This window comes from Oncorhynchus masou, chromosome 31 (genome assembly GCF_036934945.1).
Source record: "Oncorhynchus masou masou isolate Uvic2021 chromosome 31, UVic_Omas_1.1, whole genome shotgun sequence".
Lineage (NCBI taxonomy): Eukaryota > Metazoa > Chordata > Actinopteri > Salmoniformes > Salmonidae > Oncorhynchus > Oncorhynchus masou.
In genome coordinates, this window is record NC_088242.1 from 31,625,048 (window position 1) to 31,769,226 (window position 144,179).

Here is a 144,179-nt window from a genome sequence, read left to right on the forward strand (position 1 = left end):
TCAGTAATAAAGGTTTCTCTCTGGATAGCGTCTGGACTGACCACAAGGAAACGCATAAAAAAAACACTGGTGAGCAGATTCTGTTGGAGCTTGTTTAAGGAAAACTTTAACAGAAAAAAAAATGCAAAAGTTTAGTCCTAAAGTTTTTGATGTGTTTCTTCAAACAATATCAAATGAAGAAAATGGGAAAATTTTCATTTGTCCGAATATATCTGATTTCAAAACAAAACGGATCTTTATTTTGTAGAAATTAATGCAGGATTTGTTATGCCAGTGGGCTGCAGACAGACATTTACAATATCTCAAGAATCGTGTGTTGAGTGGCAGATAACAAAGACGCCATTTCCTCTTTCACAAAGAAACCCTTGAAATGTTTGATGAGGAAAAATGATTATGTTGCTTTACATATTGGGCACGATATGATCTTTTTCCATCTAGAAATTTTGCGGTGTGATTTGTCATCACTTCTATGCTGTCACCAGCCTATTAGACCAGAGGATCCAATTCTGAGACGGTCCAGTTTCTGAATGGTTCCAGGATTAGTTTTGGGGAGCAATTTGTGCGTGGCACAGGGTGTGGTGAGGTTCTTTATACAACGGTGTGTACACAGGCCATACATCATCAGTACTGTCAGACACACATATACATATTGTACACACACGCACACACAAACACGTGCACGTACACGCACACAGTCTACAGACAGTAACCATGACAATGGTGAGCTTTTCCCTCCATCATTACGTAAAGAGGCGGCTCACATTGTTGTTGACTATACTCAAGATGTCACCGAACTGTCGCCTCTATGTATGTGTGTGTGTGTGTGTCTGTGTGTGTCACCAGGCTGTCACCTCTCTCCTCATCCTTCCAAGGTGACAGCCCCTGTGGTCTGGCTGGCATCAATCACCCCAGCAAATGAACTACCGCACCACAACCTGCCACAGAGCCAGTCCCAACAAGGAGCGTAGCCGGGCTGCCAACGACACACATAGAGACATATTTGCCAGGCTGCCAAAGAGCTACAGAGCTCCCACTGAACCCATAGCCCTCTAATTAACTGGAGGTGTAAGTCTCAACCCCTCTGGACTCCCTCACCCCTCCTCTCTGCACCCCTAGCACCAAGCAGCCAATATAACCGGTATTATTAACTGACAGATACAGGTGAGAGATATTCCTCAGGTTACTCATGTTATTATTATCACAGAATTGCATTTGTTCTACTTGAGGGATATTGACCATGTTCCAGGGTTTGACACTCTTTTTCCTGGATTAGCACAAAAACCCGGAGATGAAAAAGATACGATTCTGAATAAGAAGAGAGGAGATGAGAGCAGAGGAAAAAACAGAGTACATTGAGAGAGGTGAGGATAGAGTTCATTCTGGTTTTAACCCCAGAGGAAATCGGCATGGACGAAGAGTCCATTAATAAGAGTCATCTCATCGTTGTCTCCCATCTGACCAACAAATTTCCCCCCTCCAATAGAGACAGGGGAACGACCTGCACCGTCTGGATTCACAGATGGCAGAATTCTGGCCTCTCGCGTGCGCACACACACAGACACACACACACACAAACACAGGCGTCTTGAACTCCAACAGCTGATCAATGTTTGTGTTTCCAAAGATTAGGATTATAGTTTGAGTTAATGTGTGTGTGTGTGTGTGTGTGTGTGTGTGTGTGTGTGTGTGTGTGTGTGTGTGTGTGTGTGTGTGTGTGTGTGTGTGTGCGTGTGCGTGCGTGTGCGTGCGCTAGAGAGAAATGAAGACAGTATGTCAAACTGCAGTTTAATCTATGGCCACTATGACTAGTATAGGACAGTAAAACACTGGTTATTACACCAAAGACGCCATTTAGTCTATAGTTCACCCTGAGGTGTATGTTTGTGTGTGTCAATATGTTTGTTTCAAAGCAGTAAATAGTAATGGATTTCTATCACATTTTCATCCCACTCTAAAACATAATGATGATTATTATTTTGAGGCTGCTCTTCTCTCACTGCCTGTTTGTCTTCCTCTTTCTCTGCAAAATATCACATTTCTGTTATCCTACATTTCCTGTAGTTCTCTGTTGGTTTCAGAGGCACACAGTAGTACCATAAGTCATACAGTATGCTAGCAGTAACATTCCATAAGTTCCATCTAAGTTCTCTGAGTTCCCTTTCTCTCAGGTCTCTCTTTGTAGCACGCACGCACGTGTGTGTTTTACTCACATACACCGGATAGGTCCAGTGAGGCATCCCCCCAACAGCCAGGCTTCCCCCCAAAAAATGACAAAGAAAAAAAATGTATCTTTCCTTCTCTGTGTTTCATAAATGTCCTTCAATTTGCAAGAGTCTGAATGTATCTCACCGGAGAAAGCAGCCAAGTGAATTGAACAGCGCCCCTATGTATCTGTATGTGTAGCCAGCCATCTATGCGGTCTGGTCAAAAAGAGTATGACTGTTGCCAACCATAGCATTGAATGCCTCACTTGATAAAAATAAAAAAACAAATCGGTGTTGAGCTCAACTGAGTGAGCTCAGCTGTGAATGGTCCTGGTACAAGAAAAAAAAATGTGTCAAAGGAAGCAAGTTTGGATTTGGCATCACGCCAATCACATCACATTTGAAGCAAAACATAATTTACAGAACTTGAATTGTTACATTTTGTTGTGTCGTTGTCCTCATTTGGCTAGCTAGCTTTAATCGTCCCTTTCCTAAATTAGCCATGGATGGATATAGGGATTTGGACTTGTGTTTTTACTTAATTCTCTATGCTGGCCAACGATTATAACTGTCATTCTGATCCAACCATAAATCCATACATTGTGTCCCTGGACTAAGAGGAGGGTAGTTAAACATGTAACTAGATGTAATAAGTTTCGAAATTTTTAGTTTTTGTTTATTTCTTTATTATAATTTTTATTTTAGGTATTTTCTTAAAACTGCATTGCTGGTTAAGGGCTTGTAAGTAAGCATTTCATTGTAAGGTCTACACCTGTACTCGGCGCATGTGACAAATACAATTTTATTTAATGTTAACTAGCTCGCCTGGTGGATCATTGCACCTGAAAAGTAGTTAGGCCATATGACTGTTTACACAACATGAAAGAGGATGGCATTTCTCTCTAAGTAGGGTGAGTTAACATGTTTTTGTACTTGCACGCACAGAAATCAATACCATGGACAGCCACATCATATTTAGCTTACGTTGATTTGACTAAATTGTTTTTGGTAATATTTCGTTGTCACTGTATTAGACTAAGCATAGTTGATTATAAATTAAATTGGTGCTGGAATAGTGAATAGTGAATAGCCACTGTTTTAATTATTTATATTTCAGTCATTGATCAGACTTAAACAGCCATCAATAACAGAGACTGCTACCAACATACCGACTCAAATCTCTGGCCACTTAAATAAACGGACTTAATAATGGTATCACTATTCAGTTTAAATAATGCCACTTTAATAATGTTTACATATCCTACATTACTCATCTCATATGTATATATTGTATTCTACACCATCTACTGCATCTTGCCTGTGCCGCACGGCCATCACATATTCTTATTCATCCCTTTACATGTGTGTATAAGGTAGTTGTTGTGAATTTGTTAGAATTTGAATTTGTTAGATTACTTGTTAGATATTACTGCATAGTCAGAACTTGAAGCACAAGCATTTCGCTACACTCGCATTAACATCTGCTAACCATGTGTATGTGACCAATACAATTTAATTTGATTTGACTTACAGTTCACGGGGGCAGGTTGAGCAGGGCAGACATTTGATGATCTGACTTGTTGGAAAGGTAGCATCCTATGATGGCACCACGTTGAAAGCCACTGAGCTCTTAGGTAAGGCCATTCTACTGCCAATGTTTGTCTATAGAGATTGCATGGCTTTGTACTCAATTCTATACATCTGTCAGCAACAGGTGTGGCTGAAATAGCCGAATTGGAAGGGGTGTCCGCGTACTTTTTTATAAGTAGTGTATGTAAAAGGGGAATAGATAGACACTCACAGTCAAATGCAAACAATTCACCCAATGAAGTCATGAAAACAATGAATGTACACAAATTGGAGGGAGAGAGCACCTTCTGGAAAGAGACATTGTGCATTTCTGCCACATTCCCCTTCTTGGACTGTGCCATTCCCGCAGCCTACGCAAATAAGAGTTTGTCTGTGATGTACACGTCGAGGAACTTAAAACGTTCCACCTTCTCCACTACTGTCCCGTCGATGTGGACGGGGTGGTACTCCCTCTGCTGTTTCCTGAAGTCCACGATCATCTCGTTTTTTGTTGCTGACATTGAGTGAGAGGTTATTTTCCATACTCCATACTCAGAGGGCAGTCACCTCCTCCCTGTGGGCTGTCTCGTCGTTGTTGGTAACCAGGCCTACCACTGTAGTGTTTTCTGCAAACTTGATTGATGATTGAGTTGAAGCATGCATGGTCACGCAGTCATGGGTGAACAGGGAGTACAGGAGAGGCCTGAGAACGCACCCTTGTGGGGCCCCAGTGTTGAGGATCAGCAAGGTGGAGATGTTTCCTACCTTCACCACCTGCGGGCGGCCCGTCAGAAAGTCCAGGACCCAGTTGCACAGGGCGGGGTCGAGACCTAGGGTCTCGAGCTTAATGACGAGTTTGGACGGTACTAGGGTATCAGGTAGGGTGGAGGTGATATGATCCTTGACTAGTCTATCAAAACACTTCATGATGACTGAGTGTAATGAATGAGTGTAATGGGGCAATAGTCATTTAGTTCAATTACCTTAGCTTTCTTGGGGACAGGAATAATGGTGGCCGACTTGAAGAAGGTGGGAACAACGGACTGGGATAGGAATTGGTTGAATATGTCCATAAACGCACCAGCTAGCGGGTCATCGCGTGCCCTGAGGACATGGCTAGGGATGCCGTCTGGGCCGGCAGCCTTGCGAGGGTTAACACGTTTAAATGTTTTACTCATGTAGGGAGGAGAGCCCACAGGCTTTGGTAGCAGGCCGTGTCAGTGGCACGGTATTGTCCTCAAAGCGAGCAAAGAAGTTGTTTAATTTGTCTGGGAGCAAGATGTTGATGTCCGCATCCGGGCTGGTTTTCTTTTTGTAATCCATGATTGACTGTAGACCCTGCCACATACGACTCGTGTTTGAGCCATTGAACCGCAGTTTTGCACGAATGCTGCAATTAATCCATGGTTTCTGGTTAGGGAAGGTTTTAGTCACAGCGGATACATCTCCGATGCACTTGCTAATAAACTCGCCCACCGAGTCAGCATATACATCAATATTGTCTGAGGCTATCTGGAACATATTCCAGTCCACGTGATGGAATCCAATTGGTCAGACCAGCATTGTATTGACCTGAGCACGGGCCGTTTCCTGTTTTCGTTTCCGTCTATAGGCTGGGAGCAACGCAACAACGATTTTCTGAAGGCAGGGCGTGGGAGGGCTTTGTATGCATCACGGAAGTTCAAGTAGCAATGATCTAGAGTTCTGCCAGCTCGTGTCATGCATTCGATATCCTGATAGAATTTAGGGAGTATTGATCTTAGGTTAGCTTTGTTAAAATCCCCAGCTACAATAAATTACTCCTCAGGATGTATGGTTTCCAGTTTACATAGAGTCCAGTGATGTTCTTTCAGGGCCGATGAGGTGTCTGCTTGGGGCAGGGAAATACACGGCTGTGACTATAATTGAAGGGAATTCTCTTGGAAGATAATGCGGTCGGCATTTGATTGAGAGGAATTCTAGGTCAGGTGAACAAAAGGATTTGAGTTCCTGTATGTTGTTATGATTACACCATGAGTTGTTAATCATAAGGCATACACCCCCGCCCTTCTTACCATAGAGATGTTTGTTTCTGACGGCGTGATACGTGAAGAAACCGGGTGGCTGTACTTACTCTGACAACGAGCCATTTTTCTGTGAAACTGAGAATGTTACAATCTCTGGAATTTTGTCCACCTTGTTATTTAAGACTGGACATTGGCAAGTAATATGCTAGGAAGCAGTGGCGGGTGTGCTCGTCTTCTGAGTCTGACCATTAGGCCGCTCCGTCTGCCTCTCCTGCGGTGGTGTTGATAAGCCGCTTGAGAACATCCCTGTTTCTTCATACTTTCTCATTGTGTTGCGCAGTTTGAATACGCAGACCCTTGTGATGATTGATGCAGCTTTTTCCCCAGAAGCTTGAATCTGATGAGGGCATTTATATGCTAACCTGCTTCTCTTTTGCCATTTAGCTAAATGATCAATGTTCTTCAGGTCACTCTAACCCCCTTTCTCCTCAAGGCTCAGACTTTCCAAAAAGCAGGCAAGCCAGCAATACAGGCGGCTTGATGAAAGTCTCCCTGCTAACTATACATTTGATGCCAATTGGTATTGAGCGCCCTCACCTTTAAATCCTTCTTAATGAAACTAATCTCAGGTAGAGGTCGGCCGTCAGTTTTAATTGATATATTTTCTGTGTACCCCAGAGAATGAAAGGGGTTCTTCACTCACTCGAGCTGGTAGCTCGCTAGCTACTGCTACTTATTGCTACTGCAATTTATTTAAATTTGCCTTGCTAACTGGACACAAAAACAAAAGTTCTAAAACCAAGAATACATTTTTTTTCTCCTGTACTTTGAAGAAACTAATATGAATTAAAACCAAAATATGCTCATCTATCACTTTTCAATCTCTATCCAAGCTTCTCAACACAGACAGACACCCCCCCCCCCCATAATGCTCTGCAGCACAACCCCAATACAACACACTAGGTCCATTCTGTGATGCTAATCCTATGATTGGATGGAGAAGATGTCAGTTCACTTCCTTCGTGGAAGTGGTCATAATTAGGTTTTGAAGTCAATGTACCCCAAGGAGGACAGAAGCTAGCTGTCCTCCGGCTACACTCTGGTTCTACCCCAGAGAGTGCTGTTGAAGTTATTACTGTATAGACCTTCATTGAAAAACAGTGCTACCTGTTTTAATTAATTACCTGGTGACATACATACATTCAAGAGGAAAAACTTTTTCCCAAACACAAAGTGGCTAAACTCTGGTGTCCAAAAACTAGGTATGCCCTAGAGCTGTTGTCAGAAGACAGACTAGGATCTCCCAAGCCACATCATAATCCACATGGGCACAAATGACCTGAGGGCCCAGCAGGGTGGCCACAGCACCCTACGGAGTGATTTAAAAAAAGTAAGCTTCTTCCACTTTCCCCAACGCATAAGTGGTCATCTCCACCCTGCCACCGCACAGCGGGTGAATGCAAGCATTTCCGGGGACTGTGCCTCTAAACCTAATGTCTGCCTAGCCCACCACAACAACCCTGGACTTGAACAGACTTCACGACCAGGTCCCCCTCTACAAGGCAGCAACCCCAACTTTTGTCAGGACCCTGAAGTATGTCACCCTAAACCGCAGTCCCGGCACGTCACACAGGAGCAACAGACCAGCGAGACACCCACCCAGACCAGCGAGACAGCCTCCCAGACCTGCAAGACACCCTTCCAGACCAGCGAGACACCCTCCCAGACCAGTGAGACACCCTCCCAGACCTCCCAGACCTGCGAGACCCCTGCCTGAAGGACCTGCATAGTGAGAACCCACGCCAAGAGGACCTATACCCTGAGCACAGCATCACCAGCCACATCCCCACCCCAACCAGCCGAATCCCCTCAAACAAACCTTGGTCACACCCTATATAGGGCCCCCCATATCAGGCCTGTGCCCCTTCTGCCCCCTCATGCCCCCCTGCCTCTGCAGTAAGGACCTCAGAATGACAGATAATGGAATAGAACTCCGGTTCTATTTTGTGGGTTTTTCTTCTGAACTGGGGCAATGATTAAGAGGGACGGCCGGGGGCATTCGTATTGTGCCGCTAGAGGTGAAATTCTTGGAGCGAAAGCATTTGCCAAGAATGTTTTCATTAATCAAGGCCTTGAGCAGAGCAACAGGCCCAAACCCCAGCAAACACCCGCCCAAGCCCTATCCTGCAACCTAAGAGGCATGTATCAGATGCTCAACATGCTCTGCTCACACCTGCTGTAATGGTCGAGCCTAAACCAAAGGAAAACAACACTAGACACTATGGAACACAAAGCTTTTATAATCACATTCTGGCATGTACAAGGTCTGAGGTCATCTGACTTTCGCCCAAAGAGCAGGAACCCAGTTATCAGAGAAATTACATGTTTCTTGTAGGACATTGTCATCCTACAAGAAACATGGTATAGAGGAGACTGACCCACTGTTTGCCCTCGAAGTTACAAAGAGCTGGTTGCCCCATCCACCAAACTACCAAGTGTGAAACAGGAGGAGAGTCAAGGGGCACACTAATTTGGTATAGATCAGACCTAACACACTCTTAAATAAGTCAAAAAAGGAACATTTTATATCATGCTAGAACAAGGAAATGATCTCAGAGAAAAACATTTCCTCATGTGTGCTACCTAATATATATATATATATATATATATAGAATTCCCATAATTTAATGATCACAGCTTCTCTATCTTTGAGGGGGAGATGAAACCACTTCCATGCCCAGGGACCTAAATACTAGAACTGGACAAGAACCTGACCCTCTCAGCACACAGGGGGCAAACACCTACCTGTGGGTGACAGTAGTCCCTCACAAATATGCCCCCCTAGACAAAACAACCAACAAAAACAGGTCACAGGTCAACTCTTGCAGCTCTGTTGCATGCTGGGTCTGTACATATTCAATGGTAGGCTTCGAGGAGACTTCGAGGAGATGGTAGGTACAGTACACACCTATAGCTCATCTCTTGGCAGTAGTACTGTAGACTACTTTATAACCTACCTCAACCCAGAGGTTGATGTCGGTGAACACTCTCTCTCAGCCCACTTGCGACCCCTATCAGATCACAGACTACTTGCAGAGTTCAATACTCATTTACAAGGCATCAAAGCCAAAGGAACTGCACATTATAAAATTATATAGCTGGAAGGAAATAGCGTAGAAACCTACCAAAAAACTATTGGGCAACAACAAATTCAATCCCTTTTAGACAACTTCTTGGACAGAACATTTCACTGTAATAGTGAAGGTGTAAACTTATCAGTAGAAAGCCTTAATAGTATATTTGACCATTCAGCTTCCCTATCAAATCAAAAATGTTCAATCAGGCAAACTAAGAAAATTTAAAACAATGAAAAATGGTTTGATGAAGAATGCAAAAACCTATGAAAGAAATTGGGAAACCTAGCCAACCAAAAACAACAGGAGCATCAATGTGCCCTCTTCCGGGTTCCTTGCTAGGTTCAATACTGTATATACAGGTTAAGGCTGCATTTGTAAATTAACTTTGGCTATGTATGATTTTAGAGCACTCTCGTCTGTGTGCAAGAGCGCTGAATAACGGATGCATTTACAAGCGTGCAACACGTTGAATATGACCGTTGTCAGTAGAAGTCGGCAAAAAACGTAATTATATTGTTGCCAGCAGCACAGTTACAGTCAACAAACGATACCCTGAAACGAGACCCAGAAAACCTGTGCCTTCCGTATGGTGAATCACTAAAACAATACATAAAATCACTACGGAAAAAGAGTGAACAGCACGTCAGAAATCAGCTCAATGTGATTGAACTATCCATAGAATCTAACCATTTCTGAGAAAATTGGAAGACACTAAACAATCAACAAAGTTATCTATCCAAAACAGAGATGGATAAACCACTTTTCCAATCTTTTTGGCTCTATAACAAAGCAGACAGCAAAAACAGATACATGATAAATGACAAATCTTAGAATCAGCTATTAAAGACTACCAGAATTAATTATTACATTGAATGAACTACAGGACAAAATACAAACCCTGCTACTCAGAAAGGCCTGTGATATTGATCCTAAATCCTAAATTAAATGATAAAAATATACAGAGCACAAATTCCAATTGGATATGCTTACACTCTTTAACGTTATCCTCAACTCTGGCATCTTCCCCAATATTTGGAACAAAGGACTTATCACCCCAATCCACAAAAGTGGAAGTACAAGGTGAGACCCAGATGCAGACACAGGAGGCAGATGGTTAGAGTCCAATATGTTTATTAACAATCCAAAAGGTGTAGGCAAGTGAATGGTCATGAACAGTCAAAAGGTGAAAACCAGTACAGAGTTCCAGAGGTACAGAAAGGCAGGCAGGCTCGAGGTCAGGGCAGGCGGGAATGGAGTACTGAAAACAGGCAAAGGTCAAAACCAGGAGGAGGATTAGTAGAAGCGAAAACAAAGCAGGTCCACGGGGAAAAACCACACTGGCTGACTTGAACATACAAGACAAACTGGCACAGAGAGACAGGAAACACAGGGATAAATACACCAGGGAAAATAAGTGACACCTGGAGGGGGTGGAGTCAATCAGAGGGACAGGTGAAACAGATCAGGGTGTGACACCCATACCGTGGGATATGCATCAACAGCAACCATGTGAAAATCCTCTGTGTTGTCATTAACAGCAGACTCGTATATTTTCTCTGTGAAAACAATGTGCTGAGCAAAAGTTTATTGAAAGATCATTTATTCACCCTACAAAACCTAATTAACAAACAAACCAGAAACAAAGCAAGTCTTTTCAAGCTTTGTTGATTTCAAAAAAGCTTTTGACTCCATTTGGCATTGAGGTCTGCTATACAAATTGATGGAAAACAGTGTGGGGGGAAAAACATACAACATTTATAAAATCCATGTACACAAACAAGTGTGCAGTTAAAATTGGCAAAATAAATGTTCCATAACAAAGCCAAACCTTCCATAACAAAGCCATCACCTACAGAGAGGTTAATCTAGAGAAGAGTCCCCTAAGCAAGCTGGTCCTGGGGCTCAAACAGACCCCACAGAACCCCAGGATAGCAACAGCAACAGAGTTAGACCAAATCATGAGAAAACAAAAAGATAATTACTTCACACAATGGAAAGAATTGACCAAAAAACTGAGCAAATTCGGATTGTTATTTGGCCCCAAACAGAAAGTACACAGTGGCAGAATACCTGACCACTGTGAATGACCCTCAACTTCCTCAACTTCCGGCGCCGACAGAGATGGCCGCCTCGCTTCGCGTTCCTAGGAAACTCTGCAGTTTTTTGTTTTTTTACGTGTTATTTCTTACATTAGTACCCCAGGTCATCTTAGGTTTCATTACATACAGTCGAGAAGAACTACTGTATATAAGATCAGCGTCAACTCACCATCAGTACGACCAAGAATATGTTTTTCGCGACGCGGATCCTGTGTTCTGCCTTACAAACAGGACAACGGAATGGATCGCATGCAGCGACCCAAAAACGACTCCGAAAAAGAGGGAAACGAGGCGGTCTTCTGGTCAGACTACGGAGACGGGCACATCGTGCCCCACTTCCTAGCATTCTTCTTGCCAATGTCCAGTCTCTTGACAACAAGGTTGATGAAATCCGAGCAAGGGTAGCATTCCAGAGGGACATCAGAGACTGTAACGTTCTGTGCTTCACGGAAACATGGCTCACTGGAGAGACGCTATCCGAAGCGGTGCAGCCAACGGGTTTCTCCACGCATCGCGCCGACAGAAACAAACACCTTTCTGGTAAGAAGAGGGGTGAGGGTGTATGCCTTATAGATAAAGAGGCATGGTGCGATGAAAGAAACATACAGGAACTCAAATCCTTCTGTTCACCTGATTTAGAATTCCTCACAATCAAATGTAGACCGCATTATCTACCAAGAGAATTCTCTTCGATTATAATCACAGCTGTATATATCCCCCCCCCCAAGCAGACACATCGATGGCTCTGAACGAACTTTATTTAACTCTTTGCAAACTGGAAACCATTTATCCGGACGCTGCATTCATTGTTGCTGGGGATTTTTCTTTATTAAATACACCGTCTTAAGTACTGCTGTGTCTGCCTCATCTTCTGGGTTCTGCTGACTATTCGTGGCTCAGTTGGTTAAGTGACTGTTTCTCACTCCGGAGACCCAGGTTCGAAACCGGGTCCTGACAGAAATACAATTAGAGGAAACGAGGCACAGGTGCAAATAATTAATGGGGATCAAGGGAAAAACATAAGGACAAAAAGCACAATGGGGGCATCTACTGACCAAAACCCGGAACAACCCTGGCCAAATCCTGACACCATTGTTCCTGTTCCCAAGAAAGCTAAGGTAACTGAGCTAAACGACTACCGCCCCGTAGCACTCACTTCCGTCATCATGAAGTGCTTTGAGAGACTAGTCAAGGACCATATCACCTCCACCCTACAAGACACCCTAGACCCACTCCAATTTGCTTACCGCCCAAATAGGTCCACAGACGATGCAATTTCAACCACACTACACACTGCCCTAACCCATCTGGACAAGAGGAATACCTATGTGAGAATGCTGTTCATCGACTACAGCTCGGCATTCAACACCATAGTACCCTCCAAGCTCGTCATCAAGCTCGAGACCCTGAGTCTCGACCCCGCCCTGTGCAACTGGGTACTGGACTTCCTGACGGGTCGCCCCCAGGTGGTGAGGGTAGGTAACAACATCTCCTCCCCGCTGATCCTCAACACTGGGGCCCCACAAGGGTGCGTTCTGAGCCCTCTCCTGTACTCCCTATTCACCCACGACTGCGTGGCCACGCACGCCTCCAACTCAATCATCAAGTTTGCGGACGACACAACAGTGGTAGGCTTGATTACCAACAACGACGAGACGGCCTACAGGGAGGAGGAGAGGGCCCTCGGAGTGTGGTGTCAGGAAAATAACCTCACACTCAACGTCAACAAAACTAAGGAGATGATTGTGGACTTCAGGAAACAGCAGAGGGAACACCCCCCTATCCACATCGATGGAACAGTAGTGGAGAGAGTAGCAAGTTTTAAGTTCCTCTGCATACACATCACAGACAAACTGAATTGGTCCACTCACACAGACAGCATCGTGAAGAAGGCGCAGCAGCGCCTCTTCAACCTCAGGAGGCTGAAGAAATTCGGCGTGTCACCAAAAGCACTCACAAACTTCTACAGATGCACAATCGAGAGCATCCTGGCGGGCTGTATCACCGCCTGGTACGGCAACTGCTCCGCCCTCAACCGTAAGGCTCTCCAGAGGGTAGTGAGGTCTGCACAACGCATCACCGGGGGCAAACTACCTGCCCTCCAGGACACCTACACCACCCGATGTTACAGGAAGGCCATAAAGATCATCAAGGACATCAACCACCCGAGCCACTGCCTGTTCACCCCGCTATCATCCAGAAGGCGAGGTCAGTACAGGTGCATCAAAGCTGGGACCGAGAGACTGAAAAACAGCTTCTATCTCAAGGCCATCAGACTGTTAAACAGCCACCACTAACATTGAGTGGCTGCTGCCAACACACTGACACTGACTCAACTCCAGCCACTTTAATCTTTATCCCCTTACACTGTGTATAAGACAGTAGTTTAGGAATTGTTAGTTAGATTACTTGTTGGTTATTACTGCATTGTCGGAACTAGAAGCACAAGCATTTCGCTACACTCGCATTAACATCTGCTAACCATGTGTATGTGACAAATACAATTTGGTTTGATTTGACCCAAAATGAAGGAATGCTTTGACAATGTATAGACTCAGTGAGCATAACCTTGCTATTGAGAGAGGCCGCCGTAGGGAGACCTGGCTCCCAAGAGAAGACAGGCTATGTGTACACTGCCCAGAAAATTAGATGGAAGCTGAGCTGCACTTCCTAACCTCCTGCTAAATGTATGACCATATCAGAGACACACATTTATCTCAGATTACACCAACCCACCAAAGATTTTTGAAAAAAATAAATAATTGTTTGAAATACCACATTGTTTGATCACAGCAGCAAGATTTATGTTCTGTTGCCACAAGGAAATGGCAACCAGTGAAGAACAAACACCACTGTAAATACAACGAATATTTACTGTATGTGTATTTATTTTCGTTTTTGTACTATTTGCACATCATCATAACACTGAACATAACCCTAATATGACATTTGAAATGTTTATATTCCTTTGAAACTTTTGTTTGCGTAATGTTTACTTTGTTTATAATCTATTTCACTTGCTTTGGTAATGTAAACATATGTTTCCCATGCCAATAAAGCACATTGAATTTAACTGAGAGAGAGAGAGAGAGAGGTAGTTGTTTGGGCTAAATTATAGATGGGCTATGTACAGGTGCTGTAATCACCTGTACATAAAGTGCACACCCATACTGTATATAGAGTAGGGTGAAAAGGCGCTTTGGTGATGAAAAGTAAGTTCCTTTTGTTATAAAATACATTTTACCAAGACAAATATGACTATTCATGTTCTGAATTGTTCAGTGGGGTCTTTCACTAACCTATCATTAACGTTATATCCAAAAGTCAAATTCCATCACCTAATACAGCCGATAATAAGCAATGAGCTATGTTAACATAGCGATGCAGGTTTCTCGTAACAGCTTTTGAGGATTTTACATTTTGTGGTCGTCGACATCAAAGTTGTTTCCGTGGGTCGCAAAAAGCTGAATTAGCATGACACGAGCTGAATTCAATGTAGGTTTTGAAAATGAAAGCTTGTTAAATGTAAATATGCTCCGTTGACATTTCACAGAGATTGGGCGACAAATTAGGGCCGATTTCCTGTAACGCGATGACAGCAAGATCCAAGGTAAGTTGCTAGCTAGCATTAAACTTATCTTGTAAAAAAAACAATCAATCTTAACATAATCACTAGTTAACTATACATGGTTGATGATATTACTAGTTCATCTAGCGTGTCCTGCTTTGCATATAATCGATGTGGTGCCTGTTAATTTCTCATTGAATCACAGCCTACTTCGACAAACGGGAGATGATATAACAAGCGCATTTGCGAAAAAAGCACTGTCGTTGCACCAATGTACCTGACCATAAACATCAATGCCTTTCTTTAAATTCAATACACAAGTATATATTTTTAAACCTGCATATTTAGTTAATACTGCCTGATAACATGAATTTCTTATAATTAGGGAAATTGTGTCACTTCTCTTGCGTTCCGTGCAAGCAGTCAGGTTATATGCAGCAGTTTGGGCCGCTTGGCTCATTGCGAACTGTGTGAAGTCCATTTATTCCTAACAAAGGCGTAATTAATTTTCCAGAAATGTACATTATTAAGACATAACATTGAAGCTTGTACAATGTAACAGCAATATTTAGACTTAGGGATGCCATCCCCGTTAGATAAAATACGGAACGGTTACATATTTCACTGAAAGAATAAACTTGTTTTCTAAACGATAGTTTCTGGTTTCGACCATATTAATGACCAAAGGCTCGGATTTCTGTGTGTTATTATGTTATAATTAAGTCTATGAATTGATAGAGCAGTCTGACTGAGCGATGGTAGGCACCAGCAGGCTCGTAAGCATTCATTCAAACAGCACTTTCGTGTGTTTGCCGAGGCCTTTATGGAACGATGGGTAACGATGCTTCGAGGGTGGCTGTTGTCGTTGTGTTCCTGGTTTGAGCCCAGGTCGGAGCGAGGAGAGGGACGGAAGCTATACTGTTACACTGGCAATACTAAAGTACCTATAAGAACATCCAATAGTCTAAGGTATATGAAATACAAATCGTATAGAGAGAAATAGTCCTATAATTCCTATAATAACTATAACCTAAAACTTCTTACCTGGGAATATTGAAGACTCATGTTAAAAGGAACCACCAGCTTTCATATGTTCTCATGTTCTGAGCAAGGAACTTAAACGTTAGCTTTTTTACATGGCACATATTGCACTTTTACTTTCTTCTCCAACACTTTGTTTTTGCATTATTTATACCAAATTGAACATGTTTCATTATTTATTTGAGGCTAAATTGATTTTATTAATGTATTATATTAAGTTAAAATAAGTGTTCATTCAGTATTGTTGTAATTGTCATTATTACAAATAAATAAATAAAAATTGTCCGATTAATCGGTATTGGCTTTTTTTTGGTCCTCCAATAATCGGTATCGGCGTTAAAAAAATCATAATCGGTCGACCTCTAACAGAGATACACTTGTTTTTGTTAGAAATCCCAAAATGTTCTTACAGGAATTGTGAAATAATATGAAAAAGCATATACTAATATATGAAAATACTACACGTCATTTCTCAAAATCGATATCCATCTTACCTCTATATTCTTTAATGACCCGCAGATTCGAGAAGAAAGATAATGAGTTCAATGGGATAGTGAGCCTGTCAGGTAGCAAGTAGCCTTAATTCTTTCACAGAATCCAGCCTAGTTGACACAATGCAATTATGTAGATTTTTGACCACTTTTTGTCTCTGGCTTGCATTGAGTTAGTCACCCTAATTATGGCCATCCTACAAGGGTAAAAACTCCAATAACTATTTAACAGATTATAATAGAGACACGAGGTTTGGACATTTTTTTTAGACGGTTATCTACACAATATTATTTTACCCATTGTTTAATAAATGTGTTTTGTGTATTAAATATTTGTGTTTTTGATTGGTCACCCTTCATAGAGGGCATAGGGACAGTGATAATAAGACAGAAACAGATGACAGAAGATTAAGCCGGCAGTCAGAGATAAAGAGAGAGAGGCAGACAGTGGTCAAAAGAGAGAAACATGGGACAGAGCAATAGAGTCACACAGAGAGATCAAAAGAGAGACTCACAGGCACGTCCGTCCAAAATACCTTTAATTGTTCTTAGTGATGAATTACAATGTGGAAAAATCAGGTAATACAGATAATAGAATAGCTTTCAATGACCTCCTTTAGCTATAATTTACAGTGAGAGGAGGGAGGGGAGAAATAGTAAGTTCTGCCATCGTTACACAGAGAGGTGCGAGAGAGCGGAAGAGAGAGAAATAGGGAAAGAGAGGGGAAAAGAGAGGGGCTGGGAAAAAGATGGAGAGAGAAAGAATATTGATCAAAGTAAATGCCTCACCAAGTCAGTCAGTTCTGCCATTATAAAAGTCCTGAAAGATATGCCTGAATAGTTATTGGTTATTAGAAACTATATATTAATACATTAATATAACACTAAAACAACAAATAGCATGATATATCTACAGTATATATTATCTATATCTAAATATAGAATACATATACGGTGCATTCGGAAAGTATTCAGACCCCTTGACTTTTTCCACATTTCCTTACATTACAGCCTTATTATGAAATTGATTAAATCTATTTTTTTCCCTCATCAATCTACACAATACCCCATAATGACAAATCTAAAACAGGTTCATACACATTTTTTACAATTTCTAAAATAAAAACATAAATACCTTACTTACGTAAGTATTCAGACCCTTTGCTATGAGACTCGAAATTGAGCTCAGGTACATCCTGTTTCCATTGATCATCCTTGAGATGTTTCAAAACTTGATTGAAGTCCACCTGTGGTCAATTCAATTGATTGGACATTATTTGGAAAGGCACACACCCACAGTTGACATTGCATGTCTGAGCAATAACCAAGCCATGAAGTCGAAGTAATTGTCCGTAGAGCTCCGAGACAGGATAGTGTCGAGGCACAGATCTGGGGAAGGAAACCAAAACATTTCTGCAGCACTGAAGGTCCCTAACATAACAGTGGCCTCCATCATTCTTAAATGGAAGAAGTTTGGAACCACCAAGAATCCTCCTAGAGCTGGCTGCCCGGACAAAATGAGCAATCGGGGAAGAAGGGCCTTGGTGACAGGGCAGGGAGGTTACAAAGAACCCAATTGTCACTCTGACAGAGCTCCAGAGTTCCTCTCTATGGAGAGACCAGAAAATTGCTTTGCAGCGACGCTCCCCATCCAACCTGACAGAGCTTGAGAGGATCTGCAGAGAAGAATGGAAGAAACTCCCTAAATACAGGTATGCCAAGCTTGTAGCATTATACCCAAGAAGATTCTAGGCTGTAACCGCTGCCAAAGGTGCTTCAAGTACTGAGTAAAGGGTCTGATTACTTACATAAATGTGATATTTCAGTTTTGCAAAAATTAATAAAAACCTGTTTTTTGCTTTTTCATTATGGGGTATTGTGTGTAGATTGATGAGGGGGGGAAAACAATTTAATCCATTTTAGAATAAGGCTGTAATGTAAAAACAATGTGGAAGAGGTCAAGGGGTTTGAATACTTTCCGAATGCACTGTAAATCTGATGAGAAGCCCTATTAGATTGTGTGCTGCTGTGGATGTATCATCCATCCAGTGTGATGTGCTCAGAGAAGGCACATATCTAGTATCAGCCTACCTTCCCAAAAACCTTACCTTAACCATCGGGGTGGGAACACAAAACTGACCGTAGATCAACATCCAGGATTATATAGCTTCTCAGATCACTTCTACAGCTGAAACGTTTTTATTGCACTGTAGATACACACACTAAGGGAAGGATTCAATCCGTATCCCCACAGTATCATGGAAGATCCGCGTTATAGCTCATTATAGGCAATGTTCCCACATTTGCAGAGACTGCACTTACAGTAAACCCTGCATGTCGGCTCAATCGGAAATTATCTTTGTCTTTTAATGCCGATCTTTCTCAATACTTCCGCGATAGGGATTGTGTCCAGCCCTTAGCTTTCCGTAATTCCTTACCAATATACAGTGTGTTCATATCTACAACGGAAACCTTTTTATTGCAATTCTTCTCCAGATTCTTTAACTGTACTCCTACTTACAGAAATTGCTGGGTTGTCATGGCCTTGTACATAGAAGTCAATAGATACAGGTAACTGTGATCTTGTTAGTGTGTATGGTTGTGGGAGGTTTTTTGCTTATATGGAGAGCTGAAGACATGTTCCCCTTTCGCTCGGCTCAGTGGAGAAGGAAATAACCCGGCAAGGGCTGACAACACACAGAGCACACACAGCACACATACACACACACAGAATACACACACACAGCTCTCTGGGCTATCTTTGAGAGCATCTGTCCCACACAGCAACACTACTGACTCTGTACATCGTGGCCACGTAATACAATGCACAGAACACAGGAATATAATGTTTCAAAGCAGCAAGTAAATTCAACATTCCATCAAAAGCCAAGGGTGCTTCAAAGGGTTCTCCTATAGGGACAGCCGAAGAACCATTTTAGGGTCTAGATAGCACCTTTTTTCTAAGAGTGTACAATTTGAAGAAAAAGGGACATCACTGTGCTAGGCTGAGCTCCACTACACATCCTTTCAATTTCATGCTTTTTCCAAAATGGCCAATTAACATTTAGTCAAACACTCTACTTTGTCTGTTCAATAAGGAATAAGGAAGTTCAACTGTCCAACCTACCTACCCCTCAGCTTACCACCTTTACTGTACAAATCCTTTGTGTACATGTTTCTGTGTATGAGACATATCCCACCTCCCTCTGAAACGGTCACTGTGGATCACAAATCTTAAATGTGGAAGTCAAACGGTATATTCTATTGTATAAATTCCAGTATGTAAAGTCTGCAGTGTTTGTCTGTGTCTCTCAGACCTCTGACTCCAGACTAGACACACGTCCCCAGGGCTGGGTCACACAGGATCTGCCCTCAAACCTCAAACCTACTGATGTATCTCCTCTCTGGGGCTCTAAGCCCGGATCCTGGTCCTCTCGGTAGGCTCCATTGGCCCCATAGGCTCCATACAGACTGTCCTGGTACAGCAACCCCCTCTGGCCTCGAAAGCCACCACAGGGCAGGAGCTGGCATACTGGGCTGGGACTAGGGTATGTACCAGGGCTGGGGCTGGCGTGGTTGCTGGATGCCTGGGAATGGGCCTGGAGGTCCAGGGGACCATGGTAGAGAGGCAGCCCAGGGTAGGAGGTTAGATAGTGGGAGTACTGTCTGCTGAGCAGGTTGGTGGCTCTCCGGACCCCCAAGGCCTACCCCCCCTCCGCCTCCCTGACCCCCCAGCATGGCCTCCCTGTAGGTGGGCAGGTGGGTGGAGTTTGAGTACCGCAGCTTCTTACGTCCGTTCCCTTTCCTCTGGTCCTGCCTTATATGGAGATACGCATGCTGGCGAGTTGAGGTGGCAGGGTAGCATAGGTTGTTCCGGAGGGGGGCGGGATTGTAGAGTTTAGTGGGAGTTTCTTGGTCGGCCATGACGCAGGGGAACAGGTCTGGTAAAGCAGAATGTGATTGGCAATCAAGGGATGTAGGCAGAGTTTCATCCGGCTGGAGAATCCGCTCACTCCCCCAGGTGGCTCGGAGGAAAGATGGCCGTCGGTGGAGCCTCGGTCTGCCTGCCAGAATCAGCTCCTCCAGGGGAAGAGGCCAGGAGCCAACGCAGCCTTCTACCCCAGGACAGAGCATCGTTCCTGGGTACAGGGAGTCGGGCATCTGGGGTGAGACGTTGTTCTCCTGGAGGTGGTTGGCCCGGAGTTCACCCAGACACACTGTCTTCTCCTCCCTGCGCCTCCTCCACTCTCCTCCTCCTGATTCTCCTGAGAGGAGGCTCTTGCTCCTCCTATTCTTCCTGGATGGTTCTGTGTGGGATGGATGGGAGATGGCAGAGGGGTGGTGAGAGAAGGGGTAGATGTCTGGCAGCTGAAGCTCACTATAGGGGATGAAAGGAGAGCGGGGGTGGGAGATGTGCTGGGGCTCCACATACAGCCTACCTGTGGAGGGTTGAGAGTAGGAAGAGAGGGGGTCCCCTCCAGCCAGGTCAAGGTGAGGGCTACTGAGACTAGAAACAGAAAGTGGTCTGTCGTACAGGGAGGAAGTGCGAGCCGGGAGCGTGTATCGTAGGGGCGTGGGTCTCGCCAGCCCCTTCTGCCTGTTCAGAGAAGTCACTACACCCAGCGTGCAGTATTGCGGGATGAGGGGGTGCTCGGGGGACAGGTGTGTGTGTGTGTTCTCTGTGACATGAGAAAACCCTCCTGGAACCATTTCCGTGGTGACCTGCTGTGGAATGTGGACTGGCAGGTTGCCGCCATGGCGACCCCAGTGTTCTATGGTCTTGGTGGCGTGGTCCAGTGAGGTCTCGACCTGGGCAGAGTTGACCAGGTCTTTAGCGGTGCGTAACATCTTAAGCATGTTAGCCTGGGCGTAGTTAGTTGTCAGATCTGAGTTTGCCAGGTTAGGGTGGTCTGGTTCTTCCACCCCGTTGAAGCAACTGTAGATTCCCTGGGAGATGGAAGAGAGAGGGAGAAAGGGATAGAGGAGGTTAGATAGAGGGAGGGAAAGTAGAGGAAGGAAGAGAGGAATGGGGGGGTAGAAGAGAGAAAATTATGATCTATTACACTTAAAACATAAAACATTCATCTTCTGCACAGCTACCATTCCAGTGTTTAATTGCTTTATTGTAATTACTCTGCCACCATGGCCTATTTATTGCCTTAACTCCCTTATCTTACCTCATTTGCACTCACTGTATATAGACTTTTATTTTTTCTACTGAATTATTGACTGTATATTTGTTTATTCCATGTGTAACTCTGTGTTGTTGTATGTGTCGAACTGCTGTGCTTTATCTTGGCCAGGTCGCAGTTGTAAATGATAACTTGTTCTCAACTAGCCTACCTGGTTAAATAAAGGTAAAATAAAAAAAATGAATGTAACTAAGGCTGGAAATGTCAATACGATCAAACTAGCAAGGGCAATGATTGCAATAATCATATCGCAATGATCAGTCATAATGTTGCTAATAGGTTAGGGTATCTATTTATGTAGCAAGCTAAAAACACAGATTCTAACGTTATCTAGCTAGCTATCAAGCTGCTAGGAGGATGTCATGTAAGGGAATACCCCCCTGAAATGGACAAAAATGAATGGCAAACCATTGGCATAGTACAAACCATGTACAAGATGGACAATACCACCCAAATCGGCGTTGATTCATGCAAAATGTTTTGCAAATGCCATATGGCAATTGCCAGTTGTAACACTTCAAAAATCCAACAGGTGGCGTGTGCGCTCCACCGTGGTTTTTCATATAGGAAATGGACCCCAAGTCAACATCCAAAAGCCAAATTTTGAAAAAATGAATTTTCTTTCGCTTTTTCTGTCAATTACACATGTGTAAGAACTGTATGAATATACTTTTGTCCAATTTTATTGTCATATTTTTTTTTTATTATACTTGCGCATAAGGCACATGTTTTGTCCATTTGCAATATGATTTCATAGGAAGTCAAAAGTCAAAACTCAAAAATTGCAAAATTTCATAAAAAACTTCACACACCCCTAAAAAAAGTGCTTTCTGGACCGTTTTTCGAAATTCTTTAGAATTTTGTGTCAATTACACACGTATAAGAACTGTATCAACATACTTTAGTCATATTTTATTATCATAATTATTATTTTTTACTTGTCCATAAGGCATATGTTTTGTGGGGGCCAAATGTCATAAGAAATTTGACATGCTCAAAAATCCTGCAGAAATGCAAAATTGACTGGCCTGAACTCGGGATGGCAGGGCAGTGATTGTTGTTCCTTTCAATCACTCGTGGTGTTGATTTCATCATGTGCAGTTGTTTATGTTTTCTCACTTTTGCAAAGTCACTGTGCATTTGCAATATGGTTAACTGGGCATTTACCATCACGAATTTGTCATGCTATAAAAATTGTGCAGGAATGCCAAATTGACTGGCCCGATGAACTCGGGATGGCTGGGCAGTGATTCTGGTACCTCTCCATCGCTCGTTAGGGTTGATTTCAGAATGTCCATTTGTTGATGTTTTCTCACTCTTGCAAAGTCACTGTGCATTTGCAATATGGTTAACTGGGCATTCACCATCACGAATTTGTCATGCCATAAAAATCGTGCAGGAATGCCAAATTGACTGGCCCGATGAACTCGGGATGGCTGGGCAGTGATTCTGGTACCTCTCCATCGCTCGTTAGGGTTGATTTCAGAATGTCACTTTTGGTGATGGTACCTCACCGTTTAAACATATTGCAAATGGACAAGAGTCACCAGCAAGTCATCGTCCATCAGTCAATTTGATATCATTCTGACACCAAACTGATACAAACTGACACCAAACCCACTTTTCCCAACTCGTTTAGGAGCCAAGTATCACATACTTCAGAGCTGGCCCAAAAATTCACAACGCCTTCGGTTCAAACCATAAAAAAACATAAAACACGTAGTTACATTCTAGCTGCGGGTCCATTACTTGTGTTATGTGTAGGCCTAGCTGAGGCAACCCCGAATCCCAAGTTTCGGCTCAATAGGCCATTTGGTGTCCGAGTAAAACCCTAATTGGTGCTGAAAATCCACTTTTTTCAATTACTTGCTACGGGGTTCTTGAATGAGCTATCGGACAGAAACGTTGGGTTATGTCTCTATCGGCCGAGACGGTCACAATGCACCTAGTCTTGTTACTCTGGGACATTTCTAAATGTCGACATTTTTGTAATGGTCAAAATGAATTGAAGTCATTGCAAATGTACAAGGCTGTTTCTCGGTCCGAGAACCTTCTAGAGCCACCTAACTCACCACGCACTATCGACCTGAGGTCTAGAACAGGATTCTAAAGTTTCGGAACTCTAGGTCTGACGGTTCTTTAAAAGTTCCAACAAGGTTAACTAATGCAGGGAGTGTATGTCTCTACGCACCCCAATGAGTCCCTACTTCCAAGCTGTGTGTGTGTGTGATTTAGTTTTCCTTTGAAGTTTTATGGGATAAATGACTGATTTACAATTCATGGGGGTTGCCTAATCACATATATGAAGTTTTGGAAAGATCTGATTTTTTTAACCCCTCGAAACAGCCCATGAGACACCAATTATGGCACTTCCGGTTGGCACAGGAAGCTATAACTCAATACATATCCTCATTGGGGTATTCTATTACAGAATCCTGAGTTTTAAGTCTTTACCATAAAAACTGACTGATTTACACAGGGTTGAATGCAGAGTCATTTTCACCTTTGCTGGTGATGTACATCCAAATACATTTTGGGTGAATTTAACCACTTCCGTTTGCTCCAGGAAGCTTAGAATCGACACAGGTAGACCTCATAGTGGTCTGATGGACTGTCATAGAAGACAGGTTCATAAGGCATTCATAAACCACATAGGCTTCAGGTTGATTTTAGAGGTGAAGGCAATGTATTCCTATGGGGAGAGAAGTCAATGCAAACAGTTTTTATGTAAACACCTTCTTTTAACTGTGAAGGGTTAATGCCACACGGTCAAGGTTAGGCTTGCACAGATCGGGGGGACCTTAGGAACATACCTGAGGTCGAATTGTGTTTCTCACCCTAACGGTTCTCTCACTGTCACCCAAAAGCAAATGACATTGTGGGGCAGGCTTCATTTTGGGCCTACTGTTCTAATGGTCGCTGTGCTTAGATCGAGCAAGCTACGGTCAAGCGGGATATCTCGTTGAACTCGGCACGGCCTTGGGATTATGTTTATGCCATTGCCTGCTCTCTGTGTCTTTAAACACCGCGCTTTGTCACTCCATCCTTGCTGTGTGTGTGTGAGAGAGCTTTTATTTGACATCTGTTGGGAGAAATGACTGATTTTACAGTTCAGGAGGGTTGCCTAATCACACATATGAAGTTTTGAAAAGATCTGACCTTTTTAACCCTTGGATACAGCCACTATGACACCATTTAAGGCACTTCCTGTTGGCACAGGAAGCTATAAATAAACTCATATCCTCATTGGGGTATGCCTTTACAGAATCCTGAGTTTTAAGTCTTTACGTTAAGAACTGAGTTATTTACGGAGGGTTTAGTGAGTGTGTGTTATTTCAGAAAATCATAGAAAATCACAGAAATCTCGCAGAGCTCCGCAGCACTCTTTAAAAATATTCGTATGAACACCCTGCAACTGGATCTGTAACTGTTGAAAAAAAACACCTATATTTGAACATCACAAATCTGTCATTGTACGATTTCTCTTAAATGACGATAGATAAAAGGCTGATTTTTTTGTTATTGACACCGGAGGCTCCTTGACTTTGACGTGAAGTGAAAAAACAATTTCTCTATTTTCATTTTGGACCATTAATCCCAGAAAAATGGCCATAACTCAAAAACCGTTGAGGCCTAGATGCCATCTTGTTCGGGGCCAACTGCCCATTATGCCAAACCTATGCTCATCAAGTTTCGGCTTCGAAATATTTTCAGTTTTCGAGATAAGGCCCGTCGTGATTCGTGATGTTTTGTCAAATTGCAGTATGATTGCTTATGCCCTCTTGTGGGATTTTCCGGGATAGCGGAAAAATGACCAAAATTTGATTATTTTATAAAACGAAAACCGAATGTCCGACAAAGTTCATTTGATGACTTCCCGGTAGGTCTGGCCCTGCCGCTCGCCCCGACGCCGTCCCCGAATTTAACAAATGTTTTCGGACGTCTAGTAAGGGATGGTACATTTGCAATATGGACTTTCTCTCTAACCATACAAAAAATGTCGAAATGTTCCCTTAACCTCTTGAAACTCTAGGGGCGCAATTTCATTTTTGGATGAAAAACGTTCCCGTTTTAAACAAGATATTTTGTCACAAAAAGATGCTCGACTATGCATATAATTGATAGCTTTGGAAAGAAAACACTCTGAATTTACGATATTCTCTGTGGGTGCCCTAGAACGGGAGCTACAGGCAAAACCAAGATGAAACGGCAACCAGGAAACCAACAGGATTTTTGAGGCTCCGTTTTCCATTGTCTCCTTATATGGCTGTGAATGCGAGAGGAATGAGCCTGCCCTTTCTGTCGTTTCCCCAAGGTGTCTGCAGCATTGTGACGTATTTGTAGGCATATCATTGGAAGATTGACCATAAGAGACTACATTTTCCAGGTGTCCGCCCGGTGTCCTCCTTCGAAATTGGTGCGTCTTTTTCAGCTGCTGGTATTTTTCCATGCGATTCTGAGAAGAAAGCAGGCTTCCACGAACTGCATATCAATGAAGAGATATGTGAAAAAACACCTTGAGGATTGATTCCAAACAACGTTTGCCATGTTTCGGTCGATATTATGGAGTTAATTCGGAAAAAGTTTGACGTTTTGGTGACTGAATTTTCGGTTCGTTTCGGTAGCCAAATGTGATGTACAAAACGGAGCAATTTCTCCTACACAAAGATTCTTTGCTATGTAACTGAGAGTCTCCTCATTGAAAACATCCGAAGCTCTTCAAAGGTAAATGATTTTATTTATCTGATTTTTGTGAAAATGTTGCGTGCTAAATGCTACTCAAAATGCTAAGCTAGCTTAGCATACTCTTACACAAATTAGTGATTTGCTATGGTTCAAAAGCATATTTTGAAAATCTGAGATGACAGTGTTGTTAAGAAAAGGCTAAGCTTGAGAGCAGGCGCATTATTTTCATTTTATTTGCGATTTTCAGAAATCGTTAACGTTGCATTATGCTAATGAGCATGAGGCTTTATTCACGATCCCGGATCCGGGATGGGGAGTATCAAGAGTTAAGTTATGTCATGCCATTGGAGGAGTGGGTGAGTGACTGACTTCTTTCCCTCCTATCTTTTTTCGGAGCACTCTCGTTTGAGTTTGCCAGAGCACAACTAAGGAATTTACAAATGCGCAACACCTGCTGAATATGACAATAAATGTATACAAAAAAAGTTATAGTTAGTCAAGAAAGCACTAGATAACATGTAAACAGCCTAACCAGCTCTGCTACAGCCAGTAAAATGGTCAGAGTGAGGTGTTCTCTAATTTGTGTCTGGAAGTAGCTAGCTAGCAAGCTAGGCAAATTTAACCAGTCAGCTTGGGTGCTTGGTTGGGACAAGCATGCATTGGCAGGCAAGCTGCAGAAGGACGAGGACGCTACAATTCCCCATGGTTCATCAGTACACTTTTTAGAGCCTACTCGCTGAAAATGTTTGAGAGGGTTTATCTAATGTTCCTTCTTTAGATTTCAGCTCATCTTGCTCTGGCTAGCATTAGTTTTTTAACTTCTTGATGTGTGTAACTGCGGGAGAGAGAGCCTAACTATTCATGGTTGCTTGATCAATAGTACTGTAAAGTTCCCAAATGTAAGAGGACTCCCATGGTGTTAACACATTTGCAGAAATCCTTTCAGGTGTATTTTGTGACTATTGTCAAATGAGTTCTAATTATCTAAAGTTGTGCTATTGCAACTGCCTGTAAACACACAGTCCAGTTCAAAGTGAATGATGGCAGGGCTGTGTGGCAAACGGCTTGTTTGTATAAAGGCCTACTCTAGATCTAATATGCTATAGCTCACCAGTCTCTGTTGACTCCGGTCCTAGACAAAACAGTTTTATTTACTGCAGTGTCTAAAGCCTTTTGTGACTAGGGGGCAGTATTTTCATTTTTGGAAAAATAGCGTTCCCATAGTAAATGGGATATTTTGTCAGGACAAGATGCTAGAATATGCATATAGAAAACACTCTAAAGTTTCCAAAACTGTAAAAATATTGTCTGTGAGTATAACAGAACTGATGTTGCAGGCGAAAGCCTGAGAAAAATCCAATCCGGAAGTGCCTCATGTTTTGAAAGCGCTGCATTCCAATGCATCCCTATTGAGCAGTGAATGGGCTATCAACCAGATTACTCTTTCTCCGTATTCCCCAAGGTGTCTGCAGCATTGTGACGTAGTTTTACGCATTTATCATGAAGAATATCCGTAAGCGGCTACATTGCGCAAGTGGACACCTGATGGCTACCAGAGTGACTCTCGCGTAAAATACAGAGGTAGCCATTATTCCAATCGGTCCTGCTGAAAAACGAATTGTCCCGGTGGATATATTATCGAATAGATATTAGAAAAACACCATGTTTCTGTCGATATTATGGAGCTAATTTGGAATATTTTTCAGCGTTTTCGTGACTGCAATTTCCGGGCAATTTCTCAGCCAAACGTGAAGAACAAACGGAGCTATTTTGCCTACAAAAATAATGTTTTTGGAAAAAAGGAACATTTGCTATCTAACTGGGAGTCTCGTGAGTGAAAACATCCAAAGCTCATCAAAGGTAAACAATTTAATTTGATTGCTTTTCTGATTTCCGTGACCAAGTTACCTGCTGATAGCTGGACTGTCTGCTATGCTAGGCTATCGATAAACTTACACAAATGCTTGTCTAGCTTTGGCTGTAAAGCATATTTTGAAAATCTGAGATGACAGGGTGATTAACAAAAGGCTAAGCTGTGTCTCAATGTATTTCATTTGTGATTTTCATGAATAGGAATATTTTCTAGGAATATTTATGTCCGTTGCGTTATGCTAATTAGTGTCAGTCGATGATTACGCTCCCGCATGCGGGATGGGGAGTCACTAGAGGTTTGTCCAAACGCCACGTTCTCACTCTATATTGCTATAGAATTTTCACGTTCCTTACTATAAATAATTCGCACACATTCTAAGAATTTATGAAAACGTGAAAATGACCATTTTCTTCTTGGGGGGTGTACATGAACAGATTTTTTAATCAAATTTCATGTTGCTAAAATGCTGTTAGTTCCACTTAAAATGTGTTTTTCACAAACACAAGTTATTTTCAAAGAGATGGCTAACAACAGCAAGTGTTATAAAAACTAAAATCATTTGAAACTTAACTTCTTGTTTAAATGTATTCTTGAAAAGGGATAAGCTAACAAAATAGCAACAATATCCTCTTTCATAACACCCGCTTCAGCCACTAAAAAGTAGTCGACAACAAAAACTAGCTAGCTAAACTGTGGGAAAACTTCTGCTCGCTATTGCTCAGTGACTTGTTGACCTTCAAGAAGGCAAAAGCTTCCATGCATTTTGTAAAAACGGTCCCATCCATTAGGTCAAACTGTGATCGTTTGTTCCACTGTCACTCCAAAGTTTTGCCCTAATACTGTTTTTTTTGGCAGATGACCTTCATCTAGATTCTGTTGGCCTAGCCAATGGCTGACTTACCTAGCAAGATGTATCTCCCAGAAACCAGCAAAGAAAAATAATCCTGATTGGATATTATTTTCTCTTCGGTGTTAACGCTTTCCTTTCCAACAAAAACTGAAGAGATTAAATCAGAACAGCATTGAAAATAATAATATAATGATCATTATTATTATACTATTGTAATCATTATTTTAGCTTTCTCTGAAAGTGTAGAAGGCCCATTGTTCCCCACTGTGTTTGGGTTAGTAATAATTTTTTCACTATTTTGAAATCCTAAAGAGTCCATATGTTATTAACATTTAGAACTCTTATTATGGTGGTGATTTGACAAAATTACAATCATGGTCTTGAATTTGACATTTTGTTAGTCTCGGTCTTGATTCGGTCTCAATTTGCTCCGGTCTTGGTCTTGAATCGGTCTCGCTTTAGTTGGTCTCGAACACAACACTGGCTGTTCTGTATAATCAGTGGAATGTAAAAGGAATTCATAACTTATGTAACCTGGCAAAATTAGTTGAATGAAATTACTTTCTTACTATATGTGAGGTGTAACTATTGAGCCTAGTCTTCTCTCTACAGGGCTTCTAGGTTAGCTGAAGGTTAAAAACGTCTTATGGTTGGGGGGGGCAGTACTGAGTAGCTTGGATGAATAAGGTGCCCAAAGTAAACGGCCTGCTTCTCAGTCTAAGTTGCTAATATATGCATATTATTATTAGTATTGGAAAGAAAACACTCTGAAGTTTCTAAAACTGTTGGAATGATGTCTGTGAGTATAACAGAACTCATATGGCAGGCAAAAACCTGAGGAGAAATCAAAACAGGAAGTGAGAAATCTGAGGTTGGTATGTATTCAGCACATTTTTCATTAAAATCCCCTTGAGATATTAATGATGTTGCACTTCCTAGGGCTTCCACTAGATGTCAACTGTCTATATAAATTTGAATGAGGCTTCTACTGTGTTGTGGGACTGAATGACAGCAGAATGAATCAGGTGTCTGGCAGTCAGCCATTTTCTGGGCACACGCATTTCACATGATAGCGACCTGCGTTCCATGGCTCCTGAAGACACAAAGGAATACTCTGGTTGGAACTTTAATGAAGATCAATGATAAAAACTTCCTAATGATTGATTCTGTACTTAGTTTGAAATGTTTCTTTGCCCTTTAATATAACTATACGTTTTTGTCCGATGTAACGCTGACCAGAACCAGCGTTTGGATATGTATACCAAACGCTCTAACAAAAGTAGCTAATTAAACATAAATAACGGACATTATCGAACAAATCAAGCATTTATTGTGGACCTGGGATTCCTGGGAGTGCATTCTGATGAAGATCATCAAAGGTGAGGGAATATTTAGCATGTAATTTATGGTTTATGTTGACTACACAACATGGCGGATATCTGTTTGGGTTGTTTTGGTCTCTGAGCTCCGTACTCAGATTATACCATGGTGTGCTTTGTCCTTTTTTTGACATCGGACACAGCGGTTGCATTAAGGAGTGTATCTATTCCGTGCATAATAGTTGTATCTTTTATCAATGTTTATTAGGAGTATTTCTGTAAATTGATGTAGCTCTCTGCAAAATCACCTGATGTTTTGGAACTACTAAATGTAACGCGCCAATGTAAATTGAGATTTGTTTGATATAAATATTAACTTTATCGAACAAAAAAATACATGTATTGTGTAACATGAAGTTCTATGAGTGTCATCTGATGAAGATTATCAAAGGTTAGTGATTCATTGTATCTATATTTCTGCTTTTTGTGACTCCTCTCTTTGGCTGGAAAAATGACTGTGTTTTTCTGTGGCTTGGCTCTGACCTAACATAATTTTTTGGTTTGCTTTTGCTCTAAAGCTTTTTTGAAATCGGACACTGTGGTGGGATTAACAAGAAGTGTATCTTTAAAATTGTGTAAAATACTTGTATGTTTGAGTAATTTTAATTATGGGATTTCTGTTGTTTTGAATTTGGCGTCCTGCACTTTCACTGGCTGTTGTCATATCGATCACGTTAGCGGGATCTCAGCCCAAAGAGGTTTTATTAACTTAATATCATCAGTTTTTTTCCAGAATATTAGGTAATTGAAACTGAAACAGCGCATCCCGAATGGAGCCAGCAAACAATGTACCAGGCTAAGCTGTGATTTACAACATGATACCAAAATTTTGGGACGACCAGGAAATGTATTGGTGAATTATATTAATCATGCACTGAACTGCATCCATCTATTCTGACAACAATGTCTTAGTGTACATCATGGAACATTGAGTCAAGTTAAACCTCTTATAAAGTTGGTTTTGTAGCATAAACTGGGAATTTGATCTTTTTTACTGATTCATATCTGAATAGTTTAGGTCACCGGTTACTTTGTGTGCTAAACGTGATATTTTTTTGCAATGGGAAGGAGTAGTTGTACCTTTCGATTGGGAATTGCTTAATGGTTGTGTTTTGTAAAGTTATGATTGGGACCTCCTGGCTTATTTTGCCTGAGCTTATGGACTGCTTATCCTTTATCCACATGCTGCATGTGACTGCTGTCTTTCCATCGGCCCTATGTAATGGTGCCTGGAGAAGTGGGTATAATAACATTTTGCCAAATTTTCTGAATGGCCCACCCAGCAAAGTAAAGGCACCCTGGTGTGAAATATCTAGTTTATGAAAAAGTTTTCCTGTAGATTTTTCCGGTCCTCACTCTCAATCACACTTATTTTAAATAAAAAACGTTTAAAAATATTGTCCACAACAATGCTTAAACCACATCAGTCTGATTGGGTGGGCCTGTCATAGCCTGGCTCCTGGCTCCCCAGCAGGTGGGCCTCTGTCCACCTAGGTCCATCCATGCCTACGCCCCTGATGCAAACAGAGCATGATGACAATTGCGCATCACAAATAGCAGTGGTGTAAAGTACTTAAGTAAAAATACTCTAAAGTACTACTTAAGTCGTTTTTTGGGGTATCTTTACTTTACTATTTATATTTTTGACAACTTTTACTTCACTACATTCCTAAAAGAAAATGGTCTAATTCACACACATATCGAGAGAACGTCGCTGGTCATCCCTACACGTGTTTCATTTGTAATTGATGTCTGAGTGTTGGAGCGTGCCCCCAGGCTATCCGTAATTTAAAGAAACATGAAAATGGTGCCGCCTGGTTTGCTTTATAGAAGGAATTTGAAATGATTTATACTTTTACTTATATAATTATTTTAGCAATGACATTTACTTTTGAAACTTATGTATATTTAAAACTAAATACTTTTAGGCTTTTACTCAAGTAGGATTTTACTGCGTGACTTTCACTTTTATTTGAGTCAGTTTCTATTAATGTATGTTCCTCTTTTACTTTTACTCAAGTATGTAAATTGGGTACTTTTTCCACCACTGACAAATAGCCTACCAATCAACACTTCAGACTAAACCTTTTCATTAGCTGGTTTGCATACCCATTGTTGCATTAGTAAGCATTTTACCGGCTACCAATGTCATTCTTCTCTGAGCTGCTCCATGCCCAAAAAAAGTTAAGAGCTGCACGCTCTTGCTACATGCAGATGATATTCTGCTGAAACTAGGCTGTTTACGCTGCGCACATGTGAATATATTTCACATGCTTTGCAATTGTGGAGGCTTCTAGTGTGCACAATTTCTCTATTGTACCACATCATTGATAAGTCGCATACCTCCACTACACTACTTTGACACGCATCAGTAGGGATTAATAAGTGAGTATATGCAATGCCCACTGAAAGAAAAGTAGGTGTATGGTTTATATCTGCGTATAGCCTCCACTACTTTGTGTTCTACAAAAAGTGCTCTCCCCTACATGAGTGCGCTGTTATTACAGTTGATGTTCATTCAGAATCACAAACCTGTCAGACACTGAAGGCCTATAGGTTTGCCACTGCGCAAACATGTCTATAATAGATATGAAGGCTGTTATCATGCTGTATTCATGTTTGAAGAATATTTGGCCTGGCTGAATGGAATGACCAACACTCAATGTGGTCTTGATACCGGACTCGAGATCGAGACCTGTCTTGAGTATTACAACACTGCCTATAGCTAAACAAACACACACACACACACACTGAACACACTTTCTGAGCAAATAGACTCATACTGCATCAGCAAACAGAGAGCCGAGTCTCCTGACTGCCCTGTTCACAGTCGACTGAAAAACTGACAAAGCCCAGATTAATTTGGCCCTCAGGGGCCCCCGTAGGGATTAATTATCAGATAGTCATTTAGCTGCAAATCTGATAAGCCCTGATACAGGCACAACTCTGCAATTACACTCTGCTAGAGCAGGACGTACACACACACACTCTTTGTAAGAGTGGTATTGGAGTTGGGTCTATAGATTTTTGGCTGGTAATGTTATTCCTGCCTTGCTCCTGCCTCTCCTCTCCACAACAACCACGCTTTATTTACATAGATTGGTTGTTGATTAACACTAATTCTGAGCTGGAATTGTAACTGTGGTTCGTTCTCATTATAACTATAGCTGGCAGATGATAATGTAGTCATTGAAATGATAGGCGGTGTAAACAGTACTAAGAGCTCATATCAGGCTTCATACATTGGCCACACATCCTCTCTCTCTTTCTAAATCTCTCTCACCCTGCTGATAGCGAGCAGGAAGTCCATGCGAGGAGACTTGTCTAGTTTCTTGCGTAGTTTCCAGTAGAGTAGATGTTCCCAGGCAAACACCAATAGACTGAGCCCCATGGCCACCAGTAGCATGTAGAAGACCCCGGCCATGTTATCTATGTCCAGCTTACTACTCATCACCTCGTTCTTCTCATTCTGACAGATGCCTGACAGCCAGACCGTCTCCAAGCGCTGGGTGTCACCTGGGAGAGAGGAGAGGAGAGGGCCATGGTCATAATCCCCTTGAGGAAGGACTGGACTCACAAGTGAATAACTAGTCAGATTCAGCTGCTTTAGCTTTCTTTCAAATAAGGGTAGTCTATTGAGGAACGCATTATTTATGACTTACAAATTGGGGTTAGCAGTGAACAAGAGACGACTTACATAATTCTACCGTATCAGTGTGACCACAGATGGGTAATTGTACTGAAGCTCCTGTTATACTTATATAAGAAACCTTTTCTGTGTCTGTATGTGTGTGTGTGTGTGTGTGTTGTATAGTTTGCATTCCCAACACTGGACTCATGATATCTCTAACACCTCCCTGTGGTTCCTACGATCCTACTGTGATTGCGGATATTAACTCCTACTGTATGAGTGTGTGTGCCCATAATGGTTATCATCCTCACACTTCCCTACTGTGAGGAAGGATATTAACTCTCTCTCTAAGCTTCACCCCTGGTGCTGCTGCACACACTGTCATCAACAAATGGAGAAGTGCCAGCTCTACGGGCTGTGTGGGTGTGTGCGGGTGCGTGCGCGCGCATGTGTTTGCAGTGGCACACCATCTCCCAGGAACTGCAGCAAGGCCAGGTCAATGGGTCGTTTCCATCTGGAATCTTTCTGCAGGGCTATACCATAGCCTGTCGTGGCAAACACTTTCCCAGAGCCGATAGTCACAAGCTTACAGCCCTCATCCTTCCCTGCCATGTAGTTCAACACCGCAGCATCATAGATGAATGCATCCAGCTTCCTATTGAATGATACAAAAAATAATCAGACAGTGATGTAATAAATCTCCAGATTATATTAGGAATGAGTTATAAAGTAGATGCACAGGGAGCCAAATAGAATTCCTTCCAGTAAATGGGACTAAATACAATTTTTGGGTTAATGGACTGTAATTTATTTTGAGGTCATTGGGATGAGGGTTAGAGTTGAGAGCTGGAGGAGAGTTCAGTGTTAAGCGCAGTGCATTTTTCTTACCCTGTCTTGAGGCTGTTGAGGGCATCCTCCACTCCTTTCTGGTTGTATTTGACCATGTGTGCGTGCATGTCAGGGTAGTTACTTCTGATGTTCCTCTCTGTACTGCCGTTAGGGACCGTACCAAAACGGAATGGAGGGTAGTGCTCCTGAGGCTTCTGGAACTGTAGGAAGTGATGAGGAGAGGAGATGCAGTTCAATGAGATCTAATTCAGAGCAGTCCTATTAATTTCAAACTGATTCAAATAAATGCAGTTCCACTCAATTCAATTTAATTTCATTGAATGTCATTCTACCCTTTTCAATTTGAGTAGATTTGATATAATTCAAGGCCATTATTTTTTAATCAATTCAACAGCCATAGATTGCCCGGACCTGCTGTTAGCCCGGACCTGCTGTTTTCGACTCTCTCTCTACCGCACCTGCTGTCTCTAACTCTGAATGATCGGCTATGAAAAGGCAACTGACATTTACTCCTGAGGTGCTGACCTGTTGCACACTCTACAACCACTATGATTATTATTATTTGACCCTGCTGGTCATCTATGAACATTTGAACATCTTGGCCCGGCATAGCCAGAAGACGACTGGCCACCCCTCAGAGCCTGGTTCCTCTCTAGGTTTCTTCCTATGTTCCTGCCTTTCGAGGGAGTTTTTCCTAGCCACCGTGCTTCTACATCTGTATTGCTTGCTGTTTGGGGTTTTAGCCTGGGTTTCTGTATAAGCACTTTGTGACATTGGCTGATTTAAAAAGGACTTCATAAATACATTTGATTGATTGATTGAGTTCAGTCTACCACACTCTAAAAAAGAAAACGCTGCTTTAAAAACAACTCAATTTGGGTAAATATAGGACAGAACACATGTTGGGTTATTTTGACCCAGCAGTTGGGTCATTTAAGAACACATTGCCAGAGCCAGGTTGGGTTGTTGATGCTGCAGTATTTAGCTAAAATGAGAGATGGGTCAAACAAATATCACAACAAATATTATGGCTGAACTCAAATGTGATGGTTGATAAGATACCTGTATTTATGGGAAAGATGTTTGAGGTTATTTTGTTCTTAAATGATATTGTACATTGGAAAGGTAGAGTTATGTCCTTCATGGAGTTATCAGAATTGTACGGGAACATCTGCTCAATACAAGAGTACAACCAATTGATTACAGCATTGCCCCAAAAATGGAGGAGGTGAGTGGCAGCGGGAGGAGGTAGGGAACTGGTCTGTCTGCCAAATATTAAGGATCAAAACTGGCGGAGGAATAAAAATAGCATAAATAGGAAAGTATACTAGTTTCATTTGAGGACCAGGATGTTGACAACTGTGCCAGACAGATTTCAAATTAGTTGGGAAGAGATTTTTGATGTACCGATTCCTTGGGAAAGGGTGCATGAGTTGATATATATAACAACGCAAGACTCAAGACTTTGTGCTTTTCACCTAAAATTATTATATAGAATTCTTGCCACCAACAAAATGTTGAATATTTGAGGCAAAAAATCATTGAAGCTCTGCAGATAATGTTGTGAGGATACAGAATCAATAGACAATTTATTTTGGTATTGCCCTCAGGTAGCCTGTTTCTGGTCTCAGGTTCAGGAATGGCTGAAAATGCATAGCATTGATCTAAAATTAACCCTAGAAATAGTACTGTTGGGAGATCTGGAGAGACTGGGTCAGTCAATTACTAATATACTAATACTCTTAGTAAAAGTATTTATCTTCAACACGCAATCTGTAGTTTCTATTTGATTAGATAGATTGAAATTGTACGTTAAACATCATAGCATCGTTGAAAGATATGTGTTGCGTAGAAACACGAAGTGGGTGGCCAGCAGAGATAGATGGAATGGGCTGAGGGAAGCTGAGGGTTGGTATGTGGAATAGGGTCAAGTGGGAGTGGAGTTGCTGTGTGAGAGAGAGAATGATAAAGAGAAAGGAAATCAAGTCCAAATAAAACATAATAAAAGTACATTTGAATGACACTAAGTGGCAGTGTTTTTACAACTAATGCCAGTTTGCCTGAGTCTGATGCCGTGCAGGTGTTTGTAGATATATACACACACTCTAATTCAAATAAACGCATACAAGAACACACACATACATGTAATAGTGCCAGACATGCACACAAACATATACAGTTGGCATTGCTGTTATGATTTCAGTTGTCCTTGATGTCCTTTGTTTTGTTTATTTTTATTTATTGCAGTGTTGTTTGCTGTTTTCGTCTGTCTTTTCCTTTTTTCTCATTAGTTCATTCTCTTGCTTGTTGGTGCGTTGAGGGGTTCTCGAGGGTGGGGAATGGAATTAATTGTATTTTTAATTTTTATTCTTCCGGGGGGGGGGGGCTGAGGGGGGTTCTCGAATGGTTGAGCGACAGCTATTGGGGAACTGTGGGGGGATCTTGGAGGGTTCCGGTCTCACAAGATTGTGATCATGAAAAAGGAAACTATGACATATAATTTATATCGCTATCAAGCACACGCACCCTCACACATAAGGATGGCTATGTTGCGGAAAGACTGATACATGTTTGATAGTGTCTTGATGCTGTATTGTTTGTCCTTCCTGTTCTAAATACTTTAATGTTACCCCCTCCTTGTGCTTTTTGTAATAAATAATTTTATAAAAATAAAAAATAAAATCAGAGATGGGATTTATTTTTATTACACATTTCAAATATGTATTTTAATCACACTATATATACAAAAGTATGTTGACACCCCTTCAAATTAGTGGATTTGGCTACTTGAGCCACATCTGTTGCTGACAGGAGTATAAAATCAAGCACACAGCCATGAAATCTCCATAGACAAACATTGGCAGTAGAATGGCCTTAATGTCATAGGATGCCACCTTTCCAACAAGTCAGTTTGTCAATTTTTTGCCCTGCTAGAGTTTCCCTGGTCAAATGTAAGTGCTGCTTTTGTAAAATGGAAACATCTAGGAGCAACAATGGCTGAACCACGTAGCTCACCGAAAGGGACCGCTGAAGCGCATAGTGCGTAAAAAACATCTGTCCTCGGTTGCAACACTCACTACCAAAGCGAGGTCCATACAGAAATGGTTTGTAGAACTTGACTGGCCTGCACGAAGCCCTGACCTCAACTCCATCTAACACCTTTGGGATGAACTGGAACGGCGACTGCGAGCCAGGCCTCATCGCCCAAAATCAGTGCCGACCTCACAAATGCTTGTGGCTAAATGGAAGCAAGTTCCTGCAGCAATGTTTCAACATCTAGTAGAAAATCTTCCAGAGGAGTGTAGGCTGTTAAAGCAGCAAAGGGAGACCAACTCCATATTAATGCCCATGATTTTGGAATGAGATGTTCGACGAGCAGGTGTCCACATACTTTTGGTCATATAGTGTACTTCTGAATATTTTGTATTTTGTATTACATTGGTCTGAACAACACTCCAATGTGATATTTCAGAACCCTTGACCTTTTCCACATTTTGTTACATTACAACCTTATTCTGATATTGATTAAATCATTTTTTTCTTCATCAATCTTCACACAATACCCCATATGACAAAGTAAAAACAGGTTTGTGTATTAAAAAAATGTAAGCACAATGTTCAGGGCCATACAATTTGTCCATTGTACAGTATACAGCCTACAATGAACTGTACTACAGTATCCATTCTCAGACTTTCTCCTTCCCACCTTCAACAACCTGTTTGCTCTCTGAACTGGCTTATATTGGTTGTGTCGCATCATTTGAAACAGGTTAAATCTATTTTGAGTGGTTGTGTTCAATAAATTACATATGTTCTCTATTTGTATTTGATTGTTGCCACTTGTGTGTACCAGTATGGATGACATGTCCATTAGAATGCAGAATGTGTTTTAAGAATGAGAATGTGTTTAGAGTTTTGCTGAAAAGTCTAAGTGAGATCTGCAAATTGAGTTTTACCATGTGAAATGGTTTAAGGTATTGACAACAGACTGTGTTTTACCATGTGAAATGGTTTAAGGTATTGACAACAGACGGCATAATTAGCTAAATGAGTCCAGGCAACTGAGAACTTTGTTTAGCCAAATGGGTTTTAGTGTTTTAGCAATTGAGAAAAACTGTAACAGTACTGACTGCTAAATATATTTTGACTGGTTGCAGGCCAATGGTGACTTTAAAACAGTTACAGAGTTTAATGGCTGTGATAGGAGAAAACTGCGGATGGATCAACAACATTGTAGTTACTCCACAATACTATCCTAATTGACAAAATGAAAAGAACAAAGCCTGTACGGAATAAATGTATTCCAAAACATGAATCCTGTTTGCAACAAGGCACTAAAGTAATACTGCAAAAAAATATGGCTAAGCAATTAACTTTTTGTCCTGAATAGAACATTTTATGTTTGGGGCAAATCCAATACAACACATTACTGAGTACCACTCTCCATATTTCCAAGCATAGTGGTGGCTGCATCATGTTATGGGTGTGCTTGCTTCTAACATGTATTGACTCAGGGAGTTGAATACTTATTTAATCAAAATATATTTGTGTTTTAGTTTTCATGATTTGTTTTACAAATGCTAGAATTTTTCTTCCACTTTGACATTAGAGTATTTTGTGTAGACTGTTGACAGAAAATGACAATGAAATCCATTTTAATCCCACTTAGTAATAAAATGTGTAATAAGTCAAGGGTGTGAATACTTTCTGAAGGCACTGTACATGTATTTCAATTAAATACAGTACTTTGAAAAAGTATCTTATATTTTATTTTGATACACTCGTCTTTAGGATATTTTGTAGTTGTATTTTGTAGTTTGTAATTTATGCCCATCCCTGGCTACGATCCACCGGGTCACATCAGAAGACTGGAAGCATGGCTTAGTAGTGGCATGGCTTTAGGTTAGTTATTTTTGGCCACCCGTGAGTGTAAATGTCATCCCAGATCATCTGTTCTGTTGTATTGTCAATATATGTTAAGGTTGAGTACTGACACTTTTGTATTTTAATAAGGCTTCCAAAGTGTATGAGTGCCTTAAATGCTGAGAAGGGTACCACTTTGATATAATGTAATTCATTAAGCAACATTTTAATTTTAACATTTACTCTCACGGGTGGCCTAAAATAACCATCTGAAAGCCACACTCTCAATAGTCTATGCCTTTGAATTACCCAGACATGGGTCATTTTTTACTTTCATGCTGTGTCTTAAAGTCTTATAACTGTAATTTTATTGTCCTAATATAAAATGAATAACATCTTTATTCAAAGACTTTCACACAGGGGTACCAATTCCAATATTTGGAAATGCATAGGTTCTTGATGAACTCATACTGTTATGTACACCTCTTTAAAGCTTGGGGCGGCAGGGTAGCCTAGTAGTTAGAGCGTTGGACTAGTAACCGAAAGGTTGAAAGTTCAAATCCCCAAGCTGACAAGGTACAAATCTGTCATTCTGCCCCTGAACAGGCAGTTAACCCACTGTTCCTAGGCCATCATTGAAAATAAGAATTTGTTCTTAACTAACTTGCCTAGTAAAATACATTTTAAAAAAGCTACAAAACTATCAGCTCAAAATTGTAATGCAATGACAATACCACAGACAAGACAAACCTGACTGACATTTACACTCATGGGTGGCCAAAAATAGCTATCTGAAAGCCACACCCCTACTTAGCCACACCTCCAGTCTTCTGATCTGACCTGCTGGGCCATTGCCAGGGATGGGAATAAATGACAAATTACAATTACAAAATACCGAAAGACCAATGTATCAAAAAAAAAAATACTGTTGCAAGCATTGCATTTAATTAAAAGCCATGTATTTTGTATCTTAAAATACAAAACTAAGTTTGCAAGTAGCCAGCCGATCAGCAACAATATCCTGTGTGGTTGTGGAAACGTCTTACTTGCTTTGCCTGTGATATGTTGTAGTTTGTTTACCTTAGCTGCATGAACTATGGATAATTCTAAATGACTGAAAGCTCGTTAGAATAACTCATCATGCTTTCCAATTGTTTATTTTTACATATACATTTATATTTAGTTAATTTAGCAGATGCTATTATCACACCATAGCACCATCAGACTTCTGATACCAATGTTGATTGAAAGGGTACCACAAAATTGTGAACCGCTATAAAAAAATAATTTTGCAATACAGAAATTACAGCTTTCAAGAGTATCTTGCTACAAATTATATTGTGTTGTTCAGCCCAGTGTAATACAAAATACACAATACTCAGAAGTAATTGGAATATGTATTTCAAATATATGTAACAGACATACTGCCAATCTGGTCATAGCTCAATAACCCAACTAAGTGCCCCAACTGCTGGGTCAAAAATATCTATTTACCCAGAGATGGATTGTTCACGCAGCATTTTTTTGAGTGTAGTACTTCAACTCAGGGCCGTTTGGCCAAGTCAGGTCAGAGTTGAGAGGATTCAGAGTGCAGGATGGATGAAACCTTTGACAGAACCACACAGAACCCAGACGCTCATGAAACTCAATTAAAGTGTAAATAAAAACTCTCCATTATAAGCTGTTAGTATTGACCTTCAGATCCCTGTGAAGATGGATAGACCTCTCTACAATAAGATCCTGTGTGTGTGTGTTCACTGTCTGAAAATAATATAATATTGTCTCAACACATCCCCTGAGGCCCTGGCTTTCTCTCTCTCTCTCTCTGTATCTATTCTCTGTTTATTTGTTTCTCGCTCTCAGACTCTGAAGTGAAGTTTGTCGCTTGCCATTTTCCTCTTCTGTGATTACGCTGAGGAATAACGAGCCAAATGACGAAGAGTGTGTGTGTGTGTGTGTGTGTGTGTGTGTGTGTGTGTGTGTGTGTGTGTGTGTGTGTGTGTGTGTGTGTGTGTGTGTGTGTGTGTGTGTGTGTGTGTGTGTGTGTGTGTGTGTGTGTGTGTGTGTGTGTGTGTGTGTGTGTGTGTGTGTGTGTGTAAATGCTATGGTCTGACAGGGAGAATTGTTGACAGGACGAGCCCAGAGAGGACAGTTATCAGGATTGATGGATGACTCGGGGATTGATTAGTTGTCCTACCTTCTTGTCAGACAGTCCAGACACAGTGTCTATGTACTGCTCCTGGATCATGAAGGCAGCCAGGTTGGCAGTGTAGGAGGCCAGGAAGATGACAGCGAAGAAGGCCCACACCAACACCATGATCTTACTGGTTGTGCCTTTAGGGTTCTCAATGGGGACTGAGTTATTGAACACGATGCCCCACAGTAGCCAAACTGACTTCCCTATGGTGAAGGTAGGACCTCCGGGCGCTGGGGGGGAAGGAGCAGAGATGGGCAGATTTTTATTACATATACACTACCGGTCAAAAGTTTTAGTACACCTACTCATTCAAGGGTTTTTCTTTATTTGTACTATTTTATACATTGTAGAATAATAGTGAAGACATCAAAACTACGCAATAACACATGTGGACTCATGTTGTAACCAAAAAAGTGTTGCACAATCAAAATGTATTTTATATTTGAGATTCTTCAAATAGCCACCCTTTGCCTTGACGACAGCTTTGCACACTCTTGGCATTCTCTCAACAAGATTCACCTGAAATGCTTGTCCAACAGTCTTGAAGGAGTTCCCACATATGCTGAGCACTTGTTGGCTGCTTTTCCTTCATTCTGCTGTCCAACTCATCCCAAACCATCTCAATTTGGTTTAGGTCAGGTGATTGTGGAGGCCAGATCATCTGATGCAGCACTCCATCAATCTCCTTGGTAAAAAATAGCCCTTACACAGCCTGCAGGTGTGTTTTGGGTCATTGTCCTGTTGAAAAACAAATGATAGTCCCACTAAGCCCAAACTAGATGGGATGGTGTATTGCTGCAGAATGCTGCGGTAGCCATGCTGGTTAAGTGTGCCTGATCACCAGCCAAGCACCCCCACACCATACCAACACTCCTCCATGCTTTATGGTGGGAAATACACATGCGGAGATCCTCCGTTCACCCACACAACATCTCACAAAGACATGGCAGTTGGAACCAAAAATCTCCTATTTGGACGAGACCAAACAACAAATTTCCACTGGTCTAATGTCCATTGCTCGAGTTTTTTGGCCCAAGCAAGTCTCTTCTTATTATTGGTGTCCTTTAGTAGTGGTTTCTTTGCAGCAATTCAACCATGAAGGCCTGATTCACACAGTCTCCTCTGAACAGTTGATGTTGAGATGTGTCTGTTACTTGAACTCTGTGAAATATTCATTTGGGCTGCAATTTCTGAGGCTGGTAATGAATGTATCCTCTGCTGCAGAGGTAACTCTGGGTCTTCCATTCCTGTGGCGGTCCTCACGAGAGCCAGTGTCATCATAGAGCTTGATGGTTTTTGCGACTGCACTTGAAGAAACTTTCGAAGTTCTTAACATTTTCCATATTGACTGACCTTCATGTCTTAAAATTAAAGTAATGATGTCATTTCTCTTTGCTTATTAGAGCTGTTCTTGCCATAATATGGACTTGATCTTTTACCAAATATGATTCTTCTGTATACCCCCCTACCCTGTCACAACACAACTTATTGTCTCAAAAACATTAAGAAGGAAAGAATTTCTACAAATTAACTTTTAAGAAGGCACACCTGTTATTTGAAATGAATTCCAGGTGACTACCTCATGAAGCAGGTTGAGATAATGCCAAGACTGTTCAAAGCTGACATCAAGGCAAAGGGTGGCTATTTGAAGAATCTCAAATATATAATATAGTGTTGTTGATGTGTTTCATGAAACATAATCCTTATACGTCCATGTTCCTATACTGTTGATGACAGAATCATGAATTTCCAATTAGCTTATTTCTATAGGCCACTACTAGGCCTTATAGAGAGCTGAAAAGGTCAAACTTATATGGTGTTTCCATTCATAGGTCGTTCCCTAACCCATCACTCTACCCAGCAGCATTAGCGATCCTCTCAGCATTAGCCTAGCCACTGAAAGGTTAGCCATTAGCCTGCCTCCACCTGGTGTGTATCATGTTGTGGAAGACAGCATTAGCCTCTAATTGTGTGTCGTGTTGGGGAACACTGCGCTTGCCGCTAGCCTGCTTCTAGCTGTGTGTCGTGTTGGGGAACACACCCTAAGTCCATCTATCTTGCTCATCTTAGCGGAGCCACATCCATCTCCGTCAGATTAGCCTAGCGACAAACATTAATTAAAACAGGAAGTGACCTTTCAGACAGTGAGACGAGAGCGAGCTTTGGCATCTCGGCATGCTGGAATTGAATAGCCGTCTTCGTTTTGTGTATGGCTATACCCCACAGTCTCCCGGGGACTCTCTGTAGGACATTCTGTTTCATAACCTGTAAAGGCTTCCCCAACAGGTGGCCCGTGGGTCGACTTCCTTCGGTAGGTGATTTTATTTGGCTCCCCAAGTTGTCCGAAATATACAGTACCCGTCAAAAGTTTAGACACACCAACTCATTTCAGGTTTTTTCTTTATTATTACTATTTTATACATTGTAGAATAATAGTGAAGACATCACAACTACGAAATAACACATATGGAATCATGAAGTAACCAAAACAGTGTTAAACAAATCAAAATATATTTTATATTTGAGATTCTTCAAAGTAGCCGCACTTTCCCTTGATGAGAGCTTCGTACACGCTTGGTATTCTCTCAACCAGCTTCATGAGAAAGTCACCTGGAATGCATTGTGCCAGTCAGGCATGCTGTGACAAGGTATGGGTGGTATACAGAAGATAGCCCTGTTTGGTAAAAGATCAAGTCCATATTATGGCAAGAACAGCTCAAATAAGCAAAGAGAAATGACAGTCCACCATTACATGAAGGTCGGCCAATCTGGAACATTTCAAGAACTTTGAAGGTTTCTTCAAGTGCAGTCGCAAAAACCATCAAGCCGAATGATGAAATGGCTCTCATGAGGACCGACCACAGGAAAGGAAGACCCAGAGTTACCTCTGCTGCAGAGGATAAGTTCATTAGAGTTACCAGCCTCAGAAATTGCAGCCCAAATAAATGCTTCACAGAGTTCAAGTAAAAGACGCATCTCAACATCAACTGTTCAGAAGAGACTGTGTGAATCAGGCCTTCATGGCCAAAGTGCTGCAAAGAAACCACCATTAAAGGACATCAATAAGAAGAAGAGACTTGCCTGAGCCATGAAACATGAGCAATGGACATTAAACTGGTGAAATTCTGTCCTTTGGTCTGATGAATCCAAATTTTAGATTTTTGGTTCCAACCGCTGTGTCCTTGTGAGACAAAAAATAAGTGAATTGATGATCTCCGCATGTGTGGTTCCCACCATGAAGCATGAGGTGTGATAGTGTGGGGATGCTTTGCTGGTGACACTGTCAGTGAACTATTTTTAAATCAAGGCACACTTAACCAGCATGGCGACCACAGCATTCTGCAGAAATACGCCATCCCATTTGGTTAGGGCTTAATGGGTGTTTTTCAACAGGAAAATGACCCAAAACACACCTCCAGAATGTGTATGGGCTATTTTACCAAGGACATTGATGGAGTGTTGTATCAGATGGCCTGGCCTCGATTGGTTTGGGATGAGTTGGACAGCAGAGTGAAGGAAGAGCAGCCAACAAGTGCTCCGCATATGTGAGAACTCCTTCAAGACTGGAAAAGCATTCCAGGTGTAGCTGGTTGAGAGAATGCCAAGAGAGTGCAAAGCTGTCATCAAGGCAAAGGGTGTCTACTTTGAAGAATCTCAAATCTAAAATATATTTTGATATGTTTAACAATTTTGGGGGTATTACATGATTCCATGTGTGTTATTTCATAGTTTTGATGTCTTGACTTTTAATCTACAATGCAGAAAATAGTACAAATAAATAAAAACCCTTGAATGAAAAGGTGTGTCCAACCTTCTGACTGGTACTGTCTATATACAGTTGAAGTCAGAAGTTTACATGCACCTGAGGCAAATACATTTAAATTCATTTTTTCACAATTCCTGACATCCAGACAAAAATTCTCTGTCTTAGGTCAGTTAGGATCACCACTTTATTTTAAGAATGTGAAATGTCAGAATACTAGCAGAGAGAAAGATTTATATCAGCATGTATTTCTTTCATCACATTCCCAGCGGGTCAGAAGTTTACATACACTCAATTAGTATTTGGTAGCATTGCCTTTAAAATGTTTAACTTGGGTCAAACGTTTCAGGTAGCCTTCCACAAGCTTCCCACAATACGTTGGGTGAATTTTGGCCCATTCCTCCTGACAGAGCTGGTGTAACTGAGTCAGGTTTGTAGGCCTCCTTGCTCGCACACGCTTTTTCAGTTCTGCCCACACATTTTCTAGAGGATTAAGGTCTTCCAATGTTGTAGCAAAATGACTTAAGGACAACAAAGTCAAGGTATTAGATTGGCCATCACAAAGCCCTGACCTCAATCCTCTAGAAAATTTGTGGCAGAACTGAAAAGGCGTGTGCGGGCAAGGAGGCCTACAAACCTGACTCAGTTACACCAGCTCTGTCAGGAGGAATGGGCCAAAATCCACCCAACTTATTGTGGATAGCTTGTGGAAGGCTACCCGAAACGTTTGACCCAAGTTAAAAACTTTAAAGGCAACTGAGTTTGAACCTGGGTCTCCTGTGTTAGCCCTCTGAGCTAAATCCAGGCTAGCAGACAGGTTTGTCTCAACTCACCTTTGGCACTGACCAAGCTTCGGTTGTACCCGACAGGACTGAAGTACTCAAACACAAATACAGTCACAGCGACCACGGTCAGGCACATTACAAACATCATCACCCACACCGCTGGGCTATAGGGCTCTAGTGGAGAGGATGAGAGTCAAGGATGGGAGGGAGGGAGGGCAAAAGAGAGAACGAGAGAGAGACATCTTTCTTTTCAGGTATTTTGGACTGGCCAATAATGGCTAACATTGTCTTCTGCATAGTCTCTAAAGAAGAATTAACAGTAATCATGGGATTCTTAATCCATTCTTTTGGTTGTCGTGTTAGCTTTTGTATTGCCAGGCTCAAACAAGGTAATTATACATACAGTGGGGCAAAAAAGTATTTAGTCAGCCACCAATTGTGCAAGTTCTCCCACTTAAAAAGATGAGAGAGGCCTGTAATTTTCATCATAGGTACACTTCAACTATGACAGACAAAATGAGAAAAAAAATCCAGAAAATCACATTGTAGGATTTTTAAATTAATTTATTTGCAAATTATGGTGGAAAATAAGTATTTGGTCACCTACAAACAAACACGATTTCTGCCTCTCACAGACCTGTAACTTCTTCTTTAAGAGGCTCCTCTGTCCTCCACTCGTTACATGTATTAATGGCACCTGTTTGAACTTGTTATCAGTATAAAAGACACCTGTCCACAACCTCAAACAGTCACACTCCAAACTCCACTATGGACAAGACCAAAGAGCTGTCAAAGGACACCAGAAACAAAATTGTAGACCTGCACCAGGCTGGGAAGATTGAATCTGCAATAGGTAAGCAGCTTGGTTTGAAGAAATCAACTGTGGGAGCAATTATTAGGAAATGGAAGACATACAAGACCACTGATAATCTCCCTCGATCTGGGGCTCCACGCAAGATCTCACCCCGTGGGGTCAAAATGATCACAAGAACGGTGAGCAAAAATCCCAGAACCACACGGGGGGACCAAGTGAATGACCTGCAAAGAGCTGGGACCAAAGTAACAAAGCCTACCATCAGTAACACACTACGCCGCCAGGGACTCAAATCCTGCAGTGCCAGACGTGTCCCCCTGCTTAAGCCAGTACATGTCCAGGCCCGTCTGAAGTTTGCAAGAGAGCATTTGGATGATCCAGAAGAAGATTGGGAGAATGTCATATGGTCAGATGAAACCAAAATATAACTTTTTGGTAAAAACCCAACTCATCGTGTTTGGAGGACAAAGAATGCTGAGTTGCATCCAAAGAACACCATACCCACTGTGAAGCATGGGGGTGGAAACATCATGCTTTGGGGCTGTTTTTCTGCAAAGGGACCAGGACGACTGATCCGTGTAAAGGAAAGAATGAATGGGGCCATGTATCGTGAGATTTTGAGTGAAAACCTCCTTCCATCAGCAAGGGCATTGAAGATGAAACGTGTCTGGGTCTTTCAGCATAACAATGATCCCAAACACACTGCCCGGGCAACGAATGAGTGGCTTCGTAAGAAGCTTTTCAAGGTCCTGAGTGGCCGAGCCAGTCTCCAGATCTCAACCCCATAGAAAATCTTTGGAGGGAGTTGAAAGTCTGTGTTGCCCAGCAACAGCCCCAAAACATCACTGCTCTAGAGGAGATCTGCATGGAGGAATGGGCCAAAATACCAGCAACAGTGTGTGAAAACCTTGTGAAGACTGACAGAAAACGTTTGCCCTCTGTCATTGCCAACAAAGGGTATATAACAAAGTATTGAGATAAACTTTTGTTATTGACCAAATACTTATTTTCCACCTTAATTTGCAAATAAATTAATTAAAAATCCTACAATGTGATTTTCTGGATTTTTTTTCTCGTTTTGTCTGTAATAGTTGAAGTGTACCTATGATGAAAATTACAGGCCTCTCTCATCTTTTTAAGTGGGAGAACTTGCACAATTGGTGGCTGACTAAATACTTTTTTGCCCCACTGTAATTTGAAGATCAGGGAGAGAAGAGGCAGAGATAAAAAATAATTAATTTTAACATGGGAAAATATCCAGCAACTTGTTTTCATTTTGATTTTGTTGTTTCAGGGTTTATGTGGGATTTAGTCATATCTGCGGGATAAAACTTTAATCTAAAGTTTCCTAAAGAAGAAAAAACAGACCACTGAGACAGAACTCAGTAAAGTAGGCCACACACACGTTTGTGCTCACTGAGCGTTGCCATGGGAGCTAGCGGTCCTGCTGCATCCATGGGGAGAGGCATCATAGCCGACAAAACAGGTAAATTACTCTTAGGCACACATCTAGGATAATCTTGTCTTCCACATATCCTAATGATAGCTATTGGAGTAATTAAACTAAACTGACCTCAGATCAAATTATATTTACATTATCTAAAGTCAATCAATTAATCAATTCTACTATCTCACCAAGGAAGGCGGAGGGGGAGACAGTCCCATTGCTACGGGCAACCATGACGCTGATGCCCGTCTCAACGAAGGGCACGGAGAAGTCAATGATCTCAGAACGCTCCTCATTTATGGTGAGAGAGCCTATGGCCATGTCTGCTTTCCTATAGAACACCTGGGAGAGGGGAGGGTGAGGAATGAGACAGGGTGAGGAAAAGAGAGTGTCAGGTTGATACATGTACATCTTTACATTAACGTGCAGTTCAGAAAGTTAAGACCCTTTCACATTGTGTTACGTTACAGCCTTATTCTAAAATGTATTAAATAAAAAATGTCCTCATCAATCTACACACAATATCCCATAACGACAAAGCGAAAACTGGTTGATAGAAATGTTGGCTAATTTCTTAAAAATAAAAACAGAAATACCTCATTTACATAAGTATTCAGACCCTTTGCTATGAGACTCGAAATTGAGCTCAGGTGCATCCAGGTTCCATTGATCATCCATGAGATGTTTCTACAACTTGATTGGAGTCCACCTGTGGTAAATTTAATTGATTGTACATGATTTGGAAAGGCACACACTTGACTATATAAGGTCCCACAGTTGACAGTGCATGTCAGAGCAAAAACCAAACCATAAGGTCGAAGGAATTGTCAGCAGAGCTCTGAGACAGGATTGTATCTAGGCACAGATCTGGGGAAGGGTACCAAAACATGTCTGCAGCATTGAAGGTCCCCTAGAAAACAGTGGCCTCCATCATTCTTAAATGGAAGAAGTTTGGAACCACCAAGACTCTTCCTAGAGCTGGCCGCCCGGCCAAACTGAGCAATCGGGGAAGAAGGGCCTTGGTCGGGGAGGTGGCAAAGAACCTGATGGTCACTCTGACAGAGCTCCAGAGTTCCTCTGTGGAGATGGGAGAACCTTCCAGAAGGACAACCATCTCTGCAGCACTCTACCAATCAGGCCTTTATGGTAGAGTGGCCAGACAGAAGCCACTCCTCAGTAAAAGGCACATGACAGGTCGCTTGGAGTAAAGGACTCTCTCTACTGTAAAGGACTCTCAGATAATGAGAAACAAGATTCTCTGGTCTGATGAAACCAAGATTGAACTCTTTTACTGATTGCCAAGCATCACCTCTGGAGGAAACCTGGCACTATCCCTACAGTGAAGCATGGTGGTGGCAGCATCATGCTGTGGGGATGTTTTTCAGTGGCAGGGACTGGGAGGCCAGTTAGGATCGAGGGAAAGATGAATGGAGCAATGTACAAAGAGTTCCTTGATGAAAACCTGCCGCAGAGCGCTCAGGACCTCAGACTGGGGCGAAGGTTCACCTTCCAACGGGACAACAACCCTAAGCACACAGCCAACAGAACGCAGGACTGGCTTGGGGACAAGTCTCTGAATTTCCTTAAGTGGTCCAGCCAGACCCTGGACTTGAACCAAGATTGAACATCTCTGTAGAGACCTGAAAATAGCTGTGCAGTGACCTAACAGAGCTTGAGAGGATCTGCAGAGAAACTAATTATGGGGTATTGTGTGTAGATTGAGGGAACAAAACAATTGAATCATTTTCAGAAGAAGGCTGTAACGTAACAAAATGTGGAAAAAGTCAAGGGGTCTGAATACTTTCCGAATGCGCTGTATATAACAATTGCACACTATGGTATTTTTCTCTAGAATTACCTCAAAAAAACACATACAAAGTATTGAGCCTCTGGGCAGAGGAATGCAGGCAGTGATGTTCTCATGAGGAACACCTGTTAAGGCGTCCGCCTTAGGATGCAACTGTGTTTGATGTGTGTGTTTTGCATCTTCAGCACCATATGTGCATGTCCTCATACACCATTGCCTAGTTAAAATGCACCATCAAAGAGATAGGCAGAGCTACTGTACACCTACCCAGGTTACCACTGCCACTGACCACTGCCTCTTTTTCTCTCCTGCTCCCATGGAACACACAGCACATAGTTGGGAGTTGGAGCACTGTAGCTATTTATGGAGAAGCTAGTTTATATTCCAATTGTTATCATTCTGGGATTTTAAACAGCAGCATTCCAAGCTACTGGTACACCTCTCGAGCCTCTATGCTACCCACCACCTCTGCCCGAGCACAGACATCTCCTGTAATGTTCTGCACTCCTGGTCCTGGAAAACTACTGGGTGTGCAGGCTTTTGTCCCAGGCCAGCACTAACACACTTGATGACACTAATCAATGGACCATGAAAGCCTTGATAAGTGTAATCAAGTGTGCTATCAGAATGCAAGTGGAGCTTTTACCCCATTGCTTACACCTACGGATTACTCTCAGATCCCCATTGACTAGGGATTGATATGGGGTTTGGCATTAGTGTTCCTCTCACCTCTCCGATCATGCCGTTCCAGATGCCACTGATCATCTTTCCATGTTTCCCGTTAGTGACCAGGTAGAGGTCGTAGGAGAACTTAATGGTGCGAGACAGCTTCTTCAGAATGTCTATACAGAACCCCTTACAGCATAGCTTGGTGTATGGCTCCGAGTGGCCCACAATACTGTAGGGAGAGGAGGAGCACACACACAGAACAGAGATTAGTAAATTCTTCAGTGACCTGAGATATTGCAGAGATCGACCCACACAGAGAGAGAGAGAGAGAGAGAGAGAGAAAGAACATAGGTGAAGCATGATACGTTTTTGGAGAAAGAAGAAGAACTCCTAATTGACCTAATAGGTCCTATTATTGACCTCCTAAACAGCAGGAGCACAGTGAGTCCTGATGGCTGAAGATGTGAGACATATCAGATCAATAAGCTAAACAGCATCATAGCAGAGCAAAGAGCAAACTGTACTCTGTACTAATGACTGGGAATCAAGGACCTGGTCTGCAGACACGAACGACAACAGTAAATCGGTATCCCCCAGACACATACACACACACATAATCACACACACGCAAACAAGCATGCGCATACACACAAACAGAGACAGAAATGCACGCACGCAGTCAGAGGGGCAGGCATGCACACACACACACACACACACACACACACACACACACACACACACACACACACACACACACACACACACACACACACACACACACACACACACACACACACACACTTAGTCCAGTCTGAAACCTTGGATGTCTGAGGGCCCGGAGACAGACTCTAAACACAGGCCATTAGGGTGTTTGGAGGAACACTGACACACACACACACAGAGCGGTGATGATCCGTCACCTCCAGCCTCCCCTCGACCCCACTGTCTAATGATGTGTAGGTAGAGGGGGTGGACAGAGAGAGAGGGATGAAAGAGAGGGGATGGTTGTTGTTGTTTGACCTAGAGTAAACAGGTCTGTCCCCGTCTCCCTCATCTCACCAGCTTCCTGGGCTAAATGCTGCAGGTTAAGAGCTCTGAGTTAGGGTGTTCTAATGTGTGTGTGTGGTGTGGTGTGGTGTGGTGGGTTGTGGTGTGGTGTGTGTGTGTGTGTGTGCTCCACAACAAAAAAACTGCTTCCTCTATCTCCACCCCAACCCTACACACACACGCACACAGACACACCTGAGGATTAGCGATGGCTCTGTTGCTCCAGGGTTCTTCCCTGAGACTACAGCAGTATGAAACAATGTGAACAGAGGGAGAAAATCTAAAGCTATAACACAAAAAAAACATTCTTTGCTATGAGGAAGGAAGACAGAGAATGGTGGAGAAAGAAATAATGAGGAAGGAAGATTGAGAACATATGTTTCAGTGGGGAGATTGCCAGTGGTGTACCCTTAGGTATGTGATGCTAATACCTATGGCTCGATTACAAGCAACAGGCAGAATTTAACGCAGTCTTGCAGGTTACCGTTGGATTTCTTAAAACGATACAAATGGGAGATGACTAAGCTTGATTGCAACAAAAAAATCAGTTGATCTAACATTGTTCCCATGTCAAGTGAGTATGATACCAGATAGCTGGTCTAGATTCTCTACTACCGCCCCGAATTAATTATCACCCAATCAGAAGCATCAGAAATCAAGGCTGATTGATGTATAAGAAGATAGAAGTAGTAGCCCTCATTTCATTCAAATGCTTCACCTTAAATGGCAAAATAAAATAATAATTGCCTTTCAATGTATGACGTAAATTACTACATTTTCATTTGATAAACAAATATAGATTATATAACTCAATCATGATTTACTTGATATAGTTGCAAATTTCTAATATGGACTGTCCAGGGATATTTTACCCTCAATGTTGATATGACCATATCAGACAATTTTCTTTTAAAGACCGTTGCATTTAATGGAGTGCATAAATTGGAGACAAATAAAATAATTATATAAAGGTGGGGGAAAAAATGTAATAAAACATTTAAAAAAATAGCAAGATTAAAATGTTCCGATGATAATACCCACCAGAGAACAAAATAGTATTTAAAAATGTTGGTTGGAATCAGGACTACAAGATAACCCCGAAATCCGCAATATGCAGATGTTTAACAGTGGTGGACGATGATTGCAATTGAGATCAGTTGTACAGGTGGTTTTAGCTCGTATCGAGAGTTTAACGAGAGCTGGTGATAATCTCGTGGCCATTAGTTGTTGCAATTGTCCCAAAGCTTCTACATAACTAAACTAAGGTCTTGCAGTACTGCACTTGAATATTCTGCCATCGCAGTACAACTCTGGCGCTCTCTGGGCGTCCCCAAACCAGAACTGCTCGCAGGTATACGCCGACTACATTACAATCAGATACCCACACGTGGACAAGTTAGGATTCTACCCAGACAAAGCATAGTACAGCATGTAGGATCACGCACCAATAGCATCACTGTTGCGGCTAGCCCACAGTCAGTTAGAAGAGAGGGTGCTTTTGACTGTGCCTTAAAGAAGGGTTAGCTGACAACTTCACGTAAACGGTGCACATGCTTCAAATGGGGCAGAAGTCTGTGTGTTGTGATTTGGGATGGGCCAGATAGCTACTAACGATGACAAGATGTTGCCATGTGGGGAATCGCGGGTGTGGCTTCTTTCAGATGGTATCAAGAACAAGATGAAACTTGATTTGAAGTGTTTTTACTGATGTCACATCTATGCTAATATGGCTCAAATTTGCAGGCAACGACAGTATAATGGTGTATTTTACACAAGTGCTCATTGTGCAAATGTATTTGTTTTACTCTGTCTGTTTTGCCCCATAGTTGCACATGCATCGGTTTTTGTTGCTGAACAAACAACCTGTTTACGATACTCTCACTTATTGGAGTTCAGTTCTCATCTTGTCAATGAGACCAGCCGCTGTCCAAAGAGAGGAGTTTTAATGAGTAAAAAACCTTTCAATTACACCAAACATCTGTCACGGAGAAGAGCTATGTCACCCAACATATGATTAGCATCCTTTATTTTACTTTCACTAACTCTCTCTCTCTCCCTCTTTCTGGTTTTCCCTGGTAGCCCGTAGTGTTGATTACTCCCCAAGCAGGGGGGGAAGAGAGAGAGAGACAGAGAGAGAGAGAGAGAGAGAGAGAGAGAGAGAGAGAGAGAGAGACCATAGCCTGGCAATAGAGACAGAACGCCATAGAAAAGCACTGTGGGTCAGGTGAAGTAGATGATGAGCAGTTCTTCCTACTCCACTGCTCAAAATATGAATCAATCCGAGGTATTTATATCTCCTGAAATGTGATGACAGAATTGCAGGATTTCTTGACCTGCCTGTTGAGGAGAAAATCTGCATTTTGTTTGGAGAAAATGTAGAGACAGTAGATGTTGCTCCAAATGATGTCCTGGCCTGTCATAATGTAAGAGAAACAATAGCCCTTGCAGATTTATATTTCTCAATTGTTGCTGTTTGTTAAATGTTTTGTTTATTATTTTCCTATATATTATTATTATTGTTGCTCAAACACATGGTTAATTTATGTAATACTTCATGTACATTGCTCTGGCAACAGTGACAACCACCCATTCATGCCAATAAAGCGGTGAATCAGGAGAAAGAGAAAGAGAGGGTTGTGTGATTTCTACCCGACAGTGCCATGATATATATGCCAGCGTTGGCAGATAAATCTTCTTTACAGCCAATCAATGTGCCATCGCGCACAACTACTATCCCCACACATCTCTCCACTATTAATATACTGGGCCGATAATTGATGTGCTGACTCGTGTGAATGTCGAAGGGATGCACAGCGGGTATGTAACAAGTGTGTAAATGGTTGGCCCCTGGTGTGTCATTGTTGTGTTATGGGTTGGCTCCTATTAGTAATCCATTTCACTCCAGGTGTGTTCATGCACGTGGTTTGATACAGTTTAAAGGATCACACAGCTGCTATGTGCTCTGACAACAGCGCATCATAGTGTATGCATGTACGTTTGTGTGTTTTAAATGTATAAAAGTATCCCGGTCTCAAAATGTGGCTTCCAGTATGTGTTTACCAGATGGGCCTTTGCCAAATACATTTAACTCAGTTTTTAAAGCCATGACATCATTTTCTGGAATTTTCCGAGATGTATAAAGGCACAGTCAACTTACTGTATGTAAACGTCTGACCCACTGGAATTGTGATGCAGTGAATTATAAGTGAAATAATCTGTCTGTAAACAATTGTTGGAAGAATCACTTGTGTCATGCACAAAGTAGATGTTCTAACCAACTTTCCAAAACTATAATTTGATAACAAGAAATTTGTGGAGTGGTTGAAAAACTAGTTTTAATGACTCCAACCTAAGTGCATGTAAACTTCTGACTTCAACTCTATGTGCAGCCATCTGTATACATTTGCAATTTGCATGTTGTTGTTGGTGCGTGCGTGTGTACCTCTCGGTGCGGTTGGACTGGCGTCGGCAAGGCACGGTGTTGCGTACGCAGGTGCCCGTGTCGGGGTCCACGTTTTCGACGATGACGAAGGGCCTCTCCTCCAGAGTGGCTACCGTCAGGTGGCGGTCATCTGATACCGTCTCCAGAAAACTGCCATAGCGAGGCCACACCGGGTAACGCACCTGGAGGATACCCCGCTCTAATGTACCCACCTGGGGGGGGGGGGTTGGAAGGGAGAGGGAGTGAAAGAGTACATGAAAGTGGATTAAACACACTCGGGGCTGTAGATCTGAGAGAGGCTGATCCAAGTAATCCAATGGATTGTGACTCTAAGCAGAGCCCCAGAGGACCCAGTGATCCCCGTTAAGAACCTGTCCTCGCTTAACCCTACTGGGGCTCCATTTATCACCCAGGCTTCTTTCCCTGGAGCTTCCAACTCCATCCCTCCAGTCATAAATCATAGGGTCTCTTCTTTTATATGCAGATGACATTGTACTGATCTCTGAAAGTGAAGATAAGCTTCAAGAAATGTTATATATTGTTTTTAACTGGTGTGGACAATTTAATCTGAATATCAATGTGGACAAAACTAAGGTAGTACACTATTGGAATTCAGCAGTGACTAGAACACTGCTGTGCTCCAGGCCACAGTAGATATGATCAGTGAGTACAAGTATATGGGATTGATTATCAAAGACTTTGTGGATCACAATGTGTCTGTTAAGTACACATCTAACCATGCATATTGTGCCCTTGGTGCCATCATTGCAAAGCCATGGGTGGCTACCATTTAAATGTTTCACTAAACTGTTTGATTCATTGGTGCTACATACCGTATTTGTACTTATGCTGCAGGAGTATGGGGGCACAGAAATTATAATTTTTTCTTGTGTAAATGCTGATTTTTACCTTGGTGTGGATAAATACACGACAAATCCTGTTATTCAAGGCGCTGTATGGGTTGGAAAATATGGCATTGTCAGTTGCTATGGTTTTTTTTAAATGGCAGTGATTTTGCATCATGCATCAGCCAAACTGGAAATTGTAACGGTCTTGATGAAAATAATAAACTATGTGACATGTTAACAGATAACAATAATATGCAGTGCCTCTACTTTATCCACATTGTGTTGTGTTACAGCCTGAATTTAAAATTAATTGAATTGAGATTTTGTGTCACACACACAATACTCCATAATGTCAAAGTGGAATTATGTTTTACAAGTTCATTCAAAATGAAAAGCTAAAATGTATTGAATCAATAAGTATTCAACCCCTTTGTTATGGAAAGCCTAAATAAGTTCAGGAGTAAATATTTGCCAATCAAGTCACATAAGTTGCATAGAATCACTCTGTATGCAATAATAGTGTTTAACATAATTTTGTTATGACTACCTCATCTTTGTACCCCACACATACAATGGTCCCTCAGTTGAGCAATGTATTTCAAACACAGATTCAATCACAAAGTCCAGGGAGAGAAAAAAAGCAGACATTGAATATCTCTTTGAGCATGAATATCCCTTTGAGCATGGTGAAAATATTAGTTACACTTTGGATGGTGTATCAATATACCCAGTCACTACAAAGATACAGGTTTCTTTCCTAACTCAGTTGCCGGAGAGGAAGGAAACCGCTCTGGGATTTCACCACGAGGCCAATGGTGACTTCAAAACAATGACAGGGTTTAATGGCTGTGATGGGAGAAAACTGAGGATGGATCAACGACATAGTAGTTACTCCACAATACTAACCTAAACAATGGAGTGAATTGAAGGAAGCCTGTACAAAATAGAAATACTCCAAAACATGCAAAGACAATGTGGCAAAGAAAAAATCTTTATGTCCTGAAAAAAAACGTTATGTTTGGGGCAAATACAACACATTGCTGAGTACCACTCTTCATATTTTCAAACATGGTGGTGGCTGCATCATGTTATGGGTATGCTTGTCATTGGCAAGGACTATGGAGGTTTTAGGGTATAAAAAAACAGAATAGAGCTTAACACAGGAAAACTGCTTTCCATCAGACACTAGGTGACAAATTCACCTTTCAGAATTTGTATTTCACCTTTATTAAACTAAGCAAGTCAGTTAAGACCAAATGCTTCTTTACAATGACAGCATACTAAAAGACAAAGGGCCTTCTGCGGGGCAGGGGGCATGGGATTAAAAAATTTAAATTAAAAAATATATAAATATAGGACAAAACACATATCACAACAAGAGAGACAACACAACACTACCTAAGACAACAACATTGCAAGGCAGCAACACATGAAAACACAGCATGGTAGCAACACAACAAAACAACAACAAGGTAGCAGCACAAAACACGGTAGAAACATTATTGGGCAGTCAACAGCACAAAAGTCAAGAAGGTCGAGACAATAATACATCACACAAAGCAGCCACATCTGTCAGTAGGAGTGTCCATGATTGAGTCTTTGAATGTAGTGATTGAGATAAAACTGTCCAGTTTGAGTGTTTGTTGCAGCTCGTTCCAGTTGATAGCTGCAGCAAACTGAAAAGAGGAGCAACCCAGGGATGTGTGTGTGCTCTCGGGACCTTTAACAAAATGTGACTGGCAGAACGGGTGTTGTATGTGGAGGATGAGGGTTTTATAAATACGACAGGTATACAGAGATAACCAGTTTACAGAGGAGTATAGAGTGCAGTGATGTGTCCTATAAGGAGCATTGGTGGCAAATCTGATAGCCGAATGGTAAAGAACATCTAGCCGCTCGAGAGCACCCTTACCTGACGATCTATAAATTATGTCGCCGTAATCTAGCATGGGTTGGCTAGTCATCTGAATCAGGGTTAGTTTGGTAGCTAGGGTGAAAGAGGAGTGATTACAAAAGAGGAAACCAAGTCTAGATTTTACTTTAGCCTGCAGCTTTCATATGTGCTGAGAGAAGGACAGTTCACCGTCTAGCCCTACTCCCAAGTACTTGTATGAGGTGACTAGTTCAAGCTATAAACCCTCAGAGGTAGTAATAACACCTGTGGGTAGAGGGGCATTCTTCTTACCAAACCACATGACCTTTGTTTTGGAGGTGTTCAGAACAAGGTTAATAAGGGTAGAGAAAGCTTGTTGTACACTAAGAAAGCTTTGTTGTAGAGTATTTAACACAAAATCTGGGGAGGGGCCAGCTGAGTATAAGACTGTATTATCTGCATTTAATGGATGAGAGAGCTTCCTACTGCCTGAGCTATGTTGTTGATGTAAATTGAGAAGGGCGTGGGGCCAAGGATTGAGCCTTGGGGTACTCCCTTGGTGACAGGCAGTGGCTGAGGCAACATATAGCAAACTTAAAGAAGAAAGAGTCTAAACCATCTGACCCAGATGTTTTTTTGGGGTCAAGTTTAAGGAGCTCCTTTAGCACCTCGGACTCAGTGACTGCCTGCAGGGAGAAACTTTGTAGCGGGCATGGGAAAAAGAAGGAGAAGCATCAGTCAAGACTTCCACCGAAGTTGGCCCCCCTGCCTGTTCGGGCGGTGCTCGGCGGTCGTCGTCACCGGCCTACTCCCCGCAACCGTTCCCTTTTTTGTTGTCTGTTTGTTTTGTCTTATTAGTTGCACCTGTCTATTTGTGTGCTTGATTGGCTTCCTTATTTATAGTACGTTTATCCGCCCTTGTTTCGTGTGGGATTACTGATATGTTACGTGTGTATGTTTTTTTGGTGTCGTGCTCTGGACCTGGTACCCTGTTGTGTTGGGTTGGTCCACATTTTCCGCACCCTGTTTTGTTGGGCATTATATTCTGTGCGATATTAAAAGTGCATGTCTTCCTGTGGAACTATAAGCTCTTGACAACCCGTGACAATCAGGGTTAGTAACATTAGAAGGGGTGGGAGATGAGGAAATGCTGGATGGGCAAGAAGGCATGGCTGAGTCAAATAGGAATCCTGACTTAATTAATCAATCTGGTTAGGGATAGGGTCTAGATTCCTGAATTTCCAGCTGACTGACGTGCCCAAAGTAAACTGTATGTTACTCAGGCCCAGGAGCCAGGATATGCATATAATTGGTAACATTGGATACAAAACACATTGAAGTTTCTAAAACTGTTACAATAATGTCTGAAACTATAAGAGAATTTATATGGCAGAAGAAAAACCAACCAGAGATGTTTTATTATTTAGGTCCCAGGCTCCTTCAGTGGAAAGCTATGGGTCCTATGTAATTCCGTCTCCCAGATTGCAATTCCTATGGTTTCCAATATATGTCAACCATCTTTATTCAATGTTTCAGGCTTGTTTTTTGAAAAACAAAGAATTTTGGAGTTTTGGAGAGGAGAGCACCGGAACATTATCAGTCATTCGGCGCGCGAGGGTGAGGGCGCGCTTACTAATTTTGCTTTCCTATTGAACATACTTCTTTCCATATAAAATATTATAGTTTATTTACATCTTAGAGTACCTGAAGATTAAATAGTGGTGATTAAAGAGCTCAGCCATGTGCTTCTTGTCAGTAACAACTACATCATCAACATTAAGGGACATGGGCAGCTGTGAGGAGGAGGGTTTATTCTCCAGGTCTTTAACCGTTTTCCAGAACTTCTTGGGTTTAGACCCTCAGAGAGAGAACTGCTCCATAAAGTAACTAACTTTGGCCTTCTGGATAGCCTGAATGCACTTATTTCTCATTTGCATGAATGATAGCCAGTCAGCCTGAGCCTTTTGCCGAGCCTTTCGCCAAATGCAATTCTTGAAGTGGAGTAACTCTGCAAGATCATGGTCGCACCAAGGGTAGAACCTGTTTTTAATTCTCATTTTCTTTATGGGTGCATGTTTGTTAGTAATACCACTGAAAATATAAAAAAGAAGGTCCAAGCGTCTTCAAGATGATTCTATACCATTTTACAGAGGCCAGTTTGTCAAGTATACTCCCTCTCTGGCCTCTAGGTCATCAGGCTGCTGATTATCCAGCACAACTGTCACCATCGTCTCGCGCTTCTGCGCCTCATGACACTCACCTGGACTCCATCAACTCCTTGATTGTCTTCCCTAGAACTGTCTCTCCCCTTGGTTCTTTCCTCAGGTGATATTGACTCTGTTTTCACTGTTCAAAAAAATAAAGGGAACACTAAAATAACACATCCTAGATCTGAATGAATGAAATATTCTTATTAAATACTTTTTTCTTTACATATTTCAATGTGATCCAACTTTGATGTGATGTCCTTAAAACAAGTCAAAATGAGGCTCAGTAGTGTGTGTGGCCTCCACGTGCCTGTATGACCTCCCTACAACGCCTGGGCATGCTCCCGATGAGGTGGCGGATGGTCTCCTGAGGGATCTCCTCCCCGCCCTGGATTAAAGCATCCGCCAACTCCTGGACAGTCTGTGGTGCAACGTGGCATTGGTGGATGGAGCGAGACATGATGTCCCAGATGTGCTCAATTGGATTCAGGTCTGGGGAATGGGCGGGCCAGTCCATAGCATCAATGCCTTCCTCTTGCAGGAACTGCTGACACACTCCAGCCACATGAGGTCTAGCATTGTCTTGCATTAGGAGGAACCCAGGGCCAACCGCACCAGCATATGGTCTCACAAGGGGTCTGAGGATCTCATCTCGGTAACTAATGGCAGTCAGGCTACCTCTGGCGAGCACATGGAGGGCTGTGTGGACCCCAAAGAAATGCCACCCCACACCATGACTGACCCACCTCCAAACCGGTCATGCTGGAGGATGTTGCAGGCAGCAGAACATTCTCCACGGCGTCTCCAGACTCTGTCACGTCTGTCACATGTGCTCAGTGTGAAACTGCTTTTATCTGTGAAGAGCACAGGGCGCCAGTGGCAAATTTGCCAATCTTGGTGTTCTCTGGCAAATGCCAAACGTCCTGCACGGTGTTGGGCTGTAAGCACAACCCCCACCTGTGGACGTCGGGCCCTCATACCACCCTCAAGGAGTCTGTTTCTGACCGTTTGTGCAAACACATGCACATTTGTGGCCTGCTGGAGGTCATTTTGCAGGGCTCTGGCAGTGCTCCTCCTGCTCCTCCTTGCACAAAGGCGGAGGTAGCGGTACTGCTGCTGGGTTGTTGCCCTCCTACAGCCTCCTCCACGTCTCCTGATGTACTGGCCTGTCTCCTGGTAGCGCCTCCATGCTCTGGACACTACGCTGACAGACACAGCAAAGCAAACCTTCTTGCTACAGCTCGCATTGATGTGCCATCCTGGATGAGCTGCACTACCTGAGCCACTTGTGTGGGTTGTAGACTCCGTCTCATGCTACCACTAGAGTGAAAGCACCACCAGCATTCAAAAGTGACCAAAACATCAGCCAGGAAGCATAGGAACTGAGAAGTGGTCTGTGTTCACCACCTGCAGAACCACTCCTTTAATGGGGGTGTCTTGCTAATTGCCTATAATTTCCACCTGTTGTCTATTCCATTTGCACAACAGCATGTGAAATTTATTGTCAATCAGTGTTGCTTCCTAAGTGGACAGTTTGATTTCACAGAAGTGTGATTGACTTGGAGTTACATTGTGTTGTTTAAAAGTGTTCCCTTTATTTTTTGAGCAGTGTATATTTATTAATACACTCACTCCCTGAACTTTCTTCCTGACTCTGTCATGTCTTGTTATGTCTGTTCCTGTCCTTTCTCTTCACTCTGTCTCTCTCTGCTGGTCTTTTTAGGTTACCTTCTCTGTCTCTCATTCTTCAGCTGTTCTACATCTCCCCTAACTAGCTCATTCACTCTTTCTCACCTGTTCTCTCTTCCCCCTCTGATTAGGTCTCTATTTCTCTCTCTGTTCCTGCTACTTTCAGTGTCTGATTCTTGTTTGTGTTTTTGATGCCAGAAGCAAGCTGTCGTCTCGTTTGCTTCCACCTTGTCCTATCCTGTCGGAGTCTGCCTGGCAGGTGCATCCTGCACTATACTACGTTCTTTTTGTTCCATTGTCAACGTTGGAAGAGGATTTATGCCATTCCTGTTTTTCATTAAAGAACTCTGTTTTCTGTTAAAACCGCTTTTGGGTCTTCACTCAAGTACATAACAGAAGAATCAGACCAAGAATGGACCCAGCGGCTCCGGACCCTTTTCACTCCACCGTCGAGATCCAGGGAGCGATGCTAGGCAGACACGAGGAGGAATTGTCTGCTGCTCGACATGCCGTTGAGACCATGGCCGTCCAAGTCTCCGACCTCACAAGACAGGTTCACCAACTCCACCTCGATCCACCGCCCACTTCCAGGGTTTCCGAGTCTCCGGAGCCCAGGATCAACAACCCGCCCTGTTACTCTGGGGAGCCCACTGAGTGCCGCTCATTCCTCACTCAGTGTGATGTGGTGTTCTCTCTCCAGCCCAACACTTACTCCAGGAGTGCAGCCCGCATCGCCTACGTCATTTCTCTCCTTACCGGACGGGCGCGTGAGTGGGGCACGGCAATCTGGGAGGCGAGGGCTGAGTGTATTAACCAGTTTCAGGACTTTAAGGAGGAGATGATACGGGTTTTTGACCGTTCTGTTTTTGGGGAGGAGGCTTCCAGGGCCCTGTCTTCCCTATGTCAGGGGAATCGATCCATAACGGATTATTCTATTGAGTTTCGCACTCTCGCTGCCTCTAGTGACTGGAACGAGCCGGCTTTGCTCGCTCGTTTTCTGGAGGGTCTCCTCGTCGAGGTTAAGGATGAGATCCTCTCCCGGGAGGTTCCTTCCAGTCTGGACTCCTTAATAGCCCTCGCTATTCGCATAGAGCGACGGTTTGATCTTCGTCGCCGAGCTCGTGGAAAGGAGCTCGCGTTCTCCGTTGCTCCCCTCTCCACATCACTGCCACCTGCCGCATCACTGCCACCCTCCTCCGCCGGCTCGGATGCTGAGCCTATGCAGCTGGGGGTATCCGCATCTCGGCCAAGGAGAAGGAACGGAGAATCACCAATCGCCTCTGTCTCTACTGCGGCTCCGCTGGTCATTTTGTCACCTCATGTCCAGTAAAAGCCAGAGCTCATCAGTAAGGGGAGGGCTACTGGTGAGCGCAACTACTCAGGCCTCTCCTTCTGGATCACGCACTACCTTTCCGGTCCATCTCCGCTGGCCCGGTTCATCTGCTTCCTGCAGTGCCTTGATAGACTCTGGGGCGGAGGGCTGTTTTATGGACGAGACCTGGGCTCGGGAACATGACATTCCTCTCAGACAGTTAGGGGAGCCCACGGCCTTGTTCGCTTTAGATGGTAGTTCTCTCCCCAAGATTCAGCGTGAGACGCTGCCTTTAACCCTCACTGTCTCTGGTAATCATAGCGAAACCATTTCTTTTTTAATTTTTCGTTCACCTTTTACACCTGTTGTTTTGGGTCATCCCTGGCTAGTGCGCCATAACCCTTCTATTAATTGGTCTAGTAATACTATCCTATCCTGGAATGTTTCTTGTCATGTGACCTGTTTAATGTCTGCTATCCCTCCTGTTTCCTCTGTCTCTTCTTCACAGGAGGAGCCTGGCGATTTGACAGGGGTGCCGGAGGAGTATCACGATCTGCGCACGGTGTTCAGTCGTTCCAAGGCCACTTCTCTCCCTCCACACCGGTCGTATGACTGTAGTATTGATCTCCTTCCGGGAACTACTCCCCCCCGGGGTAGATTATACTCTCTGTCGGCTCCCGAACGTAAGGCTCTCGAGGATTATTTGTCGGTTTCGCTCGACGCCGGTACCATAGTCTCCTCCTCCTCTCCCGCCGGAGCGGGGTTTTTTTTGTTCAGAAGAAGGACGGGTCCCTGCGCCCATGCGTGGATTATCGAGGGCTGAATGACATAACAGTTAAGAATCGTTATCCGCTTCCTCTTATGTCTTCAGCCTTCGAGATCCTGCAGGGAGCCAGGTTTTTCACCAAATTGGACCTTCGTAACGCCTACCATCTCGTGCGCATCAGGGAGGGGGACGAGTGGAAGACGGCGTTTAACACTCCGTTAGGGCACTTTGAATACCGGGTTCTTCCTTTCGGCCTCGTTAACGCTCCTGCTGTCTTTCAGGCACTAGTTAACGACGTCCTGAGAGACATGCTGAACATTTTTGTTTTCGTTTACATGGACGATATCCTGATTTTTTCACCGTCTCTCTCGATTCATGTTCAGCACGTGCGACGCGTCCTCCAGCGCCTTTTGGAGAACTGTCTTTATGTGAAGGCTGAGAAGTGCACTTTTCATGCCGCCTCTGTCCCTTTTCTCGGTTCCGTTATTTCCGCTGAGGGCATTAAGATGGATCCCGCTAAGGTCCAGGCTGTCATTGATTGGCCCGTTCCTAAGTCACGCGTCGAGCTGCAGCGCTTTCTGGGCTTCGCTAATTTCTATCGTCGTTTCATCCGTAATTTCGGTCAGGTGGCAGCTCCCCTCACAGCCCTTACTTCTGTTAAGACGTGCTTTAAGTGGTCCGTTTCCGCCCAGGGAGCTTTTGATCTTCTTAAGAATCGTTTTACATCCGCACCTATTCTTGTTACACCTGACATCTCTAGTCAGTTTGTTGTTGAGGTTGACGCGTCAGAGGTGGGCGTGGGAGCCATTCTTTCTCAGCGCTCTCTCTCTGACGGCAAGGTCCATCCTTGCGCGTTTTTCTCTCATCGCTTATCGCCGTCAGAACGTAACTATGATGTTGGTAATCGCGAACTGCTCGCCATCCGCTTAGCCCTAGGCGAATGGCGACAGTGGTTGGAGGGGGCGACCGTTCCTTTTGTCGTTTGGACTGACCATAGGAACCTTGAGTACATCCGTTCAGCCAAACAACTTAATGCGCGTCAGGCTCGTTGGGCTCTGTTTTTCGCTCGTTTCGAGTTTGTTATTTCTTATCGTCCGGGCTCAAAAACACCAAGCCTGATGCTTTATCTCGTCTCTTCAGTTCTTCTGAGGTCTCCACCGACCCCGAGGGGATTCTCCCTGAAGGGCGTGTTGTCGGGTTGACTGTCTGGGGAATTGAGAGGCAGGTAAAGCAAGCACTCGCTCACACTCCGTCGCCGCGAGCTTGTCCTAGGAACCTTCTGTTCGTTCCCGTTCCTACTCGTCCGGCCGTTCTTCAGTGGGCCCACTCTGCCAAGTTAGCCGGCCACCCCGGCGTTCGGGGTACGCTCGCTTCCATTCGCCAGCGTTTCTGGTGGCCCACTCGAGAACGTGACGCGTCGATTTGTCGCCGCTTGTTCGGTCTGCGCGCAGACTAAATCTGGGAACTCTCCTCCTGCCGGCCGTCTCAGACCGCTTCCCATTCCCTCTCGACCGTGGTCTCACATCGCTTTAGATTTCATCACCGGACTGCCTTCATCAGCGGGGAAGACAGTTATTCTTACGGTTGTCGATAGATTCTCTAAGGCGGCTCATTTCATTCCTCTCGCTAAGCTCCCTTCTGCTAAGGAGACGGCTCAGATCATTATCGAGAATGTTTTCCGAATTCATGGCCTTCCGTCTGACGTCGTTTCCGACAGAGGCCCGCAGTTCACGTCTCAATTTTGGAGGGAGTTTTGCCGTTTGATTGGGGCTTCCGTCAGTCTCTCGTCCGGCTTTCATCCCCAGTCTAACGGTCAAGCCGAACGGGCCAATCAGACTGTTGGTCGCATTTTACGCAGTCTTTCTTTTCGTAACCCTGCGTCTTGGTCAGAACAGCTCCCCTGGGCAGAGTACGCCCACAACTCGCTTCCCTCGTCTGCTACCGGTCTATCTCCTTTTCAGAGTAGCCTCGGGTACCAGCCTCCGCTGTTCTCATCTCAGCTCGCCGAGTCCTGCGTCCCCTCCGCTCAGGCTTTTGTCCAGCGTTGCGAGCGCACCTGGAAGGGGGTCAGGTCGGCACTTTGCCGTAATAGGGCGCAGACTGTGAGGGCCGCTAATAAGCGTAGGACCAAGAGTCCTAGATATTGTTGCGGTCAGAGAGTATGGCTCTCCACTCAGAACCTTCCCCTTAAGACAGCTTCTCGCAAGTTGGCCCCGCGGTTCATTGGTCCGTTCCGTATTTCCCAGGTCATTAATCCTGTCGCAGTGCGACTTCTTCTCCCGCGCTATCTTCGTCGCGTTCACCCGGTCTTCCATGTCTCCTGTGTTAAGCCCGTTCTTCGCGCCCCCGCTCGTCCCTCCCCCCCCCATCCTTGTCGAGGGCGCACCCATCTACAGGGTTCGTAAGATTTTGGACATGCGCCCTCGGGGCCGTGGTCATCAGTACCTAGTGGATTGGGAGGGGTACGGTCCTGAGGAGAGGAGTTGGGTTCCCTCTCGGGACGTGCTGGACCGTTCGCTGATCGATGATTTCCTCCGTTGCCGCCAGGTTTCCTCCTCGAGTGCGCCAGGAGGCGCTCGGTGAGTGGGGGGTACTGTCATGTCTTGTTATGTCTGTTCCTGTCCTTTCTCTTCACTCTGTCTCTCTCTGCTGGTCTTTTTAGGTTACCTTCTCTGTCTCTCATTCTTCAGCTGTTCTACATCTCCCCTAACTAGCTCATTCACTCTTTCTCACCTGTTCTCTCTTCCCCCTCTGATTAGGTCTCTATTTCTCTCTCTGTTCCTGCTACTTTCAGTGTCTGATTCTTGTTTGTGTTTTTGATGCCAGAAGCAAGCTGTCGTCTCGTTTGCTTCCACCTTGTCCTATCCTGTCGGAGTCTGCCTGGCAGGTGCATCCTGCACTATACTACGTTCTTTTTGTTCCATTGTCAACGTTGGAAGAGGATTTATGCCATTCCTGTTTTTCATTAAAGAACTCTGTTTTCTGTTAAAACCGCTTTTGGGTCTTCACTCAAGTACATAACAGACTCTCAGTGCACTTGTTACACAGTTCATGAAGGAAGGCTTGCTTATTAAAGTTTTTTAGCGAGCGTAGGCCGATACTGATGGAGGACGATAGCACCCAGCGACAGTCAACAAGAACTATTTGAGAGTTTTGTGCTTAAAACCAGCGAATCAAATTGTTTGGGGACAGACTTGGTGGAGACAACTGAGTACTGAATGTGATCCTTGGTAAAGATTGCCACTCCCCCACCTTTGGAAGATCTGTCTTGCCAAAAAAGGATATAACCAGAAAGGTTAACATCAGTATTCAAAACACTCTTCCTTAATCACGTCTCAGTAATGACCAACACATCTGGATAGGAGCTGTGAACCCACACTTTCAATTGATCCAGTGTTAACTTGCAGAAAACCCATGCTTTTACGAAATCAGAAATCAGTGAAGCAGATATCAGAGCACAAGTCAGAATTGGGGCTAGCAACAGTAGGTGGGCCAGGGTGTAAATGCACATTTCCAGATATCATAAATTGTAATACAATTAAGGCACGACAGAGTACAGGGAGAGCTCTGCAGTGCTGATTTATGATATCTGAAGGTGCATCAGATGGCAACAAGATCATATTGTACAGCAATTTCATCAGGCAACATGAATACAAAGCCGACAAGAGGTGGTTAGAATAGGATGGGAGGCAAAAAGTTTGTGTAACCAATAGAGAGTCCTGAGTGTGGGAACAAACATTGTCTGTCCCACAGTTGGGTAAAGAAGGTTGAAGTCAACAAAGTATGCAGGAGTCATGAGGCAAATAGCAAAATAGCAAAATGCACAAGAAAGAAATATAATAATATAGTAATATAGTAATATATAACGAATAGACTTGGGCTAGCCATTGTAAGTTCATAGTCACTCGCCCAAACAGTGCGTGTGTGCTGGAGGTGAGCAAAAGCTCAGGAGAGAGGGGTTAGTGTGGTGGAGGTACCTGTACCAGACAGGGGGAGATAGGGCAGGGCAGACGGCAAACAGATGGCCAGGTGGAATGCAAGCAGCAGTGCAGCAGGCAATGGGAGTAGGTGTCACACACACTTGGGATAAGCTTTTATTTCTAGAGGCAGATTTCTTGTAGAAAATGCCAGGGAATGGTCTTTGAACAGCAGGAGGGGGGTTCAGAAGACTCTTCAATGACTCCTGACATTTGTTGGGCCCAAAGACCGTTTACGTCACAATTTAGTGCTAATTGAATTTGTATTTGGTCTGTCCCTGCAAGCCTCGGAGCCTTAACTCAGGATGCAGTCCCTAATAAAGTAAAATATATCACTGTAATGCACTTTATTATTTAAAAAAAATATATATATATTTTTCTTCTATGCTTTCAAAATAGCATCAGACCAAACGCTGCTCACTCAGTTCCAGGTTGGAATGGTGTCCTGCTGCTTGTTTGCTAGAGCACCCTCCGAATAGCTTGGAAAAAGAAAACCTTGAAAGCAGTAATCTCTGCTTTAGGTAATTAGGCAATTAGTAATAATTAGGTTATGGGTTTGGAGTTTTGCTCTGGAGCGAAGGCCAAGCTGTGGAGAGTGGGTAGCATCCTGCATACAGTTGAAGTCGGAAGTTTGCATACACCTTAGCCAAATACATTTAAACTCAGTCTAGTAAAAATTCCCTGTCTTAGGTCAGTTTGGATTGCCACTTTATTTTAGGAATATGATATGTCAGAACAATAGTAGAGAGAATGATTTATTTCAGCTTTTACTTCTTTCATTACATACCCAGTGGGTCAGAGGTTTACATACACTCAATTAGTATTTGGTAGCATTGCCTTGAAATTGTTTAACTTGGGTCAAATGTTTCGGGTAGCCTTCCACAAGCTTCCCACAATAAGTTGGGTGAATTTTGGCCCATTCCTCCTGACAGAGCTGGTGTAACTGAGTCAGGTTTGTAGGCCTCCTTGCTCACACACGCTTTTTCAGTTCTGCCCACAAATGTTCTATAGGATTGAGGTCAGACATTTGTAATGGCCACTCCAATACCTTGACTTTGTTGTCCTTAAGCCATTTTGACACAACTTTGTAAGTATGCTTGGGGTCATTGTCCATTTGGAAGACCCATTTGCGACCAAACTTTAACTTCCTGACTGATGTCTTGACATGTTACTTCAATATATCCAATTCTCCAATTATTTTCCATGATGCCATCTATTTTGTGAAGTGCACCAGTCCCTCGTGCAGCAAAGCACCCCCACAACATGATGCTGCTACCCCCGTGCTTCACGGTTGGGATGGTGTTCTTCAGCTTGCAAGCCTCCCCCTTTCTCCTCCAAACACAACGATGGTCATTATGGTCAAACAGTTCTATTTTTGTTTCATCAGACCAGAGGACATTTCCCCCAAAAAGTATGATCTTTGTCCCCATGTGCAGTTGCAAACCGTAGTCTGGCTTTTTTATGGCGGTTATGGAGCAGTGACTTCTTCCTTGCTGAGCGGCATTTCAGGTTATGTCGACATAGGACTCATTTTACTGTGGATATAAATACTTTTACTCCAGCATCTTCACAAGGTCATTTGCTGTTGTTCTGGGATTGATTTGCACTTTTCGCACCACAGTAAGTTAATCTCTAGGAGACAGAACGAGTCTCCTTCCTGAGCGGTATGATGGCTGCATGGTCCCATGTTATTTATACTTGCGTAATATTGTTTGTACAGATGAACATGGTACCTTCAGGCATTTGGAAATTGCTCCCAAGAATGAACCAGACTTGTGGAGGTCTACAATTTTTTTTCTGAGGTCTTGGCTGATTTATTTTGATTTTCCCATGATGTCAAGCAAAGAGGCACTAAGTTTGAAGGTAGGCCTTGAAATACATCCCCAGATACACCACCAATTGACTCAAATGATGTCAATTCTCGACCCGCTCCACTGCAGCCCCGTCGATGTGAATGGCCCTCCTTTTCCTGTAGTCCATGATCAGCATCCTTTGTCTTGCTCACGTTGAGGGAGAGTTGTTCTGGCATCACACTGCCAGGTCTCTGACCTCCTCCTTATAGGCAGTCTCGTCGGTGCTCAAGCCTACCACTGTTGTGTCATCAGCCAACCTAATGATGGTGTTGGATGTCGTGCTTGGGCACGCAGTCGTGGGTGAACAGGGAGTACAGGAGGGTACTAAGCACACAACCCTGAGGGGCCCCCGCATTGAGGATCAGCGTGGAAGATGTGTTGTTACCTACTCTTACCACCTGGGGGCGGCCCGTCAGGAAGTCCAGGATCCAGTTGCAAAGGGAGGTGTTTAGTGCTAGGGTCCTGAGCTTAGTGATAGCTTTGTGTGCACTATAGTGTAGAACGCTGAGCTGTAGTCAAATGAACAGCATCTCACAAAGGTGTTCCTTTGTCCAGGTGGGAAAAGGGCAGGTTGGAGTGTGATTGAGATTGCGTCACCAGTGTATCTGTTGGGGCGGTATGCGAACTGGAGTGGGTCTAGGGTTTCCGGTTGATGGTGTTGATGTGAGCCATGACCAGCCTTTCAAAGCACTTCATGGCTACCGACATGAGTGCCACAGGCAATAGTCATTTAGGCAGGTTACTTTTGCCTTCTTGGGCACAGGGACTATGATGTTCTGCTTGAAACATGTAGGTATTACAGACTCGGTCAGGGAGAGTATGAAACAGTCAGTGAAGATAATAGCTGCCAAAAGGTGATTCTAACAGGTTTTGACTCAGAGGTGTGAATACCTATGTAAATGATATGGAGTGAGCTCCAAAAGTATTGGGACAGTGATATATTTCAGTGAATAATGATAAGTGAGAATGTTACAGATGCACAGATATCATACCCCCCAAGACATGCTAACCACTCACCATTATAATAACAGGGAGGATAGCATTTTTTTTGGGGGGGGGGTGATATTTACGCAACTTTCTGTCTCATCATTACTCACGATTCATTCAGGACTATCAGAAATCAAGGTAAGATCCAGATGCAGACACATCGAATTGACAATGGTTTAATATTCTAACAGGGGCAGGCAATAGACAGGTCAAGGCAGGCAGGGGTCAGTAAACCAGAGGTGGGGCAACAATACCAGATGGCAGGCAGGCTCAGGGTAGGCAGAGGTCAGCAATCCAGAGGTGTGGCAAAGATACAGTTTAGCAGGCAGGCTCAGGGGCAGGCAGAGTGGTCAGGCAGGTGGGCTCAGAGTCAGGACAGGCAAGGGTCAAAACCAGGAGGGCGAGAAAAAGAGAGACTGGGAAAAGCAGGAGCTGAGAACAAAAATGCTGGTTGAACTGACAAACAAGATGAACTGGTAACGGACAAACAGGTATACGGAGAACACAGTGTAACACAGGATTATCTGTAATTATGGTAGATTCCAGATTAATGTAGAAGTTTTTAGAAAAATATTATATTCTTATTTACAATAAAAGTTCTTCCAAACTGACACAATACATTGTTTACCATTAATCTCTATTGGGGACAAAAATCATCTGAAACACAACCAAAACAAACAGCAAATGCTAGGAATATGGGACCAAATACTACACCTTCGACTACTTTAATACACATACAGTGTAAATAAATTTGTTAACAATTGTAAAATCCCCCGTTATGGATGGAAATACCCTCAAACAAAGTCATTGTATAATTTCATATCCAGAGTGGTGCAATACAGAGCCAAAACCAAAACAGTGTGACTGTCCAAATACTTTTGGAGCTGACTCTATTTCTGTATTTAATTTTCAATAAATCAGCAAAAATGTCTAAAAACATGTTTTCACTTTGTCATTATCAAAGTGACACACGCAGTATTATGTGTAGGTTGGTGAGAAAAAAATATATTTGATCTATTTTGAATTCAGGCTGTAACAAACAACAACATGTGGAATAAGTCAAAGGTCAATGCGCCAAAGCCTGCCATCTTATCCTCCAACTGAGACGTTTCTTTTTATGTGCCTAATTGTCCTTTTATCCACGCTATACTCCGTTTTTTTTTTGTGCACAGGCTCCATGTGTATAGATGATGTCATGTATTATAGATGAATTCTGTACAATGTTTGATCATGATTGTTTTTAGTGTTGCAGATCTCAATATGAGTAATCCACAATGTGGTTGAAAAAATAATCTGCATTTTGGGCTATTGTGTCAGTATGGAGTGACACTTAAATACATTTTTCTAACTCTAAATCTAGCTCTGTTGATTTATATTACATTTTAGAAGAAGAAGTAGAAATAACTACAACACTATTTAAAGCGACATTAGCATGTAAATAACCCACACGATTGTGTCTGACTCTATGAATTGTGCTGTTTTAACTGTTGTGAACTTTTCGCAGGCAGTTACTGAAATCAATCACTCCTCCCTCCCTCTCTAGGAGGAAAGCAGTGAGGAAGATAGAGAGACGGTTCCCCCTGACTTAGTTTTAAAAAATGAGATGTGTCGTGCTGTCAGTGTGTCAAAACGAGAGAGAAGGGATGAAAAGGGCATGTCACATGCACAAACCCACAAGTAAGTGCACAATGACACTTTTTCACTAATGAATGAGCTACATGACACTGGAGGTAAGGAGGGGGAGAGAGGTTTAAAGGAAAGCGGGAGAGAGTGTTACAGAGAGAGTGAGAAGGTTAAAGGGAAGAAATAGAAGCAGGGGTTGTGAATGACTGCGTGTTTTGTTGGAATTCCAGAGCATTCCCCAGCAGCCTGACTTTTTGTTTGTGTTTGTGTTTGAGTTTCCGACTGCACAGTCATGTTCCTAACTAACCTTAACCCATAAACCTAAGCCAAACCCTACATCTAATTCCTAACCCTAAACCTAACCACTGTCATGAAGTTGCCCTCTTTGGGTATAGCAAGCCCCATCCACCTCTCCCTGCCTTCCCTTGGCCTCCTTCAACTAGGCTGCTGTGGTCAGAGAGAGGTCGTAAATTCCTGAGAAGACCCTGCCACATGGCCACATAGTATTAGAGGCAGAGTAAATTTTCATAGAGCACAAAGGAATTTATTCCACATCACAGAACTTGAGGTACGAACAAATTTCATGTTCCGGAGAAAGTATAAAAGATCGGTGAAGAATCCAGGTACGAACTGGTCCGTTTGTTACAACTTGGGGAAGCTCATGGGAGACGGTGTGGCCAAATTACCATAACGCTGTTTATATAATAGCCTCAGATATGAGGTTTACATCAAATTGTTGTATAAGATGAACAAGTGAGTATGATACTGTTTGTAAAATTGTGTACTATGATTTTGGACTGTTTAATGAAGGAAAATACAATTCCCTTTTGATTTGAACTAAATCAGAGGACTACCCCTGAGCCTAGTTAGGGTCAGGCATCCTGGGACAGCCCATTTTCTGCAATTCCAAATAAAACCCAACTTTGAGAAATTATCACCAGACCATGTTTTTCTCCATTAGGAGAGGACAAAGGTTGTAGACCATTGCTGAATCTTTTAACCATACCACGTGGTTAAACTCTTAGACTATCGATACCGACAGAATAAAAACAAGTCTTTGATATTAATTACTCGTCTGCAGCTAGAAGAACGACAACCGCCGAAACATTCACTCTATAACGAAACGAATGAATGTCACTCTGAACTATCCAGTATAACCACGACAGAGATAGAGGGAGAGAGACGAACAATTCTACAAAAGAAACAACTTTTCACCAGCGATCAAGACGACACACTGAGCGTAAATATATATTGATTGCAATTGTTCCCGAATGAGTGAGCGTTCATGTGCAAAGGATTAGCATTTCAATTGTTATAATTATCACTCTGTAGCGACTTCTTAGTCGACCCCCACTTCCACTTTTGTCTAACAAGCCGCCATGCCGGTTTAGCTCACTAGGGCACATTATCCTGTCATTTCTTGGAACCATATTTACTGTATGTTTATGCATTTCTGTGAATTACTTAGTTAGTAACAAATAAATGATTTAAGACAATTGATGTATGGATGACTCATAGTGAAGAGTTTGTGCAGATAACCAACAAGTTACCATGTTTGGAATGAGACGAACGTGAGGTAAAGTAAATAATTCATTAATTCGAAGACGAATTGATCAGATAAAACACCGGAAAAGTTATTTTAGGAAATGATAACTTTGTAATCGGAATACTAATTTTGCGTAATACTAATTACAGAGAATCTTTGATAAAAACTATAAGACTTCAATTTAATGATAGTAAATACACGACACCACTAACACTTTACCCTAAGCCTAATTCTAACCCTAACCTTAATTGTCACCCTAACTCTAACCCCTAATCTTAAAATAGCCGTTGTCCTCATTGGGATGTGGGAAATGTCCCAACAAGGGAGAATTTCCCTTGTTTGCTATTCTTGTGGGGACTTTGGGGGATTTTAGGTCCCAGCAAGGACAGAAGAACCAAACCACACACACAAATCTCCCAATGGTAGCCAGAGGACTACAGCAGAACTGTAGGAAAAGGCCAGAGAATAATCTCCCTCCCACTACTGAACAAATGTATTCCTGCCCTGCCACAGCAAACCTACTGTATCAATGTCACTGCCTGGCATGTGTGTGTGTGTGTGTGTGTGTGTGTGTGTGTGTGTGTGTGTGTGTGTGTGTGTGTGTGTGTGTGTGTGTGTGTGTGTGTGTGTGTGTGTGTGTGTGTGTGTGTGTGTGTGTGTGTGTGTGTGTGTGTGTGTACGTGTGTGTGTGTGTGTGTGTGTGTATTGTTGCTGTGTGTGTGTGTTAGTGTGTGTGTGTGTGTGTGTGTGTGTGTGTGTGTGTGTGTGTGTGTGTGTGTGTGTGTGTGTGTGTGTGTGTGTGTGTGTGTGTGTGTGTGTGTGTGTGTGTGTGTGTGTGTGTGTGTGTGTGTGTGTGTGTGTGTGTGTACGTGTGTGTGTGTGTGTATTGTTGCTGTGTGTGTGTGTGTGTGTGTGTGTGTGTGTGTGTGTGTGTGTGTGTGTGTGTGTGTGTGTGTGTGTGTGTGTGTGTGTGTGTGTGTGTGTGTGTGTGTGTGTGTGTGTATTGTTGTTGCTGTGTGTGTGTGTGTGTGTGTGTGTGTGTGTGTGTGTGTACGTGTGTGTGTGTGTGTATTGCTGCTGTGTGTGTGTGTGTGTGTGTGTGTGTGTGTGTGTGTGTGTGTGTGTGTGTGTGTGTGTGTGTGTGTGTGTGTGTGTGTGTGTGTGTGTGTGTGTGTGTGCGCGCGCATGGTTGAGGAGTAACAGATTTCCTGCAATCCGTAACATGTAAGGGATTACAAAAACGGTATCTGTAATCCGTAATGTTACCAGAAAAAATCTTGTAATCAGATTACAGATACTTTTGGAAAAACTAGATGATTACTTTGAGGATTACTTTTAAATTCATAAAGGATGTTTGAGAGAAAAAAGCTATTTGACACTGTTTTCTCAATGACATTCAAATCAGCATTGGAAAGAGGCACAAGTTTAAGTTTGTTCCACCTGAGTGAGTCTGACCACAAGTCAGAAACCACTATGATGACACACCAAATGAGTTTGATGGATCGCGGGAAGAGAGCAGGAATAGGCTTTTTTAGTCTATAGTCCAAGCTACTGTATGTCTTCGATTAGTACAACTGCTGTCGGCATCCAAAGATTATTGATGCGCATTGATGTGAATCACACTGTTGCTCTCTCATTTAGCTATTATGGATTGTGGTTATTGTGGATGACTGTTCACAAATCTAAATGTTTATTTGAACCCAAAAATGATTGAATTCAAGACGTTTAAGCTGCCTATCAGTCATTGTTTTTGAAACCAGTGGACAGCCAGTGAAAAATGCACTCTTGCAACAGCTGTACAGTGCGGATCACAGCCTATGGAATAAACGTGGGGCTTTTATTGCTGAAACTCGCAAACTTTTGATAGACTTAAAGGGGAAATCTGTAGTTGCTACATCCATTTTTGGACTTGTAAATTATATACAGTGGGGCAAAAAAGTATTTAGTCAGCCACCAATTGTGCAAGTTCTCCCACTTAAAAAGATGAGAGAGGCCTGTAATTTTCATCATAGGTACACTTCAACTATGACAGACAAAATGAGAGAGGAAAAAACCCACAAAATCACATTGTAGGATTTTTAATGAATTTACTTGCAAATTATGGTGGAAAATAAGCATTTGGTTACCTACAAACAAGCAAGATTTCTGGCTCTCACAGACCTGTAACTTCTTCTTTAAGAGGCTCCTCTGTCCTCCACTCGTTACCTGTACTAATGCCACCTGTTTGAACTTGTTATCAGTATAAAAGACACCTGTCCACAACCTCAAACAGTCACACTCCAGACTCAACTATGGTCAAGACCAAAGAGCTGTCAAAGGACACCAGACACCAGGTAGTGCTGGGTTGGTTGTTTCACGGTCCAGACACACACCCACTCACTCACACACACACATATGTAATTCAGTACCTTGTCCCACAGTCTGTCTCTGTCCAGTGCGATGATGGCCATGGAGGGGTTGGTCAGGTAGCCATCACTGTTGAACGACAGGTCCTTACGCTCCCATGTCACATTTAGCATGTGTCTGCAACACACACAGATTCAGTGTTCAACACACACACACCTGTTTAGTATGTGTCTACTTACAAAAATACACACAGAACGAGAGGGTGTGTGGCCTCACACACTCACCTGAACAGTGTGTTGTTGTTGATATGTGTAACTGGTGTGTTGCAGTCTCTGTGTCCCTCTGGAAGGAACCCTTGATGCCTTCTGAAACTATCCGCCCCTTTGGCCACTATGGCCACTCCCTCTCTGACACGTTGCCTCAGGCTCTTCCTCCAGTGGTCGGTGATGACGCCAATCAGTCCTACAGGGAAGCTGATAGGTGGAGGGCTCTCTGTGTTGCCCAACGCGAGGGAGGGGAGGATCCAGATGTACCCAGGCCCCAGTAGACCCACCTCCCCTGCTACCTGGAACAGGTACTGGGCCTCTTCATAGGAGCAGTAGGCCAGGAGCACCTGGGAATCAATCTAGAGGGACAGACATATATAACACTGTAAGTAATATCTAACATTAACCTCTCTCTCTCTCTCTCTCGTTGGAAGTAGTTTTAAAAATTCTCTCTCCTACCTGCTGTAACATGCGTTTGGCTCGGACGTCACTGGTTCCGACAGACATCTCCAGAGACAGGATATCTTGTAGCCTCCACAGGAAGTAGGAAGTGTCCGTGTAGGATCGGACGTAGTCTACAAATGTCTCGTATCCCGGCCACATGCTGGTGATTACCACAAAGTCTCCCCAGTCATACTCCTCCATCAACTAGAATATAGACATGATAGAACATATTATATGTAAAGGGTCGTTCCACTAGTAGAGTACATTTTGGCTCGTGTAATCTGGTCCAAAATAACTTTTTATTTCACCTATTTAACATTGTCATAAAGAGCACATGTTCAAATTAATTTGGAAAAAAAACATGTTTTTCCATCTCAAGAAGTTAAATAAAAAAATGATTTTAGTATTTTGTATTTGTATTTATTATGGATCCCCATGCCCAGGCAGCAGCTACTCTTCCTGGGGTCCAGCAAAATTAAGGCAGTTATATAATTTTAAAAACATTACAATACATCCACACACCGTGCCCCCTCAGGCCCCTACTCCAACATATATACAGTACAAAATCCATGTGTATGTGTGTGTATAGTGCGTATGCTATCGTGTGTGTGTGTGTGTGTATGCATGTGTCTGTGACGATGTTTGTGTTGCTTCACAGTCTCCGCTGTTCCATAAGGTGTTTTTCTATCTTAAAAAAAGCTATTTGTACTGCTTGCATGAGTCACTTGATGTGGAATAGAGTTCCATGTAGTCATGGCTCTATTTAGTACAGTGCACCTTCCATAGCCTGTTCTGGACTTAGGGACTGTGAAGAGACTTCTTGTGGCATGTCTTGTGGGGTATGCATGGGTGTAGTTCAAACAGACAGCTCAGTGCATTCAACAGGTAGTCAATCTCTCCTCTACTTTGAGCCAGGAGAGATTGACATGCATATTATTAATATTAGCTCTCTGTGTACATCCAAGGGCCAGGTTTGGGGTTTAGTGAATGAGTTGTCCCAAATACAATGCGTTTAGTTTTAGAAATATTTAGGACGAACTTATTCCTTGCCACCCACTCTGAAACTAACAGCAACTCTTTGTTAAGTGTTGCAGTCATTTCAGTCGCTGTTGTAGCGGACATGTATAGTGTTGAGTCATCCGCATACATAGACACTCTGGATTTCCTCAAAGCCAGTGGCAATTAAATAGGAAAGATTGAAAAAAGTAAAGGGCCAAGACAGCTGCCTTGGGGAATTCCTGATTCTACCTGGATTATGTTGGGGAGGCTTCCATTAAAGAACACCCTCTGTGTTATGTTACACAGGTAACTCTTTATCCACAATATAGCAGAGGGTGTAAAGCCATAACATAACAAGTTTTGCCAGCAGCAGACTATGATCGATAATGTCAAAGGCCGCACTGAAGTCTAACAAAAGTAAGTGCCAATAAAGTGCAAAATAAAGTAGCAGGGTTGACCGTGACAGGGTTGATGTTTTGATCTTAAATCAGCGATAAATCCACTTGTGACAGGGGGAATAGAAGCTTGTTGTCACGCCGTGACCTTAGAGATCCTTTTTATGTCTCTATTTTGGTTTGGTCAGGGCGTAAGTTGGGTGGGCATTCTATTACATTTACATTTAAGTCATTTAGCAGACGCTCTTATCCAGAGCGACTTACAAATTGGTGAATTCACCTTCTGACATCCAGTGGAACAGCCACTTTACAATAGTGCATCTAAATCATTAAGGGGGGGGTGGTGAGAAGGATTACTTATCCTATCCTAGGTATTCCTTGAAGAGGTGGGGTTTCAGGTGTCTCCGGAAGGTGGTGATTGACTCCGCTGTCCTGGCGTCGTGAGGGAGTTTGTTCCAACATTGGGGGGCCAGAGCAGCGAACAGTTTTGACTGGGCTGAGCGGGAACTGTACTTCCTCAGTGGTAGGGAGGCGAGCAGGCCAGAGGTGGATGAACGCAGTGCCCTTGCTTGGGTGTAGGGCCTGATCAGAGCCTGGAGGTACTGCGGTGCCGTTCCCCTCACAGCTCCGTAGGCAAGCACCATGGTCTTGTAGCGGATGCGAGCTTCAACTGGAAGCCAGTGGAGAGAGCGGAGGAGCGGGGTGACGTGAGAGAACTTGGGAAGGTTGAACACCAGACGGGCTGCGGCGTTCTGGATGAGTTGTAGGGGTTTAATGGCACAGGCAGGGAGCCCAGCCAACAGCGAGTTGCAGTAATCCAGACGGGAGATGACAAGTGCCTGGATTAGGACCTGCGCCGCTTCCTGTGTGAGGCAGGGTCGTACTCTGCGGATGTTGTAGAGCATGAACCTACAGGAACGGGCCACCGCCATGATGTTGGTTGAGAACGACAGGGTGTTGTCCAGGATCACGCCAAGGTTCTTAGCGCTCTGGGAGGAGGACACAATGGAGTTGTCAACCGTGATGGCGAGATCATGGAACGGGCAGTCCTTCCCCGGGAGGAAGAGCAGCTCCGTCTTGCCGAGGTTCAGCTTGAGGTGGTGATCCGTCATCCACACTGATATGTCTGCCAGACATGCAGAGATGCGATTCGCCACCTGGTCATCAGAAGGGGGAAAGGAGAAGATTAATTGTGTGTCGTCTGCATAGCAATGATAGGAGAGACCATGTGAGGTTATGACAGAGCCAAGTGACTTGGTGTATAGCGAGAATAGGAGAGGGCCTAGAACAGAGCCCTGGGGGACACCAGTGGTGAGAGCGCGTGGCGAGGAGACAGATTCTCGCCACGCCACCTGGTAGGAGCGACCTGTCAGGTAGGACGCAATCCAAGCGTGGGCCGCGCCGGAGATGCCCAACTCGGAGAGGGTGGAGAGGAGGATCTGATGGTTCACAGTATCGAAGGCAGCCGATAGGTCTAGAAGGATGAGAGCAGAGGAGAGAGAGTTAGCTTTAGCAGTGCGGAGCGCCTCCGTTATACAGAGAAGAGCAGTCTCAGTTGAATGACTAGTCTTGAAACCTGACTGATTTGGATCAAGAAGGTCATTCTGAGAGAGATAGCGGGAGAGCTGGCCAAGGACGGCACGTTCAAGAGTTTTGGAGAGAAAAGAAAGAAGGGATACTGGTCTGTAGTTGTTGACATCGGAGGGATCGAGTGTAGGTTTTTTCAGAAGGGGTGCAACTCTCGCTCTCTTGAAGACGGAAGGGACGTAGCCAGCGGTCAGGGATGAGTTGATGAGCGAGGTGAGGTAAGGGAGAAGGTCTCCGGAAATGGTCTGGAGAAGAGAGGAGGGGATAGGGTCAAGCGGGCAGGTTGTTGGGCGGCCGGCCGTCACAAGAAGCGAGATTTCATCTGGAGAGAGAGGGGAGAAAGAGGTCAGAGCACAGGGTAGGGCAGTGTGAGCAGAACCAGCGGTGTCGTTTGACTTAGCAAACGAGGATCGGATGTCGTCGACCTTCTTTTCAAAATGGTTGACGAAGTCATCTGCAGAGAGGGAGGAGGGGGGGAGGGGGAGGAGGATTCAGGAGGGAGGAGAAGGTGGCAAAGAGCTTCCTAGGGTTAGAGGCAGATGCTTGGAATTTAGAGTGGTAGAAAGTGGCTTTAGCAGCAGAGACAGAGGAGGAAAATGTAGAGAGGAGGGAGTGAAAGGATGCCAGGTCCGCAGGGAGGCGAGTTTTCCTCCATTTCCGCTCGGCTGCCCGGAGCTCTGTTCTGTGAGCTCGCAATGAGTCATCGAGCCACGGAGCGGGAGGGGAGGACCGAGCCGGCCTGGAGGATAGGGGACATAGAGAGTCAAAGGATGCAGAAAGGGAAGAGAGGAGGGTTGAGGAGGCAGAATCAGGAGAAAGGTTGGAGAAGGTATGAGCAGAGGGAAGAGATGATAGGATGGAAGAGGAGAGAGTAGCGGGGGAGAGAGAGCGAAGGTTGGGACGGCGCGATACCATCCGAGTAGGGGCAGTGTGGGAAGTGTTGGATGAGAGCGAGAGGGAAAAGGATACGAGGTAGTGGTCGGAGACTTGGAGGGGAGTTGCAATGAGGTTAGTGGAAGAACAGCATCTAGTAAAGATGAGGTCGAGCGTATTGCCTGCCTTGTGAGTAGGGGGGAAGGTGAGAGGGTGAGGTCAAAAGAGGAGAGGAGTGGAAAGAAGGAGGCAGAGAGGAATGAGTCAAAGGTAGACGTGGGGAGGTTAAAGTCGCCCAGGACTGTGAGAGGTGAGCCGTCCTCAGGAAAGGAGCTTATCAAGGCATCAAGCTCATTGATGAACTCTCCGAGGGAACCTGGAGGGCGATAAATGATAAGGATGTTAAGCTTGAAAGGGCTGGTAACTGTGACAGCATGGAATTCAAAGGAGGCGATAGATAGATGGGTAAGGGGAGAGAGAGAGAATGACCACTTGGGAGAGATGAGGATCCCGGTGCCACCACCCCGCTGACCAGAAGCTCTCGGGGTGTGCGAGAACACGTGGGCGGACGAAGAGAGAGCAGTAGGAGTAGCAGTGTTATCTGTGGTGATCCATGTTTCCGTCAGTGCCAGGAAGTCGAGGGACTGGAGGGAGGCATAGGCTGAGATGAACTCTGCCTTGTTGGCCGCAGATCGGCAGTTCCAGAGGCTACCGGAGACCAGGAACTCCACGTGGGTCGTGCGCGCTGGGACCACCAGATTAGGGTGGCCGCGGCCACGCGGTGTGGAGCGTTTGTATGGTCTGTGCAGAGAGGAGAGAACAGGGATAGATAGACACATAGTTGACAGGGTACAGAAGAGGCTACGCTAATGCAAAGGAGATTGGAATGACAAGTGGACTACACGTCTCGAATGTTCAGAAAGTTAAGCTTACGTAGCAAGAATCTTATTGACTAAAATGATTGAAATGATACAGTACTGCTGGAGTAGGCTAGCTGGTAGTGGCTGCGATGTTGACACTACACTAATCAAGTCGTTCCGTCGAGTGTAATAGTTTCTACAGTGCTGCTATTCGGGGGCTAGCTGGCTAGCTAGCAGGTTGATTGCGTTACGTTACCTTAAAAGAACGACAATAGCTGGCTAGCTAACCTAGAAAATCGCTCTAGGCTACACAATTGTCTTAGATACAAAGACGGCTATGTAGCTAGCTAGCTACGATCAAACAAAACAAACCGTTGTACTGTAATAGTTACTACAGTGCTGCTATTCGGGGGCTAGCTGGCTAGCTACGTTAAAAGAACGACAGTAGCTGGCCAGCTAACCTAGAAAATCGCTCTAGACTACACAATTGTCTTAGATACAAAGACGGCTATGTAGCTGGCTAGCTACGATCAAACAAATCAAACCGTTGTACTGTAATGAAGTGAAATGAAAATGTGATACTACCTGTGGAGCGACGCGGAATGTTGACCGGGTAGTTGGAGTTCAATTCGGTAGAGGTTGGCTAGCCAGCTAGCAGCATTTCCTACGTTAAGGACGACAAATAGCTGGCTAGCTAACCTCGGTAAATTAAGATAATCACTCTAAGTCTACACACTCTAAACTGCACAATTATCTTGGATACGAAGACAGCGAAGACAACTATGTAGCTAGCTGACACTACGCTAATCGAGTCGTTCAGTTGAGTGTAATAGTTTCTACAGTGCTGGTGGACAGTGGATGTTAGCTAGCTGCTTAGCTAGCTGCTGGGCAGATACGTTAGGACGACGAAATACGATAATTATGCAATTATCGTTGATACAAAGACGGCTATGTAGCTAGCTAAGAAGAAATTGCTAAGATTAGACAAATCAAACCGTTGTACTATAACGAAATGTAATGAAAAGTTATACTACCTGCGGACCGAAGTGTAGATGCGACCGCTCGCTCCAACCGGAACCGGAAGCCGGTGTTATGTTTTGTGTTTCTATGATTTTCTATTTCTATGTTTTGGCCAGGTATGGTTCTCAATCAGGGACAGCTGTCTATCATTGTCTCTGATTGGGAACCATACTTAGGCACCCTTTTCTCCCACCTGTGTTTGTGCTTCACGGTTTGTTTTGTATTGTTTGTTTAGTCGGTGTCATAATGTGTGGTCAAATATACGTTCACCACGCTGCACCTTGGTCCAGTTCTTTTAACGGCCACACTTGTTGTGTGCAACAGGGAGTTGAAATTGAATGCAAGCTTCACAAAAAAGTTTAACTGTTCAAACATCTCTAGCCTATCTATCTATGGGTAACAGAGTTGACATGTTGTGCTGGAAAAAGGCCAAAAAGAGTAGAACCAGCTCACCTGCTTTCACTCTATGATTTTACTTTTACTGAAAAAATTATTTAAAAAGGAATAGTTTCACCACATTGAAACGAGAGTTCAGTTCACATAAAATTATTTGACCTTGAATTGAGGGACAGATGCTAATTGATCACTAATAACATAAATACATAATACTCTTCAGAAAGAACTTGGTCAAAGCTTTAAAATGAAAACTTGGATAAGTGGGTTGAAATCTTAATCTAATTCGGAAAAACGAGACAAGAAACATGTCAACATGCTGAATTGTGACATTTTTAGCGCAGTGTTTCTCAAACTTGGTCCTGGGGCCCAGCCTGGTTGCACATATGTTTTTGTTTTGCTTGATGAGTTGATTATTTGAATCAGCTGTGTAGTGGCAGTGCAAAAACCAAAATGTGCGCCCAGGGGGGCCCTAGGACCAAGTTTGGGAAACCTTGCTTTAGCAAGTCTTTATTCATACTAATAGTCTGAAGGGCACTTCATTTAATATAACAGGCTTTTAAAATGCAATATTGGTGCTCAATTTCTACTCAAAATATCAAAGGAATGCAAAACGTACTTGTGGAACAACCCATAAATGTAAAATCATATATTGACATAACATTTCAGACCACGGCTTTCCAGATTACTACATTATGATTGGCTGAAAGGGGGCTCTATAAGTGAACATGAACTTTAGATTATTCTATTCCTGTACCTTGAACATGCAGACGATCTGCTGCTCCAGGGAGGCACCCATCTGGAGAAACGTGGAACCCTCAGCCTAAAGGGGGAGGAGTGGGGGAGAAGGAGAGGGAGGGGGGAATGAGAATGTTAGCTCAATCCAATAATAATGTACACTATTCAGGTGAGCACACTCACAAACACTCGCAAACTCTCAAGTAAACACTCGCAAACTCTCAAATTTTCCACACCCAGAGGAGGTAAATAATGTGTGGTCAATCCTATCGCTGTTATAACACCTAAACACACCTACACACCTATTGTTCACACACAAACACACACATAAACAACAAGCTGTGAGGGTCGATTCTATCTCTATTAAAGCCACGCTATGAACACTGATATACAGTGCATTCGGGAAAGTATTCAGACATTTTTCTTCTGAAATGTATTAAATACACACATTTTTTTCCTCATCAATGTACACACAATCCTCCATAATGACAAAGCGAAAAAACAGAACTACCTTATTTACATAAGTATTCAGACCCTTTGCTATGATACTCGAAATTCAGCTCAGGTATATCCTGTTTCTATTGATTCCCTTGAGATGTTTCTACATCTTGATTGGAGTCCACCTGTGGTAAATTCAATTGATTAGACATGATTTGGAAAGGCACACACCTGTCTATATAAGGTCCCACAGTTGACAGTGCATGTCAGAGCAAGAAACAAACCATGAGGTCGAGGGAATTGTCAGTAGAGCTCTGAGACAGGATTGTGTCGAGGCACAGATCTGGGGAAGGGTACCAAAACATGTCTGCAGCATTGAAGGTCCCCAAGAATACAGTGGCCTCCATCATTCTTAAATTGAAGAAGTTTGGAACCACCTAGAATCCTTCTAGAGCTGGCCGCCCGGCCAAACTGAGCAATTGGGAGAGAAGGGCCTTGGTCAGGGAGGTGACCAAGAACCTGATGGTCACTCTGACAGAGCTCCAGAGTTCCTCTGTGGAGATGAGAGAACCTTCCAGAAGGATAACTATCTCTGCAGCACTCCCACAATCAGGCCTTTATGGTAGAGTGCCACTCCTCAGTAAAAGGCACCTACTGTAAAAGACTCTCAGACAATGAGAAACAAGATTCTCTCTTTTACTGATTGACAAGCGTCACATCGCACTGTGCCCGGCCCGCCACAGGAGTCACTGGTGCGCGATTAGACAAGGATTTCCCTACCGGCCAAGCCCTCCCTAAACCGGACGACGCTAGGCCAATTGTGCGTCCCGGTCACGGCCAGTTACGACAGAGCCTGGGCGCGAACCCGGAGTCTCTGGTGGCGCAACTGGCGCTGCAGTACAGCGCACCTAAACACTGCGCCACCCGGGAGGACCAAGGCTAGCTTCTTCAAGCAGAAATTTGCTTCCTGCAACACAAACACAAAAAAATTCTGGGACACTGTAAAGTCCATGGAGAATAAGAACACCTCCTCCCAGCTGCCCACTGCACTGAGGATAGGAAACACTGTCACCACCGATAAATCCACTATAATTGAGAATTTCAAAAAGCATTTTTCTACGGCTGGCCATGCTTTCCGCCTGGCCTATCCCGGTCAACAGCACTGCACCCCCCACAGCAACTCGCCAAAGCCTTCCCCATTTCTCCTTCTCCCAAATCCAGTCAGGTGATGTTCTGAAATAGCGGCAAAATCTGGACCCCTACAAATTAACCGGGCTAGACAATCTGGACCCTTTCTTTCTAAAATTATCTGCCGAAATTGTTGCAACCCCTAATACTATCCTGTTCAACCTCTCTTTCGTGTTGTCTGAGATTCCCAAAGATTGGAAAGCAGCTGTGGTCATCCTCCTCTTCAAAGGGGGGGACACTGCTACAGACCTATATCTATCATAACCTGCCTTTCTAAGGTCTTCGAAAGCCAAGTCAACAAACAGATTACCGACCATTTCGAATCCCACCATACCTTCTCCGCTATGCAATCTGGTTTCAGAGCTGGTGATGGGTGCACCTCAGCCACGCTCAAAGTCCTAAACGATATCTTAACCGCCATCGATAAGAAACAATACTGTGCAGCCAAATTCATTGATCTGGCCAAGGCTTTCGACTCTGTCAATCACCACATCCTCATCTACAGACTCGATAGCCTTGGTTTCTCAAATGATTACCTCATCTGGTTCACCAACTACTTCTCTGATAGAGTTCAGTGTGTCAAATCGGAGGTCCTGTTGTCCGGGCCTCTGGCAATCTCTATGGGGGTGCCTCAGGGTTCAAATCTTGGAACGACTCTCTTCTCAGTATACATCAATGATGTCGCTCTTGATGCTGGTGAGTCACTGATCCACCGCTACGCAGACGACACCATTCTGTATACTTCTGGCCTTCTTTGGACACTGTGTTAACAACCTTCCAGACGAGCTTCAGTGCCATACAACTCTCCTTCCGTGGCCTCCAATTGCTCTTAACTACATGTAAAACTAAATGCATGCTCTTCAACCGATCGCTGCCTGCACCTGCCCGCCCGTCCAACATCACTACTCTGGACGGTTCTGTCTTAGAATATGTGGACAACTACAAATACCTAGGTGTCTGGTGAGACTGTAAACTCTCCTTCCAGACTCACATCAAACATCTCCAATCCAAAATTCAATCTAGAATCGGCATCCTATTTCGCAAAAAAAGCATCCTTCACTCATGCTGCATAACATACCCTTGTAAAACTGACCATCCTACCGATCCTTGACTTCGGCGATGTCATTTACAAAATAGCCTCCAATACCCTACTCAATAAATTGGACGCAGTCTATTACAGTGCCATCCGTTTTGTCACCAAAGCCCCATATACTACCCACCACTGCGAACTGTAGGCTCTCGTTAGCTGGCCCTCGCTTCATACTCGTCGCCAAACCCACTGGCTCCAGGTCACCTACAAGACCCTGCTTGGTAAAGTCCCCCCTTATCTCAGCTCGCCGGTCACCATAGCAGCACCCACCAGTAGCATGGGAGCACGCGCTCCAGTAGGTATATCTCTCTGGTCACCCCCAAAACCAATTCTTCCTTTGGCCGCCTCTCCTTCCAGTTCTCTGCTGCCAATGACTGGAACGAACTACAAAAAAACTGGAAACACTTATCTCCCTCACTAGCTTTAAGCACCAGCTGTCAGAGAAGCTCACAGATTACTGCACCTGTACATAGCCCGTCTATAATTTAGCCCAAGCAACTACCTCTCCCCCTACTGTATTTATTTATTTTGCTCCTTTGCACCTGATTATTTCTATCTCAACTTTGCATATTCTTCCACTGCAAATCTAACATTCCAGTGTTTTACTTGCTATATTGTATTTACTTCGCCAAAGGCCTTTTTTTGCCTTTACCTCCCTTATCTCTCCTCATTTGCTCACATTGTATATAGACTTATTTTTCTACTGTATTATTGACTGTATGTTTGTTTTACTCCATGTTTAACTCTGTGTTGTTGTATGTGTCAAACTGCTTTGCTTTATCTCGGCCAAGTCGCAATTGTAAATGAGAACTTGTTCTCAACTTGCCTACCTGGTTTTAAATAAAGGTGAAATAAAAATTTAAAGTTTAATTTACTTACTTACTTACAATGAGCTACTTACTTATTGGATATCTGTCAATTTGGACCGTCTGGAGTGGGGTTGCCAATTTATATTTGGGATATGGAAGAAGAAGAAAAAAATCCAGGACACCAGAGTTGTTCTGGGCAGAAAGATCCCTGTTGTTGCGAAAGCAAGCAAACTGTTTCTCAACATTAATAATCACATTCTTCGTGAGTCTGCATTGGAGCACAATTACACTACCGATCTGCGTTCATCTTGGGGGTGGGCTGGGGCTGTGGTCCTGCTGCTTCTCCGGCCTCGGTGACTAGAGTGGTGGCGGCCATCTGAAACTCAGGTTTGCCTCAATTCCCTGTCAGAAAACTCAGGCTCAAATAAATACAATTCGATGCCACCATTGGCACCCCTCTAGTAGTTTTCTTCATCACTCGCAAATATTTCATCGTCAGACATGCTTCAGGTTGTTGTTTACTTTCGTATAACTAATCTGTAATGCTAGGCTACTGTCCCCTGAAAAAGCTTGCATCTGTGATTGTGAATAATCAAATCAAACTTTATCAGCCATTTGCGCCGCATACAACAAGTGTAGACTTTACCGTGAAATGCTTACTTACAAGCCCTTAACCAACAGTGCAGTTCACGAAGAAGAAAATATTTACTAAGTAGACTAAAATAAAAAGTAATAATAAAAAATAACACAATAAGAGTAACAATAATGAGGCTATATACAGGGGGCACCGGTACCGAGTCAGTGTGCAGGGGTACAGGCTAGTTGAGGTCATCCGTACATGTAGGTGGGGGCTAAGTGACTATGCATAGGTAACAAACAAACAGCGAGTAGCATCAGTGTACAAAAGGGGGGTCCATGTAAATTGTCTGGTGGCAATTGTTCAGCAGTCTAATGGCTTGGGGGTAGGAGCTGTTGAGGAGCCTTTTTGTCTTAGACATGGTGCTCAGGTACCGCTTGCTGTGCAGTAGCAGAGAAAACAGTCATTATGACTGGATTCTCTCTTTTATGGCCTTTCCTCTGACACCGCCTATTATATAGGTCCTGAATGGCAGGAAGCTTGGTGATGTACTGGGCCGTTCGCACTACCTTCTGTAGCGCCCTATGGTCAGAGGCCGAGCAGTTGCCATACCAGGCGGTGATGAAACTTGAAACTCTCGACCCACTCCACTACAGCCTCATCAATGTTAATGGGGGCCTGTTCGGCCCTCCTTTTCCTGTTGTCCACAATCAGCTCCTTTGTCTTGCTCACATTGAGGGAGAAGTTGTTGTCCTGGCACCACACTGCCAACTCTCTGACCTCCTCCCTATAGGCCGTCTCATCGTTGTCAGTGATCAGGCCTACCATTGTTGTGTCTTCAGCAAACTTAATGAAGGTGTTCGCGTCGTGTTTGGTCATGCAGTCATGGGTGAACAGGGAATACAGGTGGGGACTAAGTACACACCCCTGTTTATTTTTTATTTTATTTTACCTTTATTTAACCAGGCAAGTCAGTTAAGAACAAATTCTTATTTTCAATGACGGCCTGGGAACAGTGGGTTAACTGCCTGTTCAGGGGCAGAACGACAGATTTGTACCTTGTCAGCTCGGGGGTTTGAACTTGCAACCTTCCGGTTACTAGCCCAAGGCTCTAACCACTAGGCTACCCTGCCGCCCCTGTGGGGCCCCAGTGTGAAGGATCAGCGCGGCAGACGTGTTGTTGCCTACCCTCACCACATGGGGGCGCACGTCAGGAAGTCCATGATCCAGTTGCAGATGGAGGTGTTTAGTCTCAGAGTCATTAGCTTTGTGATGAGCTTTGTGGGCATTATGGTGTTGAACACTGAGCTGTAGTCAATGAACAGCATTCTCACATAGGTGTTCCTTTTGTCCAGGTGAGAAAGGGCAGTGTGGAGCGCAATTGAGATTGCGTCATCTGTGGATCTGTTGGGGAGGTATGCGAATTGGAGTGGGTCTAGGGTTGTCCGGGAGGATGCTGTTGATGTGAGCCATGACGAGCCTTTAAAGCACGTCATGGCTTCCGACGTGAGTGCCACGGGGCTGTAATCATTTAGGCTGGTAACCTTCGCTTCCTTGGGCACAGGGACTATGGTGGTCTGCTTGAAACATGTAGGTACTACAGACTCGGTCAGGGAGAGGTTGAAACTGTCAGTGAAGACACTTGGCAGTTGGTCCGCGCATGCTTTGAGTACACGTAATTGTAATCCGTCTGGCCCAGTGGCTTTGTGGATGTTGACCTGTTTAAAGGTTTTGTTCACATTGGCTACCGAGAGCATTATCACACAGTCATCCAGAACAGCTGGTGCTCTCGTACATGCTTCAGTGTTGCTTGCGTAACTGGGCAGCTCGCGTCTGGGTTTCCCTTTGTAGTCCGTAATAGTTTTCAAGCCCTGCCACATCTGAGCGTCAGAGCCGGTGTAGTAGGATTCAATCTTAATCCTGTATTGGCACTTTGCTTGTTTGATGGTTCATCTGAGGTCATAGCGGGATGTCTTATTAGCATCCGGATAAGTCTCCCGCTCCTTGAAAGCGGCAGCTCTAGCCATGAACTCGATGCGGATGTTGCCTGTAATCCATGGCTTCTGGTGGGTATATGTATGTACAGTCACTGAGGGGACGACGTCATCGGCGCACTTATTGATGAAGCCGATGACTGAGGTGGTGTATTCCTCAATGCCATTGGATAAATCCCGGAACATATTCCAGTCTGTGCTAGAACAGTCCTGTAGTGTAGCATCCGCGTCATCTGACCACTTCCGTATTGAGTGAGTCACTGGTACTTCCTGCTTTATTTTTTTCTTGTAAACAGGAATTAGGAGGATAGAATTATGGTCAGATTTGCCAAATGGAGGGTGGGGGAAAGCTTCGTATGCATCTCTGTATGTGGAGGAAAGATGGTCTAGGTTTTTTCCCCCTGGTTGCATGTGGCATGCCAGTAGAAATTTGGTATTTGGTAAAACTGATTTAAGTTTGACTGCATTAAAGTCCCCGGCCGCTAGGAGCGCCACTTCTGGGTGAGCATTTTCTTCTTTGCTTATGGCCTTATAGAGTTTGTTGAGAGCGGTCTTAGTGCCAGCTTCGCTATGTGGTGGTAAATAGACGGGTATGAATAATACAGATGAGAACTCTCTTGGTAAATAGTGTGGTTGACAGCTTATCATACAGTTCTCTACTTCAGGTGAGCAATACCTCGAGATTTCTTTAATATTAGACATTGCACACCAACTGTTATTTACAAAAATACACACACCCCCACCCATCGTCTTTCCAGATGTAGCGTCTCTGTTTTGCTGGTGCATGGAAAATCCCTCCAGCTCTATATTGTCCGTTTCTTAGTTTAGCCACGTCTCGGTGAAACATAAGATGTTACAGTTTTTAATGTCCCGTTGGTAGGATAATCTTAACAGTAGGTCATCAATTCTATTTTCCAACGATTGCATGTTAGCAAGGAGAATGGAAGGCATTAGGAGTTTCCTCCAGATTCTCAGAACGCTTCCCTGATCTGCGAACCCCTTTTCTGGCATCTTTTCTTTGTGCAAAAGGCATGGATCTGGGCCAGTTCCATTAAAAGCAGAATACCCTTCTCATTGGACTCGTTAAAAGAAAAAGTTTCTTCCGGTCCCCGGTAAGTAATCGCTTTTCTGATGTCCAGAAGTTATTTTCGGTCATAAGACGGTAGCAGAAACATTATATACACAATAGGGTAAAAAAAATAAGTTAGCAGTTTACTACCTATTACCTGATCATAATCCCAAAAAAAATCTGTTGCAAGGACAAGAAGAATGTTTGTATTGCTAATATTTTTGATGTTGTCAACCTCACGAACCAGAGCCAATAGGAATAAAAGAAGTCCAACTCAGTTGTGTTAGTTTTCTTTCTCATGGATTTTCATTCATTCATTCATTTTACATTTTATTAGACGAATTGACAGTTTGTGCTATTTCCAGGTGGAAACTCTAATTCAAGAGTCCACAAGAGAGAGTGGAGCTTGTGCAAGTCATCACACGCAACTTCATATGACTTCAGGAGTACTTCGTGGACATAGCAGCACTCCAACAAGATCACAACAAGTATGCTCTCACACAGACACACCATCACGCTCTAACGGTCTCACTGCAGAATTAGATGTTCATCCAAGTTCTACAACGTCAAATTTCAACAAGTTAATGGTTAAGTTTAGGCACTCATTCTGCAGGGTTAAGGTAAGGGTTGAGGTTCGCGATAGGCATAAATCATTACATTTAGGCACCCATTCCAAATGTTTATGGTAAGGGTCAAGGTTTGGGATAGGGTTAAAATAGAAAATACAAAAGCAGTTTCCATGACTAGGACCTTTCTGCAACTTTCTGATCCAGAGTCATGGAATTACACCCATCCACAACACCCTAGCAAAACCCAGGGCTACTTGACGGAAATAGCACTCCATGTTGCCCCTAGTGGCTGGTTTTGAATGCATTTCCTAACATCCTCAGGACATGGATAGACGTCCAATTTCGATGTGAATCTTGAACCACCTGATTGCACACACACACACGCTACACACTGTCACGCTGCATACTTTCTGTCAACTTCCTCTGTGTGTGACTGAAGCTGTCCAATTAGGCTGATGGGTCCATACAAGCAAAAGCGTGTATGCCCTCCCACCTGCAGTACAGTATCTGTCTCATGTCTCAGGTAGCCCATGAAAGTCTGCAAGATAGAATAATAATATAATTAATTGAAAATGCCAGAGAAGCCACTGTTTGAGGATATATTGGCACAGGTATTGCTCGTACAGTGGGGCAAAAAAGTATTTAGTCAGCCACCAATTGTGCAAGTTCTCCCACTTAAAAAGATGAGAGAGGCCTGTAATTTTCATCATAGGTACACTTCAACTATGACAGACAAAATTAGAAAAAAAATCCAGAAAATCACATTGTAGGATTTTTTATGAATTTATTTGCAAATTATGGTGGAAAATAAGAATTTGGTCAATAACAAAAGTTTATCTCAATACTTTGTTATATACCCTTTGTTGGCAATGACAGAGGTCAAACGTTTTCTGTAAGTCTTCACAAGGTTTTCACACACTGTTGCTTGTATTTTGGCCCATTCCTCCATGCAGATCTCTTCTAGAGCAGTGATGTTTTGGGCCTGTTGCTAGGCAACACAGATTTTCAACTCCCTCCAAAGGTTTTCTATGGGGTTGAGATCTGGAGACTGGCTAGGCCACTCCAGGATCTTGAAATGCTTTGTACAAAGCCACTCCTTCGTTGCCCGGGCGGTGTGTTTGGGATCATTGTCATGCTAAAAGACCCAGCCACGTTTCATTTTCAATGCCCTTGCTGATGGAAAGAGGTTTTCACTCAAAATCTCACGATACATGGCCCCATTCATTCTTTCCTTTACACAGATCAGTCCTCCTGGTCCCTTTGCAGAAAAACAGCCCCAAAGCATGATGTTTCCACCCCCATGCTTCACAGTAGGTATGGTGTTCTTTGGATGCAACTCAGCATTCTTTGTCCTCCAAACACGACAAGTTGAGTTTTTACCAAAAGGGTATATTTTGGTTTCATCTGACCATATGACTGTTAAGGGAATTTTGATCAATGATGACTAATTATGTATACATTTCAATCAGGACTGACTAATCCGAATACTATTATGTTACTATACATGTACTGATCAGAATACTAAATGTTACTGTATATGTATGAGTTTTCATTCTTTATCCCAGTACTGAAAATAATGTGTGTGTGAACGTGGGCAAAAGTTAGAACAATGACGGTCTGTTCCTTGGTACAAATGAATGAACTATCTCCAGACTGTCTAAAATGCTTATCTACACTGACTGACCTTGGCTCTAGGTGAGGAGGGAAGGCTTGAGAGCTATAGGGCCTTTCTACCAGTGTCAAGAAGAGACGGAACATTTAGAAAACACTGACGTCATTTTCAGTTTATAACCTGTGGTAAAATGTGTATGAACTCAGTACTCTCTTGATTAAAGGCTGTTACTTGACTTTTAAGACTGGGGCTCTGTCCATTCCTATAAAATAAGGGTCTTACAAATTCTTATGAATTGACAGAGTGTTTAATTGTAAGTGGGAATTAAAACAGAGGTATTAAATTCCTTCAACAATGACATTCTCCCAATCTTCTTCTGGATCATCCAATTGCTCTCTAGCAAACTTCAGACGGGCCTGGACATGTACTGGCTTAAGCAGGGGGACACGTCTGGCACTGCAGGATTTGAGCCCCTTGTGGCGTAGTGTGTTACTGATGGTAGGCTTTGTTACTTTGGTCCCAGCTCTCTGCAGATCATTCACTAGGTCCCCCTGTGTGGTTCTGGGATTTTTGCTCACCGTTCTTGTGTTCATTTTGACCCCACAGGTGAGATCTTGCGTGGAGCCCCAGATCGAGGGAGATTATCAGTGGTCTTGTATGTCTTCCATTTCCTAATAATTGCTCCCACATTTGATTTCTTCAAACCAAGCTGCTTACCTATTGCAGATTCAGTCTTCCTAGCCTGGTGCAGGTCTACAATTTTGTTTATGGTGTCCTTTGACAGCTCTTTGGTCTTGGCCATAGTGGAGTTTGGAGTGTGACTGTTTGAGGTTGTGGACAGGTGTCTTTTATACTGATAAATTCAAACAGGTGCCATTAATACAGGTAAATAGTGGAGGACAGAGGAGCCTCTTAAAGAAGAAGTTACAGGTCTGTGAGAGCCAGAAATCTTGCTTGTTTGTAGGTTACCAAATACTTATTTTCCACCAAAATTTGCAAATAAAATCATAAATAATCCTACAATGTGATTTTCTGGATTTCTTTTCCTAATTTTGTCTGTCATAGTTGAAGTGTACCTATGATGGAAATTACAGGCCTCTCATCTTTTTAAGTGGGAGAACTTGCACAATTGGTGGCTGACTAAATACTTTTTTGCCCCACTGTATATACAGTGGCAAGAAAAAGTATGAACCCTTTGGAATTACCTGGATTCCTGCATAAATTGGTCATAACATTTGATCTGATCTTCGTCTAAGTCACAACAATAGACAAACACAGTGTGCTTAAACTAATAACACACAAATTATTGTAATTGTCTTGTCTATATTTAATACATAATTTAAACTTTCACAGTGTAGGTTGGAAAAAGTATGTGAACCCCTAGGCTAATGACTTCTCCAAAAACTAATTGGAGTCAGGAGTAAACTAACCTTGAGTCCAATCAATGAGACGAGATTGGAGATGTTGGTTAGAGCTGCCTTGCCCTATAAAAAAAACTCACACAATTTGAATTCAAGGAGAAGCATTGCCTGATGTGAACCATGCCTTGAAGAAAAGAGATCAAAAGATTTAAGATTAACAATTGTTGACTTGCATAAAGCAGGAAATGGTTATAACAGTATCTCTAAAAGCTTTGATGTTCATCCGTCCACGGTAAGACAAATTGTCTATAAATGGAGAAAGTTCAGCACTGTTGCTACTCGCCTTAGTAGTGGCCGATGACTGCAATAGCACAGTGTAGAATGCTCAGTAGTGGCCGATGACTGCAAGAGCGCAGTGCAGAATGCTCAGTAGTGGCCGATGACTGCAAGAGCACAGTGCAGAATGCTCAATGAGGTTATTAAGAAGAATCCTAGAATGTCAGCTAAAGACTTACATAAATCTCCGGGACATGCTAACATCTCTGTTGACAAGTCTACGATACATAAAACACTAAACAAGAATGGTGTTCATGGGACGACAACACGGAAGAAGCCATTGCTGTCCAAAAAGAACTTTGCTGCATATCTGAGGTTCGCAAAAGAGCACCTGAATGTTCCACAGCGCTACAGGTAAAATATTCTGTGGACAGATGAAACTACAGTTGAGTTGTTTGGAAGGAACACACAACACTATGTGTGGAGAAGAAAAAGCACAGAACACCAACATCAAAACCTCATCCCCACTGTAAAGTATGGTGGAGGGAGAATCATGGTTTGGTGCTGCTTTGCTGCCTCAGGGCCTGGACAGCTTGCTGTCATCGATGGGGAAATGAATTCACAAGTTCATCAAGACATTTTGCAGGAGAATGTAAGGCTATCTGTCCGCCAGTTGAAGCCCAACAGGACAACGACAAAAAACACATTAGTAAATCAACAACAGTTTGGCTTCAACAGAATAAAATACGCCTTCTGGAGTGGCCCAGTCAGAGTCCTGACCTCAACCCGATTTGAGATGCTGTGGCATGACCTCAAAAGAGAGGTTTACACCAGACATTCCAAGAAAGTTGCTGAACTGATACAATTTTGTAAAGAGAAATGATCCAAAATTTCTCCTGACCGTTGTACAAGTCTAATCCGCAACTACAGAAAATGTTTGGTTGAGGTTACTTCTGCAAAAAGGAGAGTCAACCAGTTATTAAATCCAAGGGTTCACATACTTTTTCCACCCTGCACTGTGAATGTTTATACAGTCTGTTCAATAAAGACATGAAAACGTATAATTGTTTGTGTGTTATTAGTTCAAGCAGACTGTTTTTGTCTATTGTTGTGACTTAGATAATCAGATCATATTTTATGACAAATCTATGCAGATATCCATGTAATTCCAAAGGGTTCACATACTTTTTCTTGACACTCTATATGCCAATGTATCCTCAAAACACCGGCTTCGAGGACATTATCACTTTTATGCAAAGGGTTACCAACATATTCAAATAATGATAGACTTATTTTCATAAAAAAGGTATTTTGGTGAATTTATTGATATTATTTAATCCTTCCATGAGATATAGTCTAGACACAAATCTAAGGTTGCTACCCAAGCCAGCTGATCTTTCATTCTATCGTTTCGGTTGCCAGAGATGCGACCCATTTGTTAAGTCTTTTGTTCTGTATCTATGGACGCAAACCCGTCGTTCCTTCTAAATGTTCCATTGTAATACTGGCTGGCAACGTTCTTATCCCTTGTTTTGCTAGCTAGCCAACTAAGGCTAACTTACGGTCACGTCGAAAGGGCAGCCAGAATAACAGAAAAGTAGCTGCATTTGTTTACGCTGTTTTCTAGTGACATTTATTTGGATACAGCTAATGAGCTAATTATGCACATGGCATAGAAAATGTGCTCTCTCGTAAAGGCACTGCTGTTCAGAGGAGAGAGCGAACAATACAACAATAACACAATCACTTCAAACTGAAGCTGGAAAGACGGCAAACTAGCTGCATTTAATTTTGTTTTACCTGTTTTCTACTGACATTTCTTTGTATGCTGTTGAAAACCAAATGCTAGTCTAAAAGAAATGGGAGATAATGTCTAGATGCATTTTATATTGGAGATCATGTTTATAAATCGCTTGGCTGGGCTAATGAGACAGTGGATTGCTCAGTGAGATGGAACAGAATAAATATGCATTTCAAAGTCATAGCTTTAGCCGGTGGTAACTTGTGGAATAGACACTGGCTGGAATGCGTTTTTAACCAATCAGCATCCAGGATTAGACCCACCTGTTGTATAATTTACTAATATTTGCCACATTCTAATCATTCTCATGTCACAGTATATCACTACAGTCCGTGCCATTGTGAAATTTCCACTCCTGTTGATCTGAAATAATTTTATGGTGAAACTTGCCAGCCAATCAGAAAAACAGGCGAAGCAATTCAGGCATTCTTGAAAGTCAGGACAATCCTTGTCCTGCAAAGAAACATTATTTTTATAGTTGAAAATGTATTTTGCATCAGTGGGCATTTAGAATTTAATGTAGAAAGGAGCTTTATAGTTACATGATCACATCACAGGGTGACCACATTTAAAATAGTCAAATACGGGACAGCAGGATGATTTTAGAGGACATTCCCGGGACAGTGTAGCCTACATGAATAAAAACATTTGGCAGCAACCCCCCGCTGACAGATCTTGAATATCATTATAAAATTGCAACATCTGCCTATTGTTTCAAAAACATTTATATTTTTAAAACCCTCAATCACCACGTTAAGCATACGTAATTTCATCAATGTCAATTGGTAATGATAGTTCTTTGCATTTTACCAGTGAAATGTCGAAACTGCGTCTGCATGCCAATCATTTGATCTCAGTTTCATGGGGAAATACATTTAGATCTTCTTGAATTACTGTTTTGAGAGCAAATTAGAGCAGATGGCGTTAACAAACTATGTAGCCTTCCTGGATTTTGTTTCAATCAAAGCGCATTCTGCCCAATGGTGCACCATGTGGAGTTTAGGCCGCATGCTAATTATTTTGGGACCATTCAGCTAACCATCCTGAAATATGAGAAATTAGGTGCTGTTTTTGGAGTAACAGCAATGTTATACTATGCTATTATATTTGGTTCTGTTATGTAGACTACTTATTAATCATCATGTGATCATTGAAGACATTGATTCAGCTTTTATTATAACTTTACTAAGGGATCGAGCCCCATTCCGAGAAGTGGCAGAGCGATGCTCTGGTGTGCTCTGGCAGCCCTGCAGTTCGTTGCACCGAACAGTCAATTGAAGCGTAGCCAACTCCATTGCCTTGTGAAAACTTTGGTGATAGCACGTGGCTGTTTTATGAAAAGGAAACATTTCTGGTAGGTCTCAGGGAATGTAAAAGAGTTAGGATGGGAGACTTTTAACATGGTATTGAGTGAAGTAGCAGCAAATATATCAAATGAGCAACTAATAAGTATGGAGAGCCTCCCAAGTTGATGAAATTACCTTATTATCGTTCAGCCTAATAAGACTATTTACTTAATTTTGTAGCTCTTCATCAGAAGCACGCTTTTTGTAAGTACACTACTGCACATGACCAAACGTATATGGACACATGCTCAAGGAACATCTCATTCCAAAATCATGGGCATTAATATGAAGTTGGTCCCGCTTTTGCTTTTATAAACAGCCTCCACTCTTCTGGGAAGGCTTTCCACTAGATGTTGGAACATTGCTGCTATATCAGCCTCCACTCTTCTGGGAAGGCTTTCCACTAGATGTTGGAACATTGCTGCTATATCAGCCTCCACTCTTCTGGGAAGGCTTTCCACTAGATGTTGGAACATTGCTGCTATATCAGCCTCCACTCTTCTGGGAAGGCTTTCCACTAGATGTTGGAACATTGCTGCTATATCAGCCTCCACTCTTCTGGGAAGGCTTTCCACTAGATGTTGGAACATTGCTGCTATATCAGCCTCCACTCTTCTGGGAAGGCTTTCCACTAGATGTTGGAACATTCCTACTATATCAGCCTCCACTCTTCTGGAAAGGCTTTCCACTAGATGTTGGAACATTGCTGAGGTGACTTAATTCCATTCAGCCACATGAACATTAGTGAGGTTGGACACAGATTGTGGGCGATTAGACCAGGCTCGCAGTCTGCGTTACAATTTCTCCCAAAGGTGTTCAATGGAGTTGAGGCCAGGGCTCTGTGCAGGCCAGTCAAGTTCTTCCACACCAATCTCGACAAACCATTTCTGTATGGACCTCGCTTTTCTGAAACAGGAAAGGGCCTTCCCCAAACTGTTGCCACAAAGTCGGACGCACAGAGTTGTCTAGAATGTATGCTTTAGCATCAAGATTTCCTTTCACTGAAACTAAAGGGCCATGAAAACCATGAAAAACAGCCCCAGACCATTATTCCTCCTCCGCCAAACTTTACAGTTGGCACTATCCATTTGCGCAGGTAGTGTTCTCCTGTCACAGCCAAATCCAGATTCATTCGTTGGACTGCCAGATGGTGAAGCGTGATTCATCACTCCATAGAACACGTTCCACTGCTCAGGAGTCCAATGGCGGCTAATTTTACACCACTCCAGCCAACGCTTGGCATTGCACATGGTTATTTTAGGCTTGTGTGGAATTTCATGAAATCTCCCGACTAACAGTTCTTGTGCTGACATTGCTTCCAGAGGCAGTTTTGAACTCAGTAGTGAGTGTTGCAACCGAGAATTCGTTCTGTGAGTTTGTGTGGTCTACCACTTCTCAGCTGAGCCGTTGTTGCTCCTAGACATATCCACATCACAATAACAGCATTTACAGTTGACCGGGCAGCTCTAGCAGGGCAGAAATTTGACAAACTGACTTGTTGGAAAGGTGGCATCCTATGATGGTGCCATGTTGAAAATCACTGAGCTCTTCTGTAAGGCCACTTTACTGCAAATGTTTTCTATGGAGATTGCATAGCTGGGTGCTCGATTTTATACACCTGTTAGCAACAGGTATGGCTAAAATAGCTGAATCAACTAATTTGAAGGGGTGTCCACATACTTTTGTATATATTGTGTATATAGTTGGGAGGCCAAACTGTCCTCTCCAAGTTTAACTGGAGTTTAACCTGCAAGGATTTGAGAAATATGATTGGTTGGCTATAAGCCTATGACATTGGCCTACTGTCTCATCTTAAACTGTGCAGCTTTTGGCACGAGCTCTTCGGCCTTTGCCGGTGAGTGAGCTGCACATCATTGGGTGAGTCAGTGAAACTGGAAAGCTTTTTAAGGACTATAATTTCCTCCTCGTATTGGTCAATATTGTGTCTCTTCCACATACCTTGGCCTCGGCTATTGATGGATTCAAGATTGTCATTTTTTATGATCTCTCATTCTCAGTTTGTCAGTGTCAAAGTAGCCTGACATTTCAATCATTTGTGCAGTATTAAAAAATATTCTACTAAAGTCTCCAGTCATGTAAAATTACATAGAATTGCATAAAATGTGTTTATAAAAAGGCCCAATTTTTTTCCCACACCCGAGGTTACAAAAATAATTCAGCAGGCGCCTCTACTCTACTGCTCTAGTCTAGACCACTACACAAATGCAATGACACGCATGCTATGCTTTATTATAAAGGTGATTTTCCGGTACCTCAGAGCTCCCCAGGTCACCCCCCTTACACGCTCATTTTCTGTTCCGGCACCTCCCAATTTACAAATTAAGCACTGAAATACACTCAAGAAAATCTATTTTATTTACCATAGTGATTCAGGAGTAACATTAAAACAGAATAATATGCTCCACCAACATTAGACAACTATATAGAAAAACCTAAAATTGCTGAGATTTGTGTGTGTGTGTGTGGTGCTAAAATAGACCAGAAAGAGGTGTGTGTGACACCTTTACTAGATACAGGAAACAGCTGATGGTAATAGATACAGGAAACAGCTGATGGTAATAGATACAGGAAACAGCTGATGGTAATAGATACAGGAAACAGCTGTGTAGGAGTGTGGGAGAGAACAGGTGGGTGGATCCATAGGGTATATGTTGGGTGGGAATGAATGAGAATGGATGAGGAAGTTGATGGATGTAAGTGTGTCTGAGAGGTAGGAAGGGTGGGAAAACGACGGGTAGGTTTTAATGTGACAAAAGAGCAGGACAATGTCGACAACGTTTGTCCGACGTTGTCGACGTACCTGGAGAAGAACTCGGGCGTCACTTCTCAAGACCAACTCCAGGTATCGTCGACAAGCTCCCTGCCACAGGACCCCAGGTCCCCGCTGCCACATTGGGCAGAGGGTATGGCTTTCCACTCGGGACCTGCTCCTTCGGGTGGTGTCCCGCAAACTGTCCCCCTGTTTCATTGGTCCTTTTCCCAACTCTCGAGTCCTTAGTTCCACTGCTGTCCATCTTTTGTTACCCTGTACGATCCGCATTCATCCTACTTTCCATGTGTCCAGGATTAAGCCCGTGTCTCGCAGCCTTTTGTCTGCGGTCTCCAGGCTCAACCCTCCTCCCCCTGTCATCGATGGCCAACCGGCATACACGGTGAAACGCCTCCTGAGTGTTCGACCACGGGGCAGGGTTTTCCAGTACCTAGTTGACTGGGAGAGTTATGGCCCGGAGAAGAGGTGCTGGTGGTTTTAACCTTCCGGACTTGGAATTGTATCAACTCGCCACCCAAGGCTTTTACTTGTGACATATTGTTAAATGCACTAAAGAGAAACAATGGGTGCATATTTAAGATGAGCATGCTCATCCCCAGAACTTTTCACTTGTCTATTTTCAAAGGATAAAGCTAAGAACATTGACCACTTCATCGTTAAGAACATTACAACAATATGGAAGAAAATGAAACATATTCTACAAGAACCAATATTACTCCCTAAAAACACAACCCCATGTTACAATCCTTGTATAGCTTGTCAGAATTCACCGATAAATTGGTCCACATGGAAAACTAAAGGCATAGAAACCAAAAATACATTTTAGACTGGCCAGTGTAGATATTTTCAAATACATGCAACTTAAAAGTTTCATATCAAGAAATGTTGACTTGAATTCTTTTGGACATCAGAGCAGTCTTGATGGAATCCTAAGAGTCAGAAAAGGATTTTCATATCATAAGATATGTAAAAACTTGCAGACAGTCTATCCAACTGACAGTGTCTTCGAAAAAAACATTAACTATTGGAACTAAGACTTAAAAATAACTGATATTGGCACAAGATGGGGGGAATGTTGAAACACAACTAACGAAATATCAGTTCAAGAAATATTTGAGATTTAATCCATTATTTACTAATGCATATAATTTATTACATATAAAATTCACAATTTCTTCAGCACAACGGCATAGTCATGTCTTAAGTGTAAAACTAACAATGACTCAAAAATGTTTTGAGAATGACACAAATATTAATTTCCACAAAGTTTGCTGCTTCAGTGTCTTTAGATATTTTTGTCAGATTTTACTATGGAATACTGAAGTATGATTATAAGCATTTCGTAAGTGTCAAAAGCTTTTATTGACATTTACATGAAGTTGATGCAAAGAGTCAATATTTGCAGTGTTGACCCTTATTTTTCAAGACCCTGCAAATCGCCCTGGCATGCTGTCAATTCATTTCTGGGCCACATCCTGACTGTTGGCAGCCCATTCTTGCATAATCAATGCTTGGAGTTGAGAAATGGTGGGTTTTTGTTTGTCCACTCTTGAGGATTGACCACAAGTTCTCAATGGGATTAAGGTCTGGGGAGTTTCCTGGCCATGGACCCAAAATATTGATTTTTTGTTCCCTGAGCCACTTAGTTATCACTTTTGCATTATGGCAAGGTGCTCCATCATGCTGGAAAAGGCATTGTTCATCACCAAACTGTTCCTGGATGGTTCGGAGAAGTTGCTCTCGGAGGATGTGTCGGTACCATTCTTTATCCATGGATGTGTTCTTAGGCAAAATTGTGAGTGAGCCCACTCCCTTGGCTGAGAAGCAACCCTACACATGAATGGTCTCAGGATGCTTTACTGTTGGCATGACACAGGACTGATGGTAGCGCTCAACTTGTCTTCTCCGGACAAGCTTTTTTCCGGATGCCCCAAACAATCGGAAAGGGGATTTATCAGAGAAAATGATTTTACCCCAGTCCTCAGCAGTCCAATCCTTGTACCTTTTGCAGAATATCAGTCTGTCCCTGATGTTTTTCCTGGAGAGATGTGTCTTCTTTGCTGCCCTTCTTGACACCAGGCCATCCTCCAAAAGTCTATGCCTCACTGTGCATGCAGATGCACTCACACCTGCCTGCTGCCAATCCTAAGCAAGCTCTGTACTGGTGGTGCCCCGATCCCGCAGCTGAATTAACTTTAGGAGACGGTCCTGGCACTTGGTGGACTTTCTTGGGCGCCCTGACGCCTTCTTCACACACAATTGAACCGCTCTCCTTGAAGTTCTTGATGATCCGATAAATGGTTGATTTAGGTGCAATCTTACTGGCAGCAATATCCTTGCCTGTGAAGCCCTTTTTGAGCAAAGCAATGATGACGGCACGTGTTTCCTTGCAGGTAACCATGGTTGACAGAGGAAAAACAATGATTCCAAGCATCACCCTCCTTTTGAAGCTTTCAGTCTGTTATTCAAACTCAATCAGCATGACAGAGTGATCTCCAGTTGTCACGACTCCCGCCGAAGTTGGTCCCTCTCCTTGTTCGGGAGGCGTTCGACGGTCAACGTCACCGGCTTTCTAGTCACCACCAATCCTTGTTTCATTTTCATTTTGTTTTGTCTTCTTTAAACACACCTGTTTTCCATTCCATAGTCAATGTTCTTTATTTAACCCTCTGGCTTCCCTTTCTGTTTTGTGAGTGATTGTCATTGTCATGTGTGTTCGTTCTTTGTGCTCTGGATATTTGTATTTTTCCTTGTTGGAACATTGCTTACATTTTGAGTAAATTCAGTGATTACTCATACCTGTGTCCTGCACCTGACTCCGCTTATCCATTCACCTAATCGCTGACAGAATCACTCACCATAGAATGGAGTCAGCAGGTGCAGCCAGCCAGCCCTCCTCTCCCAGTGGAAGAGCGCGTTCAGCAGCACGCGACTATGTTACAGAGTCTCGATACAGCCATGGATCGCGTACTGCAAACCATGGACAGATGGGAGAGAGGGGGTTTTCCGGTTAATCCATCATCACCACTTCAGCTCCCACAACAACCTCCACTGCCGGGTGCCAGGGGTTCCTACTCCAGCTGGAGCTCTACCTGGCAGCTGTTCAGCCGGCCCCTTCGGGAAGCGAGAGAGTGAGCGCCCTCATCTCGTCTGACTGGTAAAGCCCTGGAATTGGCCAATGCCATCTGGGGAAGGAAAGGCCAGACGTTGGACAATTATGAGGATTTCACCCGCCGCTTCCGGGCGGTTTTGGATCATCCACCTGAAGGGAGAGCGTCAGGGGAACGCTTGTACCATCTAAGACAGGGGATGAGGAGCCAGAACTCTGGCAGCCAGCGCGAGATGGAATGAGCGGGCCCTAATCGACCACTACAGATGTAGTTTACGCGAGGACGTGCATAGGGTCCTGTGTGGCTCAGTCGGTAGAGCATGGCGCTTGCAACGCCAAGCGTCGTGGGTTCGATTCCCGCTGGGGCCACCCATATGTAAAAGTAGTGGCCCCAGCCGACTTGTAAGTCGCTTTGGACAAAAGCGTCTGCTAAATGGGATATATTATTATTATATTATAGGGAGATAGCCTGCAGGGACACCACCCATAACCTTGACCAGCTGGTGGACCTATCCATCCGGCTGGATAACCTGTTGGCCTCCCGCAGACGTCCAGATCGGGGTCCGGCAGTTCCATCCCCCAGCACCTCTGATCCTACACCGATGGAGTTGGGAGGTGCTGCTATGAGGGGGACCAGAGGCGGGGCCATTCCCTGCACCACCTGTGGCCGCAGAGGGCACACTGCTGGTCAGTGCTGGGAGGCTCACCAGGGGGTCGAGGTAGCAGGCCGAGCACTAGTGGATCATCCCAGGTGAGTAGGCACCCAACTCACCCAGAGCTCTTTGTTGCACACATGTGGTTGTATATATAATTTCCTGAGTTTTCCCCGCGTTCCCAGCATAAGGCGCTAGTAGATTCCGGCGCAGCTGGGAACTTTATTGACCGCTCCTTGGCACATAGATTAGGGATTCCTATTGTTCCTGTTGATGTTCCCTTCCCTGTACATGCCTTAGATAGTCATCCTTTGGGGTCAGGGCTAATTAGGGAGGTCACAGCTCCACTCTGTATGATAACGCAGGAGGGTCATGAGGAGAGAATTAGTCTCTTCCTGATCGACTCTCCTGCATTTCCTGTGGTGTTGAGCCTTCCCTGGTTGGCTTCTCATGACCCCACTATTTCGTGGCAACAGAGGGCTCTCAAGGGATGGTCCCATCAGAGCTCAGGGAGGTGTGTAGGTCTTTCCTTAGGTGCCACTACGGTGGAGAGTCCAAACCAGGTCTCCACCATGCACATTCCCCCCGAATATGCCTCTTTGGCACTCTCCTTCTGTAAAAAGGTGACTCAATTACCACCCCGTCGACAGGGGGATTGTGTGATAAATCTCCTGGTAGAAGCTGCACTTCCCATGGGGTAACGTGTATCCTCTGTCACAGGAGGAGACAGCGGCTATGGAAACATATGTCGCCAAATCTCTGGGACAGGGATATATTCTGCCTTCCACTTCACCTGTCTCCTCAAGAGTCTTTTTTGTGAAGAAGAAGGATGGAGGCTTGCACCCGTGTATTGACTATCAAGGTTTAAAAACAGATCACGGTAAAATACAGTTACCAGCTACCTCTCATAGCCAGTATGACAGAGTCATTGCAACGGCGTGCTTCTTCACAAAATTGGATCTCAGGAGTGTTTACAACCTGGTGCGTATCCGGGGAGGTGGATGAGTGGAAGACGGCATTTAGCACCACTTTTGGGCACTATGAGTACCATGCCGTACCGGTTAATGAATGCTCCATCAGTCTTCCAATGCTTTGTAGATGAAATTTTCAGGGACCTGCACGGGCAGGGTGTATTGGTGTATATCGATGACATTCTAATATACTCCGCTACACGCGCCGAACATGTGTCCCTTGTTTGCAGGGAGCTTGGTCAACTGCTGGAGCATGACCTGTACATCAAGGCTGAGAAATGTCTGTTCTTCCAACAGTCCGTCTCCTTCCTAGGGTACCGCTTTTCCGCATCAGGGGTGGAGATGGAGAATGACCGCATTTCAGCCGTGCGTAATTGGCCGACTCCAACCACGGTAAAGGAGGTGCAGCGGTTCTTAGGGTTTGCCAACTACTACCAGAGGTTTATCTTGGGTTTTGGTCAGGTAGCGGCTCACATTACCTCCTTGCTGAAGGGAGGAGCGGTGCGACTGCAGTGGTCAGCTGGGGGAGACAGGGCTTTTAGTCACCTGAAGGCTCTGTTTATCTCGGCTCCCATGCTGGCTCATCCTGATCCCTCCTTAGCGTTAATAGTTGAGGTGGACGCGTCTGAGGCTGGGATAGGGGCTGTGCTGACTCAGTGATCGGGTACGCCAATAAAGCTCCGCCCCTGTGCTTTCTTCGCAAAGAAGCTCAGCCCGGCGGAGCGAAACTATGATGTGGGGGACCAGGAACTGTTGGCTGTGGTCGGGGCCCAGAAGGCGGGGAGACATTGGCTTGAGGGGGATAGACACCCTTTCCTCATTTGGACTGACCAACGCAATCTGGAGTACATTCGGGCATCGAGGAGACTGAATCCTCGCCAGGCGAGGTGGGCCATGTTTTTCATTAGCTTAGTTTTCACCGTATCCTACAAACCAGTTTCCCAGAACGTTAAGGCAGACGCACTGCCCCGGATGTATGACACAGAGGAGCGGGCTGCGGATCCCACTCCCATAATTCCAGCTTCTTGCCTGGTGGCACCGGTGGTATGGGAGGTGGACGTGGACATTGATTGGGCGTCACGTGCAGTGCCCACTCACACACAGTGTCCAGTTGGGTGTCTGTACGTTCCGTTTGATGTCCGCGATCGTTTAATCTGTTGGGCTCACACGTCACCCTCCTCTGGTCATCCTGGCATCGGTCGGACAGTGCGCTGTCTTGCTGGGAAGTACTGGTGGCCCACGTTAGCTAAGGACATGAGGGTTTAGGTTTCCTCCTGCTCGGTATACACACAGTGCAAGGCACCTAGACACCTGCCCAGAGGGAAATTACAACCCCTTCCCGTTCCACAACGACCGTGGTCACACCTATCGGTGGATTTCATGATGGATCTTCCCCCGTCACGGGGCAACACCACGATCCTGGTCGTTGTGGATTGGTTTTCTAAGTCCTGCCATCTCCTTCCTTTGCCCGGTCTCCCTACGGCTCTACAGACTGTGGAGGCCCTGTTCACGCACGTATTCCGGCACTACGGGGTGCCTGAGGATACAGTTGCTGATCGGGGTCCCCAATTCACATCTAAAGCCTAGAGGGCGTTTATGGAATGTCTGGGGGTCTCGGTCAGCCTCACCTCAGGTTTTCACCCAGAGAGTAACGGGCAGGTGGAGAGAATCAACCAGGATGTGGGTAGGTTTCTGCGGGCCTATTGCAGGCCCGTCTGGCGGTGTGGGCGGTTTTCATCCCCTGGGCAGAGATGGCCCAAAACTCCCTCCGCCACTCTTCCACTAACCTATCACATTTTCAGTGTGTACTAGGTTATCAGCCGGTCCTGGCACCGTGGCATCAGAGCCAGATCGAGGCTCCTGCGGTATATACCAGGGGACCGGGTCTGGCTCTCCACCCAAAACCTACCCCTTCGCCTGCCCTGCCGGAAGTTGGGTCTGCGGTTTGTAGGGCCATTTAAAGTCCTGAGGAGACTGAACAAGGTTTGTTATAGGTTACAACTCCCCCTGATTACCGTATTAACCCCTTGTTCCATGTGTCTCTCCTCAGGCCGGTGGTGGCTTGTCCGCTCCAGTAGTCTGAGGTGCGGGAGGTTCGAGGGGGCCCCGGCGTATACTGTGAGGGCCATCATGGACTCAAGGCGTTGGGTGAGAGGCTCCATCCGGATTGCCCTGCGTCTCGTCCTCCGGGTTGTCCCTGAGGCCGGTGTCGGCTCGCTGCTGGAGCCGCGCGTCAAGGGCGGGGTACTGTCACGACTTCCACTGAAGTTGGTCCCTCTCCTTGTTCGGGCGTCATTCGGCTGTCAAAGTCACCAGCTTTCTAGTCACCACCGATCCATGTTTCATTTTGTTTTGTCTTCATTATACACACCTGGTTTCATTCCATAATCAATGTTCCTTATTTAACCGTCTGGCTTCCCTTTCTGTTTTGTGAGTTATTGTCATTGTCATATGGGTTCGTTCTTTGTGCTCTGGATATTTGTATTTTTCCTTTTTGGAACATTGCTTACATTTTGAGTAAATTCAGATGATGACTCATACCTGTGTCCTGCGCCTGACTCCTCTTATCCATTCACCTAATCGCTGACACCAGCCTTGTCCTCGTCAACACTCACACCTATGTTAACGAGAGAATCACTGACATGATGTCAGCTGGTCCTTTTGTGGCAGGGCTGAAATGCAGTGGAAATGTTTTTGGGGGATTCAGTTCATTTGCATGGCAAATAGGGACTTTGCTATTAATTGGAATTCTTAAGATCACTCTTCATAACATTCTGGAGTATATGCAAATTGCCATCATACAAACTGAGGCAGCAGACTGTGAAAATTAATATTTGTATCATTCTCAAAACTATTGGCCACGACTGTTTCTTTTACTGTTCCACTATATGACCACTGATTATGATTACCATGTGTTTCTGGATAGACCAGAGCTATTTTCCATATGGAGCCCTGGCTGGGATACGATACGTGTTTATGAGTGTTTATCACGCAGTTGTGTGAGTATTCCTCAGGGGACACTAGCTGTCTCCCTCGTTAGGAGATACTGATGTTAGCGTGTGTACCAGTCCCTCAACACAACATCTGGATACACCACTGTCTACTGAACACAACCAACAAATGACTCATAGCCTGGAAAACACAAAGGCACGCACGTATGCACGCGGATACAATCACACGCAAACACACACACAAATAGCATATCTGACCGTGAACATAAAACACACACACCAATAGCAATCAAATACAATCACACACACACTCACCAAAAGAAAGCATATGATAACACATGCAAGCAAGCCCACACACACACACACCAATAGCCAGAATATATACGATCACACACACACTTTGTCTTCCTCCCCCTCTCTATATCATACCCTCTTGATCATTTGATTGGTGCATGCATAACCTGACAAAAGACATACAGCTCCTTTCCTTTTTTTCATCTTTCATCTTCCTTTCATCGTTCCTTGTTTAGTGATGGATAGATCAGGGACAGAGGATAAAGGACAAAAAAAGGAACCAGAAATAGGTGTCAGACTGAATAGCAGGGTCCTTTAAAAAAATACACCAAAGACATCAAAGATATGCCTCCTCCTCATCAGTATCTTCATCATCAGGGCCATTGATAATCAAGCACTATTGAACCCTTTTATCTATGAATAGGATCACACACACAGAAACACACACACTTCCCTTCCCACCTGCAGGTTAGAGAGGCGAGCCAGCGGGGACAAATCTGAGTCTGATGGGGAAAAATCTGTCTGGAAATTAGTTGGCAATCGGAGGGTTGCTTGTATCATATCCTAGATGCCATTGCCTGCCGTTGTGCCCTTGAGCAAGGCACTTAACCTCCCACAAAAACTGCTCTGGGGCACCCAGTGTGGCAGCCCTCCACTCCTCTCCAAAACCTATATATGTGGCTATGTGTATGAACAGTATGTGTGTCTTTCGGTGGGATTGGGATAAAAGTGAAAGTAACATTTTGGTTGAACCCTAGGTTGGGTGCAATTGACCAATAAAGTGATCTTAATCTTAGTCTATTGTAAGAAACCCTACTAATGAGTTTCTTTGCCGGTTCTATGGAACCCAATCGCGTTCTACCTGGAAACAAAAAGGTTCTTCAAAGGGTTCTCCAATGGGGACAGCCGGAGAACCCTTTTAGGTTCCAGATAGCACCATTTTTTCTAAGACATTTTAGATGTCTCAAAGCCTTACCTTCGCTTGAAGAGCCATGGCTGATTGTGCGTCAGCGAGTGACTCATCTCTGAGTCTTTAACAAGCTGTCAATTAGACCCTTTTAAAGAAGAGACAAGGGTTATCTATACTCTAATTACAGATAGAGCCAAATACTCACTCGCAGGCTATCAGCTATCCACAAGTGTGAGATGGAGAGAGGTGGGGGATAGAGAAAGAAACAGAGGGATAGAGGAAAAGAGATAGAAATGGAGCGAGAGAGTGGATGAGAGAGAGAGTGGTGGAGAGGAGAGGGAGAAAAAAAAACAGAGTGGAGAGATGGAGAAAGAGGGGGGGTAGAACATGGAGAGCGTAATAGATGAGAGAGTGACAGGGGCAGAAGGGAGTCTCTACCTCCTAAAGATTCTAATTAAGTGTTTAATAGAGTGGCAGAGCTGTGAGAGACCACTGGCTGACTGTGTCACACACACGCACGTGAGCACACAAGCGCACAGACAGACACACACACTCACTCGACGCCATCAGCCCAGCATAGTGCTTGCTACCTGCCATCACATCATCTGTCTCCGAGGATCTTAACTCGGAAGCGAGGTCATTCCCCAAACTATTTAATAAAATGTCATATTGCATTCTGTCTTTGTTATTCGTTCAGTTAAGCCTGTACTCGATTGAACTGAAGTACTGACTTCTGTCAGTAGGCTACAGCTTCATATAGACACCAGATTATGACTGATTTCTTTCCACTCAATCAATCACTCTCTCTCAATAACGCCATCACGTCTTTGTGTTTGATGTATTTCTATCTAAAACATTGACTCAACAACAGCCCAACCCCTGTTCAGGTATTTATTCACATTTCCACTATTTCACAGCATTGTCATTGTACTACTACAGCATTGTTGTCAGTAATATTCCTGTGCACATACATTTAAATTCCACTGTTAGCTCTGTTACTGTTATCCCAAATGGGAAGCCCACTGTGGTCAACTCGTCCAGTACTATTATTTAAAATACCATAAATATTGATACCCCCTCTGTTTTCAAATCATATAGAGGGCTTGGGCTGTTACACATAAACGTGCAAAGCTTGATGTCAAAGATGGACCTTCTTGATGTCTGAGTATAGACACGAGCCCTGATATTCTGGTTCTCACGGAGACCTGGCTCGAAATTTTCAGGTGTTATATACTGAAAAGGGGGAGGGGTAGCTACTACACTACCGGTCAAAAGGTATAGAACACCTACTCATTCAAAGGTTATTTATTTATTTTTACTGTTTTCTACATTGTAGAATAATAGTAGAGACATCAAAACTATGAAATAACACATATGGAATCGTGTAGTAACAAAAAAAGTGTTCACCAAATCAAAATATATTTTATTTTTGAGATTCTTCAAAGTAGCCACCATTTGCCTTGATGACAGCTTTGCACACTCTTGGCAGTCTCTCAACCAGCTTCACCTGGAATAATTTTCCAACAGTCTTGAAGGAGTTTCCACATATGCTGAGCATATGCTGAGCACGCATTCTATATGTGTTATTTCATAGTTTTGATGTCTTCACTATTATTCTACAATGAAGAAAATAGTAAAAAATAATGAAAACCCTTGAATGAGTAGGTGTGTCCAAACATTTGACTGGTACTATATGCGATATCAACACTTGTGGCATCATGTTCTCTAAGTGTCACGATCCCCAAAAGTTTGTGTTTTTGATCATAAATGTAGCCCTATGCCAAAATATGCATTTGTTTGCAACAGGGATCCACCCACTCTCTGCCTAAGCAAGTTCTGTCCGGCACTGGCATTATTAGTGAAAATAAAAGAGAGATCAGTGATGCATTTAATCAGGGTAAGGTTTTACTAAGCTAACATATGGAATCATTTTAAGATGGTCATACCATGGATCATTTATCTATTTTATTTAGAATTTTAAGATCCCTTTTGGTCTAAAAAAATAAAAAGATATTTCATAAAATATTGAATTTGGCCTTTACTATTACAAGCCATAGAAACGTATTGAATAACACATTTATAAATGACAAATAATCATAAGGAATTAGGAAATATTTTGTTTTTTACATCCCTTATATTTATTCACACAAAACTACCTCCATACTTCCATTCATTTGTATGAGTTACCTTCAGACGAGTCCTGTGACACTTGTGGGGGTCGTAGAGCAAAACTGAGAACACCATCATGTTTGTGAGAGTCTCATTAGTTTGTAGGACAAATTATTTGGACACTTCAGATGTTTTCGTGAGAAGACTGATTTTTTGGATGTCTCATGGTCTGACAAACACTGCTGTAGCTCGGCCACCTTCCACCACAGATGCGCCCTCATACATTTACATTTTACATTTAAGTCATTTAGCAGACGCTCTTATCCAGAGCGACTTACAAATTGGTGAATTCACCTTCTGACATCCAGTGGAACAGCCACTTTACAATAGTGCATCTAAGTCATTAAGGGGGGGTGAGAAGGATTACTTATCCTATCCTAGGTAGTCCTTGAAGAGGTGGGGTTTCAGGTGTCTCCGGAAGGTGGTGATTGACTCCGCTGTCCTGGCGTCGTGAGGGAGTTTGTTCCACCATTGGGGGGCCAGAGCAGCGAACAGTTTTGACTGGGCTGAGCGGGAACTGTACTTCCTCAATGGTAGGGAGGCGAGCAGGCCAGAGGTGGATGAACGCAGTGCCCTTGCTTGGGTGTAGGGCCTGATCAGAGCCTGGAGGTACTGCGGTGCCGTTCCCCTCACAGCTCCGTAGGCAAGCACCATGGTCTTGTAGCGGATGCGAGCTTCAACTGGAAGCCAGTGGAGAGAGCGGAGGAGCGGGGTGACGTGAGAGAACTTGGGAAGGTTGAACACCAGACGGGCTGCGGCGTTCTGGATGAGTTGTAGGGGTTTAATGGCACAGGCAGGGAGCCCAGCCAACAGCGAGTTGCAGTAATCCAGACGGGAGATGACAAGTGCCTGGATTAGGACCTGCGCCGCTTCCTGTGTGAGGCAGGGTCGTACTCTGCGGATGTTGTAGAGCATGAACCTACAGGAACGGGCCACCGCCATGATGTTGGTTGAGAACGACAGGGTGTTGTCCAGGATCACGCCAAGGTTCTTAGCGCTCTGGGAGGAGGACACAATGGAGTTGTCAACCGTGATGGCGAGGTCATGGAACGGGCAGTCCTTCCCCGGGAGGAAGAGCAGCTCCGTCTTGCCGAGGTTCAGCTTGAGGTGGTGATCCGTCATCCACACTGATATGTCTGCCAGACATGCAGAGATGCGATTCGCCACCTGGTCATCAGAAGGGGGAAAGGAGAAGATTAATTGTGTGTCGTCTGCATAGCAATGATAGGAGAGACCATGTGAGGTTATGACAGAGCCAAGTGACTTGGTGTATAGCGAGAATAGGAGAGGGCCTAGAACAGAGCCCTGGGGGACACCAGTGGTGAGAGCGCGTGGCGAGGAGACAGATTCTCGCCACGCCACCTGGTAGGAGCGACCTGTCAGGTAGGACGCAATCCAAGCGTGGGCCGCGCCGGAGATGCCCAACTCGGAGAGGGTGGAGAGGAGGATCTGATGGTTCACAGTATCGAAGGCAGCCGATAGGTCTAGAAGGATGAGAGCAGAGGAGAGAGAGTTAGCTTTAGCAGTGCGGAGCGCCTCCGTGATGCAGAGAAGAGCAGTCTCAGTTGAATGACTAGTCTTGAAACCTGACTGATTTGGATCAAGAAGGTCATTCTGAGAGAGATAGAGGGAGAGCTGGCCAAGGACGGCACGTTCAAGAGTTTTGGAGAGAAAAGAAAGAAGGGATACTGGTCTGTAGTTGTTGACATCGGAGGGATCGAGTGTAGGTTTCTTCAGAAGGGGTGCAACTCTCGCTCTCTTGAAGACGGAAGGGACGTAGCCGGCGGTCAGGGATGAGTTGATGAGCGAGGTGAGGTAAGGGAGAAGGTCCCCGGAAATGGTCTGGAGGAGAGAGGAGGGGATAGGGTCGAGCGGGCAGGTTGTTGGGCGGCCGGCCGTCACAAGAAGCGAGATTTCATCTGGAGAGAGAGGGGAGAAAGAGGTCAGAGCACAGGGTAGGGCAGTGTGAGCAGAACCAGCGGTGTCGTTTGACTTAGCAAACGAGGATCGGATGTCGTCGACCTTCTTTTCAAAATGGTTGACGAAGTCATCTGCAGAGAGGGAGGAGGGGGGGGGGAGGGGGAGGAGGATTCAGAAGGGAGGAGAAGGTGGCAAAGAGCTTCCTAGGGTTAGAGGCAGATGCTTGGAATTTAGAGTGGTAGAAAGTGGCTTTAGCAGCAGAGACAGAGGAGGAAAATGTAGAGAGGAGGGAGTGAAAGGATGCCAGGTCCGCAGGGAGGCGAGTTTTCCTCCATTTCCGCTCGGCTGCCCGGAGCTCTGTTCTGTGAGCTCGCAATGAGTCATCGAGCCACGGAGCGGGAGGGGAGGACCGAGCCGGCCTGGAGGATAGGGGACATAGAGAGTCAAAGGATGCAGAAAGGGAAGAGAGGAGGGTTGAGGAGGCAGAGTCAGGAGAAAGGTTGGAGAAGGTATGAGCAGAGGGAAGAGATGAAAGGATGGAAGAGGAAAGAGTAGCGGGGGAGAGAGAGCGAAGGTTGGGACGGCGCGATACCATCCGAGTAGGGGCAGTGTGGGAAGTGTTGGATGAGAGCGAGAGGGAAAAGGATACAAGGTAGTGGTCGGAGACTTGGAGGGGAGTTGCAGTGAGGTTAGTGGAAGAACAGCATCTAGTAAAGATGAGGTCGAGCGTATTGCCTGCCTTGTGAGTAGGGGGGAAGGTGAGAGGGTGAGGTCAAAAGAGGAGAGGAGTGGAAAGAAGGAGGCAGAGAGGAATGAGTCAAAGGTAGACGTGGGGAGGTTAAAGTCGCCCAGGACTGTGAGAGGTGAGCCGTCCTCAGGAAAGGAGCTTATCAAGGCATCAAGCTCATTGATGAACTCTCCGAGGGAACCTGGAGGGCGATAAATGATAAGAATGTTAAGCTTGAAAGGGCTGGTAACTGTGACAGCATGGAATTCAAAGGAGGCGATAGATAGATGGGTAAGGGGAGAGAGAGAGAATGACCACTTGGGAGAGATGAGGATCCCGGTGCCACCACCCCGCTGACCAGAAGCTCTCGGGGTGTGCGAGAACACGTGGGCGGACGAAGAGAGAGCAGTAGGAGTAGCAGTGTTATCTGTGGTGATCCATGTTTCCGTCAGTGCCAGGAAGTCGAGGGACTGGAGGGAGGCATAGGCTGAGATGAACTCTGCCTTGTTGGCCGCAGATCGGCAGTTCCAGAGGCTACCGGAGACCAGGAACTCCACGTGGGTCGTGCGCGCTGGGACCACCAGATTAGGGTGGCCGCGGCCACGCGGTGTGGAGCGTTTGTATGGTCTGTGCAGAGAGGAGAGAACAGGGATAGATAGACACATAGTTAACAGGGTACAGAAGAGGCTACGCTAATGCAAAGGAGATTGGAATGACAAGTGGACTACACGTCTCGAATGTTCAGAAAGTTAAGCTTACGTAGCAAGAATCTTATTGACTAAAATGATTGAAATGAAACAGTACTGCTGGAGTAGGCTAGCTGGTAGTGGCTGCGATGTTGACACTACACTAATCAAGTCGTTCCGTCGAGTGTAATAGTTTCTACAGTGCTGCTATTCGGGGCTAGCTGGCTAGCTAGCAAGGTTGATTGCGTTCCGTTACTTAAAAGAACGACAATAGCTGGCTGGCTAACCTAGAAAATCGCTCTAGGCTACACAATTGTCTTAGATACAAAGACGGCTATGTAGCTAGCTAGCTACGATCAAACAAAACAAACCGTTGTACTGTAATAGTTACAACAGTGCTGCTATTCGGGGGCTAGCTGGCTAGCTACGTTAGAAGAACGACAATAGCTGGCCAGCTAACCTAGAAAATCGCTCTAGACTACACAATTGTCTTAGATACAAAGACGGCTATGTAGCTGGCTAGCTACGATCAAACAAATCAAACCGTTGTACTGTAATGAAGTGAAATGAAAATGTGATACTACCTGTGGAACGACGCGGAATGTTGACCGGGTAGTTGGAGTTCAATTCGGTAGAGGTTGGCTAGCTGTTGGCTAGCTAGCTAGCAGCATTTCCTACGTTAAGGACGACAAATAGCTGGCTAGCTAACCTCGGTAAATTAAGATAATCACTCTAAGTCTACACACTCTAAACTGCACAATTATCTTGGATACGAAGACAACTATGTAGCTAGCTGACACTGACACTCATACCATCCTTCATCCCCCTCCTGTTCCCTGTACCTATTCCCCAGGTCGTTGCTGTAAAATGAGAATGTGTTCTCAGTCAACTTACCTGGTAAAATAGGGTTAAATAAAAAATAAAACAACCTAAAACGGGTCGATTTTATGTCCTGTACTTTTTACTGTCTATATAAATATTGGTCTATCTGCAAAGAATTGTAACGTACACCTGTATGCAGATAACACTGTTGTGTATGCTATTGCCCCCATGGTTGACCAGGCTTTTTCAGAGCTGCAATCTGCCTTTGTTGCTTTGCAGAAAGCATTTGCATGAACTGAAATGTATACTTAAATGCAGATAAAACCAAGGATGTTAAGTTTTCTGATAAATATCTGGGCATCTGAATTGATGAAAAGTTATCTTTTAAAAAGCATATGGATGAGTTAGTTAAGAAGTTGAGAATAAAAATGGGCCTCTTCTTTTGAAATAGATCAAAACCATTTATATGAATGCAGCTGCCACTGCACTGAGACCATTAGATGCAGTTTACCACAATGCACTTAGCTTTATTACGGGCGACAGGTTCAGTACACATCATTGCGTCTTATATCAGAAAGTAGGCTGGCCCTCTCTGAAGTCTTGTAAATCGACACACTGCTCTCTTTTTGTTTATAAAGTACTCTTGCACAAACTTCCACCGTACCTTACTTCATTGTTAAAATACAGATATACGAGTCACCAGACCCGATCACAGGGATGACTTAAGACGTCCACATGCTTCCCATCTGAAACCGTTCGGAACTGTTCCTGCATACATTAGGACATTTTGCGATGTTTTTCTTCATTTTGATCTTCGGCAAGGTGGTGACCCTTGTGACCTTAATAATTATCACTCTATTTCTAAAATTTCTTGCCTCGAAACACATTTGGAATTCTTGATTAATGCTCAGCTAAGATATTTCTTTACTTTAAAATCTATTCTAAATGTGCATCAGTCAGGCTTCAGACCCAGGGCAGAGCACCATCTCGGGAGCATCACCGGTTTTAAACGATGTGGTAAATTGTTTGGATAGGAAGAAATACTGCGATGCTCTATTCATTGATTTGTCTACGCATTCAACCACTCTATACAAATTCCCTGCTAAATCCGAACGTCAGGCTAGTGTAACAGTATAACTTTACACCGTCCCCTCGCCCATACCGGGGCGTGAACCAGGGACCCTCTGCACACATCAACAACAGCCACCCACGAAGCATCGTTACCCATCGCTCCACAATAGCTGCGGCCCTTGCAGAGCAAGGGGAACCACTACTTCAAGGTCTCAGAGCAAGTGATGTCACCAATTGAAACGCTATTTAGCGCGCACCACCGCTAACTAGCTAGCCATTTCACATCCGTTACACTCACCCCCCTTTCGACCTCCTCCTTTTCCCGCAGCAACCAGTGATCCGGGTCAACCGCATCAATGTAACAGTATAACTTTAGTCCGTCCCCTCGCCCATACCCGGGCACGAACCAGGGACCCTCTGCACACATCAACAACAGTCACCCATGAAGCATTGTTACCCATCGCTCCATAAAAGCCATGGCCCTTGCAGAGCAAGGAAGGGGAAACACTACTTCAAGGTCTCAGAGAAAGTGCCGTCACCGATTGAAACGCTATTTAGCGCGCACCACCACTAACTAGCTAATCAAATCAAATTTTATTTGTCACACACACATGGTTAGCAGATGTTAATGCGAGTGTAGCGAAATGCTTGTGCTTCTAGTTCCGACAATGCAGTAATAACCAACAAGTAATCTAACTAACAATTCCAAAACTACTGTCTTATACACACAAGTGTAAGGGGTTAAAGAATATGTACATAAAGATATATGAATGAGTGATGGTACAGGGCAGCATAGGCAAGATACAGTAGATGGTATCGAGTACAGTATATACATATGAGATGAGTATGTAAGCAAAGTGGCATAGTTAAAGTGGCTAGTGATACATGTATTACATAAAGATGCAGTAGATGATATAGAGTACAGTATATACGTATACATATGAGATGAATAATGTAGGGTATGTAAACATTATATTGGGTAGCATTGTTTAAAGTGGCTAGTGATATATTTTACATCATTTCCCATCAATTCCCATTATTAAAGTGGCTGGAGTTGAGTCAGTGTGTTGGCAGCAGCCACTCAATGTTAGTGGTGGCTGTTTAACAGTCTGATGGCCTTGAGATAGAAGCTGTTTTTCAGTCTCTCGGTCCCAGCTTTGATGCACCTGTTCTGACCTCGCCTTCTGGATGATAGCGGGGTGAACAGGCAGTGGCTCGGGTGGTTGTTGTCCTTGATGATCTTTATGACCTTCCTGTAACATCGGGTGGTGTAGGTGTCCTGGAGGGCAGGTAGTTTGCCCCCGGTGATGCGTTGTGCAGACCTCACTACCCTCTGGAGAGCCTTACGGTTGTGGGCGGAGCAGTTGCCGTACCAGGCGGTGATACAGCCCGCCAGGATGCTCTCGATTGTGCATCTGTAGAAGTTTGTGAGTGCTTTTGGTGACAAGCCGAATTTCTTCAGCCTCCTGAGGTTGAAGAGGCGCTGCTGCGCCTTCTTCACGATGCTGTCTGTGTGGGTGGACCAATTCAAATTGTCTGTGATGTGTATGCTGGGGAACTTAAAACTTACTACCCTCTCCACTACTGTTCCATCGATGTGGATAGGGGGGTGTTCCCTCTGCTGTTTCCTGAAGTCCACAATCATCTCCTTAGTTTTGTTGATGTTGAGTGTGAGGTTATTTTCCTGACACCACACTCCGAGGGCCCTCACCTCCTCCCTGTAGGCCGTCTCATCATTGTTGGTAATCAAGCCTACCACTGTTGTGTCGTCCGCAAACTTGATGATTGAGTTGAAGGCGTGTGTGGCCACGCAGTTGTGGGTGAACAGGGAGTACAGGAGGGCTCAGAACGCACCCTTGTGGGGCCCCAGTGTTGAGGAGCAGCGGGGTGGAGATGTTGTTGCCTACCCTCACCACCTGGGGGCAGCCCGTCAAGAAGTCCAGTACCCAGTTGCACAGGGCGAGGTCGAGACCCAGGGTCTCGAGCTTGATGACGAGCTTGGAGGGTACTATGGTGTTAAATGCCGAGCTGTAGTTGATGAACAGCATTCTCACATAGGTATTCCTCTTGTCCAGATGGGTTAGGGCAGTGTGCAGTGTGGTTGAGATTGCATCGTCTGTGGACCTATTTGGGCGGTAAGCAAATTGGAGTGGGTCTAGGGTGTCTTGTAGGGTGGAGGTGATATGGTCCTTGACTAGTCTCTCAAAGCACTTCATGATGACGGAAGTGAGTGCTACGGGCGGTAGTCGTTTAGCTCAGTTACCTTAGCTTTCTTGGGAACAGGAACAACGGTGGCCCTCTTGAAGCATGTGGGAACAGCAGACTGGGATAGGGATTGATTGAATATGTCCGTAAACACACCAGCCAGCTGGTCTGCGCATGCTCTGAGGGCGCGGCTGGGGATGCCGTCTGGGCCTGCAGCCTTGCGAGGGTTAACACGTTTAAATGTTTTACTCACCTCGGCTGCAGTGAAGGAGAGTCCGCATGTTTTCGTTGCAGGCCGTGTCAGCTTGCTATTTCACATTCGTTACACCAGGCATGTGCACGTGAGTGAGAGAGGTATATATTCTTATTCCATCCTTTTACTTAGATTTGTGTGTACAGGTATTAGGTAGTTGTTGTGGAATTGTTAGATTACTGTTAGATATTACTGCACTGTCGGAACTAGAAGCGCAAGCATTTTGCTACACTCGCAATAACATCCGCTAACCATGTGCATGTGACCAATAAAATGTGATTTGATAGGGAGTATGTGTGCGTGTGTGTGCGTGTGTGTGTGTGTGTGTGTGTGTGTGTGTGTGTGTGTGTGTGTGTGTGTGTGTGTGTGTGTGTGTGTGTGTGTGTGTGTGTGTGTGTGTGTGTGTGTGTGTGTGTGTGTGTGTGTGTGCATCTGTATTGTATGTGTGTGAGTGCTACTGTCAGTACTATAAATACAGGGTGTTGATGACAGGTGTTGGTGCCTCACATCTCTTGGGTGAGGGGAGGGGGGAGAGGAAAAGGGGAAGGAAGGAGTGATGAGAGAGAGACGAGAGGGAGGAATAGTAGGCGAAAGTGGGAAGATGAGTTTGAAGTGGGGTGAGGGATGAGCTAGGGACAAGAGGAGGGACAGAGTGAAGATAAAGAAGAGAGGGTGAGGTTCGGTGGACACTGTGGTGATCAGGGTACAACAGAACCAGAAAAATCTGATGATTGATCATCTCTCTACACTCTAAGCATCGAGCTCAATGTGTCTGTCTGAATGTATTTCTGTGAAACACTGTGCACATCATCATGGTATAATGTGTCTGTATAAGGATGACTGATATAGATCCCTCAGTATTTCTCGTCTCAGATTCTCAGAATTATTTCCTGCTTGTTTCCTAGCAGAACAACTCTTTGCCAGCTATTATCTGATTAAGGTTGATGGAGATGAGGTAGAAGACATATTTCTATTTCTCATCCATTTCCTGTGTTGCATGTTTAGACAGAACACACACATTTATTTACAGACTGGTGTTAAACATTATATCTGTAGGGGTGTTGTGGTGTTGCATTGCTGTCTGTAGGTGTTTGAATTGGTACCCTGTACAGCAGAGTATCGAATCTTATCCTACTGATGTTTTCTGTTCTATGAGATAATGAATTGCATCCACCTGGTGTCCCAGGTCTAAATCAGTCCCTGATTAGCGGGAATGACTGAAAAAAAAGCAGTGGAACTGACTTCAAGGTCCAGGGTTGAGTTTGAGTGATATACAGTATAGGTGATTTGTCTCACATTATGTGGTGTCAAGAGGAGTTTTAGTACTACATGATGTGTTATGCTAGGGTTATTTGTGATTTGTGTGGTAGCTTGAGTATATGTACAGTATTATGTGTTGTCTTACCTTGTGAGGTATGACAACGGTAGATCCTCCACTGATGCCAACGATGGGCAGAGCTGTCTGAGTCGACAGGAAGTCTAGGATCTGAGCCACTTCTGCCACCTGCTTTTATTCAGTCCAGGAGATATAGATGATTTTTACCAATGAATCTGGCATCTCATATCTATCCCGTTTTTTCAATATCCCCAAAGGACAGAGGTCAGTATGTGAGTTAACCTTCCGCCTTGTTTAACATGATTGATTGATTGATTGATTCATCGATTGACTGACCTGAGGTCCAGCTCCTGATCCCACATCGTCTTCGAACACGACCCCATGCAGTTTCTCTGTCGCCATGGTTTCACAGAGACGTGTCAGCAGGGCACGAGGGTTGGTGTCGTTAACCAGAACAGTGACCGGGTTCACCTCTAAGAAGAAGAAGACAAAAGCAGAAGAAGAAAGAATGTTGCACTCCAAAGTGAACATAGTATGTGCTTTAGTGCTTTTTTGCACATAAGTATTAATGTCAAGAACATACAGTGGCAAAACTGGTTCACAGGTTCATACCTAGGGGAAGGTCAGCGAAGTCCTCTCTGCTCAAATGACCCCTGACCTCATTCTGGTAAGCAGAGCCACAGAACACCACCGCCACGTTAATAGAGGGATGAGGGATGAGAGGGCGGGAGAGGAGGGGAGGAAGGGAGGAGAGGAAGAGGAGGAGGAAGAGGAGGAAAAGAGGAGGATATCGCGGAGAAGAAGAAGGTGGCTGTCCTGGAGGAGCAGCCATGTCAGCACCTTACTGCCTGGAGAGAAGTAAGTGGAGTAAAAATAGAAAGTGGGGGGGGGGGGGAGAAAGAGATATGGAGAGGGGGAGGAGGTGAGGGTGGGACAGAGGGTTCAAAGAGAGGGGGTAGGAGAGGGAAAGAAATGGAGAGCAGTAGTCAGACATGCAAGCAGCTTTTGTCTGTGACAATTGATGTGTCGCTCCACGAAACTAGTCTCTTTTGCGTCCCTTTGATATTTTAAGTAGAAATTGTGCACCAGTATTGGATTTTAAAAGTCTGTTATATTAAATGAAGTGCCCTTTAATATAGACCACATGGACAATTCAATAAATCCAACATTTTTATATGAATAAATATTTGCTAATGTCCCTTTGTGCCCTCTCTGTGACTTCTCGGGAAGATTTAACCCACTTAAGCCCACATTTCTCCCCATAATTGTAAAGCCCTATTTATTTTGTTGCTTTGACAAAGTCTTTCCTGAAGTTTATCATTTATTTAATGTGATTAGTGATTGATAAAAATAAAATACAAATCCCTCATTTTATGGTCAACCCTGTGATGCAAACTCCTCATTTTAATATTGTGAAACTATTCCTTTTTCCCCCTGGTGTTTTGTGGTGGAAAACTGAGCACGTCGGGCATAACATGTCAACCATGTTACCCATAGATAGACAGGCTTAAAATGTTTTACCAATTTACATTTTGGGTGAAACTTGCATTCAATTTTCCCTCCTTGTTGCACACAAGCTTCCATTCCATAATGGGAGTTATGGCTGAGTTAAGATGAAATTAAACCTAAATTAACCCTGTTACTTTATTTGGCACTTACTATAGTCTTTATTTAGATGGGGTAACATATTAAGTTTAACGTCTGCTTCCAACTCACACTCTCAAGCATGTAGATCCCCTGAATGCAGCTCACTTTCCAGCCCACTTTCCAGCTCACATGCTCAAACACATCGATGCCCTGAACGCAACTCACTCTCCAGATCCCAATCACCTGAATTCTGATCACCTGTTCACACACCTGTATGTCATTATCACACACTATTTAGTTCAGTTCCTTGCACCCATCACTGTGAGTTATTGTTTGTTTTGTGACACACTTCTGTTCAGAGTGTTTGGGTTTCCATTAATTTAATCCTCTCCTGTATGATAGTTGTTGCCTGCCTCACTAACGGCACCTTTTGCCTAGTCCTGCCTGTTCTTTAGCCTATCAGATTTCCTGTTATCAACCTATTGCCTGATCTCCCAGATGGCATTACTAGCCTTTTCACTGCCTGTACTGTTGCCTTTTTAAACCCTGTGTATGACCTTCTGCCTGTGGTCCTTTACAAATAAACACCTGCTACGCCCTGCGCTTGAAACCAGCTCCCTGTCTCCCATCGTGTTCATTGCACGGGCCCAGTGCAGTCAAAAATTAGATTTTTTTGTTATCATTTTATATATATTTCCACAAGTTGGAGTAATACTGTGAAAATTATGATAATGCCTATTTAGTGCAAGAGCTGTTTGAAAATAGCGCCTGACATTGGACCTATAAATTGAACATGTGCTCATCATGACAGAAAGTTAAATTAAACTACCAGAAATTGACTCATTTTGTGGATTGACCCTGAAACCCATAATCCTTCAGTGCATTTGTTTAAGTATTACATATTTTTCTCTCTCTCCATCCCTGTTCATTGCAATCTCACACACACCCACTGACACCAGCACCTGACCTCCATCAGACATTAACATTTTAGTCTCTAGCCCATTTTTACAAGATGTCATCTAGAAACATTTCAATTAGATTAGATGTATTTATCTTTTGGTCAACTGCTTTCAACAATAACTAGTGCTGAACAACTGCAGGTACATGAATAAAATAGTACCCATCTTCAACGGCAGGAGCATTCGAAGTCATACGGAAGGAAACAGACAAAAATCACCTTAAAAAGAGAGGCTTGAAAGAGAGTTGAAAGGATACGTCTGATGACAGTTCTATTCTAAGAGCTTATTATCTTTTGTTTTTTAGTCTCGTTCTTCATTTGCACACCAAAACGACAATATCCCAGCATCGAGACATTGGGCCATTTGGTCTGTATTGGAACAAAGAGATGGGAAAGTGTGAGGGATGTGAGATGATTGTGAGGGCCTCTCTGATGACCAGAGATCACACAGATGGATGAGCCAGCGGTCACTACATAGACACATTTTTTTTAAACATTTTTTTTAAGTAGTGCACTGGGCCTTTACTAGTCCTAGTAAAGTTACTAGTACTAGTTAATAGTCCTGTATTAACGGACCAATGCACTCGTGTGTGTGTGTGTGTGTGTGCATGCGTGTGGGTGGGTGCTTGCGTGTGAGTGTGTGAAGCAGGAACGGGATTGTGCAGAGGTTATCAAACACCAAAGGCTTCGCCTGGTTAGTTTGTAATGCCCACTTTAAAATCCCACAGACAAGAAGAAGTGCTCTCAACGTGCACAATGTGTCAAAAGTGTGCACATGCATGCCTGCGTGTGCGTTCCGCTTATGTTTGTGCCGGCGTGAGCATGCGTATGTGAGAGGTGAACAAGGTGGCGGACAGTAATAGAAGACAAGGTCTCATTCTTTCTCATTTGAAAAATACATTGTATTTTTACAGTTATATGATCGAAACTAGTCACAACCTAAGGCCAAATACATAGAGAGGGGAGTGAGAGAGAGAGAGAGAGAGAGAGAGAGAGAGAGAGAGAGAGAGAGAGAGAGAGAGAGAGAGAGAGAGAGAGTATGACAGAAAAAATAGCAAGAAGGCGAAAGAACCATTTAAAGATAGAGAAACAGAAAGATTAGAGAGAAATGCAGATAAGGGGGAGGGAAAATGGAAACAAAGAGAGTGTGTGGGTTAGTTAGAGGAGATGACTGGAGAACAGAGATGCTGGTTGCAGATACACTCAACCCACTGTAAAAAAAATATTGTGAAACAGACACAAATTACTTATGTTCACCACACAATTTTGTATACAGTGCACTTCAATCATAGATGAAGGTAGTAGGTTACTTAAAACTGTCACGCCCTGATCTGTTTCACCTGCCCTTGTGCTTATCTCCACCCCCCTCCAGGTGTCCCCCATTTATCCCCTGGGTACTTATACCTGTGTTCTCTGTTTGTCTGTTGCCAGTTTGTCTTATTTGTCAAGTCAACCAGCGTTTGATTCTCAGCCCCTGCTTTTCCCTAGTCTCCCTTTTTCTCGCCCTCCTGGTTTTGACCCTTGCCTGTCCTGACTCTGAGCCCGCCAGCCTGACCACTCTGCTTGCCCCTGACCCTGAGACTGCCTGCCGTCCTGTTCCTTTGCCCCTACCCTGGTTAAATTTGGGTCTTACCTTAAACAGAAATGATAGGAGGGAGATTGGTCGGTGGGGATGGGTGGGCGTATAATGCGAAGGTCTAACAACCCAAATGTTGTGTGGTCGAATGACAATGGACAACTTTAGTATTTTAAATAGTTAGGAACTTCTTATTACTTTTTAACTGGCTATTTAGCTAGCCCTAACCCTTTAGTTACTTAGCTAGCGTGTTACCTAACCCCTACCTTAACCCCCAGCCTAGCTATCGTTAGCCACCTAGCTAACCTAGCTAACATTAGCCGCAACAAGTTGGAAGTCTTTATGAAGGAAATCGTGTACTGGTCAAGAATACATTTTTGTGTGTGCCTGTCACGAATTTCAAATAAGTAATTTGTCTATTTTCACGGTTTTCTGTTATAGTGTGTTAATAGCACTATAATCTCGACTCTCTGGGCTGGGCGGTGATGGACTAAGCAGGTTAACAACAGAAAGTGTGTGGGAGAGTGGGATAAGGTATAGGACAGGATATGAGCCTGTCTAGAGACATACAGTGTAACCGACTTGGTTTGATGACCTATGGTAGCATGAATCCTTAGACCTGGACATTCATTAGCTCCCGAAGTTAATGCCCAGGCTTTAGCTTAGAGGCCTTACACGGTCTTCTGGTGCCCAGACAACCAAGGTTAAAACAAAAGAAATGTGTATTTGTCACATGCTTCGTAAACAACAGGTGTAGACTAACAGCAAAATGCTTACTTATGGGCCCTTCCCAACAACGCTGTCGTGACGTGACTATCGTTGTGACTATGACTGTTATTTATTTTATCAAAGAACTATGTTTAATTGATACTCAATTAAATTAATCATGTAACAACTCATTAGGAATTTGGGGCACCACAGGAAAAGTTTGTTTAATGAGCTACCATCTCCCAAATTATCTCAAGAATATATAGATATCATAACAGTCACTAAATAATCAATTCCTCATGTTAGTCTCATTCTAAACATCGTAGACTTCATAAATCTGCCCAAACCCGAGACTCACTGATCATTCCATACCACACAAATTGATTTGATTATTTATTTACTAACAAACTAAGTGATAACATAGGATACACACACACACATACGGTATAGGTTATTGATGAGAAACTTAATATGATAACAACAAGTCCCTAGCGGACTAACACAATATGACACTTGTTACACAAGATGGAGATTTAAAGAGAGAGCGAGAGAAAAAGAGAAGCAACACTTGGATACATTTGGGAACTACACCCGCAATAACCCTAATACCTTTCCCCGAACTGCTGCACTTATGAGTAAGAAGTAATGCATGTACTTAACCTCTCTGGCCCACCCGACACGCTTGCGTCCCACCTTGCCAACAATAAATGCAAATGCGCTACCCCAAATGCTAATAGCACTCGTTAAAACTCAAACGTTCATTAAAACTCACATGCAGGGTACTCAATTCAAGCTACACTCGTTGTGAATATAGCCAACGAGTCAGATTTGTAAAATGCTTTTTGGCGAAAGCATGAGAAGCTATTATCTGATAGCATGCAACACCCCGAAATACCAGAAGAGGAAGTAAACAAAGAAATTAGCGTAGCCGACGCTACACAAAACGCAGAAATAAAATATAAAACATTCATTACCTTTGACGAGCTTCTTTGTTGGCACTCCTATATGTCCCATAAACATAACAATTGGGTCTTTTTTTCGATTAAATCGGTCCTTGTATACCCAAAATGTCCATTTATGAAGACCGGCAGATCCAGGAAAAACACTGTTTTTAAACGCAACGTTATTTTTTTTAATTAAAAAAGTTGCCTATAAACTTTGACAAAACACTTCAAACTACTTCTGTAATCCAACTTTAGGTATTGGTAAATGTTAATAAACGATCAAATTGATCACGGAGCGATCTGTATTCAATAGGCACAAGTTTGGGAAACGTAGCCAGCTTTTCCGGTTCCATTTTTCACAGCTGTGGACCTGAGAACCGGATGTGGCTATTACTCAGATGACCAAGGATTTAGTTGAATCGAAATCACAACACTGGCGACATCGTGTGGAAGCTGTAGGAACTGTAATCCCACCCTTAAGTATTTTTCCTTCCAATAGACATTACATAGACTGGCGGATTGATTTTTTCTCCGTCGATTTTGTGATCAGGTTTCCTTGCGATTTTGACCACGGAACTCATTCTGTTATAGTCACAGACACCATTGAACCAGTTCTAGAAACTTCAGAGTGTTTTCTATGCACACATACTAATCATATGCATGTGCTATATTCCTGGCATGAGTAGCAGGACGTTGAAATGTTGCGCGATTTTTAACAAAATGTCGAAAGAAGTAGCCCGATCCTAAGAGGTTTTTAAGTGTTGAAGGTCTTCATCGGGTATATCTGAACAACGACTCAACTGCAGCATTTTGTCTTATTCAACCTCATGTTGCTTTCCGGACTATTGTAGACCTCGCTGCAACTTTAGTCCGTTTTAGTCTGATATGTTAACTCAAATGCCGTATACCATTGCGTGAAAAGGGGGCCTTTATGTCATTGGTTACATGCTCTCTGGGCTCCCTGTGGCGTGGCTGGTTAAAAGGCAAGGTACACAATTTACTATGATCTCGATAGAGAACTAAAATCACTATCTTATTGTCACAAAAACATTCTATTTATCCTGGATATTTTCTACACAGCTTAAAGTGTGTAAATCTGATATACACAGTGTAAAAGCTCTTCAAGTTACAATGTTTCCATTATAATGTCTTTATAACCATTTTAATGACATCACAAAATATACATACATTTTCCATATTCCATCTCTCATCATTCCCAACATTCGGATGTTGAAATATATTGTCCCAGTGTCACACACTGACCATCGTTTGCTTTGTATGTTTATATGTTTTGTTTGGTCAGGGTGTGATCTGAGTGGGCATTCTATGTTGTGTGTCTGGTTTGTCTGTTTCTGTGTTTGGCCTGATATGGTTCTCAATCAGAGGCAGGTGCTAGTCATTGTCTCTGATTGGGAACCATATTTAGGTAGCCTGTTTGGTGTTGGGTTTTGTGGGTGATTGTCCTTTTGTCCTTAGGTCTGTCGTGTGCCAGTTTGCACCAGTATTAGGCTGTTTCGTGTATTGTTTATTGTTTTTTTCATGTTGATTCGTGTTTACTTCAGTTTTATTAAACATGGATCGTAATAGACACGCCGCATTTTGGTCCGACTCTCTTTCACCTACAGAAAACCGTGACACCCAGTGTCACCCCCTGACCTTAGTTATCTTTGATTGGACATGATTTGGAAAGGCACACCTGTCTATATAAGGTCCCACAGTTGACAGTGCATGACAGAGCAAAAACCAAGCCATGAGGTTGAAGGAATTGTCCGTAGAGCTCCGAGACAAAATTGTGTCGAGATACAAATCTGGGGAAGGTTACCAAAAATGTTTTGCAGCATTGAAGTTCCCCATGAACACAGTGGCTTCCATCATTCTTAAATGGAAAAAGTTAAGAACCACCAAGAATCTTCCTAGAGCTGGTCGCCCGGCCAAACTGAGCAATCGGGGGAGAAGGGCCTTGATCAGGGAGGTGACCAAGAACCTGATGATCACTCTGACAAAGCTCTAGAGTTCCTCTGTGAAGATGAGAGAAACTTTCAGAAGGACAACTATCTCAACAGCACTCCATCAATCCGGCCTTTATGGTGAGTAACCAGACATAAGCCACCACTGAGTAAAAAGGAAGCAGCGGCAGGGACTGGTAGATTAGTCAGGACAACGACCCTAAGCAGACTGCCAAGACAATGCAGATGTGGCTTCGGGACAAGTCTCTGAATGTCCTTGAGTGGCCCAGCCAGAGCCCGGACTTGAAGCAGATCGAACAACTCTGGAGAGACCTGAAAATATCTGTGCAGCAACGCTCCCCATGCAACCTGACAGAGCACGAGAGGATCTGCAGAGAAGAATGGGAGAAACTCCCTAAATATAGGTGTGTCAAGCTTGTAGTATCATACCCAAGAAGACTCGATGGTGTAATCGCTCAAAAGGTGCTTCAACAAAGTGTGTGTGTATATATATATATACAGTGGGGGAAAAAAGTATTTAGTCAGCCACCAATTGTGCAAGTTCTCCAACTTAAAAAGATGAGAGAGGCCTGTAATTTTATCATAGGTACACTTCAACTATGACAGACAAAATGAGGGGCAAAAAAATCCAGAAAATCACATTGTAGGATTTTTTATGAAATTATTTGTAATTTATGGTGGAAAATAAGTATTTGGTCAATAACAAAAGTTTCTCAATACTTTGTTATATACCCTTTGTTGGCAATGACAGAGGTCAAACGTTTTCTGTAAGTCTTTACAAGGTTTTCACACACTGTTGCTGGTATTTTGGCCCATTCCTCCATGCAGATCTCCTCTAGAGCAGTGATGTTTTGGGGCTGTTGCTGGGCATCACAGACTTTCAACTCGTTCCAAAGATTTTCTATGGGGTTGAGATCTGGAGACTGGTTAGGCTACTCCAGGACCTTGAAATGCTTCTTACGAAGCCACTCCTTCGTTGCCCGGGCGGTGTGTTTGGGATCATTGTCATGCTGAAAGACCCAGCCACGTTTCATCTTCAATGCCCTTGCTGATGGTAGGCTTTGTTACTTTGGTCCCAGCTCTCTGCAGGTCATTCACTAGGTCCCCCGTGTGGTTCTGGGATTTTTGCTCACCGTTCTTGTGATCATTTTGACCCCACGGGGTGAGATCTTGCATGGAGCCCCAGATCGAGGGAGATTATCAGTGGTCTTGTATGTCTTCCATTTCCTAATAATTGCTCCCACAGTTGATTTCTTCAAACCAAGCTGCTTACCTATTGCAGATTCAGTCTTCCCAGCCTGGTGCAGGTCTACAATTTTGTTTCTGGTGTCTTTTGACAGCTCTTTGGTCTATGCCATAGTGGAGTTTGGAGTGACACTGTTTGAGGTTGTGGACAGGTGTCTTTTATACTGATAACAAGTTCAGACAGGTGCCATTAATACAGGTAGCGAGTGGAGGACAGAGGAGCCTCTTAAAGAATAAGTTACAGGTCTGTGAGAGCCAGAAATCTTGCTTGTTTGTAGGTGACCAAATACTTATTTTCCACCATAATTTGCAAATAAATACATTAAAAAATCCTACAATGTTATTTTCTGGATTTTTTTTTCTTATTTTGTCTGTCATAGTTGAAGTGTACCTGTGATGAAAATTACAGGCCTCTCTCCTCTTTTTAAGTGGGAGAACTTGCACAATTGGTGGCAGACTAAATACTTTTTTGCCCCACTGTATGTATATGTGTGTGTGTGTGTGTGTGTGTGTGTGTGTGTGTGTGTGTGTGTGTGTGTGTGTGTGTGTGTGTGTGTGTGTGTGTGTGTGTGTGTGTGTGTGTGTGTGTGTGTGTGTGTGTGTGTGTGTGTGTGTGTAGATTTTACCATGAATAGTCAAAATTAATTGTCTGCTGTTCTCAGAAGGTGAATAGCTCAATTGATTTTGATAGTCTTACATTGTAAAATATGACTCAATTCCATTGAAAGAAAACAGTTTTAAGTCATTGACATTTTAAAGTCATGTAACTCAGCCATAGAGACGAAACAAAGATATTCCCATGTACAGTACCTTGCAAAAGTATTCATCCTCCTTGTCATTTTGTCACGTCCTGACCATAGAGAGCCCTTATTTTCTATGGTATAGTAGGTCAGGGCGTGACTGGGGGTTTTCTAGTTATTATTTTCTATGTGGGGTTCTAGTTTTGTTTTTCTATGTTGGTGTTTGGTATGATTCCCAATTAGAGGCAGCTGGCTATTGTTGTCTCTAATTGCGGATCATATTTAAGTAGCATTTTTCCACCTGTATTTTATGGGATATTGTTTTGAGTTAGTGTATGTTACACCTCTTAGTTACAGTTCGTTGTTTGTTTTGTTCTTGCTTTATTGTTTTGTGCGTTTCACTAAATTAAGATGTGGAACCCAGATCACACTGCAAGTTGGTCCGAGTATGCTTCAAACGATCGTGACACATTTTTCCAATTTTGATGCATTACAACCTGTAATTTAAATGTATTTTTATTTGGAATTCATGTAATGGACATACACAAAATAGTCCAAATTGGTGAAGTGAAATGTCAAAAATGACTTGTTTGAACAAATGTAAAAGAAAATCAAATGGAAAGTGGTGCGTGCATATGTATTCATCCCATTTGCTATGAAACCCCTAAATAAGATCTGGTGCAACCAATTACTTTCAGAAGTCACGCAATTAGTTAGATTGCACACAGGTGTACTTTATTTAAGTGTCACATGATCTGTCACATGATCTCAGTATATATACACCTGTTCTGAAAGGCCCCCAGAGTCTGCAACACCACTAAGCAAGGGGCACCATCAAGCAAGCAGCACCATGAAGAACCAAGGAGCTCGCCAAACAGGTCAGGGACAAAGTTGTGGAGAAGTACAGATCAGGATTGGGTTATAAAAGAATATCTGAAACTTTGAACATACCGCGGGGCACCATTAAATCCATTATTTAAAATATTTAAGACTATGGCACCACAACAAACCTGCCAAGAGAGGGCCGTCCACCAAAACTCAGGAGGGCATTAATCAGAAAGGCAACAAAGAGACCAAAGATAACCCTGAAGGAGCTGCAAAGCTCCACAGCGGAGATAGGAGTATCTGTTCATAGGATCGCTTTAAGCCGTACTCTCCACATAGCTGGGCTTTACGGAAGAGTGGCAAGAAAAATGTCATTGCTTAAAGAAAAAAATAAGCAAACACGTTTGGTGTTCACCAAAAGGCAGGTGGAAGACTCCTCAAACATATGGAAGAAGGTACTCTGGTCAGATGAGACTAATATTGAGCTTTCTGGCCATCAAGGAAAACGCTATGTCTGGCGCAAACCCAACACCTCTCATCACCACTAGAACACCATACCCACAGTGAAGCATTATGGTGGCTGCATCATAGTGTGGGCATTTTTTTGCATCGGCAGGGACTGGGAAAATAGTCAGAATTGAAGGAATGATGGATGGCGTTAAATACAGGGAATTTTGTAAGGGAAACCTGTTTCAGTCTTCCAGAGATTTGAGATTGGGACGAAGGTTCACCTTTCAGCAGCACAATGACCCTAAGCATACTGCTAAAGCAACACTCGAGTGATTTAAGAGGAAACATTTAAATGTCTTGGAATGGCAAAGTCAAAGCCCAGACATCAATTCAATTGAGAATCTGTGGTATGACTTAAAGAAGCGGCGGCAGGGTAGCCTAGTGGTTAGAGCATTGGACAAGTAACCGAAAGGTTGTAAGTTCAAATCCCCGAGCTGACAAGGTAAAAATCTGTTGTTCTGCCCCTGAACAGGCAGTTAACCCACTGTTCCTAGGCTGTCATTGAAAATAAGAATTTGTTCTTAACTGACTTGCCTAGTAAATTAATAGCTGTACACCAGCGGAACCCATCCAACTTGAAGGAGCTGGAGCAGTTTTGCCTTGAAAAATGGGCAAAAATCCCAGTGGCTAGATGTGCTAAGCTTATAGAGACATACCCCAAGAGACTTGCAGCTGTAATTGCTGCAAAAGGGTGCTCTACAAATTATTGACTTTGGGGTGGGTGAATAGTTATGCACGCTCAAGTTTTCTGCATTTTTGTATTATTTCTTGTATGTTTCACAATAAACATTTTGCATCATCAAAACACTTTGCCAGCAGCATACCACCCTGCATACCACTGCTGACTTGTTTCTGACGCTAAGCAGGGTTGGCCCTGGTCAGTCCTTGGATGGGAGACCAGATGCTGCTGGAAGTCGAGGGCCAGTAGGAGGCACTCTTTCCTCTGGTCTAAAAAATATCCCAATTCCCCAGGGTAGTGATTGGGGACACTGCCCTGTGTAGGGTGCTGTCTCTCAGATGGGACGTTAAACGGGTGTCCTGACTCTCTGAGGTCATTAAAGATCCCATGGCACTTATACTAAGAGTAGGGGTGTTAACCCCAGTGTACTGGCTAAGTTCCCAATCTAAACCTCAAACCATCACGGTCACCTAATAATCCCCAGGTTACATTAGGCTCATTCATCCCCCTCCTCTCCCCTGTAACTATTCCCCAGGTCGTTGCTGCAAATGAGAACGTGTTCTCAGTCAACTTACCTGGTAAAATAACAGATAAATAAAATAAAAATCTTCAAAGTGCTAGGTCCGTTGTGTAAATCAAATGATACAAATCCATTTTACTTCCAGGTTGTAAGGCAACAAAATAGGAAAAATGCCAAGGGGGTGAATACTTTCGCAAGCCACTGTACAATAGAGCCGTGTCTTTCTTGTGCCTTTTTCAGCTTGTTTGTAGCCTAAAGCTTTGTGGAGTTATGCATCCTATATATTTATATAATCCTTAAGAGTCTATTGACGCACCTGTGCTTATGTCTGCCTTCCACATCTGCGGTGGAAGGTGTCCGAGCTACAGCGGTATTTGTCAGGCCATGAGACATCAGGAAAATCAGTATTCTCCCGAAAAGGTCTGTAGCATCCGAACATGATGATGTTCACAGTTTTGCTCCACAAGTGTCACAGGACTCGTCTAAAGTCAGTAACGCTGATGTGACAACTTCTATCTGTAGCATCCAAACTGTTTGAGCTACAAACTAATATGGAAAGGGGAGAGTTTCACGAACACGATGGTGTTCTCTGTTTTGCTCTACGACCTCCACAAGTGTCACAGGACTCGTCTGAAGGTATACAAACAAATGGAAGTATGGAGGTAGTTATTTGCCAACAAAAATAAGGGGTTAAATACTGTATGTGTCCAATAAAAAATCACAAATATTTCCTGAGCTTTCTTATATCTGTCCTATGATAGGGAGATTTTAGTTTACATTTAACATTGAGCTTCAACCAATACCACAAATTAAAATCTCCCTACTAGTGCTGTTAGTGCTGTTATGGTGACCGGCGGTCACGTGTCATGAAGGCAGTCAAATTCCACGTGACTGTTTAGTCACGGTAATTAGTCTTCTCCAAGCTCTGATGCTGCTGATGGTCATTAGTAGTTTACCAAACTTGCTAACTGCCTGGTACTCAACACACTATAGTACCTCTAATCACTCTGACATCAATGCAAATGCAATCAAAAATCGAATCAAACACTTCATGATAGTCCATGAGCTCATGTTGTGCACCAATTCTATAGGCTATGCAATTGTGTGATTAAACAGAGTGGTGGCCTCTATTAAAAAAAGGAGGATCCAATCAGCTTTCTATAGGCTAGGCCTACTATATATATATCTCAACTTTCCTAATATTAAGCACATTGCTTATCTTTATAACAGGAGTATAGCCTACCTGGTTGGCATTAATAAACGAACCACGGGGAAAGGGTCCTCCATTTGTTAATTAATTCTCTATTTAAGTGCAGAGACCACATGTATTTTTTCCCCTGCCCCTGTTTCGAGACAGTTGCATGACAATAGCCATTCTAAATCTAAACACATTTCACACATATATTAGTATATGTAAAGACAAGATTAAATCAAGAATAGTCTGATGGGTGACAATATCAGCCTTGGTGAATTATATATTATCACTTGTGAATGATGCCCAGCCTAAGGCAAGAAACAATGCCTTTTTTTGGCTAGTTTTTCTAATCATAGTCTCATACATCATGTAGCCTAGCCCATAGGCCTATATGCTCTGATAAGGTTTGTATTACAACTAAAGTGGCCAAATAACTTCTTCAAATTAAGGACATTAATCCGCTTTACAAGGGGTGTAGAGCCAACCGGCATACATAAGCAGCATGTGAGTTTCAAGTTTGGGGAAGATAATTTTCACAATAAAAATGCACCTTTACAGTAAAAGCATTACCTGCATAATCACATTTGCGGTGACTTTTGATAATGGTGTTTTCCCGCTAATGGAACATTCACGCATATAGCCTACTGCCGTGTGGTCATTGCTGCACTTATATTGTGAAGAAATAGCCTAATCGTTTATCAACATGTTCATCTAAATGCTCTGGTCTGCTGCATCAGCTTCATTGTGTAAAACCATTTTTTGATGCTAGTTGTTGTATTCATTTGGAATCTATCGCATAACTGTCCCAGTCAGAGTATGTTTGGAATATTTGTTTTTTCGCACAGAATAAAATAGGTTAATTTTTTGTATTATGGGAGATAGTAGATTGACATAAACTAGTGCTTTTGTTGTTCGTTAGGTCTACTCATCTTGTTGTTTGACGAAAAGTAAATTCTTCCAATATCTTCAATATGCACCTTGGGATAGGATAACGACGCGCAGTTATGTCCCCGATGTGTCTGTCTTCACTTGTAGCCTGTGAGAAAGACCCGATCAAGTGATTTTATTTATTTATTTTTATTTATTTCACCTTTATTTAACCAGGTAGGCAAGTTGAGAACAAGTTCTCATTTACAATTGCGACCTGGCCAAGATAAAGCAAAGCAGTTCGACATATACAACGACACAGAGTTACACATGGAGTAAAACAAACATACAGGCAATAATACAGTATAAACAAGTCTATATACGATGTGAGCAAATGAGGTGAGATAAGGGAGGTAAAGGCAAAAAAAAGGCCATGGTGGCAAAAGTAAAAGTAAATACAATATAGCAAGTAAAACACTGGAATGGTAGATTTGCAAAGGAAGAATGTGCAAAGTAGAAATAAAAATAATGGGGTGCAAAGGAGCAAAATAAATAAATAAATGAAATACAGTAGGGAAAGAGGTAGTTGTTTGGGCTAAATTATAGATGGGCTATGTACAGGTGCAGTAATCTGTGAGCTGCCCTGACAGCTGTGCTTAAAGCTAGTGAGGGAGATAAGTGTTTCCAGTTTCAGAGATTTTTGTAGTTCGTTCCAGTCATTGGCAGCAGAGAACTGGAAGGAGAGGCGGCCAAAGAAAGAATTGGTTTTGGGGGTGACCAGAGAGATATACCTGCTGGAGCGTGTGCTACAGGTGGGAGATGCTACGGTGACCAGCAAGCTGAGATAAGGGGGGACTTTACCTAGCAGGGTCTTGTAGATGACATGGAGCCAGTGGGTTTGGCGACGAGTGCGAAGCAAGGGACAGCCAACGCGAGCGTACAGGTCGCAGTGGTGGGTAGTATCTGGGGCCTTGGTGACAAAATGGATGGCACTGTGATAGACTGCATCAAATTTGTTGAGTAGGGTATTGGAGGCTATTTTGTAAATGACATCGCCAAAGTCGAGGATTGGTAGGACGGTAAGTTTTACAAGGGTATGTGTGGCAGCATGAGTGAATGATGCCTTGTTGCGAAATAGGAAGCCAATTCTAGATTTAACTTTGGATTGGAGATGTTTGATATGGGTCTGGAAGGAGAGTTTACAGTCTAACCAGACACCTAAGTATTTGTAGTTGTCCACGTAAGTCAGAGCCGTCCAGAGTAGTGATGTTGGACAGGCGGGCAGGTGCAGGTAGCGATCGGTTGAAGAGCATGCATTTAGTTTTACTTGTATTTAAGAGCAATTGGAGGCCACGGAAGGAGAGTTGTATGGCATTGAAGCTTGCCTGGAGGGTTGTTAACACAGTGTCCAAAGAAGGGCCAGAAGTATACAGAATGGTGTCGTCTGCGTAGATGTGGATCAGAGACTCACCAGCAACAAGAGCGACCTCATTGATGCATATAGAGAAGAGAGTCGGTCCAAGAATTGAACCCTGTGGCACCCCCATAGAGACTGCCAGAGGTCAGGACAGCAGACCCTCCGATTTGACACACTGAACTCTATCAGAGAAGTAGTTGGTGAACCAGGCGAGGCAATCATTTGAGAAACCAAGGCTGTCGAGTCTGCCGATGAGGATGTGGTGATTGACAGAGTCGAAAGCCTTGGCCAGATCAATGAATATGGCTGCACAGTAATGTCTCTTATCGATGGTGGTTATGATATCTTTTAGGACCTTGAGCGTGGCTGAGGTGCACCCATGACCAGCTCTGAAACCAGATTGCATAGCAGAGAAGGTATGGTGAGATTCGAAATGGTCGGTAATCTGTTTGTTGACTTGGCTTTCGAAGACCTTAGAAAGGCATGGTAGGATAGATATAGGTGTGTAGCAGTTTGGGTCAAGAGTGTCCCCCCCTTTGAAGAGGGGGATGACCACAGCTGCTTTCCAATCTTTGGGAATCTCAGACAACACGAAAGAGAGGTTGAACAAGCTAGTAATAGGGGTGGCAACAATTTCGGCAGATCATTTTAGAAAGAAAGGATCCAGATTGTCTAGCCCGGCTGATTTGTAGGAGTCCAGATTTTGCAGCTCTTTCAGAACATCAGCTGAACTGATTTGGGAGAAGGAGAAATGGGGAAGGCTTGGGCGAGTTGCTGTGGGGGGTGGAGTGCTGTTGACCGGGGTAGGAGTAGCCAGGTGGAAAGCATGGCCAGCCATAGAAAAATGCTTCTTGAAATTCTCAATTATGGTGGATTTATCAGTGGTGACAGTGTTTCTTATCTTCAGTGCAGTGGGCAGCTGGGAGGAGGTGTTCTTATTCTCCATGGACTTTACAGTGTCCCAGAAGTTTTTTGAGTTAGTGTTGCAGGAAGCAAATTTCTGCTTGAAAAAGCTAGCCATGGCTTTTCTAACTGCCTGTGTTTAATGGTTTCTAGCTTCCCTGAACAGCTGCATATCACGGGGGCTGTTCGATGCTAATGCAGAACGCCAAAGTGATGAAGAGCCATGTGAATGTGATGTGCTTGGGAGCAAGCAGCACTCTGGGAGAAGGGAATTATAATTTTTACATTCAGCCTAAGGGCACAACGGCCACTGGCCGCAAAGGCATGGATTTTTTTTAATAGACATTTCGGCCACACAAATGGGATGCCCCAGGGAAATTCAAGGCATTATCAAGTGCTTGTCAAATTGTGGAAGAGAGACTGATGAAGTTTGTATATCCTGTGCAAAAAAAAACAAAGCAGAGCTCATGCTTTTCATGCAACTTTTTTCAAATCATCTTTAGAGTCACATCATGCAGCCTTATAATGTATAAAATCACTAAACATATAGCCCAACATTTGTAGAACAACTGAAGTTACATGAAAAACTCTAAGTTAAGCATATAGGAGTAACTATTTCTTTGTTAACCACTCAACACAGAATGTGCACACTCCCTCAAATATCCTTTCTATTTTATTCAGCTCTGTTCAATTGTATTCTTCATACTATAAAATTCTATAAAATAATGCTATTAAATTCTAAGCAAATCTTGTCTGCTAATTAACTAGTGTAGCCCGCAGCCATGTGGCATAGCCAGATGAGGACCTAATATAAGGACAATTCAGAGTATTCTATTATGTTCTTCTGAAATTTTCTTCATATCATGTTTCTTTAGACCTGTTTAAAATAAATCATGGATTTATTGTGAAGGTGTAGGCCAGGGGTGTCAAAGTCAAATGGACGGAGGGCCAAATAAAAAATTTAGCTACAAGCCGAGGGCCGGACTGTTCGAATGTTCATTGAAAAATTTTTAAATGACGCATATAGTCTAGTGAACCTAATTGAACCTACTGAAAACCTAACAAATATATTCCAATATGATCAGATAAATAAAGCAATATTTTCTTATGGCTCTGTCAGTAATCTTTAATTTTCAACAGACACAAAAGACAAATTTCCTTTATATAAAAATCCCCATAACATGAACATTAAATGAAAGAAACCGGTATTCAAGGCACCATCAGTAGCCTATATTTTCTATTTTAGCAAAAGTGGGCTAAATTTACTTCAAAGAAAAAAACATGAATGATGAAAATTGACAACTGGGCAATGTCAGAAATGTCGGTGCTCTCATCCACAGCCAAGGAATATGCAATGAAATCTTTTCCCTTTTTCACAAGCTGCTCTTTTAGATTGATGGACAACTGGTCTACTCTCTCGGCAATGGTGTTTCTGCTCAGACTCACATTTAAAAAGAGTTGCCTTTTTTCTGGGCAAACTTCGTCACAAACTTTAATCATGCAGTTTTTGATGAAATCCCCTCCGTAAATGGCCGGGCTGATTTAGCGATCTCTTCTGCCAAAATAAAACTGGCCTTGACAGCAGCCTGGCCTTGTGATTTGGCTTTTTTGAACAGAGCCTGTCGAGATTTGAGGCCTCGTTTTAATTCCTCTGCCTTTTGTAGCCTTTGTTCCATGTCCATATTCTTGTTTTTGTCCGCGTGTTTCGTTTCATAATGTCGTCTCAGATTATACTCTTTCAGTACCGCCACACTTTCTCCACACAGAAGACACACAGGTTTTCCAGCTACCTCCGTGAACATATACTCCGACTCCCACCTTGTTTGAAACCCCGGTTCTCAGTGTCCACCTTCCGTTTTGCCATTTTTGATGGGTATCTGAAAGTTAATTTTACTGTGATGCTGACGACTGCTGTGCCAATAAATATTGAAATGAAGCAGCCTACTGCTCGGTGCGTCACCGTTGCATTGTGGGAAATGTAGTATTGGTGCGTGTAAAAGATCTGCGGGCTGCCGGCTTGCTGCGGTCTGCGGGCCGGTTCTAATAATAAATCAAGATCATCCCAGGGGCCGTAAAAAACCTTCTCGCGGGCCGGATGTGGCCCGCGGGCCTTGACTCTGACATATGTGGTGTAGGCTATATTACATGGATTTATTAGACTTTTTAACATGCATATGCTCCAAAGGTCTGCATCAGTGGCTTGTAGTGTGTGGAAGCCAGGAGCTGCTAAATGTGTTTATGTTAATTAACGGTCAATTACCATGAAACTGGCAGTTATTTGCTTGACAATCACCTACTGACGAAATCTCGTGACTGCCACAGCCCTACTCCCTACCATCATATCTAAGCCCATATGACACCAACAAGATTGGAGGTACACAACACACTCAATGACAGCTGACCCCACAATAATCGCTTCCACAACCTATGGCAAAGCAATATATTCAGGTTTCACACGTCACAGCAGTATGCTATAGGACAGTGGTCACCAGCCGGTTGACTGCAATTGACCGGTCGATCTTCAAGGCATTCTTAGTAGATCGCCAAACATTTCTGTAGAAAACCAAATGATCGGCCTTGCGCTCCTATTGTTTCCATTTGTCTTGCACTGTTGGCACTAGGTTCACCCATTTCAGCTGCCAGGTGCCGGGTAGGCGACATGTTCGCATTTTGTACCATTTCATATGTCTGAAAGTACAAACTCTGCCTTCCAGGGGGGAGCAAATCAAGTGTGCTGTAGGCCTACCACTGGCCAATCGGATGTCTCAGATGACCGTGTCTGCAGTAACATAGCAGGCGCAAATGAAAGCTACAGCAAAATTGATGCTGTGAGATTTCTAAACTTTTAAAACCAAGACTTGATTCTGACCATCAGATGCAGGCTCCATCAGACCAGTAAAATAAATCAAAAAGAGAATCATTTAAATGTATGCTAACTCAGTTGTGCCTCACAAGTAATACAACAACTGGTCTATTATTGGTGGGATCATGCAGCCTACCTCAAATGTTGAAATGTCATTTTTTTAAAGGACTGACAAGAACCACAATGCATTGGCAGGAATATTCAGGCAAAGCCAATATGCGGTGATAACGATTTAGGCCAATAGTCTACTGCACAAACCTCATTAGTACAGAACTGTTATTAATAGGTTAATGTTGCATTGGCTTACAAAATGCAAGTCATGTTAAAAAAAATGGAGCTGTACATTTTGGCTTGGCTTTTGGCTTGACTCAGTAAAAAAAATAATTAACTCAAAAAGGTTGGTGACCACTGTTACAGGATATATTATTCTGTAGGGAAGCAGAGAGAGAGGACTGGATACATTACTATTTCAATCTCCCTCTCTTTAGCTCTCTCTCTCTCTCTCCTTCCCTACATCCTTCCCTCAGTCAAGGATTCCTAGACAGAGACAGTGTGATTGATGAGATGCAGACACACACACACACACACACACACACACACACACACACACACAATCTGAATAAACAATACCCCACATTACGGTTTGTAAATCACATTACGTTGTTCTTCACTTTAGTGTTTTATAATTCATCATAACTTTGTGTCTCTACGCCTCTCCATTGTAACATAGCCAACATAGCACAGCTAGTCATATATTCTGCAGCAGTCTCCATTGGACCATGTTCTTCTGAGGCATAAAGGTTTGATGGCTCTTGCAGATAAATGTTACTGCCTATATGTAGATGGCGAGAAAGAGAAAGAGAAGTGTGTGTGTCGGGGGGGGGGGGGTTATGATACAGCAGTATGGAACCAAACAAAGCTATGCTAGTCGTTTCCCTGTACAGTGTAAAACTCAGATCACTATAGGGAAACGTGGGTTAAGTCGATTTAAAGGTTAAGTTGAGCCACCCCTTGTTTCTAGAAAACTCTACACACAATGAATCACATAACAAAATATTTTGGGAGTGGTCATCATGTGGTAAGCAAGTTAGATCCAAAAAACAGTTTTTCAAAAAGTCAAATAAATGTATTGTCAAATCAAATGTTATTTGTCACGTGCTTTGTAAAGATAGATAGATAGGATAGATAATAAACAGTAGCAGCAGCGTATGTGATGAGTCAAAAGAGTTCATGCAAAAAGGGTCAATACTAAGCTCAGTCTTATGGCTTAGGAGTAGTATCTGTTCAGGGTCCTGTTGTTTCCAGACTTGGTGCATCGGTACCGCTTGCTGTGTGGTAGTAGAGAGAACAGTCTATGACATGGATGGCTGTAGTCTTTGATTTTTTTTTGACACCGCCTGGTATAGAGGTCCTGGATGGCCGGGAGCTCGGCCCCAGTGATGTACTAAGCCGTACGCACTACTCTCTGTAGCGCCTTGTGGTTGGATGCCAAGCAGTTGCTATACAAAGTGGTGATGCAGCAAGTCAAGATGCTCTCAATGGTGCAGCTGAGGAACAAGGATCTGAGGGCCCATGCAATATATTTTCAGCCTCATGTGGGGGAAGAGGTGTTGTCTTGTCTTCTTCACAACTGTGTTGGTGTGTATGGACGATGTTAATTCCTTAGTGATGTGGACACCAAGGAACTTGAAGCTCTCGACCCGCTCCACTACAGCCCCGTCGATGTAGACGAAGGTGTGCTCATCCCTCCGTTTCCTGTAGCCCCGATCAGCTCCTTTGTCTTGCTGATATTGAGGGAGAGGTTGTTGTCCTGGCACCATACTGCCAGGTCACTGACCTCCTCCCTACTGGCTGTCTCATCATTGTCGGTGATCAGGCCTACCACTGTTGTGTCATCAGTAAACTTAATGATGGTGTTGGAGTCGGTGGCTGATGTGGAGTTGCAGAGGGAGTTGTGCAGTCCCAGGGTCCTGAGCTTAGTGATGAGCTTAGAGGGAAATATGGTGTTGAACACTGAGCTGTAGACATTCTCACAGGTGTTCCTCAAGTCCGGGTGGGAGAGGGCAGTGTGGAGTGCATTAGAGATTGTGTCATCTGTGGATCTGTTGGGGTGGTACATGAATTGGAGTGGGTTCAAGGTGTCTGGGTTAATTTTTTGTTGATGTGAGCCATGACCATCCTTTTAAAGCATTTCATGGCTACAGGGCGATACTCATTTAGACAGGTTACCTTGGCGTTCTTGGGCACAGGGACTATGGCGGTCTGCTTGAAACATGTAGGTATTACAGACTGTATCAGCAAGAGGTTGAAAATGTCAGTGAAGACACTTGCCAGCTGGTCAGCGCATGCTCTGAGTACGCATCCTGGTAATCCACCTGGCCCCACGGCCTTGCGAATATTAACCTGTTTAAAGGTCTTACTCACATTGGAGAGCGAGATCATACTTTCAGCCGGAACAGCTGGTACTCTCATGCATGGTTCAATTTTGCTTGCCTCAAATCGAGTATGGAAGGCATTTAGCTTGTCTAGTAGGCTCGCAACACTGAGCAGCTCGGTTTCCCTTAGTAATCCATGATAGTTTCCAAGCCCTGCCACATCCGACGAACATCAGAGCCGGCATAGTAGTATTCGATCTTCGTCCTATATGGACACTTGGCCTCTTTGATGGCTCATTGGAGGTTGTTGCGAGATTTCTTATAAGCATCCGGGTTAGTGTCACACTCCAAATTGAGGTTAGTGTTCTGCTGTTCTGTTGCTGCTCTGATGTCCAGAAGCTGTTTTGGGTCATAGGAAATAATGGTTGAGACATTATATACACAATCGGCTGTAACGATCCTTGTTGGAAGGATTGGACCAAGGTGCAGCGTGGAAGGCTTTCATCATATTTATTCATGTGAACCAGCAACAAAACAAATAAAGAGTAACAAAACTAACGTGCAGCTTTGTAGTGCAAAAGGCTACAATACAAAAACAAGATCCCACACACAACAGGTGGAGAAAGGCTGCCTAAATATGATCCCCAATCAGAGGTATTGATAGACGGCTGACTCTGATTGGGAACCATACCAGGCCCAACATAGAAATAGATAAAACTAGAGTACCCACCCTAGTCACACCCCGACCTAACCAAATAGAGAATAAAAGGCTCGCGTGACATCGGCGTAACAGAACACAGACAAATATCGAAATTGGTCAGGGGCCCATTAAACAGCTGCTAGCCACTGCAGCACCATCTTTTACCATATAAATGATAGGTTTCATGATGCTTGTATCTAAGCCAAAGTAGATGGTTTCAAGATTGTTTTGTACATCAGTCGGGGACTCAAGCTACAATATGACATCTTAAACCTAGCAGTGCATCCCTGTAGTTGTGTGGGCTAATATTGTCAAAATGTTTGCCTTGGGGTAAGTTGAGCCAATGGCCCCCACACACCCATACAAATGATGATTACATGTTGTCCGTTTTATGCATAGTATTCCTATTATTTTTGCAATGTGTCATGTGCATTTCTATCATTACAACGCAGACATCATAATGCCTCATGTTTACACCTGTAAAACAAGCAGGGTTTAGCCCACCTTTGAGGCTGTTGAGAGAGCAGCCAATGAAATGAGAGAAGGGAATAAGTCCATTTGAGCAGCAGCAACAGATGAATGACACTGAAT

The 144,179-nt window shown here is 43.5% G+C and overlaps 2 protein-coding genes across 2 annotated transcripts in view; both read right to left on the bottom strand.

Moving 5' to 3' along the window:
• Positions 1-19,426: 19,426 nt before the first annotated feature.
• Positions 19,427-84,092, bottom strand: LOC135524934 (glutamate receptor ionotropic, NMDA 2C-like). Its single transcript, XM_064952770.1, has 14 exons — positions 84,031-84,092; positions 77,162-77,350; positions 76,721-77,061; positions 76,499-76,613; positions 55,410-55,621; positions 50,981-51,149; positions 48,633-48,786; positions 46,232-46,357; positions 41,636-41,865; positions 34,615-34,775; positions 34,194-34,381; positions 33,379-33,611; positions 19,824-21,062; positions 19,427-19,714 (listed from the first exon to the last, which is right to left on the bottom strand). Exons 1-14 carry the CDS (start codon positions 84,070-84,072, stop codon positions 19,427-19,429), a joined length of 3,687 nt encoding a protein of 1,228 aa, XP_064808842.1. The 5' UTR covers positions 84,073-84,092.
• A 33,191-nt stretch (positions 84,093-117,283) lies between these two features.
• Positions 117,284-144,179, bottom strand: part of LOC135524935 (glutamate receptor ionotropic, NMDA 2C-like) — a 30,832-nt gene continuing 3,936 nt past the window's right edge. The window contains exons 2-5 of the mRNA XM_064952771.1: positions 121,622-121,857; positions 121,346-121,482; positions 121,079-121,177; positions 117,284-117,328 (exon numbers count right to left, since the gene is read on the bottom strand). Of these exons, the coding sequence (XP_064808843.1) occupies positions 117,284-117,328; positions 121,079-121,177; positions 121,346-121,482; positions 121,622-121,841 (501 nt within the window). The 5' untranslated portion in view covers positions 121,842-121,857. The remainder of the gene's footprint in view (positions 117,329-121,078; positions 121,178-121,345; positions 121,483-121,621; positions 121,858-144,179) is intronic.

What these genes read in the sequence shown, in the direction of transcription:
- LOC135524934 (XM_064952770.1), bottom strand. Translation starts at nt 84,072, where the DNA reads ATGGGTGCCTCCCTGGAGCAGCAGATCGTCTGCATGTTCAAG. An exon ending in AGATCGTCTGCATGTTCAAG is followed by an intron (nt 77,351 to 84,030) that starts GTACAGGAATAG and finishes TCTATATTCTAG; the next exon opens with TTGATGGAGGAGTATGACTG. An exon ending in CCAAACGCATGTTACAGCAG is followed by an intron (nt 77,062 to 77,161) that starts GTAGGAGAGAGA and finishes CTGTCCCTCTAG; the next exon opens with ATTGATTCCCAGGTGCTCCT.